Source organism: Neopsephotus bourkii, unplaced genomic scaffold (genome assembly GCF_033783945.1).
Source record: "Neopsephotus bourkii isolate Nb327-2 ecotype Australia unplaced genomic scaffold, CSIRO-AGI_Nbou_v1 NB_1358, whole genome shotgun sequence".
Classification (NCBI taxonomy): Eukaryota; Metazoa; Chordata; class Aves; order Psittaciformes; family Psittacidae; genus Neopsephotus; species Neopsephotus bourkii.
In genome coordinates this window covers 1,358,332-1,502,510 of record NW_026901837.1, presented here as the reverse complement: position 1 = coordinate 1,502,510, position 144,179 = coordinate 1,358,332, and the positions used below count along the sequence as shown (strand labels likewise).

At 40.1% G+C, this 144,179-nt stretch overlaps 1 protein-coding gene across 1 annotated transcript; it reads left to right on the top strand.

The window, feature by feature from the left end:
* The first annotated feature begins 46,232 nt into the window (after positions 1–46,232).
* On the top strand, positions 46,233–143,894 carry PREP (prolyl endopeptidase). The gene is made up of 15 exons (XM_061366746.1): positions 46,233–46,408; positions 47,694–47,768; positions 57,460–57,593; positions 60,500–60,630; positions 63,255–63,464; positions 64,641–64,762; positions 75,831–75,936; positions 90,777–90,968; positions 99,890–100,087; positions 103,691–103,794; positions 122,866–123,002; positions 128,829–128,923; positions 131,818–131,949; positions 140,662–140,818; positions 143,220–143,894. Exons 1-15 carry the CDS (start codon positions 46,364–46,366, stop codon positions 143,512–143,514), a joined length of 2,133 nt encoding a protein of 710 aa, XP_061222730.1. The 5' UTR covers positions 46,233–46,363; the 3' UTR covers positions 143,515–143,894.
* Positions 143,895–144,179: the final 285 nt, after the last annotated feature.

The window sequence follows — 144,179 nt, the reverse complement described above, 5'->3', positions numbered from 1 at the left end:
TCATTTTCTCACAGCCGTACATTGCAGCTCGTGTTTCCTGAGTCCCACGATCACGTCTCTCCTTCCCTTCCTCTTTTATCTCCATTTTCTCCCCCCTCACTTCCTTTTCCTATTTGACTAACTCTTCAGCACCATTACCCTATCCCCCTGTTCTCCCAGACGCATATTCATCAGCTGGTGTAAATGAACATTGATGTCACTGGGAGCAATGTCAGCTAAAAACCTGGCTAACAGCACTTGTTTGAAATGCAGAAAAGCAGTCTTTCACCCCTGCCTCTCCTCACCGTGAGCACTTTGCCCCTGCACTGGATGTCCATGCCTGGCGCAGACCCTCCTTGCCACCTCATCCTGTTTCAGTGTGAACTATTCACAGGGCTCTCACTTGGTGGCAAGAATTAAGGCACTGGGGCAAAAAGGGCCTGCCATGCTGACAAGAATAACTTTGTGTTGCTGTAAGGCTGCTACTACAAAACAATTATTCAGGCTGTTGTTCTGCAGTGTCAAAGCAGCTACATCAGGTAAATCCTCACTGCAACTCAGCAAGACCAAGCTCTCAATCTTTCTCCTAGTCTCCTCATAATTTTTTACGTCCCTATCAGCCCTTTCATGCGTGCACACCAAACACTGATTGCAGGCTGGCGGTCTTGTCATGTAAAGAAAACAATGGCTTAGGTCCAAGCTACAGTGTTTTTCTTTCTGTGGGATGATCAAAGGCTATAAACAATGGCATGGACAAGGTCTCCCAAACAGGTTTCTGCAGTGATTGCACTAAGGTTGCAGACAATGGGCAAAGTACAGTAAAATCAGTGAAAGTGAAAAAGGACTGGTAGAGAAAACAATGTTTTCAGAGGCTCAGAGAACCCAGTCAGCTGATGAAAAGGTGATGTAGTTACATGTAACTGCCCCCCTCTGACTTCTGATTAACTCAGTGATAGGCCGCATCAAGCAAGTTTGGGTTAGCCTGTTTCATTTTGATGTTTTTATCTCCTTTACCTTATGACACTTATTGTTCTAGCCTGTGGCCCCAGAGAGATCCCACTCGCCTGCCCCAAACTATTGTAAGAAGAATGGTAGATCCAAGGGTGTTGGAAAAGCCTGTGGCATTGTTTTGCTGTCATGCAAACCTGGCTACATTATCATTATTATCATAGACTGACATCTTTCATTGCCTTTTCTGTTTTCCAAGACAAAAGAGCCAGCTGAGACTGGAACAAAGGAGAATACAGGGAAAAGGAGAGACTATGTCAAGCAAGAATAGTTTGGAAAGGGCCAAAAGTGGAAAAGGAAGTCTAATTCTAGCCTCATCCAGGGGAAAAAAGTTTTTTGAGAAATGTAAACAAATCAGGAAATCCTGGCACTTACTCCAGTTCCGACTTGGTGAAGCACACCAGTCCTTTCTCTATGTATGAGCTGCTGTTTGTGAATGAAATCCAGATTAGGCTGTTCATTGAGCCCTGCCAGTCCCACAGTTTCCAGGTTTCCTTTTGCCTATGGCATAGCTTAAACCTTAAAATAATAATAATAAAAAAACCATATGCATGTTATTAACTCTCCATATTCAAATGGAAATACAATGCTATCATAAATCTCTTTTTTTTTTTTCTAATGTAAATTCCTTTCTCCAGCATGAAGCTGCAGGAAAGCCATTGTATCTGTGCAATCTAAACTTAAAAGGGAATTTTTGTTAAACTAGTTATGATACGGGAAACATGTTTTTCACTGAGTTGAAAGATTAAAGTTGGCCATAAAAAGGGGTGGAGGGGCTGGGGGAGGATTATTGGTTGCTCAACTAATGATTAGATACAGGACTTCAAGGACAAATTAAGGAGCACAAAAAGAAAGATTTCTGAAGATAAGTGAAACCAGTTCCAATAATACCAAATAAAAGATGCCTTGTTTATCATGGGTTTTAATCTCCCCCAGTTCTATTCTACCTCTGTTAGTCTAATTAGACAAAGAGTGTAAACCCCAAAAGAGACAACCAATCTTTTGTAGACCTTGAAGCCTACCCAGCGTATCTGTCTTCCAACTTACCCTTTTTTGCCTGTCTCTCAGCGCAGGTAATTTCCTTCTCTTTTGTGATTCCAGATTAAACAGCTTCTTTGTAATTTTTTTTTTTCTCCCCTTGATTTCATTTTTGATTCCTTACAGAAATATGACACTGGTTGCCAAAATTCCCTTTTTCCTGATTCAGAATGGTTTCTGGCTCATTAATGCTGTCTGTTTAGGGTAGGGAGGAGGAGCAGGAAGAGGAGAGGGGGTTGAATATGACTGCTCTTACCTCAGGCAAGTTTTGTCTTTGCTGCAGTGGAGGGACTATTGGGGGCTAAACTAAGGATATATCAGGAGCCATAAAAATAAAGTACCTGGGAGTGGTGGAATTCATCATGTAGCTCTAAATGGCCCAAACAAAGAAGTGCACCACATCCATGAGAAACCAGAAAAAGAGCTTCATGACGCCAAGTGGTTGCAGTGACAAACTCATTTAAAGTCTGGCTGCACAGTAAATTGCAAGGAGTTAAGGAAAAATCCCGGGTAATTTGGGCCTTATGGGTGGCTTTGGCTAAAGACTGAGAAAGCCAGGAGCAATTTCAGGAGTGCTCTAAGGTGGGCACACATGGAGAGATGCAACTGAGATGTTGCCTCTGTGCATTTCGCGCTCTCAGTCAAATCCTTGTGAAATTAAAATGTTGGGAGAGTTACTTGAATTGCTGAAGAGCTGGATCTCCCATTCATATTTCCCTAAAGATTTTTTTTTTTTTAAAGAAAATGCTATAAAGCACTTTCTCCATTGGCTAAAACCTCTTCCATTTCTTCATTTAAACCCTGACTAGAGTGCACAGCAGGAACGGGGGTTATAGCTGCTATGTGAGGCACCATCCTCCACGCTGCAAAAAGTCTGTCTTTTCCATATGATTTGTCACCCACCTGGACCCACAAAAGCTGCAGCACAATGCCTGCTCTTCTTCCCTTTCTGAAGGGTGCTGCTTTTGGGGAGCAGGAGGTGGAAGGGGCAGACAGAGGCAGACTGAGGCCAGGGAGGGCTCATTACATGCCACGATGCTGGAGCCTTGAGCTCCCAGCTAAGCTCCTGCCTCCCAGCTATGCAAGTCATGGGGAATGTCAGACAGAGAAAGGAGAGCTTATTTAGGGTTGACATTCAGGGGACCTTTCTTGTAGGATTACTACCACCTTTCAGTGTAGGTAGGATCCCTGCTCCTTGCACATAAGTAGAGGGCTTTCCATAGTCTGCAGAGGCAGTAGCAATGAGTCAACTATCCTGAACACAGCATTGTAACTGCATTCCTACATCCAAAAGAGATGTTTGTAGGACCTGTAAAAAACCAAAGATATTAAATATACATTACTTTTCTGGTCTAAATTTGTTGTCAGGGCTTTAAAAAACAATTATTTTTTATTTTTTTTTTTTTTTATGCCAAGGCCCGATCAATGATTAATAAAATAACCTGGAGAGAAATGAAGTTACAGACCCATGTCTGACTGCCTTCTGTTGGTCTGGAACAAAAACCAAAATCCAGCACATGTGTCTGAGCACTCAGAGGAGTGCTTGCAAAAGACGTAGATGGTACATCTCTGTTACCCTGTCAAGGGAAAACTGCAGCAGCAGCGCTATTAATTTCAGGCTGTTTCTGTAGCCTGCATAGTGCTGTATTCTCCAGTGCGGAAAAGAAGGGAAACAGGTGCTCCATCTCCTCAGCATCTGGTTTGGATGACCAAAATACACCAAACACCTGCACTTTGCAGTCCTTGCCTGCTATTGTATTAGGCAAGACTGGCTGCCTATAGCAATAAAAGACATTGTTTATCAGCTGTACCAGAGGACCGTGGGTTGTGAGGAGGGGACAGAACAAACAAACCTGGAAAAAAAAACCAAAAACACCAACAAAACAACAAAACCCCAAACCACTAATAGGAAAGAAAATCTGTTCTGTAGCTTGAATGCTTCTGACCATGGAAAGTCTTTTATTATTTTCTTTTTCAGAGTCTGGAAAAGGGAGACCAGCCCTGTGGCAGGTTTTCCTGTCTGAACAGACAGTTGGCACTTCTGTTAAGAGGGCTTTAGTATCAGGTATCAGGTTTTAGGACTTGAAGAGGAACTGCAGTTTCACATTTTAATACAGAATTGTTTTTACAGACTGTGCCGAGTTTTATCTCTGTAGCTCTGACTATAAACATGATGATTCACATCTTACTAAGAATGGATTTAGGGTTATTTAGGATTAAAACTGAAACTTTGCCCAGAACCTTAGATACTGCAGTCTATTCTATTTTAGGTTTCCTCTTCAGGGCTGGCAAAGCCATCTCCTTGAATGTGAAACAACTGCTACATTCAGAAAACCGAGTCAAGGGCAGCACATTTTAGAAGATGCTGTAATGTGAGCTGCCCTAGTGAAGCCAACGGCATCACTCACATCCTTAAAATCACGCACAGAATTTAGGATCCCTCTAAAGATGGTAGGTACTAAAACAAAGGATCAGTAGATGATCTATCTAGCCCTTGTGAAAGATGCTTCATTCAGGGACATTTTACTTCTTACCTGCAAATCCGGGATGGTGATGGCTCCTGTGTTTGCTTTTGTTTTAGCGGGAGGAGCACAGAGCCTTTGCGTTCCCCCAGGGGAAAGCCTTTCCAGAAGCGGGGGGCCCTTCCCTCGGCCGTGGCCAGGGTGCAGCACCAGGCAGGGGCTGCTCTCTGGCTCTATTACAGAGTGCCGGCTCCTCGAGGCCGGCCACAGGGACCGGGCTCGTCCCTTTGCCCCGAGCCCCAACTAGCGACAGCCCAGCGGAACTGCAGCAGCTCCGGGAGGCTGGAGCGAGCGCGGCTGACTTCAGGCGAGCTCGTGTCCGGCGGGGAAGTCTCCCCCAGCCCCCTTCAGCTGTGGCTGTTCCGCTGGCCTTAAGATGTCAGTGACATTGGGCCTAGATGCCAAGGAAGATGAGTGTCCTATCTCTCTGCCTTTTGGAAAATGTTTCAGGGTGGAGGAGTCACATAATCAGAATCACAGAATCCCAGAACAGTTTGGGTTGGAAGGGACCTCAAAGCTCATCCAGTTCCAACCCCCTGCCATGGGCAGGGACACCTTCCACTAGACCAAGTTGCTCAAGTCCAGCCTGGCCTTGAACACCGCCAGGGATGGGGCAGTCACAGTTTTTCTGGGCAACCTGTTCCAGTGTCTCACCACCCTGACAGTAAAGGATTTCTTCCTTACATCTAATCTAAATCTCCCCTCTTTCAGCCTCAATCCATTCTCCCTTGTCCTATCCCTACATGCCTTTGTAAAAGTCCATCTGCAGATTTCTTGTAGGCCTGCTTTAGGCACTGGAAGCTGCTCTGAGGTCTCCCTGGAGCCTTCTCTTGGCCAGGCTGAACAAGCCCACAAAATCTCTCTTCCAACTGGCATGAGGAGCACTCCACTGGCAGAAAATACTTTTGTGGAATGGTGGACATGACGATAAAAACAGGTAAAGAAAATTTGACAGTGCTTAATGCAAAAAGTAGAGCCATTAAGTACTCAGCTCGAGAACATAAAAGGACACCTGCAAGACAACATATGGAGCCCTGGATTTTGTTAGATAACAGCTTTTTTTCTTTCTGTCTGCAGTGATCCATCTAACTTCCCAATTTGCTACATCTCACACTTAAATGCCAGTGTTTAAGATCCACAAATATCCATTAAGATGAATGATGGCGTAAGACATAAAGCTGAAATAGGCTAAAACATAAAGTGGAAAAATGAGAATAGGTGGGAACTATTGTTATACTCGTCAGAGGGCTGATATGTGGCACTCACTGCTGCACTCCATGGACATAGTTAAAGACAGAAACTGATGCTCAGAGAACTTTGGTGTTGCTACACCAGTGAAATTGTACGAGAAAGGAAGTATTTTCAGTTTCTTGGGACTTTTTTTTTCTTTCTGTCTAAGCAGATGCATCTTCTCAGAGTCACTCTGTTTTTACAGTAACCACAATGACTAATTGCATATTTGGATAAAGAATGGGGAATCTTATTGCCAGAACATGAAGTGTCGTGAATTAGCCATCACTGAAATCAGTCCCAATCCTGGATTAGGTTATGCTCTTGTTGGCCCTTATATACAAATTATGAAATTTAAGGCTACGGAGATATATATCCATATATTATCTATGGAGAGAGAGAGAAAGAAAAATATGATAAGATATACACTTAACTGGCAGAAGCTTGGATTTTAAGCTCATCAGTTTGCAGAATGCTCCTGATACTAAAGCTGTGATGGGAGGCTGGTAAATCCGAAACATCATTTTTCAAATTGGTTAAATGATAAGTTGCACTCAAAAAAGTTGTTAAACCAAGTTCTGATCACTAGGGATTGAGTACACCAGCTATTGTTTGTGCAGTCAGGAAAATCCAGTTCTTAGGAATGACCATTTATTCCTGGTAATGATTAAATAGGCTCCACAAGATCATTTGAAAAGTGGTTTGTTTAAATACCATTTATTTGCAGGCCATTTAGTCTCTAGAGTTCAAGGGTAGCAAGGGAGATAATGTCAAAGCAATGATATCACATCTCTGTTTTATGACACCAACTGAGGCATAGATCATACTTAGTACATGATTTAAGTGTAGAGAAAATTCTATTCTATTAATCCATCTTATCCTTCACCTTCTATCAAGACAGTTCATATTAAGAAGGAGGCTGGGAGGATAAGGAAGTTAGGACATGAGCCATAAGCAACCTGTTTGTCAAAAGCTAGTATAACTGTGCTGTGAGATCTTTTTTGCAGTGAAATTTCTTGTCATGGTGCCATTATGATTCACGATCTTCTGAAAAACAGTTTTGTGTATTTGCTTAAAATCAGTCACCTGCTGTCTGGTGATATTTGGGTGCTGTTTCAAGGCTCCACAGGTACTACTGCTTGTTTGTCTAGTGGAAAGCAGAATGGGTGGAAGCCCAGCTCCACGGAAGTGGATGGCAGAGCTCCAGTTGTATGAATCGAGGCCAGGATCTTTTTCCCATGATATTCCCATAATGTGAATTAAAATAAAATTAAAATAAATGTGAAAGCAGGACAGAGCACAGCTCTCCAAGATCATAAATTTGCACCATATCCTGCCATTCAGACACAGGCACCAGTGCCTTTGAAATCACTGAGTCAATGGGAGATTTGCCTGACAAAGAATTACAGGATTACATCCTCAAATTGTTGAAGTTCTATGTGTGTAACTGAACTGAGTTTCCTTTGAAATGAAGACAAAAACGTTTGTAAGGTTAAAAAGTGAATCTGAATTTTGTATTTTTCTGAGTCTGTAGTTCTTGCCTTGGGTCTCATTTTCGGAAATATAGACTTGGATGCGACCCAAAACTTTTTCAGCACCTCATCATTATTAACTCAGTGTTTCTGCGTGAGTGTAAATTTTCCAGTCCTCTCTGACTAGACAGGCAGACAAAGCTAAATCAGTCAGGGCATGCTTGACATATCTACTACAGCAAAGGAAGAAGAGGGGAGGAGCTTTAAAACTGGGCATCAAGACACAAAGCAGTTAAAATGAATGCAGTTACCCTATCAGGGCAGTATCAGAGAATCGAATAAATTGATGCCTGATGAGAAATCTGTAGGAAGCAGCAGTGGAAATACGATGTTTAAAAGCAATGGGATTTACTATAGAACAGTATTTGAGTTTACCAGAAGCCATGTGAATTAAACCAGCTGCTATGTATATGAATGATACTCATCTAAATAGATGCTTTACCATGGGTTCCTTAGCTTGCCAGAATTTTACTGTGTTTATAGTTTCTCTGTGGTGGCCATATAATTTCTGACCAGAGCATCGTACAGAGTCAACTTTAATGCACGAAAGAAAAGCTCACCACCAGCTACCTATTTCTGTCTCACAGGCATACATCAGCATCTGTTTCTTTTTCACCTTCATGTCTTGCCCAGATCTGGAGCACAAAGAGGTCTGGCAACTTAAGCAATTGCACAGTGAGTCACCAGTTTAGGTGGGATTATGGCCTGAAACTCTCCCAGTTCCCACCAGTTTGCTGCAACTGCTGGGCTTTACAGCCTGCCCTTGGGAAAAAGTATATGGAGATGAATGGGGAGTGGGAGCAGCAGCTGGTGAAAAACCTGACAGATCTCTTTCAACACTTACTCTCTTTTTTGCAACTCTTGCCATTTAGATTTCCACTTGCTTAAAGGTGTCTTTACCTGAGAAGAAAGCAAAGCCTTACGTGTCCATTAAGAAAAGTCCTCCGTGCTTGTTGTGTTCCAGCTCTAGCAAGGACATGCTTTCTATCAGGGAAATAACTCCTGCCTCAGCCCAATCCTTATACCTAATAGGTAGCCACAGACTTGCCCATGAACATGTGTGAGCACACACTACCTGGATTCTGCCAGTGAACTTTGTTTGGTGACTACTGTTCAACTTCCAGGCATGTTTTTTACACCGCAGGCTCCCTGCTGGCTGCCAGAAGGCAGCCCTCCTGCTGGAAAAAGCCATTGAAATCCCTTTAGAGGTTTTTTAGTTCTTTTTTTCCATGAAAGCATCCAGGTAGCAGAGAGTATGGAGTGGAAAGGAATGATTGGGTTATGTGACCAACCAATCTAAACCAAATTTGTTAAGTCTGGAGAGATCTGAAAGGGTATGGAGGAGAGATTAAAGAAAATAAAGCTTATTTGCACCAGTAACAATAAATCAATATGGCATAAGTTCTGTGATTCTAAGGGTTCAATCCTTGTGAAGCATCAGAGAGTTCACATGGGAGACAGCAACAGTGAATGAATGCTCCCCTTGTGTGTAAAGCTTCAAGCAAAACTCACACCTTATTAGATGCCAGAGAACCCAACCACAAGACAATTCCTCGCAGACCAGGCTCCATTGGCTCTGCTGTTCACAGACCTACTCATTACTTTTTACTCTTTGATAAAATCTGGTGGTTCAATGCAGCCTAACCTCTATGCAGCGGATGAGTGAAAAGGAGCCAGGTTATTGGAGTATTTTCTGCTCTCGCATAACGAAGTGCAGTAATTCACAGTATCACAGTATGTTAGAGATTGGAAGGGACCTCAAAAGATCATCTAGTCCAATCCCCCTGCCGGAGCAGGAACACCTAGATAAGGTTACACAGGAACGTGTCCAGGCGGGTTTTGAATGTCTCCAGAGAAGGAGACTCCACAACCTCCCTGGATTCCTGCAGAGGTGTCAGGACTGGTGACCCTACCTGTCAGGCTGCTATACCAGCAGTTTAGGAAAGAACCTGATAGGACCCCCCCACCTTTGTTTTCACCTATTTCTAACCTGTCTGTGTCAGATTTGCAGTGCTGGTTCCCATGTTTCAGTTTGAAAGCAACACAAGCTCTTTAAGAGAGGAGATTTCGTGAAAGGAAGAAACCAGGTTGATCACGATGATCAATATTATGAAAATGCAGGCTTGCCCTGGGGTCTGGTGTTTGGTCAGATCTAACAAAAAAGACTGTTTTCTTCACCAGCTCCTGTGGGAAACAATTCCACGGGGAAATATGGATCTTACTGTAAAGAGATTTTTCTGCTGTTTATTCCTTTTTTTTGTTTGTTTTTGACATGCATATCTGCACTACCTAAAGTTCTCGATTATTAGAAATGGTCCCCCTTTTAAAAATATGTTCAATACCTCTGATCTAAATCTGCTATTATAAATTCATCCTTTCTGACTCCACATAATTTTTCACACAGTTTTATCCAACTACAGTATGCATTTTTGGTTATCAGGGAAAGGAACCATTTCCATGACATCTGTCTGTGCCCTATAGCCAAATATTGTTTTGGGCCTTTCTTGTGACCCTATTCTTGCAAAATCATATTGAATATTTTGTTCATAAAAGCTGGCCAAAAATGGTAGTGATGTTTCATGGTCATTTTGGAGAAGACACAGTGACTAATTTCAGACCTTTTGCTGATTGAATTTTAGAAAGGACTCAGTTCAGGATTTTCTTTCTGTCGACTCTTCTCTTTTCCATCTCATGACTTTTTTTTCCAGAGAACTGAAAAAGAAAAAAGGCTAGAAAGGGAAGAAAACTTGTTGACTTATTTATTTATAGTATTGTTGCCCTTTCCTAACTCAGACAGACTCAACTCAGAAGCTATGCTAGAATCTTCTTTTTCCCCATGGAAGTAATTATTATACCAGATCTTTAAAACTAGTTTATTGTTCTCCACACTTACTGAGAAAACCTTTCACAAGTCCAAACTATTTTTCTCCCTGGTTTCTGCAGCCCTCTCTTCTCAGACCTTCCTGACATTCACCTTGCCCTGTTTCAAATGACTCAAAATGCATCCACAGTACACATCAAAAAGTAAATGGGGAACAGAAAAGCTAATTTGTAAGTACAAAAAGTTTACTTAATACTACCTGGAAATGACTGCTTCCTGATCAGACTAACAAAAGAGATGACAGATGAGTTATCAGGGTGCTAGAAAGTTGACGGAGAAGAAGCTGATAGAAGGCAGAACTGATGCTGGCCTGCCTTATGAAACAGGCTAAGGTTGACACTGCCTTCTATAAAGACCTTCTTTATATAATCTTAGAATCAACCAGGTTGGAAAAGTCCTTTAAGATCATAAAGCCCAACTGTTACCCCAGGACTGCTAAGTCCACCACTAAACCATGTCACTTAGGGCCTCATCTACATGACTTAAACATTTCCAGGACAATGATTTCACTGCAGTTAGTGAGGGATTTGTACCATTTCAATTGAGACTTAACTATGTAGCTGAAATACGAAGAAGCCATTCATTGGGCATGCTGAATTCAATGCATGGATTTGGATTACATGTCTACTAAAACACCTGTTGAGATTGCAAATTCCCGTTATAGTCTCCAGGACCCAGCTCTCAAAGGGGCAAATGAACATAGTTCAGCCCTGCCTTGTTTTTCGTATTGAGCTGTCAGTCACAGGAGACAGACAACTCTAAGGAGTACCTGGGGATACTGTAGATTTTTCTTATGTCATTCTTCCCTCCTGTCTGCATCTACATCATGGTCTAGTGTGGGGTCAGAAGCAGATCTTCTGTTGGAGCTTGCACTCCCCTGACCATCTCCCAGAGAGTAAAAGCTACCAGACCATTTTGTGCAAAACATAGATGTTAGCCAAGATTCCCAGCCAGAGGCTTAGTTCACTTTGTAAGTATTTCTACTCCGCTTCTTTCTGGCTCTTCCTCCTGACCTTTCATTTCAATTACTGAGAAAGCTGGAAAACATAAAAAAAAATAATAAAATAAATCCCAAACCACAAAATCAAAACACCTAAGGTCCCAAGGAGAAATGCAGCAGACCAGTAAGAGCTGCCTGACTCACGTTATCCACCAGCATCTTCTAGCAAAAGCAGTGGAGAAGGAAAAACATGAGCCAGACAAGCTCTTAGCCAGCCACCTTCTGCCCTTTCCCCAGGGCTGTCTGCACCTCTGCCCAGCAGCCCATGGAGGACACAGCAGCCAGACTCCACCTACATACAGCTGGCCCATCTGGTTGCCTACATGCGCTGAGAAAGCTTCTCCCTCCAGGATTATGGAGACAGGACCCAGAGCACACACAGTGAATGAGCGTGAGCTCTCTTGTCATCACCAAGTGTCATGGCAGCCCTCCCTGGGACTGCATACATGTTGGTGTGAGAGGACCTGGGGCTCACCCTTTCCCCCTTCAGCAAGTCAGGCACAAGTCAGTAATGTGGCATAGCCTCACAACCCAGACTTAAAGCCTGTTAATACTGCCTGGGATAAAACACGCGTGTTCTTCCAAGTCATGTGGGCTGTAGTGAGCTGGCTTTGTAGCCTGTCCCTTAAAGATTAACAAAAATACTCAGAAATGGGGAAACTGCTTTCAGCTTCCACAGCCTGCTCCACAGAGGACAGGCATTTGCAAGGGAAACTTCTGGCATGCTGCAATGTGCATTAATTGCACGCAAACTGCATTAATAGCATTTAGTCAAGCACTCTTTCCTCTCAGGCCAGCCTTCCAATCAGGCTGGCAACTCAGCCAAGAGACCCGGAAAAATCATTAGGTGATGGATCTTTGGATAGGAAAACCTCTGAAAAAAATACTGTCCCTATGCCCTCTCCATGGCCTGTGTTGTCAGACCTTCTCTCCCTACAAGCTTAAGCTCCTAACCCATCAAAGAACTGGTTTGCAAAGGAACTCACTGTGCAGATGGTTTGAGGCAGCTCTGGGAACATCTAAGACACACTGCAGAACAAAATAAGTAATCATTTAAATTATTCCCAGGACTCCCTGAGAGACATTTGTTGCAAACAGAAGAAGCAGCAGCAGAAGGGATGCAACTCCCAGGCTATTCCCTGGGCCCAAGCTCTTTCTCTCTAAGACAACAGGGTGTCTCTCAAGAGGTGTTTATTAGAAACCAGGAATGCACAGAGGAGTCTCTCCTTCTCTTGCCAGCACAGGATCCTGAACAGTGCTGAGCTGAGAGGCCCTGGGGACAGGGCAGTTCAGGTGAAGGTACTGGTAAAAGGCATCTAGGGAGTGTTTTGCCTGTAATTTGAAGAAGTGGAAGAAGTTGGGAGAGAGGTGAGCCCTGTGAAGAAGCAAGAAATGGGTCCAGACCAACTGCCTACAAAGGTCACAGCAGTTCCAGAGCCTATTTCTCAGTGGTTTTAGACCCTCCCCACCCTGATGCCTGCACTGTGCCTACCCATGTGCAAGCAGCGCAAGCCAGGGAGCCATCTACAGCACTGCTTCCTAGAAGCTGTTTTCCCAGCCAGCTCTCTGTCTCTCTGCAGCACAAGGCAGCCAACTTTGCAGCCTGCTTTTTCCTGAGCAGTGGACTCTGAACTAAGACAGCAGAGCTTGGCTGGCTCATGGACACAGGAGGCAGGAAGAGGGAATTGTTTCCTAAGAGTGTTTGGCGGGACCTGGAGTACAAAGGTCCCACGCTGTCTGGCCATGAGTGATGGTGCCAGGTCAGGCTGCTCTGGCATGTGTTTGTGACAAATGGTTGCCCGCCAGGAGCTGGACAGTTAGGCTGGACTGTGTTGTGTGTGGCCACACATTGTCTCACCCCCCTCCATACTGTCTTGCTGCCGCTCTGGGGGTGAGCTGGAGGGAAGGCAACCAGCAAGTTGGAACACCACATGTCCTGAAATCCATGCCCCATGGGAAGTATTTTGCACCCAAAGAAAGACCAGCTGCCTGCTGCCTGCCTGCTTGTGCATGGTGGCTCTGGACAGTTGCTTCTGTCCATTCCGAATAGCAGGCGTGTGAGCAGGGGCTCAAGGATGGTGCCTGAGCAGGCCATGCTAGTGGAGCTGCACAAATGCACAGGCACTCTGTGAGGAGTCGTCTCGATGTGGTCAGTTTCTCATCAAACATGGAGAGCCTGGAACCAGTGCAGAAGGGTGGCAACGTGTCTTTGCAAACCAGGGTCCAGGAGGGGAGCAGGCTTTGTAGCTGTGTAGGTCCCACTGGATGGCAGGCATGAAGAGAGCCCTGCCCCTAAACATGGGTTGCCTTTGGAATGAGACTGGGCATGCAAGAAGTAAAGGGGTGTGTGTGGGTGACAGTGGCTCCTGGGGTGCTGACAGGGACCCTGTAACTCAACAACATGGGCAAGGTCTGTACACATTAAAATAACCAGTGGTGAGCATGAGCTCAATAGTGTCTTTGCCATGAATTCACAACAAATAAATCTTTCACTCAAGGGAGAAGTTCTTTTGTTTTCAGCCAAAGGGTGAAAATCTATCTATAGCTAAGGCTAAGTAAATATGCATTGACTTTCTGTTTTTTAGAAAAAGTATTTCAAAAATCATGTTTGAAACTACACAAGAACTTGTGCCAAGGAGTTTCAATGGAGGAGTGAAATTAGTTCATTCAGTTTCTTAAATTCTAATCAGAATACAACTGATGAGCATAAACATAAAATGAAGTGAACTTTGGCATATATCTGTTGAAGAGATGGAACTTAATTCTTCATGCTAGGGATGAGTGAATTGGTAAAGCATTTAGGAATATCCCTTTTTCTTACTTCACACCATTGCAGTATTTCTGCCTGGATTGCCAGCTAATAGAATACTCTAATTGCTCTGGTGACTACCATTTGAGTAAGGATTTGCCTGTTGGGGAAGAGAGCAGGGTCGGACAACTGACTCATCTCATGAGATCCCTTTTCTAAGCAAGTATTTATCTCATTCTCCAGTGACTAATTGCCCACTGAAGTCAGGTTCAGAAAATAGCAGATCCAAGCATAGCAGCGTTGTTTCATTTTCATGTGGATACACTGAGGTCAGAAAACCTACTGTGCATTCACCAGAGCTCCCCACTACCCCTCTTGGCAACACTAAGACCAGTCTGGTCTTTGACCAAAGGGAGAGCAAACCATTTCCAGCATTCTGGACAAAAAAATGTAAGGCTAAAATAATGAAAAAATTGGCTGAAAATGCTTCGTGATGACCTTACCCTGATTTGAGTCCTTATGAGACCTTTTGTACAGGACTCTGAGTCCGCTTTGGTGCCCAAGCATTTTGATGACAACAGGGTGCTCCTTTGAGAGCCCTGAGTGAACCAGCACTGGGAGGCAGAAGGGGCTGTGCCCCACATGCCCCGCTCACAGCTACTGCAGTTGCCGCACATGCAAAGCCAAGCAAGCTCAGCGTGGGTTTCCACCAGCAGCCCCAGAGTGCCTTACTGCACTATCAAACAACCCTGCTTGGGCAAGCCAGCCAGTGCATGCTCCTGGATGAAAATGCCCATGTCATAGGCAACCAGATCCTCTGGGGAAGGCAGGGCACCTGGATGCTGAGCTGCCCTGAGAACAACAAGGGTTGTGTGACACCCACACCTTGGCATCCAGGGCCAGACATGCAGCCTTTAATCATTCCCTGACCTGCGTCTCACCTTACAGCATGCATTTATCCAAAGAAACTGGTTTGATCTGCCAGGACATACTATACCTGGCTAAACAATGGGTGTCAAAATAAATTCAACTTTTTCTGAAGGATTTGGGGAAATGAGAGTGAAATTTGTTGCCAACCTGCCAAACAAAGAGTAAACACCAGCTTATTTGTATGTAGCTGGGTCAATGATTTGTTAGCTCAGCTATCAGGATTATGTTGCTAACTGTTGTGTCAAAGCAGGGTGAAGGCTAGAAATTGCCCATATGGATCCAAACTGAGAGGTTCTGGACAGTCTGAAAAAGAACAGGTGGAGGGTTACACCATCTTAAGTGATGTCGAATTGTACCCTTTGACTTACATATCCCTATCTTCAGTGATCCCCCTGACAATAACTTGATGAAAAGCTGTTCAAAACCCACAAGACTTAAAGCTCCGATTGAAAAAGTGTAATATGTCCAGAGACATACCTAAAGTAGCCTTAGGAGGGAGAATCAATCAAGGGAAAAAACATCTTCTATACACAAGAGGAAATAGTGTCTGACAAATAGCCTTTGGTGAAGGTGTAGATATTGCATCTAGTTCTCAGAGTCCTTCATGCTATGCATTGCCAGTCTGAAAAGCCTGGGGTATTTAATAATGTTATCCCTCTTCATCAGGAAAACGACCTGTCATTGCCGTTGAAAGGCTGAACTTGTGAGAGTTTTGAAAAGTCCTTCCGCAGGTGAATGAAATAAATCACGGGTGGGGGCAGGCTGCTGGTTTGGATTCAGTTACTTTTATGTTCACATACTCTTGGTGGTGATAATCCAGGAAGCCAAAGAAGACAGGAGAGACTGTAGAATAATACACCTCGTTCAAATGTATTTGAATAACTTTATTTGATCTCTATATATTTGTAATGAGAGAGATTTGTTAAGCAGACTTTAACACTGACAGAGAAAATAAAAGCAACTTTGAAATATGCTGGATATTAGGATTATCTGGTCACCAGCAAGAATGGAGGATTCAACACAAAAGCTCCATTTTCTGTGTAAAGGGAGATAGAAGGTTCCTTGATGACATAAAGATTTATCTAAAAATCCAATACACACCAAAAGCTGTATGGCTGCTGCTGGCACCTTCTAAACCCACCTATTTGTTCATTTCTGCGCAGCTGAGATCTGTTAAAAGTATTCCTTCAAAATAAAATAAATCCCTCTTTCAGCAGATTTAGTGGTTAAAAATGCACTGGGTTAACTTGTCTGAATCATTGAGGAAAACCGTTGCAGATCAAATGCGTTAACAGAGTGCTTCACAGAAGAGTTGTGCTAATTACCAGATCAGACATATGGAACTGTGCTGTGTGAACAGGTTTTTTGAATGTTTTACTTTCAGACTCGGTGAGAAGTGTCTGACACACCACAATCAGTTTATTCATTTGGAAGGTTTAAGCCTCATGCTGGGTGGCTGCTCAAAGCCTGCAACAGTTTTCTAACCTGAAGCTGGCCTGGCTGTTTTCAGGCAAAACGATCTGATTAAGTAAGACATCTTGGACGCTGACACAGACACTCTCCATTTTATTGGAGCTCCAAGAGAGGAGGAGACATCAGTGTCTAGGACCTCTTCATCACCAGGGAGATACTTTGCTTTTGCAATTTAGGAGGAATTGAGCACTGTTGGCTTGTTCAATACCGTTATCACTGTATGATGGTTTAGTCTGTCCCCTTTTAGCATATAGACATAAGACAAATAAATATAAATCAAACTTAGGCCACTGAATTTGGGTAACTGTCCTAGCCCCTGCAGTTCTTCAGAGCTGTATTTGCAGCCCCAGGGTGGTGATTGCTGAGTTGGTGATACATGAAACCTTCCCAGGAGTAGAGAGCCTTGCTCAGGGCACAGCAGCTGGGGTCATCCAGTGTCACTAAGAGGCAAGAATGGCACTGTACTGCCTGCAGAGGTTCCTGTTTGCTGGCACATAGCTTGAGAGTCTGTGGCTTGACGCAGGATTGTAGTGTAGTTTCGCCATCTGAAAGCAGCCAGCAAACGAGCCCCTAAACCCCTCCTAACCTAGCTACTCCTATACAGACTCATCTGTTCCCACTCAGCACAAGGGCAGCAGCACAAAATAAAGTTAAGGATTCATTTAGAACAAAGGCAATATAGAAAAGAAACCTCCAAGCCTATCTCAAAATAAGACAACTATCTGCATGCTCACTGGTCTGTCTCATGGTCCCTTCTCCGAAATGAAAATCCATCTCCCTCTCCAGTTTCACAGAGTCATTTAAAGGCCACTTACCCCACTTAATCTCCTTCATTGTTTTTCAAGTTTGTTTAGAGATACTCTTATCTGGGACAGTGTTGCATTACCTTCCTGGTTGTTCTTCCAGCAGCCCCCAATACATTAGCGCAGGAAAGGCATACAGCAAATAGTAGACAACATAAATTATTTGATCTGCCTCCAAAGGAAGATTTTGGGGTAACATCCTTGAAAATACTAGGCTTTACTACCCATAGGCACACATCTCCACTTCATACCATGGCTGTGGCTCCATGTGGCCCTCACTTCATTCACATGCTGTAGTATCTCACTTTTACCTAAACCAGCATAGCTTCCATGTGTTATCAAACACAAGTTGTAGCTATTTATGAAGGTGGCTGGAAATCACCCACCTAAGTTTACACACCTGTACATATAGTTCCTCTGGCCTATTTTAGACACATACCTCTGAATGAGATATATAGAACCTGAGATGTGCCTGTTTCTCTTCAATGCTTCTAAAAGGAGCCTTGATAACTGACTCAGACATAGATGCCTACGTGGTAGACATCCAGTTTTGGACCAGAAGTGCCATCCAGTATAGCAACGCAGCAGATTCCTACATGGTTCCATTCTGAGCTAACCAGACATACACCAGGAGTCTGAAAGTCATGTAGCTGTGCTATCATGGCAGCAAGCCCAGACTAATAAACCGTATTGCTGGAGGAGTATGTGGCAATAATAAAGTGGCTACCTGACTTCTGGAAGGGAGTAGGGTGAAGCCTGCTGTAATTATAAAGAGTGAAAAGGCAACTGCCTGCACTTGTTTGTGTACATTTTTCTGCATTGTTTGGTCTTTCTAAAAACTTGTGATTGGCACTGGATTTGTTCTGGATTCAGGATTTTGATTTAAGCATTGGAATCAAGTGCCTTCTTCAGTGCACTCATTAAGTAACTTCTACTGTATCACATTAGTGCAGAGCAAGTCAAGAAGCTTATGCCTTGCCAAGTAATATGCTATCCAGCCTACGACTTAATAATTCTTAAAAGTCTTGCCAGCTTTGCTATGAAGTGTGAAAAATTCACCTGAAGCAGTCACATAGCCAAAAAACCTCTGATGTAGATATAATTATATCAGCAAAAATATCCTTCAGTTAGTGTAGTTTATTTACATCAATAAAGATAATAGTTTGCTTATAGCTATATTTAATATGCATCCTTGTGTGCACAGACACTTTTAGATATCATATGTATATATCAGCTGCTGTGGTATACATAGATATACAGCAGACTACCATTAATGAATACAAAGACTTTGTTAGAGGAAGATTTCTGCTTATGGTTTTCACGATGTTGAATACGTGCATTGTGTTTATGGAAGGATTGCACACTTTTCGCGTTCTTTCTTAACAGGATATAGGTATACTGTTCCCAGAGTAGGTTTTTAACTTGTTGGGGGTGGGTTATACAGACTAATTTAGTTACATTTTCCTAAATGAAGAAATGCAAGCTATTCATGGCTTTTCTAGTAAACTTAGAATGAAAACAAAGTATGGTTTGAGACTCAGCATACAACAATTTAAGTATTTGAGTTTATTGGTTTGCCCAAGGCTAATTAGGGCTTGATCTAAAGCCCATTTGAAGACAGTGGGAGTCTTTCCACTGCTTCTACTAGATCCTGGATAGGGCTTGGAGGGCTACAGAAAAAAATAAAAAGAAGAATGTTGTCACAATTCAGCCAAATAAATGAAAGCATCTGTCACTTATCATAATTTGAAACTAATTGCATGGAAAATGAGATTTATGCCCCTAGAGATGTGATGAAATCTGAATTCAAGCACTTTCTTCCCTTTGTAGTTTAAAATATTTCATTTTCATTTTGTTAGCTCATTTTCAAGAAATAATCTCCGCCCCTTCCTGTAAAAAGAATAGCTTCATCCTGTAAGAGCCAAGCGGCAGAACTGATATTCATGGTTTTCCAGAAAAGAAATTCAGTTCCAGCTTTGTTACTGTGATAATTGCAAGCTTGGTTTTGCATGTGAAAAGAGAGAGGGTGAGAACTGAGTAAACAATAACACAGATCAGCTTTTGCTGCTTTTGCACGAAGTGGCAAAGCACTAGTCCTTCTGGCTCCCTGTATGTGAACCCCCTGTGTCCTCCCTCCCTACGGGGTGCTTGCTGTGCCATGGGTAGGGACCCTTCTATCCCCAGGACCCACTGCTGCTCCCCACTGCCTGGGAGCCTCTGCATGGAACATCGCTCACTGCAGCCTACAGCCCTGCCACTCAGCAGGCACAGGAGAAAGTGCCTCCTCTGTATGTTTCAGACCCCAGTTCCCCAGCTCTGCTCCTACTTGCACTTTAGTTGACTTCTTAAAATTACTCGCTAAGTAAATAGATTTTTGACCCAGCTTGGAAGTGATTTTTGAAGAAAGTAAATGGATTGCATGTGCCTTTCTTAGGCAGCCTTAAGAAATGGTTTATAAAAAGCAAGAAAATGAAAACTGGGGACTCCTTTTGATCTTGTTTTCTTGTTTAAGCAAACAAAGCTCTGTTTGGTTGTTTGAGACAGATTATCATTGTGGGCCAAGCAAATTTGCCAACTAGTCTATTCACTACCCTAAAAAATTACTCCACTTAAGCAATCAACAAGACTCATCCTGCCATTTCCATGTGCTTACTATCAAAGAAGGTGAGCTGAAAAGCCCTGTGTATGAGAATGCATGTGGGGGATCTAGGGTGTCCTTCTAACAAACCATGTTACAACAGGCTTTTTGGTACACAGCCGCATTCCAGTGTTTCCCTTATGAAAGGGAGACATGCAGCAGCACATCCTCCCGCACACTAACCCAGGAGCTGCAGCAAGCTGTTCATCAGGGCCCTAAACAAGGGATGGGTGAAATTGTTTTGTCTAATTTCCAACCCACTTGAATGTCATGGGTTTTAAAGTTCATCAGCCTTGAATGGTTATTTGGTTTGCATTCCTCCGAGGTGAGGCTGCAAGGGTGGGGTGAAGCAGAGAGAGGTCCTGGATGAAAAATGGGGCAGAGGAGACAAACAAAAACAGCAAGACAAGGAAAACAGGAGCAGAGAGGAAGAAGGAAAACAGTTAAAAAAATTAAGCATGGACTATAGGTATCCTCTGTAGGGTATCTTATTGTATGGGGCTGGCATGCTTCAAAGCCAAATGCAATTGTATTTATGTTTATAAGTCTCAGGCCTTAGGGGCATTTAGGGGGTGAGAGAGGGAAAGCAATAAGGGGAAGAGGATTTTATAGAAACATGGAATAATGGGCTTTCCCCACCTCAACAGATATTTTTGGTTCAGTGTATGTAAACAAACTAGAGATGGGTTAAGGGAAAATAAAAACATAAAAGCAGGGAGAGTAGTGATTGAGTTGGGAGTTTGTTTCTTGGGATGGGATTTGATTAGGAAGAGATTAGTTACATGGAAAGACAAGGAAGGGAGAGGAACTGCAGGAAAAACTTCAATGGGAAGGGAAAGAAGTGGAGAAAAAGGAGGTAAAAATAGTGAAGGTACTGGCTGGAGGAAGCTGCGGTGAATGGCCAGCCAGTCATTACAGTATCCCCATTTCTCCTGCAAATTCTGCTCTCGTGTAAGACATATTGCCAGTTTGAGGGCATCATAAGGACTCTTCTGTGAAAGTTTTTCCTCTAGACCCCCATTTTCTGCAGGAGTGGCAAAAACTTGTGCTTAACCAGATGAACACACAAGGTCAATCTGTGCTTGCAAAAATGTGGTTTCAAATTCTCAAAAATGAAAGCTCTAACCCAGTCTCCTGAACAAGCACTGAACAGGAGCTCACAGTGGCTCCTGTTCTCTGTTCACCATGACCTGCATTCTCCAGGGAGCAGGGACCCCTTGGAAAGCAGCGAAATGGCTTTTTCCTGTTCCTGGGATACTCCTGAGGGCAGAGAGAAGATGGCAGAGCTGCACTACTCTCATCTTTCCCTTTGACTTTCCTGCTAGGGGAGCCTGGTGCAGCGGGAGCACAGAGACACAGCTGCAGACTCCGCCAGGTCAGCCTCTGTTCCTTCCTGCAGCCCAGGAGCTGCGAGAGGATCTTCCCCTCTCGTGCCTCTCTTCCCTGAGATGCCCCAGGGCCAGCGTAGCTCTGTGCCACCCCTGTTGTCAGCTTGTGTTAGAGAGTACATTGAGTTCCCAGCTATTAAAGAAGGGGTTGGAGGTGTTGTGTGTGCTGTGGGACACGTGCATCATGCTAGATCACTTTTCAATAGAAGGAGTGCCATTAGCAGCTGAATGGGTGGTGTGAGGTAATGAAACATTGAAAGAGTGTACACTTTTTTGGCAGGCTCTGAGCACAGCTCTTGCATCACCGACAGCATTTGGCTTTGCTGAGAAGGGTGGATCAGGTACCTTGTTGCTCTCTGCAGCCATACCCATAGCTTGCACTTTTCCTCCACATATGACTACCCTGACTGACATCGAGCCATCAGCACCCTCCTTTGCTCTGCAGGAGTGGCTGGCTACACTTTTAGTGTGATAGTCACCAGCTAGTCTGTAGCTTTCTGGTAGGATGCTAATGAGAAATGACAGCAAAGTGGGTGCAGTAACAGAACAAATGCTAATGGGATAATATCCTACTTTCATTATCTCCACCTGCCTTCTATATTGACTTACCTTCAGAGATAATCCCTAGCATTTTATTTAATGAGCTTTTGTGCAGGCTTGCTAGCAGAACGCTTTCAATTGTATTTTTAAAGCAGAAAAGCATGCTTATCAGGCAGGATTTTTTCAGTCTCTTGCAGCTGCAATTAAAATGTTTGCAGAAAAAATAATAATAATTATGTGGTAAGTTTCTGATGACATGCTTGTGGTCTGCATTGTTTTTGGGATTCAAACAAGCCACCACACTCACCTCACATGATAAAACAAACCTGAGAGACAAGAGGATCTACACACGACGCTTTTCACAAATTCTTCAGAGCAGAGGTTTGAAAACACATTGGGTTTTATTTACCCTTTTTAATGAAAGTTTTTAAATTACCTTCACTTACTAGAAACTTTTGGGGGCGGGCAGAAAAAATGACACTGCAGAGAAAATCTTATTTTTCCTTTTCTTTGTCCTGCTTGATTAATGGATATTTGCATAATATATCTCTTGGGCTCTTGGTGCTTTTAATTTCTGACATCTCTGTGTTTTCAACAAAGGAAAATGCCTTTTTCTTTTTTAATCATTATCTTTAGTTAGAAATCAGAGAGCCTGACTAATGTCTGACATTAAAAATGAGCCCTGATTATTGTACAGATCTACAGTTTGACTGAGAAGTTTGTTAACTAGCAGTAAGATGAACTCAGGAGTCTTTATTATTGCTATAGAAGCATGAAACCTGGCATTGCTTTTCCATATGCAGTATCTAGACTCAGCGTTAGACATCACCTGCCACAAACCCCATGCAGCTGAAACGTATCGGCATTCAAAGGACGAGGAGCAAGAGCGCAATGTGCTAGTCACAGGCAGGAAGCTGAGACATCCAAGGATGCAGTGTAGGTCTGTGTCAGCACAAAAACCAAGACAGGTCCCCTGCGTCCCTGGTCAGTGTGTCTGGCTTAAGATGATGTCCTTTTTTTCCCTCACCACCAATTTCTATTGCTTTAATCGTTTGTGGGTATGGCAGCAGGAGTACCACCAAACGGTTTGATATCCTAAGAGCAGACCTGAGAAATCACGAGGGTTATCTGACGATGCTTTCTGCAGCCCATGATAAATCTCAGAGTTACTTTTTGACCAAAGGTGTTGCCTCAGACAACCCAGGGAGAAAGTACTCATTGCTCTGCTCCTCAAAACAAAGCAGCAGAGGAGAGGCAGTCGTTGCTCACTGCTGCCCTCTCTGCCCACTTCCTCACAGCAATTGCTGAGGATCAGTCCCAACCTATCAGGATATGTCTGTGGCATCGTTCCAGGCAAGTAAACAACACTGGACAGTTTGGGAAAACCAGACTAGGAAGGGTTTAGGAGCACTATCATGTGCTGTCTCTTTCATTGTGTTAGCGACTGAACCACCCAGTGCTTGTTTCCTCCAAATAGCAGCCCTGTAATTGTTTCCTCTTGTCTAGTTCATTTTTAGAACTGTTTTACTTTTGCCTATTGTTGACCCTGCTAGTTTAGTCTATTAAACTTTACATATACATGGAAAAAAATAACAGCACCTAACTTCCTGCCTTCCATTAGCCTCAAGAATAACTCTCAGGGCAACACACACAAGGAACCGGGAAAGATATTTTAAGCTGTGATACCACCACTGTATTTTTATATATATATCTATATTTATATAATTTAGAATGTTAAGATGGGCAGGATTTAAGGCATTAAAGACCAGCTCATCCCAAGCGTTGTTCACATGTATCATGCACTTTGCAAGCCAATGAGTCTGGCCTCACTAGCTGCAGAGATGCTACCCAAGGACTGGCTTGTTGCAGCAATATATTACAGGTGCATTAGTTTGCTCTGGTGTTACTTCACACTTCCATTTTCTCCAGACAAAATTCCAGGCTCTTGGTGAAATTCTTGGGAGACGCTGCCTATTTCAAGATGTTTCAATACTTAATATTTTGATCTAAGCTCTCTGGTAATTTCCCTTAATATGAGATCTTATCTTTATGTTTAGTGTAGGGAAGTGTCCCCATCCGGAGCCATTTTAAAATAATTTCAGCTGATTTATCAACAATGTTCATGTTAGCATGTCATAAAGTTTTAACAGTGTACTGGCTTAATGTTCCTTTATAATAAATGGCCTGTGCTGGAAAGAGGCGCTCATTTTTTCTCATGCACCTGATGAAGTAGCTTCTTCATATGGAAGACAGCAGTTTCTGTTTTGAATCCTATAAGCTTTGGATTGGGCGCTGGTTACTAAAATCTGAGAGTATCACAGATAGCTCTGTGGCCATGTTAATCCATACCTGGATTCATCCATATCCAACTGCCTTCCTAGGTGACCTCCTGGTGACCTTCAGCACTTGATGGCGTGTATTGTCCATGACAGAACAAGAATGCACTGAAGCACCTGACTCACACCAATACTAAGTGTCTATTATTCTGAGAGAACAGTGTTAAGGCCAAGGTGCCAGAAGGAATTTCAACCTTGCAACAACCTACACACAGGCTGAAGCACCTAGCTGTGGAGGGGACTTCACAATGCTGGGTGAGGTACCTAGGAGGCTGAAGGGAGAGAGCTGAGCATCCAAGGATGAATAAGAATGCTCTACTCAGTATGGCAGGACTTCCAAATCAGGTTATAATAAGCACTGAAGAAAAACCCAGGGGAGTCAGGAATATTTTTCTCTTGCTTGAATTTGGCAGCCTTGTGAAACCGTACTTAGAGCCTAAATGTGCTCAGGGAAGCAATGTTATACCCATAATTTCTAAGACTGGATGAGAAGGTACCCATGCTCACCTTGTGCCTTGATGCTACAGTCCCATCATCCAGGAAGCAGGAAATCTGGCTTGTATCCTCAGCCTCAGAGGGCTTGATTCCAGAATTCCCACATCCCAGAAGAACCCTGCAACCAGCAGATCGGTTCTTCTGGGACAGATAAACCTCCACCCTTCCTGCTGCAGATGAGTCAGGGTGAGCTATGACAGGTCAAACCAAAGAGTAAATATGAAAACACCTGATGCTATGCTCTCCTAAGGAAGACATGCAGCAGGGGAGATGGGGTATTCACATCTGTCAAAGAGCCTTGGTTATAGGCTCCGCAGCAGAGGGATCCAGCAGCAGCAGTTCATGGAGAACTTTCCTTCTCTGTTCAGACTCCAAAGTAGAAACATTTTGGCTGCAAACACTATAGTGGGTTTTGTTTTCTTTTTCCAAGTAAAATCTGTTTTCGGTTAACTTTACATAAAAATCCTGGAAGAAGCTGTAAATTTTAGGGGTTTATTATACTTAAACAAGCAAGCATATAATATATAGACAGAAAGAGCAGGAGATGATATATGATACATTTATATACTCAGCCCTTTTGTTGACAAAGCAATTTTATCATCAAGAAGAACTGTCATGACTCGTAACCTTAATGACTTTCAGTTGTTTACAGTAGGGTGACAAGAAATACACACAAACCCCTGCCTTCGGTTTTCTATACATATTTGTCTTTTTATCTTTTCATGTCTTGTTGCTTTCTCAAAGCCATAAACTGAACTGAATTCTCCAGTTCTTTTCAACCACATTTCCCTGACTGCAGTTTAATTTCTATTTTTCCATTTTAAAAGCAGCACAAAAAAGGGCCATAAATGTATAAAAATAATCAAGGTCTAATTGAGGTGCCGTCTGTGAGTAAAGGCACGGATGGAAAAGAGGGACCCGTGTCTCTCTTCTATCTGATGAGCCTATGCAGGAAGTGTGGTTCAGTCACAGTAGGAAGGAGGCTTGGCACCATTAGCTGGCAATGGGAATAGAAGAAAGATTGTGTCACTGCTTTGATTAGGAAATGCATCAGGTTTCATTCATGGCTATGTCATGAATGAAACCAAAAATCTAGGAAAACCTAGCGCTCTTTGGTTTGCTACAGCTACAAGCTGTACGGTATTTTCAAAACACAGTTCCAAAAATATCTCCTTGGAAGACAAAAGGGCACTTCTTTCATGTGTGCCAGTGATATCATTGCCAAGCTCTGATTCAATAGTAATGCATGCACATTTCTGAGAACTAGAGACTTAGTTATTTCTATTTCAGGGTACTGCATTAATTTATCATAAAGTATGAATCATATGACACCAGCATCTACCTGAAGTACAAGACAAAATCAAATGCATTGATCTTTAGTATCCTTTTTTCGTGTTTACCTCGCAAAGTACTTCTAAATGTTACTGTATACTTCTTCAGTATTTATCCTTGAATGAAACATAGTACTCAATGTAGCAAGGAATTCTAAATCATCTCTAAACACAGATTTAGCTGTTACCAAGTAAAATGCTAGCAACAATAACAGACCATCCCAACAGTGAAATAAAAATCTGGAAGCTTTCAATCATTTTGAAAATAAATTCATGATGCCTCATATTAAAATAGGGACATATAGTTTCTCTGCTTACCAGGCATGCATTTTACCTTCATTGTAACTACATAGCTATTAAGAAAACAAGGCTTCTTGAGCTCTTCACAAAGACAATTGATAATAGGTAGATATTTCAGCTGTTTGAAAAATTACAAACATTAATTGAAGTGCAACTCTTTAAGCAGTCCTGAAATTCCAGTGCTTTATCTATTATCCTGAACAATGTGAGTGATGTATCACGTAAAGCACAGTGACAGTGTTTGCTAACATTCCCATCTGCAGAAATCAAGAGGAAACCTAATCCTAAAAGGATCCTGATAATGCTGTTGCCAGACTTCTTAATTTTCAAGGAAGCGATAGCTACTGGGTGTTAAATTGCATATGCCCATATGCTGCCGCTTAGAGAGTAATGCATGAGGGAAAACCCATTTATCAGGACTCTGGTTGCATGTTACTGTGCCCTAAAAGTAAATACATGACAGCTTCTCTCTGCTCTCTGTGCCAGTTTGTATGACTATAATACTGTTTACCCCTCTGCACGTGGCTCAGCATGTTATACAGCCTGTGCCACAATATTATAACTACTGCTGTGTCACTTGAATGCCTTTCAGTGCATTAAATGACACAATGAAATGAAGCAGAAAGGCTGATGTGACATTTCTCAATAGGAAGTGTTTATCTCTGTTCCATCAGTGTTTAATTGACTTGCAAACCACTCAGGACTCTACAAACATTAAGTGATCTTTACCAGACAGTAGCACTTTACACTAAGTGTCTTTAAGTACACTTGTTCATAGTATAAATGTTCAATAAATGACACATTTTAGATACACACACTGTGAATATTAACCATGACATTTACCTTTGAGTTCCTCTATCTGTATAACTGAAATAAATTTATGCTTACCATGCTAGAAGTATTTATGGTGTTACACAATGAAATCTCTATTTGCCCATAGCACTTTGGCTTACTTTATCCCAGTCTAAGCTTTAGTCTTACAGCTCAATCATCAGAAGTTTGCAAGTAACTGTCATTAGTACAGTAAGTATCACAGTTAGTGTCTATCAAATGCTGTTTGGCTTCTCATCTTCTTCCCAAGAGGAGAGGCATGCAGTGAATAGTTGGTTTTCATACATAGTTCTGGACTTCTTTTGCCTTCAATTTGTTTTTTTAATGTACACATTGCTGTGTGGAATCTAAGACTATCCCACAGACTGGGATATGAAGAACAGGCCTAAAAGGATGCTGAGCACATGTATTCCATATGTCTCCATCTGCCACAACCCATATATTTCCCGGCATGCCAAAGAAAAAGATTTGTGAAGATTCTTGCGGGACTATGTAGTGCCACAAGAAGGGAGCAAAAGAAATCAAGATCACTGACAATGTCCTGTTTATGTTTGCTGTTTGGCTTGCTCACAGGGTCACAGGAAATGATTTATTTGCTCCTCTGTAAAGAACCCCCACTGCCTCCTAGACAGCCATGGGCCTCACCAGATTGGCATGAGGGAAAATGTGTTCCTGATCCCAAATCTGGTGAATATTTTATGCACCTAAGATAGCAGGTTGGAGCCCCAGCACATCTGCATGATATCCTTGGTCTTGCTGTAGATTACTTCTATTGTTGCAGAATGAACAAGAGGAAATTATTTTAAAAATAGATTGGGAGCCAAGTTTAATATCAAAGAAGAGAAAAAAAAGTCCTTTGTCTCTGCAGGTGGTCAGCAGAAACACGAAGCATTATGTTAATGTGACACAACTCATCTCATGAACAACAGAGATCACATGTACTTTCATTACTGATCAGCAGGTCCAAATATGAAACAGACAGACTGATGTCTCGAACATTAATCTGTATGCTGGGTTAATTGTACCTTGCCATACAAACCTATCCATAAATTTATCTTAGAAGTAATTTTGGATTATTTCTTCCACAATTCTGATGGGAAGGCTATTTCAGAACCCACTGTTTCAATAACTGAAAAATGTTTTCTCAGTTTGGTTCTAAATATAAGTGATTACTGTAGGGCAGGCAAGGTCCAAGAATTGGGCCTCAATGTGCCAGGCCCTTGCAAGGAAACTTGGTGGAATTTATGCTATTTCTCAGACCCCATAGGACGTAAATAAGCAAAGCTAGTTGATCATCTACTGTGATTAGATGGAAACTCTTCAGTGGCCAGAGACGACAGAAAAGTGGCTGTGTTGTCATTTAGGATGAACAGGACTTCAAAAATATTTCTAGATTACAGTCCAAATCAATCTATTAAAGCAAAGAAAATTATTCACTATGACTTCAACATCATCTAACTGCTTTACACCGTCCAATCACACTATTTCTATCATGGCTTTATTTCAGATCAATCACTCTTTACTCATAATTGGACCTGTCCAATAAATGGGCTATGCTGGTAGTAATAGTATAAAAGAAAAGTGAAAGAGATATAAAAATTAGGACTTCCTCAAGTGAGATATCAGTTTAATTCATTTACCTGAAATCCTACTACTTCTGTCAGTGGAGATTTAAATGCTAAACAAGGGTGAAGGAGACAGAAATGCATGCATATTCCTATAAGCACACCTATTCACTGGAATCATGGAATAAGCCATAATTTTGACAAATTACTATTGAAAAACTAGGTTGCTCTGGATCTAAAATATTACTTTCAAGAAGATAAGCTTGTAAATTACATATAACTCCTCCAGATTTACAAGAGGTATGTTTGTCTAATGCTATTTGACTACGGCATAGTCACGTCTATGCATTTGTTAAGAGTAAGGAATACATGTTCTGCTAGTGAAATAGTGGCAATTTCATTTCAGAGTTCCCCCAGTGGAACTTTCTTTCACAAGTGAGGAAGAACACATCACCTCTCTAAGTCTTGAGCTGAGATTTGCCTTGGGTGTTAGGAGCTTCAAAAGTAAATTAAAGAAGAAGCAATGCAAATAAGCTGCTGATTAATAGGTACCAGGCTGTTTGAGAAGGCAACATGTATATGTACAGTATTTTTCACAAAGGTGCTTAATATGTGTTCAGAGCACTCCTTAAATGCTTAGTCCTAAAGTAGGCTGCAGGTACTCAGGGTTGAGGAAAAAAGGCTTGGTGTCTTCTGTAGACTGGATATAAGGATGCTTCTAAATTGTAATGTAGCTTCAGCATAGATTTTTGAGAGTTTACTGTAACTGATCTTTCTAAGCTTACATGTCCTTTTGCATCCATTGGCAGCATCGTGGCACATTGCATGGAAGGTTTTAGAAATAATCTGTATGTCCTGGAAACATTTTCCATCTATGTTACTACAAATACCTTCCTTATAAATAGGCCCTACTGTCTTCTTTATTTAACTAATCATAACTGACTTCCCTTTGAGATCCTGGTCAAGTATTTCAGCGGGCACTGGGAACAGTTAATGACAAAGTCTGTAAATTTCTGTGTGCTGCTCATCATATTTCTGTTATGTTAACAAACTTTACCTGGTTTGTTTTCTTGCTTTTTTCCAAATGTGAAATACTCTTTGGGTAAGCACATGATTTGGGTGCTTAAGATTTTCCCCTGTGTTTACGGTATATCGCAGCGAAAGGATTTAGCAAAACAAGGGAGAGAAGAGGTTATTACACCTCAATGACGTCAATGTGGTGGTCTGACGGTGCACATGGCACTCTCGCTCCTAAGAGCACAGTCGAGACAAGAAACTCAGGTTCTTGCCTCAACACGTGCGTCTCTCTGCAGACATTTATTTAATTTGCACAGGACTAGGGACTGGTACCTGTGATCAGCAAAGCCTGTGCCCCCCCCCCCCACCTGCCAGTTACCAGGCTGGGTCCTCACCTGAGTAGGTATCAAGGAGGCCCCACTAGTGGCAAAAACTCTCAGCAGCAAAAACCCCATTGCTGGTATATCTGTACAAAACCCCCTGGGAAAAGGAACCATGCATGCCCTGCAACCCCAGGTACAGATCTTGCTGCCAGGCCAGTTTCCTCATTTCAGAAGGGAATTTAAGCAGGACTCTATGTCCTAAGAGTATGTACCAGATTACTTTTCTTCCCCAAGTTCCAGTTCCAGGCTAGTGACATTTCTTAGTACAGTACATAATTTTTTAATACCTGATATACCACACAATAGCATGTTATAGCAGCAATGCGAACTCTCATTCTATCAGCTATGCAGATATAATAATATCTTCTGAAATTTGTGCTGCAAACAGAAACAGTTACATTTTATTACTTAAAACACCTCCTTCAGCTTTCATTGTCACCAAGACAAAATGGCTTCAAGCATAAAAATCCCTCTAAAATAAACAAACGAATGAATCCTCAAAAATAACAATGCCACAGGTCTATTTTGGTAATTCTCTTGGCAGAGTAATATGGAAGCTTCTCTCAAATGAACTGCTTCCAAGTTTCAAGGGAACAGGTCATAAATAGACTGTTCAGGAAATTCACAAAGTTTGGGTGAGATAATGAGAAAGTAGATTAAAGGCAAATTTTGAATACCTTTCTAAGTTACAGCAGCAGTGGACTTGTCCCCCAAACAGGGCACCAGTGTATTCCTTTTCCTTAACCCTTTCTGGGTTGTTTTTTTGGGTTTTTTTTTCTAAATTGAATCTCAATCCTTCTCTTAGTGGTGACTTTATCTCCGGAGCCAGAGATAGCCTTTGAGCCAGGCAAGGAGAGAACACAATACAATAAAGGATATAGAGGTCTTTTGATGACAACAGGAAAAGCTGAAGGAAGAAGAGAGAGTGTCGCTGAAGGATGTGTGCCAGAGAAGGACCAGGGAGGGAGGGGATACTGGGGCCAGAGAGGGAAGAAGGTGGAGGAGTCCTTGAAGTTGCTGTTATTTCAAGAGATGGCACAGATAGGCAGAGAGCAGACTACAGAATGCAGCCGCTGACCTTTCATGAGCTTCATGTTACAGCAGCTGTTGGCTGCAAGCACCGATAGAGCTGGTCCATTTTCAGCAGGACTCTGAGACACCCCTCACTGCAACTCCTCTCTCCTTATGAACAATATTCACTTTCCACAGCTTCCTATTTTAAGCCCCTGTGAACCTCCCCATTATTCAAGCAGGCTGCTTTCACTCAGCATGGAGCTGGCAAAAATTTGACACCACAGGACAGCAGGAGGAAAGGGCATTTCAATTTCTTCACCAAAATATGCCAGTTTAATCTTGTGAAAGAAATCAAAGTGGAAGTCTGAAGCATTTCCAACTTTTCTTATCAAGGGGGAAATACACATAGAAAAGATTCCATCATAAGGAAATAATTTAAAAGGGACAGAAATTACGTGGGAAAACTTTCTCTTCCATTTCAAACCACCTTTCCTCTAATGAATAACTCTAGAAATTTTATACTCTTTTTTTTGTTGTTGTAAAAATATGCAAAAAAGAAATTTCTCAATTTTTTTCTATTTCAGATTTTATCTAAGAAAGACTAACTGCCTTCTAGACATCTCTCCATATATATCTATATTAAACTGGGAAAAGACACAAAATAATTGGCATTATAAAGATTACTACATTAGTCATAAAAAGATAAAGTATGTTCAAACTTGCCATGTTATTAATACCAACAAATAAGGATTAATCCAGGATCCTAAAGCATTTTAGGAAAAATTGCTAAAACATACAGTGGTGTATGATTGGCAGTCAGTCATTCTTTGTTGAAACTCAGCACCTTGTTGGGAGCAATAGTACCCAGTTATTTAAGACAGGAAGTGAAATACATTTCATTTAATTACAGAAATAATGTATGTGGTTAGAGCAATACTTTGATATGGCATTTGGTCATGTCACGCATTTAATAGCTGTGTTATTGTCACAAGTGCTATGCAGTTGCCCACAGCTCAAGTGGTCAACATAATTTCATCTGAATCACAGCATCTTCAACAGTGTAGCATTACCCCAAACATCATCTGGGACACTGATTCAGTGCTGACTCAAACATCTAACATGCTAACATGTTAAATTACAAACATCCTTCTCTACACAGTCTGTCACCTGGAAATTTTCTTCTCAAAGCATGATCCTTGTTAAACTTATTAGTTTTTAAAACTGAGGAAGACCTAGTACCTAAAATGAGAAAGCCTCCTTCAGAGAACTGGAGTTACCATTCATTCTTTGTTTGCTCTTCTGATCTAGGTAGGCTGCAAAACAAAAACAAAATAAAGAAACAGATCAAGTTCTGTGGGATTCCAGCACACATCTAATGATAGACTGAATATATCCTCAAAACAACTTTCACCCTGTTTTCCAGAAAATTTTTAGAGTTTTCTTTCTTTAAAAGTGGGATAAATAGCAAGTTAAATCTGGCATCTAGACTTGTTCAAACTTGTATGTCATTGATCATCTCCATTGAATAAATACAGAGGCACCACAGAAGCTATCACATCAAGAAAGTGCAGTACAGCTTCTTGTGATCTCAATAAAAAGCCTGTTGTGCTTGTTGTTTCAAAGCTTTTTGCATCTTTTGGCTATCCCCTTGTCCTGGAACTGTTTTCTGAGGTATGTGAAGAAGTGTGGCCTCTTAGTTACCTCCCCCAGCCCATTTTGTGAGAGTAAGACAAGTTAATTGTCCCTGATGATATGGACGACCCTTTCAAGTCATGTAAAATGATACTGCTCTGCTTATCGCAGGTAGATAACCATTAATATTACCTATATGTCTATGGGAAGAGAAAGGGTCTTGTTTATTTTGAATGTTTTCAAAGGTAGGAAACAAAGGGTCCTGTGGGGACACTGGCACACAGCAGACAGCACAGCCATACAAATTGAAGTTGAAAGGCAGGAACCTGCAATAAAAATGAGTGAAAGACAAAAACTTAGCTGTTTCTTTATACTAAGGCTAAGCCATTTCAATGAGGTGTACAGAACTGCAGAAGTAGAATAATGTCATATTTAACTCAAGCAGAGCTCCTGGACAGAGCCTGAAACTTTTGCATTATTGTCACATTATTCATTACAGTTTAGGAGCACAGATCACAGTCTTAAATCTAACTATAAACAACACATCTCAGTACAAAGATCTTTCTTTGCAACCATGAGCACCACTCATCCTACATTCAATAGATGGACAAGGGCAGATGAGGGAGAAACTAGTCAGCTGGGTAAGTGATGGGAGGATTTGTGAGCTTAATTTTACCTTGGTGAAATATTTAATATGCACAGAACAGAACTTACAGCTTGATTCAGCTTTCTGAGACCTGTGGACTTTGGAACTAGCCTTTAAACTGCCTGTTAAACAAATAAAACCACCAAAACCACAACTCCATAAAAAGTCTGAAAGTAAAATGCACCTATTGCTTTGTAACATGCAACATGTATTGTACTATGATGAACTACATTTTTAAGTCAGTGGAAAACGTCTCATTAGCTTGAGCTGGCTTTGGATCATGCTCCTGAAGGTTTTGAAAGGACATTGCCAGTGTCTGAGGGCTTCAGGCAGCCTCATTTTTGGAAGGGGAATATTTTGTGCTATTTTACAATTGTGCTATTTTACAATTGTATAATACGCACTGTGACATTTGTGGCAAAAAAACATGAGAACAAATACTGAGTTTATATTTCATTTGACAGATTTTGTGTGATCTGTAAAATTAGGATGTAAAGTATAGAACTGACGGGCAGGCAAAGAGCTGATTGAGGAAAGGGATCTCTCAACAGAGCTCAGCGGAAACACAGTGTTTCAGAGACTAATGAAGATCCCAGATCCCTGGTGCCTCAGTCGTTTGGAATAATTAGGGGTTCACTTGCTAAGGGTCAGATAATTTTATTGACCTCTAAACTTTCTGATCTTTAGGAACCTCCTCAAAACAGGCAAAAATTAAATAAGAAGATAGTATCTGCTTTTTAAAGTGAGTTTCAGGAAATCAAAAAGATACGATTTCTCTGACATTAATTAAAACCTTCTAAAGGTTTTGGTTTTGAAGTTCTTCAGAAAAGGCAGCTGTTGGCTCAGCTGAGTGAAAACATAACATATTCCTCACGTCTCACAGAAAAGAAATGCATTTTTAAAATGACTCTAAAAGAAAATTACTGTTGCTAGTTGCAAAATAAAACTTTTTTTAGGGCAAATATTTTTTACATGTTGATATTTTGTTTTCATTGTAGAAAAGATGTCAGTTTGAAATTTCTTGGGAAACCAGAAATTTGGGGGGAGCAATCAGTCAGCTGATTTGTTTCGAAAATACTGCTGAAATATCATGGTATTAGATATTATATAGATTTGCAACAGTCAGCACATATAAATTTGAAATGTATGGTTCATAAAATATGCCAACATCAAAATATGCCAAATCTCAACATCATAGTGTTTGAAACACTTTCATAACATGTCTGTAGACAAAGAAACATAAAAAGAAGATGTTGAAAAATAAATGTTTTGTTAATGCTACAAATGCAAAAATAAAATTGCACACTTGTTAAAGAGAAAATGTGTTTATTTGATTTACATAAGGTTGCAAAAAAACCTGTCACAATGGATTTACAGGGCAATAGAATTCAATATTGATACTGGTATGTTGCATTTGAGAAATATCATCATAATGGCTACATGTTTTTCATTCACTTGTAGCATGAAACACCAAGTGTTTTAACTTGAAAGAAAATCATACTACTGTATACTTATATTTTTTCCTGTTATAACAGAATAAATGCATCTTCTGGCTTTCACTGGACGTTCCTGATACTGCTGTGAAACATAGCTTTAAAATGTTGCATGAAAGCTTCCTTCTTTTCAAAAAAGTCTTACCATTTTAAGAATTGCCGTAAAAATGTGCTTACCTTCTTCTGCTAATAAAATAGAATGCTAACTAGCAACTCCAGAGAAATTAACAATCTCTCTGCCACTCTGAGGAAGTACCTCTCAAAAAGAAGTGCCAGAAACATCATGGAATTCCATTGACCTTGCTACTACTCTTGATCTTACATAGAGAACACTCATTTAACTAGTCTCTTTGAAGTCATACTTGTTAGGTACTTAAATACCTTGAAGTATTTGGCTTTATGGTGCAGTGATAGGCTGCAGTGTGCAGCAGTGCTCCTCCAAGCTCATTGTGCAACAGTAATGGGAATACTCAATCAGTTTGCTATTCTGAAGTAAAACTCCACTTTAAAGCAGTTTTCATGAACTGTTTCATTTTATCTACATGAAAATCCTCAGATATTTTGCTGAATCCTTTAGGAAAGGCCCTACTGACATACAGGGAAAATAATTTCAAAAAACCCCACTGTGAGCATAAATTTTAGAGCTCTCATAAAACATTATGCATGGGACAAGTGAGGCCATATTACATAGAAAAGTGGACTCTGTCCATAGAGTTATCAGTTAGGTTAGTGGTTAATATGTAATCTTCAATCTACAAACACTTAAAAATGAACTCTCTGCACTCCATACCTCCTCAAAAAATGTGTTGGGTATAGTCACTTTCCATTATCTCATAGCTTTATCACTGATTTTGTTAACTTCAGAATATTAAGCTGAGCCAAAATTTTCCTTCCATTTATTTTTCTGCCACACTTTTCATGCTAAAAAGCTATTTTAATAGTTCTCCTGCTATGTGTAGTTTTATTACAACAGTTTTGTCTAGATAGAGCATTGAAACTATTTTATGCTTTCCTAAATTACATGATCCGAAACTGTAACACAGAAATATATGAACATCTAGAAGATGTATTTTCCTTAGTTTATTCAAGGATCTAATATACCATCCTATATAAGATCCTTACCATTTTAACAAAATTGATCAAGCAAGTTGACACTTGAAAATTTGGTACCCTTTTATTTTCTTGTTAGTATCTTTTTTAAAAGCTAAGCTGCATTATACTGGCCCGATTCAAATGCTGAGATTTTTTTTACTACATTATCTTCTTGTTGCAAACCATGAGATAGATACACATAGTGCAGAATATGCAGATGCCTTTATAACTACTTTATTTGTTGCTACTGCACACCTGAACCAGAAATCCCACAGAAATACTATCTGTGCTAGGCAAGAATGCATTTGGATATGCAGTTTTCTTTCAGTATCATTCACATCCAGAGGAAACTGTTCCTCAGACAGAAATGAGACACATACTCCAAGCTTCAGGGGGACATTGTGTTCCCTAAAAACCCTAAAGACCTTTTCCATAAATTAATACCCTATTCCCTAAATAAAGACCCAACAAATCCTGCTTAAGAAACTATGGAAGTGACTGAACTTTTATTGAACCTCAAAGTTTTGGCTTATCTCTTGGGCAATGGCTGGGCTGGTTCTTATTTATATCCCTATGTAAAACAAGCAGATTAATTCTTGGGTTTGCTTTCAAATTTAGTCATAAGTGGAATGTCTTAATTGTTTGTTAAAGGAACAGCAGGTTGTGGTCAGGGTCAAATGCCCTTGTGCTCAACAGATTTTAACTTTGCATAGTACTAACTCTTCAGACTATGATAAGCAAACAAAGCAAATCTAGAGAAAGATCTTCAAGCTGTATGTGAGGTAAATGCTGAGTGTGCAGGTATGCAAAGGCAGGGGAAAGGGAGAAGCAAACCTGAGTTCACGGGACTAGTCATTTTTTAGCATGTAATGGTAAATGGACTTTCAGAGCATACATGTTGAGGAGTATGAAATTCTGAAAGATTAGTAGTGAAACAATGCAAGTTGTCTCCACTGCAGAGTTAACTTGCATGTTGGCAGAAGGGTTTAGGTATATGGGCTGGAAACTGGTTCTGTGCTCACTCCTGCTAGTAGGTTCACTAGCAGGACCTGCTTTGTAGGTTCAGGCTGGATCACAGACCTGCTGATGGTCCTCCAGTGGTGCCATTCCAGAATTCTCTGTTTTCCTAGACCAGGTAGGGTTCTTGCTGAGCCACTGGAGAAGGATCTTCAAGTGGTTTAGTCTATCACAGCATAAAGTATCATGAGACATCTGCTCACGTGTGGTGAAGAAGTCCTTCAGATGTACATAAGGAAGGCAAGAGCCTGATGGAGTGACAGAACCATGAGGTACCACAGGAAACCTGCCTGTAGGCATGAGCCCACCGGTTGGACTAGTGCAGTCATGAGAGCCATGTGCTGGTTGGGTGGTTTCTAAGGCAGACTCCCAGGGAACTGGGGGAAGACCCTCTTCATCATTGCCACACTGTCCTTCCAAACCTGATCTTGACCATTCAGGGACAGATTATGAAGGGGATTGGCGTGATTGGATGGCAGTGGGGAAGATATGGACAAATCTCTTTTTATGCGAGCTGTGAAGTCTCAGATTCAGGTGTAGCACTGACTGTAATCACTGAGTCCCTCTCCCTTCTGGTGAGCAAATACTCCCAGAAAGGAGAAGTTGGTAGGAGTAAATAAGGGGAGCTCAAACTCTCCTTGTGGTGGGCTGGAGGAAGCAGATGGCTCAGCAGGCAAAATGCCTGTTCCAGCCCAGTGGTTGACACAGTGTCTTTCTTGCACATCAGGCAGCCTCCAGGGAAGAAGAGTTAATTTAACTCAGTCAGACATGATTTCAGCTCTGTGCTCTTCTGCAAGAAGAAACGGAAGAGCTCTCCTGTGTTTGGGACCAAGGGACTAGTTCTGTTTTGTTCCCTTGGAGAAGACCGATTGCCAACTTTTCCACTCCCTGGAACAAGGGGGTCTGGATTGATTTATTTGCAGCACCCTCCAGGAAATGAGGCTGTTAGGTCTATTATCCTGAAGCTAGAGGGCCGGTCCAGTTTCTTTGGTAGGTGTAGGGGCAAAGTTACAAAATTTACTGCATTTTTTCCAAAGAGATGAGCCTTGGAGCAAGTCTTGTTATTCCCTGATACATATTACACCTGATGCCCTGATGCATCTCTGGCTGAAGCCTGCCAGCTCGAATCGTGACCTGCCAGCACGAACAAAGACCTTGCGAAGGCAGAAACCTTTAGTTAGCTCTGATGAAAAAGAAATCCTAAGATCTGTGCAGAAATATGTCTATTTCCATGGGCCTGCAGTTGTGTCTCGTATAATACTGACAGCAGCAGTGATACTGGGGAAGGCAGTAAGTGCACAGGTGATTAAGGCTGGTTTACAGCAACATGCCAGTCTCCTACAAGACAAAAAGAGAATCCAGGTAGCATTACACAAGAGAAAGGTACATTTCTTTCTCTGATCTCTTTAGTGCTTACAAGATTTAGATAATGTGCTTATCATGAAGCAAATTCAGATATTTTGCAAGTTTTACTTTGTGTGGTAACAAGTAACACCCTTTACCCCTTTGTAAATACCCTGAAGTTTGCAAGAGTAAGGGAATACATGAAGTGAACAAACACAGCCTAACTCCAAATACTTCTTGGCTTTTCAGAGACATCTCAAATTAAATGAAGAGGATAATTTCTTGTGAGGTTGTAATGAAATACAATTATTTAAATAAATATCTGAACAAAATGGTCATACAGCCAGAATAAATTATCATTATATTTTAAATTGCTGAAGTAAGTTTTGGTAGGAGGGAATGAATAATATTAAGAGATTTAATTAGTGAATTCAGAGAGGGGTTATTTACAGCACTAACATCAACAACATAACATCTGACATAATTAGGGATCAAAACCTGACTACTACAACACTAACATCTAACATAATTTGACATCAAAGAAAGTCTACCAGGCAGGCAAGACCCTTCTTGCAGAAGATGTGGTCTCACAGTCTTTAATTCTTGCTTTTTTCTCCTTTCTTTCACAAGTACTTCTATTTCCTCTAGAATATTTAACCATAGATAGTTAAATAATTTTTGTAATGGATCAAATGACCTGCAGCAGTAGCCCGTGGGATCTACAGAAACCAGACGTCAGAAATGGCTGCTGGATATTGATTTCAGAATACCACTGCATATGAGAAGAAAGGGGCAAGGGTAAACCAGACATATTACTGTTATTTAGCACAAATGCTGATTTAACATTTTTCCCCAAGATGCATCAAGGATCCTTCTAACTGGATAATTTAATAGTTCATCTGTAAAGTTATGTGGCAGAGGCCTTGTTCTACCTTGTTCTGTGCCTTTTGGTGACTCTCAGGCATGTGTTGCGTTTAGCATAGGACTCACACCAAGAAATAAAAATTAGCAAGATTAATTAGATTCAATGAATTAGAGGAAAGTTTGTGAGGATTTTCTTGAGGAATTTTCTGCCACCCAATGCACCCTATTTATTCCTGCAATTTCTCTGACTTGCTCCATATTTCCTGGCCATGCTCAGGAACCTGTTCCAGTCAGTGAAAAGGATGCCTCCTCTGCCTAGACTGGAGGCAAAGGGAGAACATCTAATAAGAATGTTCAGAAAAGGAATTTATTTTTATGAAATTTGTCTCAATTTCTCCTTCCCCTCATTTTCTAACAAAAATTGAAACCCGATAGATTAAAAAGTAAATGGAAAAAAAGAAAAGCTTGCAAAAATTTCATGAAAATTAATTTTTTTCCAGAAAAATGCTAAAGTTTTTCTAATATGTATCAGCTTTTTGAAGTTTCTGTTCCTCTGAAATTCCAGCACACTCCTCCTGGAGCAGGGAATAACAAAATACATAACAGGCATTTGTTTTCAGTAATGTTGTTGTAACTTAAGAAACTTCAAATTAATCTCCAGAAGTGACTATTTAGTCAGTAAACCATGTAGGGCTTCTGTACCAGCTCCATACTGCATTAGAACCTGTGTCTTCAAAAGTTTTGATAGTAGGATTTAAAATTAGTTATAAAAAGCTTTTATTGTCAACAAATCACATGCTGGAATAGGAGAATAACATGCTTTTGTTTTTCTCCAGCTTTCTGTGGGCTCCAAAGGGCTCTGTCCTTAATCATCTTCCCTCCTCCCTGTGGAGAGGGCATCTCCTTTCTGGGGAAGCTGGTCTGTAAACACAAGACAAACTTCTCATACTGATGACTCAAATCCACCCGTATGTTCCCTTCTGTCCAAGCCCAAAGCTCAGCCTTCCTCCCTCTGAATGTCTCGACATCGGCTCAAGCTCAGTATGTCTCACCAGAGCCTTAATCCGTCTTCTAAGCTTTCTTTGCTGCTGCTTCTTCCAGTCACTGTGGCTAACGTCACTGCTGCCCATCTGCAGTGATGACCCATCTGCTGCTTGGGCCTTGAACTTGTCACCACCTTCAGACTGCGATTTTCTCCATGTCAGCTTTTCATATCAAGGCTCTGTGTAAATCCTGATACATAAAACTTCAAAGCTATGGCCTTCTTCATACTTCCATAGAGCCAAAATTACCAGTTCAGTTTTCATCCTTTCACAACAAGATGCTTCTCCCTGTTTTTGACAGAGCCCATTTCCTGCTCTTCATGTCCACAACTTCAAGCAGGCTTCCTCTCTCATCCCATCTTCCCACCAGCTCCCCCACCATCAAGCACAATGTAATTCTCCTCCGTGCAGATTGCAGCCCTGACACCTGCTGTCACGGCACATTTCTAAACCTTTCACACCAGTAACGTCCTTTTCCTACACTACCCTGAGAGCCTGGGAGGGACTCTCTGTAAAAATATACATCACCCTGCCATTATGCACCTTCAGAATTTCCCCAGGAGCTTTCCTTTTTCACACTGTCTGCAAAAAAAAACAAACATGCTGCTGCAAGTGTTATATTCACAATAACTTGTAACATCGTATTATTTTTCTCCAGGCCCACTTTGATTGTAAACATTAAATCACAAATGCATTGAGCATCTCTAGCATTTAGGAACCGATTTTTTTTTATTATTTTTGTCTCCATTATGGAATTGCAGTGGCAATATTTTAAATAAATTGTTACAACAGGGTGGCTAGAGCACTACTGTGTGTGATAGCCTTGCACATTGTCCAATGTAGTTTGAATTTCAGATTCAGTGGTCTGTGAATTGCATACAGTTTTCTTTCTTTTTTTTTTTTTTCCTCATGTATTGAGAAGTTATTCTCAATGGTATGTGTAAGTCTTGCTTGAGATCACATTTCTGGTGCTCTGACTCTAAAGTTCATTTTATCTGCAGGGATCTATCATTTCTATAGTGTTATAACCCAAACCAAATGTTTGCTGAAGCACAATAGAAAGCTCTAAGCCATTTGAACACATGGATTCGAAATGTATTAAACATGGGTACATGATGACTGCTGAAGATATTTCTAGATGCGGAATCTTTTAAAATGCGCTAAAACTGTTTTCCAAGAAAAATATATCAGTTTCAATACATTTAGTGTATTCCAAATTCTGTCAACAAGTCATAAGATGTTAACTGGAAGCTGCTTTCTGTTTTGCTTGCTGCCAAGATTAGGGGTGACATTCCTACCCTCTTGAAATCATGGCAAAACTTCCTTTGACTTCAATCAGGAGAAGATTTCATCCAAAGCAAGAAAATTATTATCCTTGCATTTTCAGAACTGAAAAGAATAAAAAGCCTCTTTCTAATTCATACTTCTCTCTGTTTTCAGACATTGCCATGTAAGAATTATTTATATCATCATGTTTTTCAATATGAAGGTTATCTTAGTTGGTTTTGATGCCTGAAGACAGGAATCAGCTTATAAAATGTATTTTGCAGCATATAATATAAAATAGTTCAGAAAGGCAAAAACCAAACACAAAAAAATAATCACTTCTCTTACAATTTTATTAATATGGATTTGCTATCTTTCTCCACAAAAAAATTAGTAACTTTTCCTTAGACAGAAAATTATGCTTATAAAAGTAGTTCTGTTTGGAGAATGATGTTTGGTGGGAGGAGATGGAAGACAGGTTGATTCGAAGATCAGTGAAATCAGTAGTGGAAAAAAATAGATAGAAAAACCTCTATTGATTGTCACTGGACTTTATGTCACACCCTTTCCCCTGTTAAATACTGTGTAGCAAGGGAAGTTCAAACCCTTCTAACTTTTCTGCAATAGCCTTGTTAAGAAGAACAGCAAAATACATGGTTCATGGGGTCCCAGCTGAATTGCATAACATTAGGATACACTTCCAGAAATGCTGGAGTAAGTGTAACCTAGGTGTCAGGAATACACAATGACCTGGTGCACCAGTAGACAGCACCTAACCTTGCAAACACTGGGGGCCTCCCTGATAACTTATTAAAAGAACCTAAAACACCAAATTCAGTGAAAGCTGAGTATTGACTATCTATGCAGGACACAAGGGCCCAGATTTCCCTATGTGACCTCTGGTATTTGAGAAATCCTTCTTTTAATGGCCAATTGTTTTCAGTTAAAAACTGAAGAATAAAACCAGAGCATCAATGAAAAACTGTGCTCATCAGCTTCTTCTAAGGATTAGAAAATTTTCCATTCTTCTTTTCACAGATAAAGTCACTACAGAAGGAAAAGGTGAGCCTAAACACCTTAACCTTCATCTGACTAAAAAAAAAAATCCTTCAAAAAATGTTACTGTTAAATTGGTGTAGTTATATTATGATCTCTGTATTGATACTCATACATCAGTTTAAATACATTTATCATACCATAGTTATGGTTCAGTTTGCCTCCCTGATGAAATACTTTGAAATACTACTTTGTAACTGCTATTCCATACTAACTCCCCATGGGGACATCACTACATCGCTTAACTAACTTCACAGCACCAGCAGTGTAAGCACACCAATGCACAACCCCAGGGCAAGTTAGAGTAGGATTCTGTACCATGACACTGACTTAAATGCACCCATCATGTCCCACGGTGCGCAGAGCAATTTCCCACAATGAAATACTGCTTTGCCTGATGGTACTTTCAAATACTGACCGGGCCTACATCATGTAGAAGTTTTTGTAACTGAGATAACAAAAACATATTTTGTTATGTAAGCCACTCAATAATTCAGCCTAAAAAAAAACAAGCAACCCTTCAATTATCCATAAACAATACATAATTTTTATAATTATTATGTACAGTAGATGAACATAATTTAGGAATCAAAGATTCACACAAAATCAACAGGACTTAGGCTCTTGAGTCAGTGCTTTTGAAACAGAATTTCAGCAGGACAGACACTTTCAGAGTCACATTCCTCTGAAACTCGAGTTTGTTCGTACACTTCAGCACAGCTCATGATTGTGAAAGACTGAGGTTCTGCTGACACCTGCTGATAATTGTCTGAATAGCAGAACAGTCTGAACAGTCTTACAATTAGGTACATGGAATAAAAAACATATATACGAAAACAAGAGTAAAGGTAGAGATCAGGCTTCTTTCTGTCGCAGAAAAGTTTCCAGTCATTGCTAAGTCATAATGGTGGAGTAAGGCTGGGGAAAGGACGAAAAGGAAAGGTAAAACCAAAATTTGCTGCTAGATTGTCAGATCTTCCCTGACAAGGACTATGAAGTCACTTCCTACTGAGTCAATACACTACTTGCAGTGAGTCATTGTGGAGATGCTGAGTAAACTGAAAGAGATTTGCTAATGACTGGGTGATCAGCACAATTAATATCAGCAGAGACCAGTATCTGTTTTTGAAATGATCGGATTCATGCTAACATGAGAATGCAGTAAGATTCCAAAGATTACAGAGAGATTTTCAAACATTATTTACACACCACCCCCCCCCCCCAAATATAGGAAGAAATTTGCTTTGCTTACTCAGTAGGTTGTCCTCAAAATTCAGCAAATCTCATATCTGAACTCTGATGGGGTTGGTTAGGCCCAAGAAAAAGTAACAATTTAATAGGTTTTTACTTGTTGCTATAACACCAAACAATTAAGATAAGCTTCAAATATTTACTAAACACTTTAACTTTGTGTTAAGCAAACATACTAAAAAAGAAGATTGCTACACCTTTCATAATAAGTATTTCTGCTAGCAGACAGCACATTGAACACTCCATTTCATTTGCACAGGGGGCGCATGGTCCCTGGTAAGAAAAAAACTGGTTTGGGCAGTGCTTTAAACACTGTGTAACCTGCATAACTGCTTTTCTGATAAGAAGAGATCAAACAGTGTAGATTTGCTCCTTTTGCTGCTGTGTGTCATGCTTCCCTGCCTCCACCTTCAAAGGAGAAATTCACAGTAAAGAGAAAATTCACTTTCTGTCTCTGGTGCTCACATTTGAAAGAAAATTACTGCTTGTAAAATAAAGGCCCAAGATCTTATCTTGGACAACCATGTACTTGGGTTTCTTTGCATATTCCCGCCTCTGTATCTGGGATGAATTGGAAGGTATGGTAATGGATAATTACTGTGATTACTGGGTGCTTGCCAACCTATTCAGGAATTACAGTGCCCTGGATTGAAAGGATTGCTGGAGCCTGAAAAACTCCTGGTGCTCATGTGTGCCAGCTGCAGTCAGGCTGCCCTCTCCCGGCAGGCCGAATCTCTCCCTGTGCCCAAAACTTCCATCACACTCGAGGAGGACTGCTTTGACATCATGAAGGTGATCTACGGGGACGTTATGGAAATGCCCAGGATGTGTGGATGTACTCCTGCTCAGTCACAGCTACTCGCAACCCTGACTGGGTTGCTAAACATCAAGAAATTCTTGACAAATGTGAAATGCATTCATCCTGGACAGCATCCTGAGGCTGGAAGTGTCTTTCTTCAGGCAAACTGCAGCTCTGAACCAGATGCAAGGCCTTTGCTGTGTATGAAGTGAATCTGCAATTGAGGATGCTCAGAACTCTCAGATACATGTGCATGTAGACTGTCTGTGTGGCACACAGGCAAGCTGAACGCTTCAGGGAAGTATTGAACTAATTCTCCCATGGATGCAAATTTCCATCCATACATGATCCGCACAGGAAGCTCTAGACAGAAATGCAGCAGCCTTTGCCTGCCATTATTTACCTGAGCAAGTTGCTCAGACAATTAGCAAGCTTTTATCAGCAATGGGCATGTCAGGGCGTTGCCATTAACCACTGTGCTGGTTGCCTGTTTGTGAGTGCCACAATGGACAGTGTACTGGGCAGCTGTGCTCCTGCCTTCCAAAGGGAGGAGTTTAACAGAAAAACAAGGCAGAAAGGAAAAATGACCAAAACAGATGGAACAAGAGACAAGAAGCTGTGTAGGTGTTGTTTAGGATGTAAGTGAAGCTGATGAACACAGTTATGTCAGTAATAGTCATCATTATGGGGTTGGCTTATTTCCTCCTATGCACACAAACCTCCGCCTCGCCACAGGATGCCCAATTAGAGATGGCAACTTTTCATTAAGAGTAAATGAGCAGGTAACTATAAACGCTTGCTGCCATTTCTGAAATGTTTTACATCACTGTCATCCCAGGTGGTTACTTTATTCACAACTGTGAATGCTCTTTGGGCTGATGGAACCTCTGAGCATCATGGCATGCAAATCTTGTCTCCAGCTGGTGCCACACATCCCACCTACACGAGTTTATCCTGGATGAACTGCAGGGAAGTCTCTCAGGCTGACAGGACACCTGGGCGAGGCTGCTGCTGCAACTCTGAAGGAAGGACTATTTGGAAGAACAGCAGTTCAGCCATGCTGCTCGCCAAACAACAGCCCACCCTCTGAGTGTCTCCAGTGTACGGGGCTACCCTGGGTCACTACCTGGAAGGAAAATCTTGATGAAGGAAAAACTTTTGCAAGTTTTCTAACCCAGAAAAGTATTGTAAAACAAACACCTGGGGGGGTGAGCCCAAGGTCACCCACTTGAAACACCAGACTGGCTGCACAGGCTGCGGACAAAAGCCCCTGGCACAGGCAGTGAGCAAGACAAACACCAGCCAGGCTGGTATGCTGGAGCTTGGCTTTTGCTTTCAGGGTGAAGGGGAGATTCGGTAGCGTGCAGAGAAGTGTGTTTGAAATGGAAATGTACTCAAGATTTGGGTGAGCCTCGAGCAGCCTGAGCCCCCACACACCCTGCGTTAAGGTGGGGAGTGAGAGGAAAAATAAGCTGAAAGAATAAAACCCCGTTATTCTTTTCTTTAAGCATTCAGTATGGGGGAGATAGAACACGCTCTCCACCTGGTGACAGCGAACCATCTCCACTGCCGGAGCAGGGCGCTCCAGGCGCAACGAGCACAGACCAAGAGCTCGCGGCCCGGCCCCGCCCGCGCGGCTTTCAGCAGCCCGCCGGTGCCAGTGCGGCGGCTCCCTGCAGGCGGCGCTGTGGGGCTCGGCCCGCGGGCAGGGGGCGGGTCGGATGGCGGCTCCGCTGCGCTTGGGCCGCAGTGCACGTTGTCTGGGGGCTGCCGCTACAGCTCGAACCGGAGCTCCGTGGTCGTTTTCACACATCTCTTCGTCTTTTTCGTCCTCCTCATTTTCCTCTTCTTCCCGTCTCTCTCCGCTGCCGCCCGCCATGCAGGCCTTCCAGTACCCCGAGGTGTACCGCGACGAGACCGCCGTGAGTAGGACACTAGCCGGGGAAGCCCGCCGGCGTGTGGCGGATGGCGTGTGGCGGCTGCCGAGCCCGGCCGCGGGACAGCCTCTTCCGTGCTGCGGTGGGCCGCCTCGGGGGAGGGGTGTTAGTGCTTTTTGGGCTTTCTCGGCTTTGTTCGGCCTCGGCTCTCTTCAAAGGGTATGGGGTTTTAGCGGCCGTGGGCGGCGGCGGCTGCCGGGCCTGGGTAAAAGCAGGCTTCTTGCCCGTCGTGCCGGTGCCCGCGGGCACGTCTCGCGTGTGCGGCCCAAGGCAGGCTGACGTGCCGGGAGCCGGACCGGGGCCACAGGGTAGCAGTGGAAGCGGGATCGGCGGCTGCTGGGCGGGCGTGCAGATCCCGCTGGTTCAGTACGGCCGTGCGGACAAGGAAGTCCAGGCCTCAACGAAGGCTGTAGTTGCGTGCAGAGGGACAGGTAGTCTGTTTTTAAACGGTGGCACATCTGTAAATGGGTTCCACCTCCTTGTGATCCGTAGTAACTTGATACGCAAGGATTATAGTGGAAGTTTGGCTGAAATGGGTTCAGTTGTCTTTGCCTTCTGCAAGGGGTTGAGTACAAGAATTATTTACAGAACTAACATTAGTTTTAAAACCAAAATGTTTGCGAGCATGAGCCAAAACTGGAAAAACCTGAAGTATTTTCTTTCATAGTTGACTGAAATGCTGAACTATGCAACTCCTAACGGCAGTTGTCTGGTCTTATTTTGTACATTGGAGGAAGGAAGTAGATAAATTCAACCATGTGGGTTAGTCTTTTGTGTTTTGTTAGTTGTTTTAGTTTATGTATGTACTTCGCTCACAGGTTTGTGAGTAGCAATAGCAGGCAGGGCATATTTTGAGTGCATCCAGTAATCAGGTTTTGTGATTTGACTTGGACACTGGATTTGGGAGAGGTTTGTTTTTGTTTTTTTTTTGGGGGGGGAGGGTGTTGTGTTTTTTCGTTGTTTCGTGGTTTGGTTTTATTTTTGTCATTTTATTAGTCTTATCTTGTACAAGGCATTTATATTCATGTTCTATATTTCCCTGCTGCTCTGTGTATTTTCTGAGGACAAGTCTGCTGCCTTGGTGCCAGTAAAGGATGGTAATATTAGCAACTCATGTGCGAGCAAGGTGTTGCTTTTCTCTTCCTTTGCTTCTTAGCGCTATCTGCTTTTATGAAATTGCAAAATACCCTTCATCTCAATGGCTGGCATTCCTTGATGAATAGCATCTGTGCATATCTTTTTTTTGAAGTACTGTCTTTTATAAATTCAGGTGATGGATTATCATGGCTATAAAATAAGCGACCCATACTGCTGGCTCGAAGATCCTGACAGTGAACAGACAAAGGTAACCTTTCTTTGTATGGGAGTAGCTATCTCTACATGCTTCTCTTTTATAGACTAGGTGCATGGTTACTCTGTTTTTCAAGGACCTGCCAAGGCTTTTTGGAGCCAACGGCAATGCCATTATTTTGTAGCTTTGTGTTAGTAGGGGAAAGGCTAAAACACTTGGTACCACCTAGATAACAGAATCTGGAGAACTTAAGGCCTTGTTTTGGCCTTGGACCCATTTTTCTTGGGCAATATGAATGCTCAAGATGGTGTCATCACACTGAAGGGAAACACTCGCATTTTAGAGGGCTTTATCCACTGTCCTAAGTGCATCTAAATTTGTCATAATAAATAATAAATGCCATAATTGCCATAATAAAAAAGGGTATAAAGGAAACTTCTTTGGCTTGCTTTCTTCGTACAGCAACAGTGTATGAATCTTTTATTTTCTTATCCCTTTTTAAAAAACAGACAAACCCATTTTCCTCCTGAATTAGCTTTATTATCTCCCTATTGCAGATGTTGCAGTGTTTTTCAGCCTGCAGTCTGGTGTAGCTAGCCTGTGCTGCTGGAACTGGTCTTTTGCAGAGAGATAATCCTGAAAAAGAACAAGTGTGACTGTGAGCCAGTAATAAAAAAGGGTATAAAGGAAACTCCTTTGGCTTGCTTTCTTCGTACAGCAACAGTGTATGAATCTTTTATTTTCTTATCCCTTTTTAAAAAACAGACAAACCCATTTTCCTCCTGAAGTTAGACTTTATTAATCTCCCTTATTGCAGATGTTGCAGTGGTTTTCAGCCTGCAGTCTGGTGTAGCTAGCCTGTGCTGCTGGAACTGGTCTTTTGCTGAGAGATAATCCTGAAAAAGAACAAGTGTGACTGTGAGCCAGTTCCTCCAATAGTCAAGGCACAGGGCATTGCAGGGGTGATGGCCAGAAAGTGGTAGGTGACAGTGTGGAAAGGGTTTCCTCTGTAATGGCTAATAATTTTGTGATAACTGTAGTTCCAGATATAAACCACTGGTGTATATCTAGTATGTGTTACAGTGTCAGAAAGATGATGGAGGGCAGGATCTCTGTTTAAAAATATTCTGCAGGATGGCTTTCCATTAGTGAGATTTTTTCTAGATTCTCTCATCTGTGTGCTTCCATAATACATCTTGATGAACTAAAGGGTGGTCAAATAGAACTTACTGTCTGTACAGTTAGGATCCAGTTGCCTTCTTACAAATCTATCAGCATATATAAAGACTCATGTGGATTAAGAAAGTCCATTTGAGAACAGGGTTTATTGAAAAACTCTGGCGTTGACATTAACTTTTTTCATGGTTTAAGTCCAGCTGGTAACTGAGAACCATGCAGCAGCTCGCTCACTCCTCCACTTCTTTCTGTCCCCGTCCCCCGCTCCCGAAGGGATGGGGAGGAGAATCTAAAGAATGTAACTCCCACAGGTTGAGATAAGAACAGGCCAGTAACTAAGGTATAACACAAATCACTGCTGCTACCACCAATGATAGTAATGATAAGGGAAATAACAAGGGGAGAGGATACAACAGCTCACCACCTGCGACCAATACCCAGCCGGACCCAAGCAGTGATCTAGCCCTTCCGGGTAACTGCCCCCAGTTTATATACTGGGCATGATGTGCTGTGGTATGGAATACTCTTTTGGCTAGTCTGGTTCAGGTGTCCTGTCTCTGCTTCCTCCCTGGCAGAGCATGAGACTCAGAAAGTCTCAGTCAGAGTAAACGTTACTGAGCAGCAACTAAAAACATCAGTATTATGAGCACTGTTCCCAGGCCGAAAGTAAAAACCACAGCACTGCACCAGCTACTAAGAAGGAGAAAAATGACTGCTACTGCTGAACCCAGGACAGTGTCCACCCCTTATTCCATACCCTTCACATCGTGCTCAGATTCCACATTTTTCAATATACCATCACATATACACACAGTGAGAGATATCATTCCTTAGTGCATGGACCAATCCCTGTAAAGCTGCTGAGTTCATCTGGTCCATGATGTCAGGCTCCATCTCTTGTAACAGTCTTTCAGAGCAGGAGAGAGAGCATGATATAGTCAGTCTGCCAGGCTTCCCCATATTTGTACTTCAGCCATCGTCTTCCATACCAAAGAGGCTTTAACTGCTTGGCTTGCTTAATTGCAGCACGTTTCACAGTCTTGTATAACCTGGTCAATAGTGTCCATTGTTAAGTCCACCCCTCAATCACAAGCCCATCTATATGTTGCATCTCTGCCCTGATGGCCTGAAGTGTCATGGGCCCACCAGGCCAAAAATAATTCACCCTTATGTTGCCAATCTTAGTCCATCTGAGCCACTTCAGTCTTAGCAGCTTTATCCACTTGTTGGTTGTTCTGGTGTTCCTCAGTGGGCTGACTCTTGGGTACATGAGCATCTACATGGTGTACCTTCACCACCAGGTTCTGCACCCGGGCAGCGATATCTTGCCACAGTGCAGCGGCCCACAAGGGTTTACCTCTGCATTGCCAGTTGCTCTGCTTCCATTGAGGCAACCATCCCCACAGGGTATTTGTCACCATCCATGAGTCGGTATAAAGTACTGGCCACTTTTCTTGTTCAGCAATGTCCAAGGCCAGCTGGATGGCTTTCACCTCAGCAGACTGACTCCATTCACCCTCTCCTTCAGCAGTTTCTGCAACTTGTCACTGGGGACTCCATACAGCTGCCTCCCATCTCCGATGCTTCCAAAGCACTGGAGGGGCCCACTGGCCTAGATACTTGCCCATACTGTCCCACACACGCTGCCACTCATGACTGTCCAGCCTGGGGAAAATCTCTTGGTCCTCCTATATCGTTATCTAACCCTAGACAAGACCCAAACCTGACTCTGCTTAACTTCCTAGATCAGATGAAATGGTCATGGGTGAAACACACTCTGTATGTGTGCCAACATGCTAATCCCCATCACAATGAGCAGGCAGGTCTTAACGGTACCCAAAGGCCATTCAAAACCTTCAGAACTCTCAAGTGATGCTTTAAATAGGCTGATGGGGGAGCTGGGAACATAACGGAATGTCTCCTTCATAGGTTGACCACCCAAGGAGGAAAATAAAGATGAGTAATTGCTAAGGTGTCCTGTCTCTACTTCCTCCCGGCTTCCCCTCCTCCCTGGTAGAGCATGAGACTCAGAAAGTCCTTGGTCAAAGTAAACATTACTGAGCAGCAACTAAAAACATCGGTATTATGAGCACTGCACCAGCTCCTAAGGAGAAAAATGACTGCTACTGCTGAACCCAGGACAACATTGAAAATTAGATACTTGGAAAGTTGGGAGTATTTTGATTTTTTGATTTTGGCATCATTAATGAGCAATATACATGCAATAGTTTGTGCCGGATTCAGAGGGAAGTATGTGTGGGGAGATATGGTTATGTCTTTCTTTCAGGGGCCTTACAAATATCTATTGAAGTGGTTTACAGGATCCTATGGAAGAGTTAGGATTGAGAAAATGTCAAGACCTGACAGTGTTTAAGTCTCTCATGACACATTGTGAACAGGTTGGTTGAGAACAGTTGGAGCAGGGTGAATCTCATTCTCCAGAGGTTGTAGCTTATACAGGAAGCAAAATAAGGAATGGGGGATTATAACATCTTCCTAAAAACGCAGCAATCAAGACACAAGATGTCATGTTGGTGTGTCCTGGGTTTAGCAGTAGCAGTCAGTTTTTCTCCTTCTTGGTAGCTGGTGCAGCATTGTGTTTTGATTTTCAGCCTGGGAACAGTGCTGATAACACTGATGTTTTTAGTTGTTGCTAAGTAATGTTTATTACCCTGACCAAGGACTTTGTGAGCCTCATGCTCTGCCAGGGAGGAGGGGAAGCCAGGAGGAAGCAGAGACGGGGCACCTGACCCAAACTGACCAAAGAAGTATTCCATACCACAGCACGTCATGCCTGGGGGGGTAACTGGGAGTTACCCAGAAGGACATGGAGTCTCTGGGTCGGACTCATTTTTCGGCAGGTGGTATCGTATTCTCTTCCCTTGTTATTTTCTCTTATTGTTGTTGTTGGTGGTAGCGGTGGTGACTGGTGTCGTACATTGGTCGCTGGACTGTTCTTGTTTCAACCCATGGGAGTTGCATGCTTTCGTTTCTCTTCCCCATCCCTCCGGGAGCAGGGAAGTGGGGGGGGGGAGGGGAAGGAAAGAAAGAAAGAGGGAGGAAAAGGGTGGGGGAGTGTTTGAACAGGCTGGCTGGCTGGATTTAAACCACGACATGGTGGAATGAAAATATTGTTGAATCTTACTTGCCTACGGTCTAAAAACACATGCCTTGGCAGAATTTTGCAGTGCAGTAGTAGTATGATGCAAAGAGTAGAGGGAGTTCTTGTGTAGGTCATATTTTTCCAAAATTCAAGGAGTTAATGAACAAAGGGAACTAAAGTATTTTGCTTTTGTACCTCCTTCATAGAAGATGCCAGAAAAAGAAAAAAATCTTGAAGTCCTAAATTCTTTTAATCTGCTTTATTGTCCACTTCTTTGTGCTCTGCAGCAGAAGTTGCTGATGGCCACTCTTGCAACTTTTCTTAATAGTTTTATCTCCCAAGTTCTTGAGACAGTTTGCAGAACTCCTGCAGAATATCCATTCTGCACCTACCACATCAAAGAATAACCAGATGCTAGTATAGAGGCAGTTGAATGTGCAGTCTTCACAGAGAATTTGGAGCATCCTTTGTAGGCTTTTCAAGCCTTCATGTCACTGACCTTGAGACCTGTCCTTCCCATTCTTCCTCCAAGTCTGTTTCTCTCTTTATGCAGTCCTTAATATCCTAAACCTCCATTTATTTTGGAAAAAAAATCAAAATATCCTGTGTAAGTTTCCAAAAATAGGTTACCTTAAATTTTTTTTTGTTCCTAGAAGAGGAATTCCTTGGTCATCCATACTCACTTGTAGTGAAAGAGCCCTTATTTTGTTCCAGTTTACAACATGCTTGCTTGTTTGATTTGAGTACGTGTAACACTGAAAATTCTGGTTTATACCAAAATATGGAGACTGAATGTCATGCATTTACTAAGTTAGGAATCTTTTTGTGCATGCAAACAATCAAAATTATTTGAATGTGTGCTGCTGATTAGATACAGAGACATGTTGGAATTCTGCTTTTCTAGACATAGCAGAAATAGTCATGTCAAGCAAACATGTCAAGCATAGGTGTGGTCAGAGAAGTAATAAAGGGGTCGGCCTTTGTTTCTGTGTTGATAGGATCAGTGAAACATCAATTTTACTAATTTCTTGAAGCATGGAGAAAGAGGCAAAGGCAAGTGAGGTTTTTACCTCTAGAATTTTCATGTTAGTTTCACCTGATGCCCACTGTAGGGTTAACAGGGCTGTGACTGAAAGAAATTACCCACAACAGCTATGATCATAAAAAATAATGCTCATTGATTCTGTGGCTAGTCCAAATGATCTTGTGGGCTTTGATAGTTAGCAGTTTACAAACAAGTGAACATAGAAGGGTGGGGTTGGTGGGGTGTTTTGGTAGTTGGCTTTATCAGGTATTTTTGCAGTGTGAGTACCTGATCCACTGTAATTTACAGGTTTCCATTAAGTCGGGTAGTTCTGTGGTTTCTCTCTGTCCTCATTCTCCTTCTTGCACTAACTGTCCCTCTGTTGCATGGGTATAGCAAGGTGATGTTCTGGGAAAGAAGCCTTTGGTGGATTAGTTTTTTATTGGCACACATGTTTAATCTAGGTCACCCCAAGGCCACATGATAGTTGGATCTAAGATGGTTCAGGAATGGGATCTTTCCTGCCTACAGCCTACTTTTAATTAGTGAAAGCCAAGTAGGTCTAGAATTTTTTCAGCCGGGTCACTAGGATGATCGTATTTCATATGTAGTGTATATGTAATCTTCTACAAAAAGGAAATTATTGAAATCTGGAGGTGGCTAAGCAAAACTGTTTCTTGTCAGAGGTTCAGTCTTACTGCTGGTTAAGGTCATCAAGCCACTTCCTCAATCTCTTTTGGAAAAGCGGTTGTTCAAGAATTATGTTCTTCCATGTTCATGATCAACATGCTTTTTTTCCTCCTCTGTATGCTTGGCTGGAGTAGTCATGTACAGCAGTAAGCAAAGAAAACTCCTTTCTCCAGATACATAAATAAAAACTGAGCCCCTGGTCAGATGGGAAAGTTCCTACCTCACGTAGGAGAGAGTAAATGTAGAATGTGGGTTTGTGCTTTGCTACTATTTGGCACTGACCTTCAAGATAGACTGAGGAATTATCCCCAGCATAGTTGAAAAGTTGTGTTATACAGGTAAAACACTTCTGATGACAACATAGGCCACAACTGCAAATGTACACTTTCACTGTGGTCTTGGGTTTGACTTGGAGGGACTTTTCAACTTCTTGGTTTGTTTTTGCACTTTGTGGGAAATAAGCAGTTTTTTAGACCATAGCAAAGTCTTTCACCTAGACCCTTATTCTGTCCTTCTGCTAGCAAATTCTGTCCTGGTTCAATGGTTATGATCAATCAAGAGATGTAGATTTCTACAGGTAAAATAAGAATCTTTCTGTATAGGCTTATGAAGATACACAGTTACTGTTAGCCCTATAGCCTGCGTGGCATCTGTTTAGCTCAGCATGGTGGATGAGGTTGATTACTCTGAAAGTTTCTGCTGACATCTGTTCCTGTAGAGTAATATTTCAATTATGTATTGCTTTTTGAACATAAGTACAACCTTGTACTTAAAAGTGTAAGAACAACAGAGTTCCCAAATTGGGCTGGATTCTTCTCGGTGGAACTCTTTCAAAAACCTGTAATTCCTACCTCCTTTTTCAGATAGCAGTGTCATTCCCTTTTACAAATAGTCTTCGAATCTTTGGTGCATACTAAAGGTAAAGGGGAAAACTATATTGAGTTTCTGTAGAAGCAGAATTACTACTGATTCAGCTGTGAGTGCAGTAGTTAGTATGTAAACATGCTGTTGTGCATTCTTACCATGTTTGTAAATAAAAGTTTGTGTCTCCTCTTTGAATGAAATGAGAGTAATGAAAGCAGACATGCTAAGATGTGGCTGTGCAAATTAAAAGTGAGTAACGCACAGTTCCAATATGCCTTTGCAGCTATGATACTGTTTCTATTGCACTGTTGATATATGAAAGAGATGTGTGCCAGTTTCTGTCCAGTAAATGCAACTGGAAAGTGTTTTTGCCCATTCAGTGCAATTGATGGTTTTATACATGTTCTTTAAAGACATCTTTGCTCTGAAAATGAGTAGTTTATTTGTGTAGCATGTGCTGTCTAGATTTTTGTGTATGTGGTCTTTAAAATTTGCATTTCCATTTAGAGAAAACAAACTCAGATACACATAATTCTTGGGTAGAGTTTGTTAAGTTCTTTCATCATCTGATAGGGGGTGTGTGTGTGTGAAGGCTGGATGTTATTTTTTTACTTTCCACTGGGATGTGCTGTGCTGCCATGCTGGGTGTTGAAGTTGTCTATGCTACTATGATCCTCAAAGGGAGAACAGAAGCAAAAATTTGCCTTTCTTTGGCAATGCATTCACCTTTTCCCTTTTTCTTAAGGTGTCATTTCCTCACTTGATTCTTGCTGGTGTTTAAAGTCTAATTTTGAGTAAAGGTCCAAAAGTCAGCATTGTTAGCCTTCTGAATCTGTTCATTTTCAGTGCTTACAGTGCCTGCTTTTTTATGTCATCCTTGAGCGTTGACTTGTGTATAGCCAAACCACGTGTTGTTAAACTAGCATGTTTCAGCACTTAGCCCAGCGTTCTTAGAGCGTTACTAATTCTGCACTCACGTGTTTAAAGCTTATCAGTTTCTGTATGCTTTGCTAGTCATGAGCAAACACATCTCAGGTGGAGACTGACCATAATTAATGCACTTTCACCTTTACCTTTTGTCCTGACAAGGCTCTGAAAACACAGCTTAGCATGTAGTGCAGCTGTTGGCTATGCACTGCTGAGTCAGCAAGGCAAATGGAAGGGAGAGTCTCTCTCTACTTGCCCCATGTGCTCACTTCTCACGTCACATGTCTGTAAAATGCTGCTGAAAGGGTTTTATGCTGTATTCTTTCCTCTTTTCACCTGAAGAATTAGTAAATGAGTAAACATTCATAGCAATTGGTGAATGTATGCCAGGCATTCTGTACAGCAGCTGGCTTTTCTGAAGAGCTGTCAAACACAAGTTACGGAATATGGATTGTAGCCATGCTGTTTCTGTGGGTCATGCCCTGCAATGCAGTTCACTGTTGTCGTTTGTAGTTGTGCTGTGTTCATATGCTTGTTGTGTGACTGATTTATGACAGGTAGAAACAATAGCATCTTTCAGAGCAACTGGGAAAGAGACCTGTGTAAGCAAGAGATGAGTGGACAGTGTTCGAGGCTGGAGGAAAGAGGCTGGGGTCCAAGAGTGGTACTGCAGCCATGATTGTGATATCTGGCAGTGAATCAACCACTTACTCTGTGTCCTGTCCTTCCTGCTCTATGTTAGAGACTGAAGAGCCTGCATGTCTGCTTCTTAGTAGCTGTGGTTGCCCTTAAGACACTTAGGTATTCATTTTATGTTAAAGTACTGTGCTATAAATAGAAATGGTCTAACACCGAGTGCCATTTTTTTCTGTGCATGCCATGGGAGTGGCAGCCTATGCAAAAAGCTGGAGTAGTAATGGTTTTGGCCACTGTCCTTAAGTGTTTGTGACTCAGAGAAAGAAATCAGACTGCTCAAAGTTATCTTCTCCAAGATCAGGTACTCTTGCCCTTTGTAACAAAGAACTGATCTGTGGACAGTGTTTTGACCTTTCCAGGAAATACTGTCTGGAACTAATCCTCTGTGTTATGTTAATAGGATGAACAGATGGTGCACATGATGTTTTGTATCATCTTTCAGCCGTTTCGGACTCCTGAAATAGTAGTGCTGTCTGTGGGCAAAAGGGACTCTCTTCTTTATGTTTCTTAAGCTATTGTAGAGTATTGGAGTGATGTATATTTGTGATGAAGTAAGGGAAGATGGAGAAGATGGTATCTCAAGGGTATATACTGTAGCTTTTCTATACCATTTAGGTAAATATAAAGACAGTTTCTAAAAGCATGAGGCTTGGGTGTTTTTTTGGTTTTGTTTTTTTTTTTCCTTTTAAAGAGTAATGGCAGGAATTTGGGCTGATTTGGGTCAGAACATTGGCTTCCTCAGTGCTTGCTGTGGAGGGAAGTTATTCAGGATATAAGATCAGTCTTAGTACAGTATTGTGGCATAATCATAGAATAATTAGGATTGGAAAGGACCTTAAGATCATGTAGTTCCAACCCCCCTGCCATGGGCAGGGACACCTCACACTAAACCATATCACCCAAGGCTCTGTCCAACCTGGCCTTGAACACTGACAGGGATGGAGCATTCACACAACTTCCCTGGGCAACCCATTCCAGTGCCTCACCATCCTTACAGTAAAGAACTTTTTCTTATATCCAATCTAAACTTCCCCTCTTCTAGTTTTAACCTGTTACCCCTTGTCCTATCACTGCAGTCCCTAATGAGGACTTCCTCCCCAGCATCCCATTATGTAAATGTGTAAGAATCTTCAGGTGTAACACTCTATACGACCTATATGGGGGGAAGATGTCTGTGATGCATTGCTTCAGAAAATAGGGTTTCCTGTGGGAAACGTGTTTCTGCTTGAGTTCATGTCTCTTTTGGGGGGATTGTTTTCTTTCAGGCATTTGTGGAGGCTCAGAACAAGCTTACAGTACCCTTTCTCGAGCAGTGTCCTGTCAGAGGACTGTTCAAAGAACGAATGACTGAACTCTACGATTATCCTAAGTACAGTTGCCACTTCAAGAAAGGAAAGAGGTACGTGAGGAATGTCTTTGTAGGTGATTATGAATGTGAAGCAAGTCAAAAGCAACTACTAGTAACAAAGCAAATTATAAATTGTATTAATTCATTTATAGTTGGGAAGTAGGAAAAGTAAGCCATTGTTAATATATATGGTTGCATGATGCAGAGCACAAGGTGCTTGACTGTCTCCAGTTCCCAATCATATTATCTTCTTGGGGTTTTTTGTTGTCTTAGGAAGATTTGTGAGTTTATCAAAACTCAGACAACTTTGTAGAATGACTTTTTTAAAAGTAAAACTTTTAGGAGTTCCTTTCAGGGTTTGTCACTGTCAGTATAGTTAAAGGCACCTCATGCTGAAAACAGCACAACTCTGTCATGTGCATATTGTTCTGAATATTCACTAAAGCACTGCTCTTACGTTGCTTGTACTTTGAGCAGCTGGTAGGATTTTTTGTTTAGTCATAGCCAGTGGGATTCTCTTGTGAAAAACTGATCCTATACCTGAAGAAGATGGGAAGAATCATTTGGAGGACTTAAGGCAACTGATGCAAAAAAGATCTGTCTTCTAAGAAATAAACAAACCTTCCTATATTCCAGTATCTAGCCTACTTTTTTAATGTTTTAGTTAGGCAAAGAGATGGTGCTTCTGTGGCTTACCCGAGGTCGGAAGACTGCAGCTGCCACTCAGTTTTGTAACCTCTTTGAGAAACACTAACAGTATCCTAGAGGAAAGGAGTAAAAGGATTAAACTGCTGGTTAACCTAGTAACATCTAAAGACTGTTTTGGCAGTTGAAAAAGAGATAGTGTTAAACAACTAGCCATTCTTAAATCATGTGAAACACAAATTGTCTTTTGTGGTATTCTCAGTTTGTTTCATCTTTGTTGAGTGTGCACCCGGGCATACCAGGTATGTTTTCACCGTCATCCATAGGAAAGAGCAGAATATGTCTCATTGCCTTGAGATTTCTGCACATATATTGATAAAAATCTGCTACTCTTTAGTTATCTGTCCTATGCTGTGAGGAAGATGCAGGTACTTGTTACTAAGGGAGGAAAAGTCTGTACTGTGTGGGTTTTTGTGAAAGTACACTGTGAGGAGCGAACCCAAGCTAATGTTGGTTTGTCACTGACATAGCATAGCATGTCAGTGTGAGGTTTAAGCCTAGAAGCTATGGAACTGTTTAGGGCAGTGCTGCATCCAGAGTAGGCCTTTTTGAGCGAGTCAGGCAAAGAATATTTTGTATGTGATGCTCATGCAGATGTAGCTATGCTGAATCAGATTCTTCAGCAGGCCTGGTCAGCAACTGCTCGGGATTCTTGGACCCGTTCTGCATGTACAGTGCAAACATGCCTGCATGTGGTTATCTTCAGTGCTGTTGAAATTTGATGTTGCAGAAGTGTTCATGGCAGTGATGAATATAGTCTCCACTAGAGATAAAGCTTAATTTGATGCAACACACTCTCCTCCAGGAAGAATATTTATACCAGGAGTTTAATGTGCTTTAGCTTATGACAGTTTACTTTGATTTTAATACATGTTGTCTTAGGGTTTTTTTTAGTATTACGCTTGTTTATTGACACATGCTAAACTTAAATCACAGGGGTTTAAAAATCGTGTGTTACGGTGTTTGAGGTGATCAAGAAGGATCTACCAAGTTAATTAACACTTAGTAAGGGGCAGGGAGAGGAACTGTTCTATTTGAAGTCTGAACTTCCTGTGACACTTGGAAATTCTTAGATTTAATTTCTCCAATGTTCTGCTGAAGAATAGATGCTAAAGACAGTGTCTGAAATGCTGTTTTGTAGAATCTGCAGAAGGGAAGAGTGCTCAGGGAGGGGGTGTGTCTGTCACATTTTTTGACCTTTGCTTCCAAGCTTATTGCCCAGTATTTCAGAGATGGAATTGGCTAGAAAATGTATGGTTAGATGGAAAACTATGTGTCTTCTACTCCTCTGAATCTTTCAGTTTTGTCACTCATTGAACATTATTCTTAGTATTTGAACATATAACTAGTTCAGATTGTTAGCCAGGCCTTTGTGAGTATAGTTTCCCCTTCTGGGTTTACCAGGTTCCCACAGTTGTATCCAAATATTGCACAGTCTCAGGGAATATGTAAACTTATATGTAGGTTTGAACATTGCTCCATAAATTTCTTTGTTCCTCCAGGTGAAGCTGCTGTTTGATTTGTTAAGTCACAGGTTTGTGTGAAAAAACTCAGAAGTCCTATGAAAGAAGGAAAGTGTAGTACATACGAATTACATAGAGATATTTATTTCTTTGAGCTCTGTACAGTCTTACAATGTGAAGAGTATCCCTCACTAAAGAGAATTCTGTAATTCTCTGCTTCTGCAACTTTTTCAAAACATACAGTTTTAGGGACAGTGGGAAATACAGATGAAAATTTCAGTTGTTTCATTTGAGCATCTGTCTGCCACTGGATGCAGATTGAAGGTAGCTGTATGAATAACAGCTTAGAAAAGGGAGTGGGAACCTGTAGCAATACTTGTAACAGAGAAATGATAAGGCTGCCCGAGCTGTTTAACATAGTATACTTGGCTTTGTTTGAAATGAACTGTGTCAAATGCAGCTTTTGTTTTTAAAAGGTGTTTTGAATGTATCCTACAGTCTCTACTGTACAATCTGTATCACCGGGATGAGATTCCTCTCATTTTTAGAGGCCTAGAAATTGGTGTCTGGGCTTCCTCTGAACTAAGGGGGCGAAAAAGAGAGGGTGGTTAAATCCCTGTTGGCCACAGAGGAAACCAGGATTCCTACCCTTCCTTGAAGCTTGTGTTTGCCTTATGTATTTATCTTTGTTTGTTTGTTTTCCACTTTGTGACAATCTCATACAAGTTTTTCATGCTTGTCTAGCTGAAAAATTGAGTTCTTCCTACTTATTTTTACCTCTTCTTTTAGGTATTTCCACTTCTACAATACAGGACTGCAGAACCAGCGAGTTTTATATGTACAAGATTCCTTGGATGCCGATGCCAAAGTTTTTCTTGACCCAAATAAGCTTTCTGATGATGGCACTGTAGCTTTACGAGGTCAGTTAGATGGACGTTCCTGCTTAGTAAGTCTGTGTCTTTAGCAGAAGTTGGAAATGGTTTCCAGTTCTTCACCTACAAATGTATGGCTAGAGTTGCTTGTTTTAATTAAACTAGTCACAATAGACGTGGATTTGTATAATGTTTCAGAAGAATACTTCTAAATCTACATTGTATTCACAATTAACTTTGTTTAGTTTCTTGACATCTTTTTTTACAATTTTGCAGCAAGTTTCCACTGAAATATGAACAAATCCTGAGGTTGTCCACAGCAAGGAAAAAAAGCATATGTATTTATATTGACTAATTTTCTTAAAATTGTATTTTGCATCTTTAACACAAGCCAGTAAGTTAAAGACTGTGGAGGAATGTAACATTAACTTTTATGAGATTCACAATATTAGTTGTGTTTACTTTGTTGCTTTTAACTTGAGTTAGCTGCCCATTTTCCCACTCCCTGTTGGGTTATTGTAGAAGCAAGGTGAGAAGTGAGAAGCCTTTCCTTAAGTGTGGGTATAAGGAATTGGATTCATATAACCTTTCTATATTTCTAAAAAGCTTATGACAAAGTTTCCTTCTGAATGCACTTAAAAAACCAACAGCCACAAAACAGGAGGAGGAAACTCCTGATGTTGATACATAATTGATTTAAAGGCAGAGACAGGAATAGCTGGTCAACTGTCAAAGTAGAAATCATAAGTAGAGTTCTGTCAGGGGCTATGCTAGTACTCACACTGTTCACTATGTTCATATTAGAAAAAGGAGTGAGCAGTGAGGCAGCAGTGTTGGTGGAGATACAAAGTTATTCCAGGTGAAAGCTGAAGAATGAAGAGCTGCAAGAAGATGTTCACAGTAGCAAATGAGCAATAAATTAACAAGTAAAAGTCTCTGTGCAGATAAATTAAGTGAAGCACAGGGACAAGCAATCCAAATCTCATTTGCAGAGGAATGGATGGAATGGACTTTGAACTGACCATGACCACTTGGGAGCAATTCTTAGTCTGTAATAGTTCCATGAAAATGTCAGCCTGGTTACCAGTAGCAGCCAAACAAGCACATCAAGTATCAGAAATTATTAAGACGGAAATTGAGAATGAAACAGAAAACACCATTACATTAGCAACCCAGAGATTTATAGAGTAGCACTGAATACTAAATGCAGTTCCAGTCCCCTCAGCTCAAAAGGGGCTCTGAAATACGGTTCAGAGGAGGGCAGTAGGAACAATCGAGGGTATGGAGCAAAGGTTAGAGACAAGTGCCTGGATCAATCAGCTTGGAAAAGGGACAGTTTACGAGGTATATAATAAGAGGTCTATGGAATCATTTGTGTCATGCAGTAGCATGGAGAGAGAGCTAAAAGGGATTGGTTAATCATCCTTTTTCTATTACAAGAATTAGGGGATATCAAATTAAGGCAGTGGAGTCGAGTCCAGAGCAAATAAAAGAAGGTGATGGTTCATGCCACAAGTAGATTTGTAGAACCCCTTCCCAATGGACACTGGTGGTGCAAAAAAATGGGTTTAGCCTGTAGCAAGCTGAACAAGGTCAAGGAGGAGGGAAGCACTGAGGATTAACCAGCTACTTCATGGAAATGAAGTCTCCTAAGCTAAAAGCAGTCAGAGGTTGCAAGAATGAGGAAAATAGTACATGTGCTTGCATTGTTCTTAACTCTTGTAAGCGTCTCCTTGTGGTTGCTCCTGAGGACTGCTAGGTGGAATCTTGTTCTGAATCAGAATGGCCACTTTTGTGTTCTTATAGGGGATAGTATGTTAGGAAGGCACAATGGTGCCTCTCAAACCTACGACTTCTATGAAATGCATCTTGTTTGTGTGTTTTTTCAGTAGTTTGAGGTCTGTACAGGCCTGTGATAATTTAATTTCCTCACTTGAGTTGATTTGCAAGAGTGAGTTTGATACTTATCAGCTATGCCGGAAGCTCTTGAGTTTTTTTCAGAATCATGTTTTCCTCAGTTTGGGTAGAGCAACATATATATCAGAGTTTTTAGCAAAGCATGCTGGGGATTAATCCATTTTCAACCAGTGGCGAATTTTTCCAGTTACTTTAGTTTTGATGGTTTCTGCAGGGTCTAGTTTTCAGTGACTCCAATATTGAAGTGTTATTTGCTGTATTTCAGGATGCATTGCTTGCTTCTCAATTTCTGTTGACTTCTTTGCTACTGTTTCTCTCCTGAAATCTCACTTCAAGTTCTCTACCTGTGTGCATTTTCAGTCTCCGCTTCTCCTCCAAACTCAGGGAAGGAGAAGTTATTATTACTCAAATCATAATTCATTTGTTGGGTATATCCATGCTTTCCAAGTATGCATGCTTGGACTCATATCTGTGAACAGCTCAAAATCCACAGAGACTAGAAAAGTGCTGTGAATCCCAAGTGATAGCAGATATAATTGCTTGCACTGTCTTTTAGAGAGCATACCCTCTTCTCTCAGTGTTCACGGAACACAGCTCTTTTAACTATTTTGCTAATTTCACCTCTCTTTCATTGGGATTTGGCTAGCATGTAGTAAATAATAAGAAGTAGTGTGGCAAAATAACAAACACTTTCTTGAAAATATTGATCCCTTTTGCTGCTTACTACTTTATTTTGCTTGACTCCAATTTCCTAGGTTATGCATTCAGTGAAGATGGTGAATACTTTGCGTATGGCCTGAGTTCTAGTGGCTCTGATTGGGTTACTATCAAGTTTATGAAAGTAGAAGGTCCTGAGGATCTTCCTGACACATTGGAGAGAGTTAAATTCAGCTGCATGGCATGGACTCATGATGGAAAAGGCATGTTCTACAACTGCTATCCAAAACAAGATGGGAAAAGCGATGGTAAGTATGGCTGTACTGATTGCACGCTTTGGGGAAGCAAAATTACCTTTTCAGTAAATTTATTGTAACAAACAATTAGCTCTATGAGATTATATTGAAATAACTGTCTGTACTATTTTATACAATTAAATATCATATTATGTCTTGTATGACAAAAACCTGTGCTCAGTTAGTGTGAGTATCCTCTTGTCTGTCTGTCCCTGTCTTTCTCTTAAAAGTTTGCTGCTTCTTTTCTTCTTCTCCGCAATGATTTATTTAGCTTTCATACAAAGTGTATGAAAGGCTGGAATTTGATGTCTGGTGACAGCTTGCTTAGATCTCCTTATTCATTTTTGTGGGATAGGTTAAGTGGCTTGGGAGATTGACCAGATATGCCTCAGCAATCTGGGGCATAAGGTTTTTGTTATACAGCCAGAATAATTCATCTGTGGTTCACAGCACAGCAACACAAAATGTTTATGCTAGCAGAATTCAAGGAGCAGTGCAAAAAGTGGAATAAATTGCTGAATAGTGTCAGTAGGGAAGGAATTTAGCAGCTCTTACAATAAGGCGGTGCTGCTGATAATTTTCTTTTGGAGCTGTGCTCTTTATTAAACCTTGGAGAGAGCTTTTGCTTTTGGAGCCTGTCATTTTACCAGACTTGCAAGTTTTTTACTTTTAGTTACGTTTGTAGCTCAGAAGGTGATGTCTTGGGACAACAACAACAACAACAAAATAATCAAGTAGCACCTCATGCAGTGCTTTAAAAGACTTCGTTTTGTTTTCAGCACATGGAAATATGAAGGTTTCTAGGAATCTTACTTAGCAGTAAATCTCCCTCAGTTTCCCAGGGTGAGATGGGACCAAAAACAGCATTAGAGGGTGGCAGGGATTGTTGTTTTTCTTTGCTTGGTATTTATAGAAAGTAGATCTTGATGTGGTAAATCTTTAAATTTAAAGATTGTATTGTCAGCAATAAAAGGAAAGGGTAACAGGTTCGCAGCATGGTTTGATATTCTGTTTTGTCTTGTAGGGAGGTGTTTGTTTTGAGGTGAATGGTTGTAGACTGAAGCAGTGCTAGTTCTCTCTGCTAAATTATTCTTTTATATGCAGAGGAATACAGAAATTTTTAAGGGTTTTATTTGGTTGTTGGATTTCCTTAAGAACTAATTGGTTTAAATATCTTCATTTCACTAGGTACTGAGACCTCCACTAATCTGCACCAAAAGCTGCATTATCACGTGTTAGGAACTAACCAGTCAGAAGATATCCTATGTGCTGAATTTCCTGATGAGCCAAAATGGATGGGTGGAGCTGAGGTATGGTAAACACCCTGAAGCTTGTCATTGTTACATTCAGTTTTTCAGTTTCTCACACTGATAGTAGCTACGAATCAGGAAATATTTTGTTAAATGCTTTTCATTAGTGTTGCAGAGTTGATCACTGAGCTAAGAATAATTGACTAAGAATTGCTGAAAATATGATTGTCTAGTTTGCTTTACATTGGTCTTCAAGCCTATAATGACACAATCACATACCCTTTTTCTTCACTGAGGACACTTCACTGATACACCTTCCAGGACACAGAAGGATCATTTGATAAGACAATGTGTCACTATAGTTGTTTCTTCTTAGTCAGTGTTGAGCTGCAGTCTTTAGTCCCTGAACAAAAAGCTTATTCCAATAATCAGCATGTCTAGATATTCCTTGCCATGTATTTATTTTATTTAGATTTATTTTTGTGATGTCTTTCCTGAAAATGAAATACATCTATTCTGCTTACTTGAAGAATGGAGGCATGCAAATTAAAAACTGTTAATACTGTGTGCTTTACAGTAGAGACTTTACAGTTCCCCTACAGCAAGTTTTATTAACACAAATACAGTGTGGACTGTGTTACTGGAACTGAAACAGGTGACTGCTAGAATTGATTTCTTAAGCTTATTTTGTTGAACTAGTACTATCTTACGCAAAGTCCCAGTGAACAGTGATAGGTAATCATGCTTTGTGCTTTCCATGAATGATTCAAAAGACCCTAAGTTTTGTAATTAATGTGTGTTTTCTTATTCGTATTAGATTTAACAGTGCTTGATTGAAGGCACTGTTTTAACTGTTGTTGGAATGTAGTGGTGATCATTGTGTTTATCAGGGATCTGATGTGTTTTTTGCAGTGGATAAAAACCTGTTGTAATTCTTCATACTTTCCTAGCTACTGTGTTTAATCAGTACAATTTGTATCTCTATAGGATCTTTTTTGGTTTGATGCTTTTGATGAAATGATTTTGCCCTGATTTGGGGTATTCATTTTATAGAACTACTTTTCCCTATGTCATCAAATGTCATCAAATTAACTTTTCAACACGTTAACCTATGAATATGTTGGGGGTTTCTTTTCTGTGGGCTGCCAGAAAAGTTCTTTCAAAGAATTTGAACAGTGGGATTGAAAATGAAAGAGTGAGTGAGAATGTGAAAGGCTCCTCAGCAAGGTGACTACACTGAGCTTTCTTTATACAAATCAGACTTACCTGTAAGTTCTGTGAATAAACAGAGCCTTTTTTATATAATCTCATCGAATCATGAAACATACCTTTAGCAACTGACCTGAATAGCAGTGTAAACTTGCAAATAGGGCTTTGGGATCTTTTTAGTTTTTTTACCGTTTAAAGCTAGTCAGTTATGTTGAATTTAACTGGCAATAAAATAGAATTTGGAAATAGTTATCCTTATTTTTCCATAGTTCCATAAATAAATGGGTTTCCTGTTTGTAACAGATGTCTTGTAGTGATGTATCTACTTACTCATATGAGTGATGCTTATTATTATTGCTTTGCAGTGTCATGAGCTAAACTACACATGTTGTTATGAAGGCAAATTCAGTTCCGTGGGGGAGGGCTGTTGTAGTCTGATTCAATAGACTATACATCTTTTTAGGATAGTGAAAGTTTGCAGTCTCAGATGCTATTAAATCCCGTGAAAATGTTATATTCTGTATTGGGTGTAGAGGTACCTTTCTCTTACAAATAGCAAAACCATCTCTGAGATAATATCATACTAACAGAGCCTTTTCTTATCTAAGTTGAAGGAGCATCTCAAGATCAGAAATAACAGAAATGTCTATGGGAAGGACCATGGAAGAGAATTCGTAGTACAATGCCTGCAGTGAGTAGCAAAGTGTGTTCCTGGCCAAGGTGCCCAGAAGCAGCCTGCATCTCCTGGCTCTTCTATTGTGAAAGAAAAGCTTGAGGCCAGCCTTAAATGTAAAAGAAGTATCTTTTTATCTGATACTAAATCTCTTGGGGAAATTTTGTCATTAATAAGAATATATAGCTCTTACATTAAATGCTCAAAAGATCTTTTGGGTGCGAAGAAGGGACTGATAGTAGTAACTTTTGCAGTAGCATAAAAAAATAATAGAATCTAGTGCAGCTACCAGTTCTGAAGCCACTGGAATTGAAACAGCCCTGTAAGTATTGGGAAAGTGGGGAGGATGTTGACTAGACAAACCCCCCACTACTCTGGGTGCTTGTTTAATAAATCTATATGGCTGCTTATGACTCTCTTCTTGACATCTAAGAGACATAAACTTCCAGAGATGCTGGTATTTAAGAAGAAATGCTAATATAAGGAGGCGTGATAAAGCAGAGATTCACCTTGGTAAATAAACAAGAGCTTATCTAAGTGAAAGTACTTTAAAACAGCTAATAATCTGGGGTTGTGCTGTAAGCTTCAGCTGTAAAATGTGGCTCTGTCATCCTTATACTAATGAAAAATGGATTTTAATGGTCAGGAAGAAACATATTTTGCAATTAAAAACCCCAGAACACAACAGTGCAATTGCAAAACATGGTTTCATCCTTGTGCAATAAGTAAAAAATCTTCTTTTAGCTGATTCACACAAGTTTTATGGTCAGTTTTATCTATTTGAGAAAGTGGAACACCACAAAGTAATGGGGAAAATTAAAATATCACTAGCAAAAATTAAATTATTGTGCTGAATACTTGATGCTAATATTCTGACACAGATTTTAAAATACAATTTTGCGCAGCTCAACATTTTATGAAAGTCTGCTTTGATGCATTCCTGTGAGATTAATAAATGTTTTTATTCTACAGAGCCTTGATAGGCCAGATATTTAGATACATTTGGTTATGTTTTACACAACCTCCAGTGAAGACAGATTATGGGGAAGGACGGTCTAGCAAAAACTATCAAGCCTTTCTCTGTAGTGGGGACAGCTTGATCTTCCATATTTGGATTTAAAGCAGAATTTGCAGGTCTTGCAACCGTTGGGTCAAGGGAGAGAAATACATTGCTTACAAGTGCAAAACACCCGATAAGGTGCTTCTTTTGGAGACTTCAACAAAAATAATATTGCCATGATAATTAAAACTGAGTAATCTGAAGTGCGTTGTGGGGAGTTGTTGTGGTATGTATTTTCAGCTGAGAGAAGAAACTAGGTCCCTGACTAGAACAGAAAAGGGTTGTGTAAAATCTTATCAACTTAATACGTTTACAAGACAACATGCAAGAAAATAGCTTCAGTTTTTTTGCCTCATTACACATTCAACACCAGCCCCTAGTATGCTTGATTCAAAATCTATGGTGCTGAGAATGGTGTTGGCATAGAAATACAGACGCATTCCAACTCCTCACTTGAATGGATTGCTTCTGAGGGAAAGATAAAATCTGTTTATTGTTAGTCGGATGTATAAGTTTTAAAAAAGAGGGTATCAAATCTTTTCATTACTCTAGAAAAAGCATATGTGTTTCTGGTAGAGATTCTGGGCTGGTGGAGGAGCTGTGAAGAGCAGACGCAGAGTTTATTTGAATAACATCCCAGTAGAGGGCAGTCTGGTATGAAGATATTTGAAACCTTGGCAATGTTACAGCTCCTCGCAGCAAAGGGGAGCTTCCCGTGCTTCTCTGTTTAAGTGGCATGTTATTTTTCTTCTCCAAACTCGCAGAGCATCTCTCTTTCACAGCCAGAGTGTTACTCTCAAAGTTAAACAAAAAGTTATGTAAGAGCCTTTCACAGTTGGTAGTGTTAAAAGTCCCTACGGTACCAGCAGGAAAGTAAATTGTCAAGAAAGGAGGGGGTGAGGAGAGCCCTCCCAGCCTCCCATCTCAGTTCTGCCAGCACTAAACCAAGTACAATTTCTCATATTGTCTAAGAAACACAGTGCACAGTCTCTGAATTGACTTTTTTAAATGTTTAGAGCTGTCAGTTAGCATCAATGGTTTTCAGCTATGGAAGTGATCTTGAAAATGAAATTCAGAGCCCAGAGGAGTAAGCTGTGCCAGATGTGTGCAGGCTATGGTGTGTTTTTACTGAAGGAATGTGGAAGTGCAGCATCCACAGGGGAAGAACAAGCAGCATGAAGGGGAGGGGCTCAGAGCATTGTCAGTTTGCTTGGGTGAGACTTGCTGCTGCATAAAATGGGTGTGTGGGTATTTTTCTAAAGCCTTACAGTGCTTTTGTCAAGGCTGAATCTGGAATAGAAGCCTACTATAAATATCTTCCTACAGCCATGGAATAGGTCTGGAGAATGTTAGAGTTTTACTATTAAGAAACAAGCAGGCAAGCTTTCTGGCTGTGCATTAAGCTGTGGAAGCTATGTAATCTCTTAAATAGCCAGGTTCCTGATGTTGCAGTGCTTTCATTGCACTTGAAAGCAAGTTGAAAACCATAGGAAAAGTCACAGATGATGTTTGTCACCTTAGAATATAATTCTGTTGGACCTGATGCTGAAGTTGTGTGTTCCTGTAATCACCCATCATTAGGGCTGCTGAAATCTAGTTTATTAAATCAGTATGATGCAAATAGAAAAAAAATGAAGCATTTGCAGCCTTAGAGTACCAGTTTCGGGGGGGGAGAGGGGGCTTAGGTTGTGCAGATAGTCACAGAAGTCTCTTAGTGGAATGAAGTTTTTGCTGCAGTCGTCATCATGTTAAAAGGCCAGAAGACTGCTAGAGCATTAAAATGTGAAGCTTTGATTCTGTCTCTGATTTTTAGTGAGCTTTGTTTTTCTTTTTATTTTTGTTTTCATGTGATTCATTTGCACCATTTCATTGGAAATGTATTGGATAGCAATGGCAGCTGCTTGTTCCAGATGCAAAGGTCATTAGTGTATGAAAAGCAGTAGTTTGTGAAATAACTGCAGATGGATTTTAGGCTGTGGATTGTAGTAGTGTTAATGTGTGCAGTTAAAGGAGAAGTCAGCTATTTTTTCCTCAATGTAACTGTATTCTCTAATAACTGAATCTGACTAATTTTTTAGTATCGTGTTATGCAGAGCAAATTATACCATGATTAGTGTTTTTCCACGTTGATAATAAAAAGGGCAGAGGTGGTAAAACTTTTAATTAGTTAGCTTAGAAAGGAATGATGTGTATGTACATATAGTTGCCTTAATATAATACTATGCACTGAAAGGGCACCTATTTGTGAACTAAAAATGGAGAGCTCATCCTGAATCTTGAAGTGGTGACCCAGGTAATATTAAAAAAATAGCATTAATATTCACTGGGTTTGCTGTCATGTGCTTCACATGGAAGCAAAGCACTTTAATATCTCTCCTATTCACGTTTTAGTTGAGGAGTAATACGTGAAGTCAGGAAGTCTGAAAACCTGACAGCCTTCTCCTGCTCATTATTTTTTCTGGTTTAGTTTAATTATGCATGAATTTTTGGTTTGAAATTTGCTGCTAGTAGACAAAATATTTAACTTCAGTTTCACTGTGGATTGTTGTAGATATTGTAATAGAATACAATATAAGTATAGAGTACAATATAAGTATCCCTTTGGGATTCCTTATATAGAACCATAGAATAGTTAAGCTTGGAAACGACCTTAAGATCATGTAGTTCCAACCCCCGTGCCATGGGCAGGGACACCTCAGACTAAACCATCTCACCCAAGGCTTTGTCCAGCCTGGCCTTGAACACTGCCAGGGATGGAGCATTCACAACCTCCATGGGCAACCTATTTCAGTGCCTCACCACCCTAACAGGAAAGAATTTCCTCCTAATATCCGATCTAAACTTCCCCTGTTTAAGTTTTAACCCGTTACCCCTTGTCCTGTCACTACAGTCCCTAATGCAGAGTCCCTCGCCAGCATCGCTGTAGGCCCCCTTCAGGTACTGGAAGGCTGCTATGAGTTCTCCATGCAGCCTTCTCTTCTCCACGCTGAACAACCCCAACTTTCTCAGCCTGTCTTCATACGGGAGGTATGGAATTAACTATATTTTGTAATGAAAGAAAAAAAGTAATTGGAAAATTGTTTACTAATTAGGCTTTAAATAATTTATTTTTTTATATCCACTGATTTATTGAAGTTACATTTAGACTGCTTCATCTCTTGATGATTTTCAAAGCAGTGGTTACTTTTCATCAAAATAGAGAGAACAGGTAACATTGAAACAAAATCTACAAAATTTGTAAACCAAAACTTCACAGTAAAGATTTTACTTCCAAGAGTCTGGTTCTTCAAAGTCTAACAGTACTTGGGAGCACAGCTATTGTAATACTTCTGTATGTTTGTATGGTGTAAAGATGGTCGCAGCCAATATTTCAGAAATAATAGATCTAATAAATTCAGAATTGCCAAGTGACTGAATGGCAGCAATGAAACTACAAACTGTGTTAGTAACATCAGCTCTTTGAAACAATCCTTCCTTTACTAGTGCTGATTTAGGGATTAGTGCTGTTTTACGCCAATAAAGTCATTATTATGCTGAAGGTTTTTAGAAGGTCCAGTTGAAGTGCTACAGGATTTCTGCTGTCCTATTTTGACAGGACCTAAATATATTTTGAAAATGTTCAATTGCTTTATAGCCTTCTTACCTTTTACTGGTGGGTGTTGTTTGAAATTATAGAAATTATTTTAATGGGAGAAATGTGTGCTGGCTCGTATTGCAGATCTCTAAGAAATTCTTGAGATGTGTTTCCTTTTGAGCGTGGATGTGGGAAACTGGGAGAATTTACTTCTGATGGAGACTGTCAGTTCTGACTTTACAGCTGTCTCCCTTATGCTGAACCATGAACTCATTTTAAGATTTGAATGGTATGCTGGTATGAAATTTCAGTTCTTAAGTTTGTGGGCCAAGAGCAAGGATTGCCATTCAGCTCATGAAGATGATGTAGCAGCGTATGAATAACCCAAATGATAGTGCGGAAATCCTGTTTCCTTTTGCCGTTCTGAAACCCAGACTCTTGTCTGCTTATGGTGTAGAAGGGTCAGTGGCGTTAAGGCTGTAATAACACATTCATCAGTACTGCCATCTGAGCTGCTGTAACCAGTCTCTTCCACTGTTATTCGTGTTTCCAGCTGCTTGGTGCAGTATGTTAGCTCAGCCATTTATGCAACTGCACAGTGAACTGATTGAGATACTAATCTGGCAGAGGGACTGCTTTTATTCTGCTTCTTTTTTATTGGATTTTTTGTTATGTTTTGGGTGGGTTGTTTTTATTTATTTTTTTTATTACTTTTTTGGGTGTTTTGTGGTGGTGGGTTTTTTTTTTTTGGTGGGTTGTTTTTTTTTGTTGGTGGTGTTTTGTTTTTGTTTAACATGCTGCTTTTTTCAGCTGGATCAGTTCCTCAGTCTGGTTTAGCTTCACAAATGGTGAATGCTTGCACTGACATGACTAGGAGAATGAACTTACAGGGATACAAGCAACCATAGCAGTAAGAAGAACTAGAGGTGGAGACCGCATAAGCTGGTGCTGCTGCCAGTATTTGCTCATCAAATTGTGACTTTGCAGTGTGAATGTCTAAATCTGCATTATAATACTAAACATTCTAGCATGCTGCAGTCAACAGTGTCTTGTCCTATTTCTGTCAAATTTCTTTGGGTTATAGAACTCACTGATGTAAGAATAGCTTTAGTGCTAGAGACAGACCTAATTGGCATCCCACCAGCAATATGCTTTGGGAATTCCTACTTCAAATTAAACATAAATTGCTATGAACTTTTCACTAGTCCAGCTGGGAATATGGAAGGAAAAAATTCATTAGATGTACTCACATTTGCTGTCATCAGAGGTTCTGAATTGCCTTGGCAGCAACAACATCAGAAATGTGTAAGTTTTCTTTCTTGGGCAAAACAAGCAGTCTTCTGTTAACTCACGTCATCAAAGAAGTGGGTTCTGACTATGACTGAAAGAATTTTGTGTGTCATACTGTTGAATTTAACTGAAATTTGTGTTAGTATATACTACTTGCAACTATTTGACGTGTTTTATGAGTTGGTGAGGCAGAGAAGGAGACTTGGTGCTTTTGCAGTATGAACAGTTGTTTAAGAAGCATGTTGCAGTCACTAGTTTAATTAGAACTGATACCCGCAGTTGATGTTTGTCTAAAAACACTGAAGATGATTCTTTCAAAAAAGATCACCTGATCCTGGTTTCTGTTTCTGGATATACTTCCATGTTGGAAGAAGACAAAATGTCTCAGTTTTGCAGACTGTCCTGTTAAAGTTGTCTTAGCTGTTTCATACAATAGAGGTTTTTTGGTCAGTAGGAGTCTTGGGTGTTCTTTTCTGTTTGCTTTCTGAGCTTTCAGCTGCATAGACTTTTTTTAGGGGTATAATTAGTTGTTGACAAAATGCCTGTAAAAACTGCAATTTACAGACACGCCTTTGGGATTATTTTTGTTTGTTTTGAGGGGTCTTTGGTTTTCAGTTTTTTTTTGTTAGCTTTCATACATGGTGCTTTGCCTCTGTATTCTACTAAGTTCCTTTCTTGTGTCTTCAAAGCTGTGGGTGTGTTTGAACAGCATTATAATTGGGACCTAATTCTTCTGAAATTTATTTTGTGTAACTAATTCTAGAGATACTTTGCACAACTAATGTTACAAATATTGAAGTGAATTGAAGAAGTAATTACAATATATAAAAATTTTTTTGAACATGTGTTTGAGGCCAAATGGAAAGCTTCCAGAACTAGGTTGTGATTAGGGGTTTAATTTTCCGTGAGATATTGTCATACAAGAACATGGGCAGGAAACAGCTTTCTCTGTCAGCTGTTAATAAAACACCTAATTCTAGTAATTTTGGAATACACTCAAAACAGCTTAGTCAGAAGAGGAAAACTTTGAAGTTGATGACTTGTTACTTCCTGCCTTTCCTTGATGGACTTGCACTTTCAAAAAAGCTTTGCCAGGACACACAGTGTGTTTGTAAAGCCTGAGTAGAAAGAACAATTCATTAATGATGTTATGTACCATTTTGGAAACTGCAGTGTGTGTGTGCGTGCAAAAGCAAACTAGGAGGCTTTATCAGAAAATCTATAATGTGGTTGTAGTTTGTAATGTTCATTTAACAGCAGCGTGTAATGTTCATTTAACAGCAGCGTTAGATTTTAGTGTATGCAAACCTAGTGAAAATGTCAACTATTCAAACTTTTTAAATGTCACTTAGCTTGCCATAATAAGCAGAAGTGTCCTTGAGATTATGAGCTTGGATGGTTTCTAAGAAATTTCATACTGCTTCGTGACAGAAAACATCTCTTATTAATTTTGTCACTTGAGAACTTGAGGGAAAATCTGCTATGAATTAAGTGATTGTCGATTCAGATGGACTAAGCTGCCAGCCTTTTTCTGCATCTGAGATGGACTTCTGGTAGGTACCTTAAGGCAGCCAGAAATCCAAAGCTAACCTCTACCACTTGGGTAGTTTTTCCTGTTATATGTCATGCTGTGAATAACAGCATTAAGTAGATGAGTATTCATCTTTTGCTTTTAAAAGTTGGATTGTCAAAGCAGCTATGTAGAGTAAGTATGTTTGCAGTATTCCAAGAGCTGACTTGATGGTATTCACTGTCCTGTCATTGTGATCAATTCAATTTTAGTTTTCCCGTTCAAGCACCAGATATTGTACTATCTTACAGGGCTCAATTCATGACAAGTGTCAATCTAGAGTTGTTTGAAAATCCTGGGTTTTGGCATATCTAGGATATTCACAGGTTCAAATACACAGGTTCAAATACATAGGAAGAATGGTGAGAGCTCTTCATGGTAAAGAAGGCATCATCCAGTTTATATAGACCTGTAAGATTCACTGAGGGCCTGTTTTAAGAAGCAGCTGACAGGTTACACAGTAAAATGAGTAAAAGTAATAAAAGTGCTTACATAAGGATCAAAATAAAAACCTGACTGAGATAAATGCCTCTTTCACTGAAGTATTAACAGTTTCAGCAGCAGAGTTTTTGCTTTAGTTGATGAGCAAGTGCAGTCCTGGTACATCTCTGCATCTTTTAAAATACTTGAATTAATGTGTATATCCCAAATTGCTGATTTTCAAAGAGATACTTGCAACTGGGCCTTCTCATGTTGCTTCTGGGCTGTTTCCATAAGGTTATGGGGGGAGGGGAAAGAGATGCAAATTCCTTTTTTGCATGGTATTGATACCTTGATAAAGGGGTTTGAAGTTCATAAGTTTTGACACCATCTTCAAGGAACCTTTTGGGTGTTGTTTGGACAGAAGCCACTGGTTGCTCCATTTTTTTGGTTTTGTGAGTTTTGTCGGGTTTTGTTGGGGGGACCTTGGGTTTGGTGTTTTGTTTTTTTTTTGGTTTAAGGGTTTTTGTTGTTGGTTTGGTTTATTTTTTTTTTCTGCTTGCCAGCAGGTTGGCTTTTTGGACTGTTTACAGTGAGTCCATTCTTAGTTACTAAAATGTCAAGTTAGTCCTGTATGTTAGCTGTGGGTATATGTGGTATATTTCGGTACTAGGGCAGCTGCAGGGGTGACTTCTGTGAGAAGACACCGGGGCTAACCTCACGTCCAGCAAAGCCGATGCCAAATGGCTCCAAGACAGACCCACTGCTGCCCAAAGCTGAACCCATCAGCGATGCTGGTAGCACCTCTGTGTTAGCATATGTAAGAAGATGAAAAAAAAACCCTGCACAATGGAGAGAGAAGTGAGGATATCTGAGAGAAACAACTCTGCAGACACCAAGGTCAGTGCAGAAGGAGCAGGTGCTAGAGCAGAGACTCTCCTGCGGTTTGTGGTGTAGACTATGGTGAGGCAGGCTGTCCCCCTGCAGCCCGTGGAGCCCCAGAATGGAGCAGATACCCACTTTGACTCAAACACCTTCTTAGCTGTAATACTTTTAATAATCATACTTTTTCACAGTGGAAATAAGCAGATAATGCTGTTTGGGTTTCATCTCCTGAAATGTCAGCAGTGTATACTTACCTTATTTGTTGATGTAGGTGATGAATGTGGGTTCTTGGTGAGTTCTCATATTCCATACTTGTTTGTTCACTTAACTAATTTCAGCATCAGTTCATTTTTTGGTAGGGGTTTAAAGACTAACTTTTCAAATTGTTTGGGGGTTTTTTTCCCCCAGAGAGTGAATTGTCTTTGATTTTACTGTAACTTCTCACAGGTATCGGATGATGGTCGATATGTCTTGCTCTCTATCCGAGAAGGCTGTGATCCAGTGAACAGATTGTGGTACTGTGATCTACAGAAAGAGCCTCAGGGTATATCAGGTATGTGTTGTCTTTCTTTGTAAATTTTGCTTCATTTTAAGACAATACAAGACTTGAAATACTATAAGCTTTTATATATATAAGATCTAACTGTAACCATTTGCTTGCATGAATTCTCCATTTTATAAATATTGGAACTCTCCATATCTGTGTCACTAAGTTGCCTAATGTGTTTTCAGTGCAAAGACACTTACATTTACCTTTGTCTTTCTACCTCCATCTTAGTAAGCACAGGCCTAACAGTAAGCATCTGGGATGCTTCCTAGAGTTGAAATGTAAATACCCAATCCACTGGTCCTTCAGCCTTTGATGGCCAGAGGCAGTAAGTTGAGCAAGCAGTGATACATGTAAGCTTAATTCTTGGCTCATCAGTCTAGACCACAAGAGGTATGATTTCAGTTCAACTTGTAATTTTTTGGGACAGAAGATGTAGAAGAGGTTGCTTGTGAAGTGAGGGTAAATTAATGCCAAATTTCATTATTTTAGATGTTTTAGAGAAGTAAATCAGCAACTCTAGAGTAATGAGTTTAACGGCAAGTCTCTCAAGACTTGCATTTAACTTCCAATTTATACAGGCTGTTCAGTAATATATTTCAAACTATGTTCAGATGGGTTAAGTGCTACTTAGAGAATTAAGTATAACAAGCACATCGTTAACAAAACCATGAGATACAAAAATACTGACTCCTGGCTCTTGTTATGCCATCAATAGAATGCAGTGTTCTGGACAAGGGTCTATATAAGTATCAAACCATACCACTTGTTATGAATTGCTAAAGAGAATCAAGTGTCTTCGAGAAATACCTGTACTTTTAAGATGTATTACATTATCCTTCTGTCTTAGAACAAACTTTATTTATGGGTAGACCTCACGTTTGGTGACATCTAAGATACTTCTTGTCATTTTCTTCCTTCAGAACTGTTGAGTGTTTAATCTGAGCCTTTTTATTTGACCTGTTTACAATATTCTGTTTGTTCAAAACTCTGTTCTGAAGTTCAGAATATCTCATCTTGGTTTTGAAAAGCATATGAAGGAAAGAAAACTAGGATAGTTAGTGGGGTTTTTTAAAGTGTCCTAGATGGTACTTGATAGAGATAAATAATCAGAATTTCAGACACTTTTTTTTCCTTCCCTATTTGTTTTTTTTAAATCCAGGTTGTCCAAGAATACTCTAGTTCTCTGGAGTGTTTTCTTTTTATGCTTCAGATCTTTCAAGTCTTGAACTTCTTTAGACTTGTTCAAAGGCATCAAACACTAAAGGCAATGAGGCCTTTTCAAAAGTAATAGGCAGTAATATTTTACATGGCGTGCGTTACTTACATCACATATTTCTCTGTGAGGAAGTAAGAGCAACTGCAAAGCAAAAGTTATTGGATGAGATTCTAATTCTTATGAAGTTTGTGGCAAAACCCTACTTACAAAACAACATGCTTCAGCAGATTGTTTTTAAAGCTACTCTGTAGTGTATATTGCTTATAAAATAATATTTCAATCATGTAATCATAAACTGCTCTTTTCTTAAACATATTTCAATTCCAAGGTAAACATACTACTGCATAGTTCAAAATGCTACATGTCAAACCATGAGTTAAAGAATTTTCTGTTACTCAGAACTGCACAAAAATGCAAAGAGCTGCTTCTTATCTGTGACTTACTACCTGAAAAATCTATTTCAAAATGCCATGTTGACTAAGAACTCTTTTCTTGATTTTTGATTGTTAGTAGTGCATTCCTTTCCTTTGACAGAAGGCAGTCCAATTTCTTAGTTGTTTAAACATTTTTCTAAATGTTCTTAAAAAAACCCCACATTCTCGTAGTCGATATGTACAACCACTGAAGAGTGATTTCTTTCCCTTCTGATTTACTGAGGCCTTGTGGTTAGCTGTCATTCTGTACTGTTTGTTAGAGATGGTGGTTGCAGTGATAAAGGCTGCTTATTTGGCCCCCTTGCTAGCAAAATTCTGCAAAGAAGCCATGAACTTCTGTGTTCAGTGAAAATAAATGCTGTTACACTTTCTGCTTCTGAAAAAGCATGATGGGAGGTGCAAAAGTATCTCTCTTTCATTTTAGGAACTATAATAGCCAAGAGCTAGAAGAGGAAGATAAAGTGTCCTCTTATCTGTAGATTAGCTTTAAATTTGTAGAGAAAAGGGTTGAAAATAGCAGAGTACATTGAAGGAGTGAATGTCTGTGCATGCTTGTTCCCTAAACAACTTTATCCACCTTTATAGAATCGTAGAATAGTTAGGGTTGGAAAGGACCTTGAGATAGCACAGAATGGGTTGGAAGGGACCTCTGCAGATCATCTGATCCAGCCCAGATCCAGCAGGTTCACCTAGAGCAGGTTACACAAGATCACGTCCAGGTGAGTTTTGAATATCTCCAGAGAAGAAGACTCCACAGCCTCTCTGGGTAGCCTGTTCCAGTGCCTTGTCACCCTCACAGAAAAGAACTTAAAATTCAATTGGAACTTCCTGTGTTTCAGTTTGGGCCCATTGCCCTTTATCCAGTCACTGGGCACCACTGAAAAGAATTTGGCCTCATCCTCCTGATATTTGGACTTACGATATTTGTATGTATTGGTAAGATCCCCTCTCAGTTGTCTCTTCTCCAGACTAAACAGGATCATCAAGTTCCAACCCCCCTGCCATGGGCAAGAACACCATGTACTAGACCACGTCACCCAAGCCCCTGTCCGGCCTAGCCTTCAACACCACCAGGGGTGGAGCATTCTCAGCTTCCTTGGGCAACTCATTCCAGTGCCTTACCACCCTTACAGTAAAGAACTTTCTCCTTATATCTAATCTAAACTTCTCCTGTTTAAGTTTGAACCCGTTACCCCTTGTCCTACCACTACAGTCCCTAACGAAGAGCCCGTCCCCAGCATCCTTATGGGCCCCCTTCAGATACTGGAGGGCTGATATGAGGTCTCAAGAATGCTCTGGAGGTAAAATGGCCAGGGAGACGTGAGACCCTGTTAAGTAAGGGCTGTGGCATAAACCTGATCTTGTTATACCTTGAAGATTCACTCAGATGAGCAACATCATGGTTGCCTGAGGTACAGAGAGGGCTTCAAAAGAAAGTTGTGCCGTCTTAGACTTAAAAATGCTTCAGTCATGGTTCCATATGGGTTATCAGATACATGAAAGACAATGGAAGTTTGTGGTTCAACTGTTACATTCTTAACAGCTCTCTTCTGTGTGTGTTCTGTGATGGCACACTGCTTATGTGGAACGTTATTATGAATTGAGTTAAAATGTCAGCCAAGTTTATATAACTCTGTACATCAGTTTCCATTAGTTCCAGTGTTCAGAGACTTAAGTGTCTCTTCATTGCATACAACATTCTGTTTATGCTTTGTAGTCTTTTAAGAGGGACCCTTGTGCATTTGTTTACTCAAATTGTGATAGTGTTCAGGAGGGCTTCGTCATTGTGGGGGACTGTGATCTGAGATGACACAGTTTCAGAACTGATCCATGGATTAGGAGCAGTAGTAGCACAGCTAGGTTTCTAGAGAGCGCTTTAAACAGCCTGGTTTCTATGCTGACTTTTCCCAGAGGTAACAACTGTAGATCAGTTTATAGTAATGTTAGACAAGTGTGTTCTCAGAGTTGAAATAAAGTCTAACTGCTATAACTGGGAAAATTCAATGAAATATCATAGTAAAGGAATATTAGCTGGTGTGGTGTATGATTTAAAGGATGTATAGGGTGGATAAATAGGGTAGTTAGGTTTGGTTATAAATTATGCTCATTTTCTTGAATGGGCTATTAACTGAGAAGTCAGTTGGGTAATAGCAAGACTAAGTTGCTCTAAGTCGCATGTCCGTTAAGCACATCTGGCAGGTAGTTGCATCACTCACTGCTGTGAGATCCAAACTGTGGACGAGATGGTTCATGAATGTTCTTATATAGTGCTGTCCTGCAGGAATTTGGTCACTGCCGAATTATGTGTTGGAGGTAAAGTAAGAATCAGTTTCAGACCCAAGATATGTTAGAGGAGATGACAGGCTGAATTTACCTGTTTAGACCATTAGCTGGGGCTCCTGTGTTCTTGTGCTATTATGTGGAAAAATTCTGTGTGAAATGCAAGTCATCAAAGATGATTCAGTCATGTGGAATACAGGTAGCTCTCTGGAGAGGTCTGGACCTCTGTGCTGATTGCAAAGGGTGCCCATGGCTGTTAGCTCACATGCTTCTAAAATTAAAGGGAGAGAAATAAAAGGGAAAGACTGCAAAACTGAAAGCCACTTTCCAAAATTAGAAAAGAACATTCCTTCTGTGGCATTTGAAAAAGCTACAAAGCTTAGGTGAGGCAGAAAGTTATGTAAGAGACAGGTGTTTGTGAAAGAAGATCTCAAGAAAAGATAAGTAGTTGCAGGACTATTTAAGTCAATATTAGTTATTTCAGAAATTGTATTGACTGGTGAAGAAGGAATGCAGGAAATGGAAAAATGAAAGAAAATTTTGAGATATTATAGGTAGCCTAGGATCTAGCAGATAATGCTTCTGATACAGATGCTTCTTGTATGTTTAGGGAGAGTGCTTTTGACAGTGAAACTCCAATTTAGTGACCTTAAAGAAAACATGAAATAATACTAGATTAGAAAGAGGAGAGCTCTGATTGTTTTGTTGAAAATGCTTTTACATCCTGGAGATACTTGCTGAGGGAATGATGTGCAAATAGTCTGAATTTGCAACTGGAAGTTGAAAAGGTGACCTAACCATTGTGTTTTTATTTATGTAGGTTTTAGCATCATGTTAAGATGAGACTGACTAAACTAGTTACTGGATTGTTGATTGGCTAAAGCAAGCTTCTGTTAAATTTGCCAGATACAGCTATGGTTGTGTAATGAGCTGAAAAAAATTAACAGAGCTGGTAATTAAGGGAAAGGACCTAATATATGGAATGTACCCCAAAATTGAAAGAACACGACTGGTTTTCTGATATTATAAATGGTCTTGTAATAACTGCTGACACCCCTGTTCCTTATAACACTTACGTGTTTGGACCTGTACTTTGAAGTCTCACATAGTCTGGTTATAGGAGTATCCTTTAGTCTGTTAAATTTCTTTGAAATGGATCAGAATTTAAATACTTTTAGAGCCATGGATCAAAATAAGTGCATGTGCGTATACTTGAGGACTAATGCTACACTACCACTGTAGAAACTCACATGCTCAATATACTGAGTATGTTGCTCTACAGCAGCATCTTGGCTGCAGCAGCAAAGGTAAATAGGCAGATCTGATTTCTCATATCTATATCAGGCAAAACGAAAGGAAGGGCTTCCCTTAACTGCGCAAGGGTTAGGGTAATAAACTATTCCTGTACCAGACACAACATGGTTTAGTGGGAGGTGTCCCTCCCCATGGTAGGGGGGTTGAAACTAGATGATCTTAAGGTCCTTTCCAACCCTAACTATTCTATGATTCTGTGGTTCTGTGTTACATGTTGCTAGTTGTTCTCCTACTGAGTAGTAATGTTCTGGTTTCTAGCCTGAGGCTGTTGTAATAAGTGAAGACATTTGTCTTTCCATGAAATGATTCATACTTTGGATCCCTTTTATGGAGTGCTGGACAGTTTATTTAGAAATAGTAATTGCTTTTATAATTTTTCTTGTTTAAAGCAGGACTTAAGAAAATAAAATTAAATTCCAGGCAATCTGGTAATATTACACTGGATATTCTTAAGAGGTTGGGAGGTGGCAGAATTCATCTATGAGCACATACAACCAAAAGTCTTCTCTGTCATGTATCAAGATTATTATACAGTTTTTCATTATTATGCTTATCTTTGGGGGCTTGATTAATTTACTTGAACTAGTCTGTTCAAGACACAGATGGGCTTGTGGAATATTTCAAGTCTGGTATCAACTAATTTCCCATAGTTCTGAATTTATATTGTAAAGTCAGAGTTTAGAAAGTTACATTGCAGTTTCTCATGACAGTGGAATAACTATGTTGTACTCAGGGTTGGCTGGCTCATTTGTGGGATTTGTTTCTATCTTTGTGTATATTGGAACATGGTACACTTATTTATTTATTTTATTTTTTTGTACCTATGAGTTAAGAGAGCTGCTTGCTCAGAATAAAGTCTGAAAGACAAAAAAAAATAAATAAAATTTTTCCCTCAAAGAACACCGTATCCGGTTGACTTATTTTGCTTAAATTTGGAGTATAGAATGAAGGAGGGGCGGGGGGCATCTATCTTGGGAAAAGAAATAAGGAAAAGGAATGCAAATGGAAGAGTATGTTTCATGTGTGGAAATGAGAACCACTTATCAAATGTCTGCCTGACAAAACTCAGAAGATGACTGAATTCAGGGATGAGTCAGCTACTCATTAAGAAACACAATATAGCTCATACCAGGCTTACAGGGGTTCAGCTATTTCTTTCCCCAGCAAATGAAAGGCATGTATAGTCTTCCCTTTTTGTTCTTATTTACATATAGCTTGTTTTTATAGCATTTCCTTTTTAATTTAAAATTAAATTCAACAGTTTCTGGCTGTTCTGAAAGATGAATTCACCAGGATAAGCATATCAAATGGAAAAGCTGTAAAACCCTTTTTGCCTCCTTAAATTGTGAATTTTTTCTGTATTTATGCTCAATGATATGCCTATCCTGTTTTTACTACATATCTAGACAATACAAATAGATAAGTAAATCTGCACCTTTTCTGAGTATCAGGAACAACTGGAATGGAATGAAAGTGAAAGTTCACTCCTTTTTGCTAACAATCACAGATTATGTTGGGGGGGGGCAGGGGGGCAAGCTCCTTCAAGCTTTTCATTAAACCACTGGTCTTGTTTTCTGAACAAGAGTCTGGCAGGCAGTGATGCTAAATCAAACTGCCTTGCTGTTTCAAGCTGCCAGACTTCGGTTTTAATTCGCTTACCTTTGCTGGTTTAAATTATTTCCATTTTTCACAGCATGTGTTGCTTCCATTTGGAAGAATGGAAGTCATCTTCAGTCACTTTGTTAGTGAAGAAAGATTACCAGGCCTTAAAAATAAGGAACATAATGTATATTTTCATAGGGTTTATCCCATATTATATAGATCTGTAACATCACCTGGACATTACAACTTTGAAATATTTCAGTACTTATCTTCCAGATTTTTTGCTACGCTGTGGAACCTGCAGTCCTGAGCTACATTTCTAGTGTATAAAATTCAGAGACACAGCCCATAGATAAGGATGCATGATAACCTGCCTACCTAGCTACTGAAATTAGGAAATAGGGACAAAGTTGAAACTACGTGGGATGTAGGTACTCCATGTTCTGTGTTGGGCAGGAAACGATCTTGGCTCTGAGTGGAGATCACATCTAATAAATGAGAGCAGACTATTTCTAAATGTTTAAGAAACTTAAAGGGTTTGACTTGCTTGCTTGTACATTTGAAACTTTTGTGTCAGCCCTTCCCTCTTTACTGTATGTGATTACTCATGATACTTAGTCAACAGGTGTAGGTTGAGTTTGCACTTCAATCTTCTGTAATAATCCTTGTCAGGTTGTTTTCCCTGGAAGATAAACTGAACAGTGGTGTTTCTGTTTGTTTCCACAAACATTACAGGAAACATCTGAGCATCTTTTCTGCTTCCCAGATTAGGTAAAATACTCTTTATTCTTCCATTCCCCGCTTCACAGTCTTTCTGCTGTATACAGACTGAGTCATTTTCCTCTTCAAATATTCAGGTTGTTTGCTAGGTTTTTAAGTAGGCCATTGTGAACTCTTTGTACCAATAATGCTCCTTTTTAGAATAGAAAATTACTGGGATAAGTAACTTATGAAAAATACATACCTATTGTTATGAGAATTTTAAATTACTCGGAAAAGATAAAAGGTTTAGGGGATATTGTTTCCCCTACTCCCCTACTACCACGTGTATCTTGTGATTCTCACCACATTAAACCAGTTTGTAGCTTAGTTTTTGCCACAAAACTCTTTGTGTTAGAAATGAGCAGGTTTGCCAACTGGAATTTTATGTTTATAAACATAAGCTTACAACTTAACCAAATGCACTTAGAAAAAAAAAATGCTGTTACTATCTCATACAAAAAAGTGTTTTGCAAATATCTTGTGCTGGCAAGACAATAGTATGAGTAGACACCAATGGGAGAAGACAGCTGAGCTGTTCTTTAAACTTTTGGGGGAGCTTCCTTGCTATATGTACTCCCCTTCAAGTAGCTGTGTATATGCAGGCTTTTCCTTCATTCTTGCCTCTTGTTCCTTATGTGGTGGAGTTTAAGAAGATTAGGAAAAACAGATCATGGGATTGTTGCCAGGTAGTGAATACTACTCTTTGTCAGCCACTGAACGAACCAACTCATGCAGTTTCATTTTGCTTTATGAAATTTCAGTAGCAAATCTGCAACAGCTGTACATTGTGTCTGGAAGGTCAGCACTATGGGTTCATGTTCAGGCTATCCCTCATTCAGGACTCCAGTTTTCTCCACTTACCTTGCCAAAGTGCAAGTAGGGTTTTCAAGACTTGACTCTTAAATATTTTAAAGTGATCTAATGCTAAGTGTTTCTTTAAAAACCAGACCCATATTTTCCCAGTAGCTGAGCATTGTAAGGCACAATTGTTTTAGTAGCCAGAATACTGTTAGCACTCAAGTTTGCTTGTATGTTGAAGCAGTCTAACAAGAAAATTTATCTATGTCTTTACTCAGCTGTTGTTCTTGGTATACCTGAAAGTGCCTCATACTAGCCAAACAGCTGGATACACACCAATCAAGCTGTTGTACACTTTACAAAACAAAACAAAACACAAACCATGAAACAAACCAACCCACAAAAATCAAACAGCACAACCCCCCCAAACCCAAATGAAAACCCAGCACTGCTTTTTCTATAGTATGTCTCTTACTGTTTCTGTGCCTGGTAATAATTTTGGTTTTCCCTTTCTTTGAGAAATTAGATTGTTTCTTTTCAATGAGGTTGTCAGCCTGGACTTTTGAATGTGTGGTTTGGTGCAGTGAAGAGGGAATTTAGCACGAATCTATTGGTGTGCAAAAAAATAAATAAATGGAAGGTCTTTAATCAGAGAACATGAGAACCTGAACATGAGAACAGAGAAGGAGGGGAAAAGGAAGGATATAAGGCAGCATGGGGAGCAGAAGAGGTAGCTCTCATTATAACCTCTGGGCACATAAAAACTTTAAAAGGCTGCTGTGGCTTCTGGAATGCAAAACATTGAGAGGAATGGCTAGATAGAAAGCATAGCCTGGGTTGTTGGATTGGAAAAGATTGCACTGGCTAGAAGCTAAACACAGTTTTATGTAAATTGGAGGTACAAGGAGTTTAGGGAGAGAGAACGGTATTAGGGACTCTTATGCTTGGATACTGGGCTGCTTGAAGATGGACAGTCTGTGACTGTTGGAAACAGTGGAAGGTGGTGGGAGGACACATACACAGGAAGAGGAGCTATTTGAGAACCACTGGCTTGGAAAGATGCAATAAAACTTGAGCAAAAACTGAAGTTCAAGCTTGCTGGTTGCTTAGTCATTGTCAGCTGGAGCTGCTTTGCACTAGACTGGCAGAGACAGATTGCAAGAGGGAATTGAAAAGCAGGATTATCAGCCAAAATTTTTATTTTGTGTCTTTGTTTAGAAGGTTGTTCTTTTTTCACCCCACACTGAAGAAAGCATGTGTGTGGCTTGAGGGCAGGTAGAAAAACAAAGGTGATATTTGTCCACTTCCTGGTGAAAATGGGATTATCTGGCTTTTTGTATTTTAGTTTAGTCTTGCAATTTATAAGACTCCCTTAAAAGTAATTTTAAGCACAATGAATAGTGCTGTAGAATCATAGAATAGTTAAGGGTTGGAAAGGACCTTAAGATCATCAAGTTCCAATCCCCCTGCCATGGGCAGGGACACCTCGCTCTAAACCATATCACCCAAGGCCTTGTCCAACCTGGCCTTGAACACTGCCAGGGATGGAGCATTCACAACCTCCATGGGCAACCTATTCCAGTGCCTCACCACCCTAACAGGAAAGAATTTCCTCCTTATATCCAATCTAAACTTCCCCTGTTTAAGTTTTAACCCATTACCCCTTGTCCTGTCACTACAGTCCCTAATGAAGAGTCCATTCCCAGCATCTCTATAGGCCCCCTTCAGATACTGGAAGGCTGCTATGAGGTCTCCACGCAGCCTTCTCTTCTCCAGGCTGAACAGCCCCAACTTTCTCAGCCTGTCTACACATGGGAGGTGCTCCAGTCCACTGACCACCCTCGTGGCCCTTCTCTGGATTTGTTCAAACAGTTCCATGTCCTTTTTATGTTGAGGACACCAGAACTGCACACAATACTCCAGCTGAGGTCTCACAAGAGCAGAGTAAAGGGGCAGGATCAGCTCCTCTGTCCTGCTGGTCACGCTCCTTTTGATGCAGCCCAGGATATGGTTGGCTTTCTGGGATGCAAGTGCACGCTGCTGGCTCATGTTCATTTGTACTATATACAGTAACATCAAAGGAATGAGTCAGCATATTCTACAAAGCTTGAAAAAGTAGATCAAAACCTTTTTAATAAAAATAAACAAGGAAAAAAATATAGTAAGGAGGCAGTAGACATCAGCTAGAAAATAGAATGTGGAGAGAGGGAGAGTACTAGTCTTTTTTTATTTAAAGACATTTTTGTGATTAAAGTGACTTTAAAAAAAACCAACAAACACCACTTTCAAAAATGAGTATTGAATTGAAGCCTTTATATGGTGGTTTCCAAATAATAGGGAGAAATAAAATCAGTTGAGTCTTGGAAAATATGTGGAGGCCTCAACAATAGAGTGCTTACGTAACGAAAAGAGTTTCTTATCCCTTAAATGGCAATTCCAAAGAGCTGTCAATGTTGGGGGGGGGGGGGGGGGTGTTGTGTTTTTGTGTTTTGGTTTGGTTTTGGGTGGGTTTTTTTTTTATCTGAGGCAGATCATTAGTAATAAAATTAAATATCTTACTGTTGATTTGAGCAAGGAGATCTTCATGCTGCTACTTTCTGACTGGACATTGCATTTATAAATAGTGTTGACAATGAATTTACTTTTTAGATAATGTATTTATGTGCTTCTTTGTATGTATTAGAGAAAGTGTGGAGTGAGAGAAAGCGTATATGTTCTCTTTCCCGGTCTTTTGAGTCATCATCCAAATGACGGTAAAATAGAATTCTTGAAACTGATTGAGAAAACTGCTCATAAAAGTGTTTGATTTCTTTCTTTTGGGCTAATCTTTAATATGTCTTGACATGTCTGAACTTTTAAACTGAAAGGAATAAATATTGCCTCCTTCCATTCATTTTTTTTTTAAATTGGAAATACATTAACTTTCCATGATCATTAAATAGCTGTCATCCATCATCTGCAGGATGAGTGGTACTTGAGAGTCCTTTCAGTACAAACATGACAAGTTGCATTCCTCTCAGGGACATTTTAATATGTCCTCTCAAGTATTCCCTCCCTCAGACATTCATAAGCGAAGTCAGGTCCCAAGAGATTAAGAGATCTTCTTTTCAAAGAGAGTCCAAATTGTTTGAAAGTCTCTTTTGCCTTTGGAGACCAGATGAGACAATTAAATATTTGTGGTTGTGAAGAAGGAGGCAAACCCCCTGAATTTGTTCGCATAGCTGCCTGGCTCTGAAGAGAGAACTTGAGAGCAAGCTGGGTATTGCATGATTCAAAAAGAAATTTGATTCTGCCGTTGGATGTCTGAGTGAAAGGCTGTGCTCTGTCATTCATTTCCCAGGATACCTTATAGACATACCACTGAGGCCCTGAAACAGTCTCTATCGATCTGAAGCACACTGTGTACCGTGTCTTCTGTTGAACATTAAAACTGTTGTTGATTAGTACTGTGATAAACTCTGGAGTAAATGCCCATTTTTTTTCAGAATCTCCTCATGTAGACAATACTTGAAATTTTGAAGCCTTTGAGTGTATGGATTTTCAGTGTCTGAGGAGTCTTTAAGTAAGTCTGATGGATCTGACTTGCTTTATTTAGCAATGAAAATGTGCTTCTGCATGAAGACTCAGGTACTTTTTATATGGTCACTGCACTCTCAACCATGAAACCTTGTGCAGTTAAGCTGACGATTGGTATGAGTAGCAGCAGTAGCAATTAAAAGAATAACCTTCATCTACCTGTCAACTTAATAGTTGCTTTTGCAGGTTTTAAGCTTCTGTCAGCATATGCACCACTACCATCTTGTTTGTTTGTTTCTGTTAGTGTTCTGGGGCACCAGAAAAGGATGATGACTGTTGTCATAGTTCAACCTCAGCTGGCAGCTAAGCACCACTCAGCTGTTTGCTCACTCCCCCTCGGTGTTTCTCACCAGGTTGTTATTCCTAGCCAAAGGAGAGATCTAAGCGGATGGCCTAAGGCAACAATAGAAGATCTCTTTCAGTCACAGACCACAACTGCAAGTAGTCATAGAAGTGCATCATTTTATTTCTGGTATCTCTCTCATTGCAAACTGTTTCTTCCTTTCACTGTAAAACTACAGTACATACTTCGTATAGCAGCAAATGCACCTGATGTAATGGTCTCTCTCAGCTGCTTGTAATTTCCTTATTGCGAACTCTTAACTTAGACAAGATACTGGCATATTTAACCACTTCAGTGAGACAGTGATTTAGAGGTAATTCATTTGCAATAGTTGTCTTCTAAGGACTATATAGCATCCTCTTTAACAAAAAAAAATGCTCTAGATTTTATAACAACTTAGTTTGTCCCTGTTGAATATCCACTCTTGCTTTTTTTGCTAGCTGTTCATTTGGGAGTGGATGTATGAGTTGCAAGGAACAATGTAAATCCCTATTGTCACATTACTGTTCTTGTTTTTCATGGAATCCAGCTTCTGTTGCAGTCATGAAGATATGGTTATTGTGCACATTTATTGTTAGAAAGTGTTTTTTTCAAGAGTCTGGGGATTCGTTTTTATGGAGTCTTGTTCTGTAGTATGATGGTTTCATTCTGTCAGATACCAAAATACAAATTTTCCAATATTGTTACTGTGTTATGTTGCAATTAGTTTTTATTTACGAAAACACTTTTGCATGTGACTTGGGATCTTAAAACAGTCACTGGTGTATATCACAGTTAGCTAGTGGGCATCAAAGCAGTTTTTTTCTACAGAACTCTAAGCAACTGGAGAGACTTAGCAGGATATTTCTTCAACATGAAATCTCTTCAGAAGGACAAAACTTCGGACCCCAGCAAAAATCAAGATTTAACGTGCAGTTGGTTGATTCAGAGGCAGAATACTAAGTTGACTGGATTTTCTGCATAGTTTGTATTACAGCAGTATGAAAAGTAGAATTTCATTGGCTAATCTGTCTTATTGCATGAAGAGACAGGGAAGTTTTCCTTAAACCAAAATGGCAATTAAGAGATACAAGCTTCATGAATATACTAGGTCTGGCTACACTCTTACTACATTTAATGACCTTAGACATCGCACTGCTTCCTCAATTATTCTCTTCTTTTTTGTTTTTAACTTACAGTAATTACAGCTCAGCTATCATCTACTTCCATTACTCTGCTAAGCTTTTAATATTATAAAATGAGCTGATGTGCTGTTTTAGTGACACAAACATTGAATTATAGGATTTCATTAAGAGATTAACAGATTTCATTAACAGTTTATGTGTTTATACTTAAAAGTAAAGACTAAACCTTTAGTTTTAGGAAAGAGGCAGAGGATGTGACAAATGTTATTCTAAAATGCAGAAGCTTTAATTTCACATATCAACGCTTCTGATTTTTCAATATAGCTAATGTATGATGCTTATAATAGTAAGTTTGGTTGATAGGTTGTGTTGTAGATATAACAAGCATATTGCGTATCTGATTTAGCCTTGCTGCTTTTTCTTTCTAACTGTTTTCTAAACCTACTGCAAAACAGTAAATTGTGAATAAAAAGTAGTGGAGTTTTTTCAATCCCAACTCCAGGTTGAGTCAATATTAATGTTATGATACAGAGTGAGTAAACTGAGGCAATTCATGCTTGAGAGAAGTGCCCTTCCATTAGAGAATGTGATATTCTGGAAGGTTGATAGGGAAAATACAGTTTCATTCTTTGCAAACCCAGAAGTTAACATTTTAGCTCTCTGTACCTGTTCTTCAGATGTGGCAAGCTTCTGCAGAGCAGCACTTCAGGAATGTTGTTTCTGAATTGACAGGGAAACTCCTGCTGTTAAAGTTTGTTGTGTTCATTCAAATAACATCATCTCTATTCTATCAGAGGTTCTGGGCTTGTAAGGATGAGAGAAAACTTTCCACTTTAAGAAAAAGTAACTTTTTTTTGCAGAAAGACAGAAATCCCCACACCACCACAAGTATTTATTTTATCATTAAATATTTTTTTTTTTTTTAATCTACTAAAAATAAAATCGAGCTTGGACGTTTAGTTCAGTCTTGACTCAGCTGCGACTCCCCATTCCAAGAGGTCTGTAGAAGTAGGGGCTTGTGAGCTCCATTGGCAAGAATCTGACGTGCTCAGTGACATCATCTCCATGGCACCTTTGCAGCAAACATCTGAGCTTTCCAGTAGCCCCTTAAAACGGGAGTGAAATATTAGCCATAATTCTGTCATTTTTGTGCACATATTTCTCTAGAAATTCCTCAAAACTATTATGTTGACATGTTCATGAACTGGCGTTTTTCAACTGTCACCTGTTAATCTGGAGAATTCTTTGTAAGTTCTTTCCACAGCTTCATTTCTTCTAGTTGCTTCTGTTTTTCAAGAAAGTGCCTAAAGCAGTTGTCAGGAATGCCTTAGTCTCGTGTTAAAAGGTTTTGTTCCAGAAGGTGAAGAACTTACATTGTATGTTTGATCTTGCAGGAATTCTTCAGTGGGTGAAGCTAATAGATAATTTTGAGGCTGAGTATGAGTATGTTACCAATGAAGGAACAGTGTTCACTTTCAAGACAAACCGCCATTCTCCAAATTACCGGTTAATCAACATTGACTTCAGTGACCCAGGGGAATCCAAATGGAAAGTTCTTGTCCCTGAACATGAAAGAGATGTTCTAGGTAAGAGTTCATATAAAGTGAAAGACATTCTGTTCTTTTTTCAAACTGATGCAGTAATTAGTCTATAGAGTAATCCTGCACAGACCTTCTTACTTTTTTCCTGTGTTTAAACTTTGTTCAGGATTCGGGTTTAAAAGACTGCTGAGATTCAAGAGATACAGGAGCTATTTCTATCTCTAATATCCTGTGTGGTCAAAGGGAAGTTGCTTCATCTGTCCTTGTTTTAACTCTGTGTTTGTAGGAAAATACTGTCCTCTCATTTCCTACTTCATGTCTATGTAGTTAACATTTACTAAATAGTTGGAGATTACAGCAAGAGGGACTTTGGAAGCAGAAAGAGTGGCAATAGTGCAGCACACTATGAACAGACTTGTTCAGAGTGTGAAATGGGATTTTCTTTTGTTCATGGGATAAGACAAATAGGCAACACTTGGAAAAAAGCCTGAAGAAAGTTGAAGGGCATGGAATCCTCTAGTATGAAAGCGAGTTCAAAACTTTTTGTTTGTTTGTTTTGATATAATTAATATGAAGGTGTATTTTTTTAGTCTCATCATTTTGTGGAAACTTCTATGAAAACTTTAAATTAGTTTCAGATAATGCAGAAAACCCTTCTGTAAGCAGTTTTTTGAAAAATGCTTTGTGTACATTTATGTAGTCTGTTCTCCATACAGTACAGGATTCAAATATGATTTATCTGACTAGCATAATTATAGCTATTCACAAAGACTGCTTGATGCTTTTTGTGGGTTTGTGGTTTTTGTTTGGTTTTTTGTGCTTTGTTTATTTGGGTTTTTTTTATTATTAAAGCACCTTTATACGAGTTCATTGATCTTTGCTACTTTTCTGGTGAAGAGCTGCTTTACAGAATTAGTAGAATTCTCTGTGTGTGATTTGATACAGTAACTTCTGTCTTTTCTCACTGAGACAAACCTATTCGACTACTGTTTTAAATTCCTCTTAAGATCTTGCTTTTCAGGACACATAAAAATATAATCTCTGTCTGCATTTTATGGTGTGTTCTACATGTTTTTTTGCCACAGCCTAGATAAAGTGTGTCCCCACTGTGACATAAATGGTGACTCTGAGCACACCCAGAATTGCAGTGATGTTGCAAACCATGTTGGTAAACACAAAACTAGCAAATTGTAGCTTGGTGAGATGCAACTCTTAAGATAGTGAACTGTTTGAATCAGGAACCATCTACATCTTAGAGGAAGTATCTTTCAATTCCTAAGCAGATAATAAATTAGACGTGTAAGTGAAAAATTGCTTCCAAGTCTAATTAGGTTGCATGCAAATTTTCTGACAGTCTGTGAAGCCATGCTTAAGTTATGAGGAACAGCAATTTATAAAGTGGGACCAAGCTGAAGAATTGACTTAGGGATGCTGAGTGTTCAAATAGAATGGGACAGAAGCATGTGGTTGATATGAAGTTTAGTTACTGTGTGTGGATTTACCCGAGAAGTGGTTTGGGCAGCATAAGGAGCTTTGACCAGTGGCTCTATATTCCTCCCCAGAAAGATAAAGGCCACATCTGCTCTTCACTACATTGCAGTATATAGCTCAACTCCAGTTTGCTTTCATTCTGAAGGCAAAGTCATGCTGAGTTATGTTTGTGCACATGAAAAAATAATTTAACGCATGCAACACTCCTTTAATGGCTTACACATGACAGCCTCGACTATACAAACATAAGAACTGCACTTGGAAAACAAAGTTCAGATAAATGGGTTTGCTGAGGGCACTGGCCTTCATATTGTAAACACAACAGGCATTCAGCTCTTAAACACTTGAAAGCAAACATGATCTGTTATATAAAACCATCAGAGTGGCTTTCAGGAGTCTGTTGTGTGTCATTAACCTTCTGCTGTATTTGAATGTGGAGCCAGAATAGGCTTATGTCCATTTCTCCAGCTTTTTGGAGACCTATGTAAAAGAATTGGATTAAATTAACAAATCAAACTGTGAGTTTCAAGTTGATTTTAGTGCTACAGTAAAGTAAGTTTGGATTGTTCAGTTGCTTCTTCATGCCAGACAAAGCAAATCAGTGTTGTATCCTGAGCACCAAGGTCAGGGATTTTAGTTGTGTTCAGGAGGTTGTAGCCCTCAATAGATAAAAATACTCCTTTACTTGATGAAGTCAGCAAGCAAGCCAGTCTCTTTGTTATGGTGGGTTTTTTTAATAATTCCAAGATTTTATTTAGGTAAACATAATTGTAGCAGAAGACACTTAATAATTCATTGTCTTGAAAACCTTACAGTCAAGTGAATTTGATTTTCTGTGATCCAGAGATGACAATCTAATGAGACCCCTTCTGCAAAAGCTAGGACAGCAGTGATTGAAAGGATAAAGCAGTATTGCTGCATGTCCAATTTTAAATATGTGTGGGAGTGACAACTAATTACATCTTAGTAAAAAGTATTAGAATTTATTTACAAACATTATATTTAGTGATGCTTTAGGTCACAAATATGTTTTACTGGGATATATAGGTACTTGGCTCCAAAAGTCTCTTACTCTGGTGTGAAGAGCCTGGTAGCCATAGCCTTCTGCATAGATTCAGTTCCATAAAAGCTGCACTGTGCACACACAGGAATAGACTTATTTATGAATCATTAATTCAGCATTAAGAATTGCTAGCATCCATCAGTGCAAAAAGAGAAGTTCCCAAAGTATCCTAGTGAATTCTTAGAGATGATGTTAAATAGCTAATGTAATCTAACTAAGAAATTAACACATATGCCTACAAGGCCATGTGAATGTCATTTGGTTCCTTCATGTTCTTCAAGACAGACTTCTTTTATTGTCTTTGACCTTTTTTGTTTTCAGAACTGCTTATAAATAAGCTAATTTGGGAATTACAGGAAAAAAAACCAAACATACTACTGCAATGAAGTCATACACACACCTCATTTTACAGCTTTCAGCAGGGATTTCACACAGAGCTGAGGTAAATTTAGATCTCTACTCTGAGCTGAGGGGAAGAATTAAATGGCAGCTATTTTGAAATGAAATTGAGGGGGGCCTCAGAGCGTACTGAAGTGTGATGAGATTCATTTCCTCCCCACTGGAGTTTGTTTATAAAGTGTTACTTTTAATTTTCAGGGAGTCTAAAATATAACCATAGGAGAGATTCACATCTAACATTAAACTAAGGCTTTAAATGACCACATGGCTGCAAGTTAGGTGTGCTGAATTACTTAAAAGGCAGCTATGAAACCATAAATGTAGGCTGATCATTAGTCACTGCAACACTGGTCCTAAGGCATAGGACACAGGCATGTCTTTAGAAGCCTAAATAATTAGAGAACTCTGACCCCCCCAAAAGAGTGCTTAATGCTGGTAGCACAAGACATCTTGAGGACAGCAGTTATATCTAGCCCTGTACTTGTGACAGTTTAAAGAAAAACAGAATAAATATCCTGAGTAAGGAGGGCTGAGAAATAAGACATATTCCTGAATGTGTCACAGGTGAGATGAGTGATCCTGAACAGTTCCTTGAATCTCAGCCATTTACCAAGCAGTGTTTAAGCCAGTGATGCTCCTGTACCTTGCACACATCTGCACATCTAAACTCAGTGATAAAAACTGCTTCCCTTCCCTCAGCTGGAATGTGCACTCCAGGTGAAACAGAGTATTTTTTTTCATACTTTTAATCTGCTAGCTAGTTCAGAAATGCTTAAGAATTGCAGTAACTCCCCTCCCAAAACTGAAATGTATCTTTTGGCACTGTAGTGAAACCAGGAGGAGAAGTCTGGAATATGCACTAAGAAATTGTTGATCCTGAGTAACAAGGATGTGTGTGCATGGGTGTGAGTAATCCCTTGTGTTCATCTTGGCTGTCGGAAAGCTTGTGTACTCCGTTACCCTGCAGTGTTTTTCAGAGTACCTGTAGCCTTACACTCTTGGGAGTTTTGCTTACAAAGCAGGTGCATGAAGGATTGTGTCTCTGTTGTGAGGAACAGTTGTGTGACCACCTGTGTATAACTCAGAGGAAACATCCTACAGAGACAGCTAGTGCAGAAGTGTGGCAGTGAGGATGGAAATGGCTGCAATGCAGATAACCAGACTGATAACCTTCCAATACAGAATGGGACGCATGTGCACACACACAGTCCCCCCCAACAAACAAACCAACTGGGATGTGACTTAGCTCCAGTGTTTCCCAGCAATAAAAAGCACCCCCTAAGTTCTGGCCAAGCCAGATACAGTCCCTCAGTCACTGAGGAGAAGATGTGGTCCAGATGCGTGTTCCTGACTGAAAGTTTTATTCTGCTCCCCTGACAAGGCTTTTGTGGCTTTGTTTAACTCTCTTTACCATGGAAAAAACTGCATCAGTCACAGATGGCTAAAGCCTTAGGTTACTTAAGGAAGCGTTTCTCCTAATGTTTGTGTCTTCAGAAGAGCTTTGAGCTCTCTTGTTTGTGTGTGTCATGCTGAGAGGATGTGGGATATAAAATTGTTCTTGAAATTGGTTGGAGCTTTTCCATTAACTTTAACATAGCAGGCTGTCACTGAGGATGGCATGTCAGGAGGAAGACACATGCTTTATGTTGTGAGGGCTCATCAACATTTACTCACATTTCAGAATGATTGATGTTTTATTCTCTAAATTGCTCATGTTTTTCTTCCAAGTCTGTCCATAGGTAGCCTTGAGACGTGGTTACAGATCATTTTAATTGAGATCACCATGGATATCTGTTGATCTTGGAGACACTGTGATATGTGGTTGCTGTCTGTGATGACCAAAGAAACCAAAATGATGATCAAGCTACAGCTTTGTCAGTCCGTGGAAATATATTCACTAGTTGTTGAGAGGATGCACAAGCACACTGTGCAGCAAGTAACTCAGCAGTTGGCTACCTAGCTTTTCTGGCTTAGCATGTTCTCCATCAACATTTCAGTCTGACTTTGTCAAAGCATGTTTGTACAGTTGGACACTTGACATGCTGTAGCTACTGCTGCAGAAATGAAAGGTTAGAGCTGTCATAATTAATTAAGGTTAGTGGCACAGATGTTTGGTGTGAGGATTCAACCTTTTTTTTTTTCCTGAAACTTTTCAAAAAGTTTCAAAAGGTTGTTCATAGCAGTGTTGCAGGTGCCAGGTTAGTGGCATGCCTTTGCTACTAATGAAGACTGTCAAAATACTAAAGGTTTTGTAAAGCAGCAGTATATGAATCTTTAAAAGGTTGAGCTGCAGCTTCAAGGTGGTTGAGCTCGATTTTCTAAGCCTTCTTAAGAGGTATAACCCATCTAGCCCAAATTTAGCTGTTGAGAAATTGTGTGTAATCTTTTGTAATTACCCAGGTGGTCACTGTCATCTTCAGAGAGAAATTGTCAGTGCCAATAATTCTTCACATCTATTTTCAGTACCTACCAGTGTCTCCAGCTGTGTCCATCTCTCTGATGCCTGAGCCAACAGGCTCAGGTTGGAAGAGGCAGCCTCTACTTGTTTGTTGTTAAATAAGTCCCTTGCTTGAATGGGTATTGTAAGTAGGTGGATTGCAAGTATGCTGGAGAATAATTGATAAATTTAGGTGTAACTGTGAAAATAACTGCTCTCTTCATCGGTATTAACTGAAAATAAACCAACCCTATATATTGGACAGGTATTAGATGGTTAGCTTATTATAAAAATCCCACTTGTGTTAGAGAAACTGGTCAGCAAAGAAGTTCACAGTATTCCAGAACGGGGTATCCAAAGCAGTTGAGTGAACTGCATCCTAAAGGTGCTTTTTTCTGCCTATTGTCTATAAAGGAAGCCTTCAGGAATGTTGTCAGCTTTAACTTCTAGGTATGTGAAGAAGGTTCCAGGAAGTGCAGAGGTACGCAGTATGTGTTCTGCAAAGCATGAGCAAAGCCAAGGAGTCTGCTAATGCAACAAACTCAACAGTATCTGCAGTTATCTGTGCCAAGCGTGGGAGTAACAGAGACTCAGCATATAGCTTGCAGTCAAAAAATAGCTCTTGTTAATAATTCAGCATTGTTTTAGCTTGCTGTGTATAAACGTAGGTTCTTAGTGTCTTTTTTTTTCTGCTCTTTCGTGTCTGCTTCAGTGTTTTGCTCTGTTTTGATTCTGATTTGAGTTAATGTTGCTGTTTCCTAGGCAAGCTCTTCAGGAATCTTCACATAAGCCAGCAGCAACTGCTTTTTTTTAGTAAAAGAATAATATCTCTTTGTAATTTAAGTCAAAGTAATAATGTACTTCAGCTTTTAATAAAAAAATCCATTAAACTGTAATGTTTCATAAAATTATTAGTGAAGAATTAAGAGTCATCACAATTTAATTGTAAAATTGCTTAAGTAGTATTTTTACTGAAGCAAATCTATATATTATACATTTAAAGTTTATCTGTAATCCATTTTGTGAAACTTTCAAGTGTCAGGAAATTTCAAGAGTAAAACTGGACATTTTAGTTACATCTGCAAGCAAAAATAGTGTGTTACTGTAGGGATGCTGGTTTTTTAAATTCGTATTTGTGTTAAACCAGTTATACATATGAATGTTAGCAGATATGTGCAGTGACAATGTAATAAGTACTATACTGTGTATTCTCCTTGTTCATACAGCCAAGAATGATGCTGTATTTCAAAATATGTAACTGGATATAACAATCAAACTTGCAAAGTTTATTCTGTTCTCTGGCCTCACTTAAGCAGTTTAAGTCACTGCAGAGCTAAAATTACACACAAATTACTAATTTATAAACAGTGTTATGTTGTTCTGTATCTTATTATTTCAGTTCATGGCTGAAATTTCAGTTAGTGTTGCACTCCAGGGCTTTGATTAGAAAATTCCCAGATTTAGGGTAGAAGCTCATGAAGAAGTTAGAATGTCTTAGGGTAAAAAAGTGTTAGTAGTGATCTTTGTGAAGAAAAGAGTACTAAAACTTTATTTTGGTGCTTATGTAACAAATTCGTATGGCTAGAAAGTCAGCCTAGTGTTAAATTCAGGTATTTCAGGAGCAAGCTAAGAGGAAAGTAGACTGTATTGAGCTATTAGGATTTGAAGGTCTTGGAGCTGTAGGGGGTCATGACAGACCTTAACTGTATATGAAAGCAGGGACTGTTAAAGAAGCTAAATGCTACAGAATAAAGAATTTTGACCTTCAATTCAGAAAGACTTTGTTAGCCTTAATGGAAGAAGCACATGATACAACTTTGAACTTTTGTTCTGGAACCTGAATGTGCAAAGTTCCATTTATAAAACTGTCTTCAGTAAAACTCTGAATTCAGATTATTTGGTTTTATAGGACTCTGGGGGAACTCAAAACACCTGCTAAAATGTGCATAACATAAAACTGTAAAACTGAAAATCAGTCGATTTTGGCTTGCTGCTGTTTTGTTTTCGATGTTTTTTCCTCCAATATCGGTATTTTAAACTCCCCTTCTCACAGTGCTACTTTGACATTACTGCGTGCCCCTGTTGGTTCTACCTAATTTTTCTTGCTCATTTTATTCCATCTCTTCGGGGTTTGCTTACAGCACATTAGAGAAGCCATTGTCTGTGGTACCTTGCCATGATTTAGGTTGCCAGTATGAGTTGTCAGGGGAGAAGCTGCACATCTAAAGTTGGTAGAGGACAAGAATCACCACTTCACCTAGCCTTACAAACAAACAAACAAAAAATGGCCTTCTTTCCTTCCAGATATTTTTTTCTTGACTTTTAACCTGGTTTGTAGTTTGTCTTGATTGTGTGTGATTTGTGACTTAATGAGAAGTTGTTGAAATACTTTTGTTCCAAAGTAGGGTAACTGGTTTTTAAAATGACAGAAGTAGTAAGAGAGATGAAGAGGTTTCAGTCTTTTTCCTGCATAAGTAAAGAAATAGAATTTGTCACTACAGATCTAAAGCCAGTGGCAGAGGAGACAGGAGAGAATGTTACATGATATATTCCAGGTGAACTGGAGCCCTGAAGAGTTTCTACACTTCACAGGATGTAAAGGTGGGGATTGAAACGAGATGGTCAGTAGAATTGCAGGGATTTTTGTAGAAATTGCAAGCCCAGAGCTGTTTGGTTTTTTGTTGTTTTTTTTTTTTCAGTTTAGCTTTTCCAAAGTCCAGTTAAGAAAATCAGCATTCCATTAAAAAGTTCACACATTTCTGGTAATTGTTCTGAGGAACAAACTCAGAATGTGAAAGGTTCTTTGAAACAGAAGCTCTCGTGCCTGCACTGCTGAGGTGGGCAGCTCTGCAGGGCCCAGGACCGCCAGGAGAGGTATAAAGGAAATGACCTCTGTAGAGGATTTTGTTCCTGGATCCTTTTGCCAGATTATGTTGACTGTATTCCTACTAGCATACAGTCTAAAGAACGCTGTTTAACGTTAGCTTCTTGAATAAACATTTTTTTTTGTGATGGTGTGTTAAGGGTGTCACCTCAGACTAATCCTTTTCTTACACCCAGTAGAGCTTACTTAAGAGAATTGCCTCCTGAATACTTAAGGTGCTATATTTCAGTGTGCAGTACAGGACATGTCTGTCTGTTCTTAGGAGTTTAGCTTAAGTCTGAGTCATAATGATTGTTTCTATTTTCATGCATTTCCATAAGTATTCCTGGCAAAGAGCAGTGTTTTGCTTCAGTTTTACACTGAAATATGTGATATTTAAGAGCAATAATGGCCTATAAGCACCGCAAATGTGTAAGTATCTTGGTTAAGCAATTCATTACTTCTCTGTCTGCCTAAATTATCTTCAAGCATCATGGTTAGTGTGTTTCGAAAGAATGTCAGCCTTTACTTTTGGGTTCACCTTTTTGTTTCAGAAGGCAGGTGACTTCTAGAGATCTAACCTCAATGCATGTCAGAAATTTTGATTCATGTATTTAGGAATGCTAAATAATTTTGCAGTCAGATTGTGTCTGATTGTGTTCCTTCTTATAATTATTTTCACTGTGTTTGTTTCTCTTTTCTGCAATCTGCAGAATGGGTTGCTTGTGTGAGGTCCAACTTCCTGGTTTTGTGCTATCTGCATGATGTGAAGAATATCCTGCAACTTCATGACCTAGCTACTGGTGCACATCTCAAGACTTTCCCCCTAGAAGTTGGCAGTATTGTAGGATATAGTGGCCAAAAGAAGGACACAGAAATATTCTATCAGTTTACTTCCTTTTTATCTCCAGGTAAGATTGTTTTCCCCTAGTTATTGTTCCTTTTCTTGGAAACAGTATATTTCTCATTTTCTGTTTAGTAGTTATTAGGTATCTCTAAGATGCAGTGGAAACTGCTTCCCCACCATGTAGTTAAGCAGTGGTTGTGCACTTCATAATGTACCAGGCATTGATCCATGAGGCCTAAATAATATGCATACTAATATTTGAGAGCTGCATTGAGAAATTACTTAAGACTGGCTTGTACTAGAGAGGAAAATAGCATTCACAGCTCTTGCTTCATACAGCAAGACACAAGTTTACAAATTTTGTTGAAGACAATTTTTAATATATTCACTGGGATTTTTCATCAGAGTTTTGAAGGACATTTTAGAAAGACACTTCTGATATCTTTGTGATGCATTTATGCACAGCCTCATAAGAGCATTCTTACTATCTGTGCTTGCATCTGTTGGATTGCTGTAGGAATCCTCTTGCAAAGCCAGAGCTGTCCAATGTATTTCATAATACATGTATGGAACATCAGTAAGTATTCTAGGATTTTGAATAATAAGGGACTTTCTATGCAATTGTCAAGCTAGTATATGACAAGAAAATGTGTTTGCTGTTTTTGGGGGGGTGGTGTTTGGGTTTGGGGTTTTTTGGTTGGTCGGTTGTTTTTTTTTGGAATTTTTTGCTGTTGCTGTTCTATTTTAAATTCCTTTATAGCCCAAACAATCAATAGGTAATGCAGGAAAGGATTGAAGTATGTAGAGGAGAGATAGGCTTCATAATCTTTATCTTAGTCCAGGGTTGTAAGTGATCATGAATCATAAGATGATCCAAACTGTTCTTACAGCATCTGACATATATTTTTCCTCTGTTTCAGTTAGAGCAGGGCCACGTTGCAAAATGGCCGTATGATAGTTTTGATAGGTTTTCTGGTTTTCCTAAAGGATTGTGTCAAATTCTCAAAATTATGTTTCTGCTTAGCAGATAAGAAGGGTGATGGATTTCCTATTATTATCTTACTGGTTGTATAACCAGAAATAAGATAGGTTTCCAGTTCCTCTTTTAAACAAACTTCTAAACAACATTCAGATCGTTGCAACTGGAGAAGAGCTCAAGGACACTCTTGCATTTACCTCTGACATATTCCAGCATGATGGTTCAGACAGTTCATTTGCTTACATCCCAGCTTATGGGCAAGAAGTTGCCAGTCTTACAAGCCTGCACTGTTCACATCCGCTGAGCCAGCAGAGTCTCTGCAACTGCTAAACATGTGGAGGGGAAGAGCCCAGAGATCTGTTTTAATCTGTGGCTTGTCAGCCAGCAATGGCTGCTCTCACTGCCTGCTGATTGCTTAGGCAGACTTTTATTTCCTTTTTATCCATGTGCTTAGCATCTGCAGAGGATTTGCCATGAGCAACCTGGAATCTAGAAGAAAGAGGAAGGGAAGAAATGGAGGTAGGCTGTATGGGCATAAGGAAAGGGTAAGGAAATCAGACCAGAGAGACAATCTTTAGGTAGGTGTGTGGATATTTTTTTTACATGCAGCCTTCATTTGCCCCATCAGTGGAATAATCAGACAAAAGGTATGGAGCTGGTCCTTGATAAACATAGATCTTCATACTTTGCAATTAGACATCAATATAATTTGCACTTGTATTAAGTTGTACTTTTTTTCCTAATGAGAAATAAATTGACATTTAATGTTAATTCTTGTTTATTTATGCTTAATACCAAAACAAAATTAATAATAAACATATGTATGAAATAATGAAGAAAGCAGCTCTAAAGCCATAGATTCTGACCATAAAAATAATTTTTGCTGTTCCCTAAAAAATATAGTTATCCATGCTGTCCACTCCAGTAAGATACTTAAGTGAGCACTCTCTTGTTTTGCATTTATTTACCACCCAAAAGAGTGCAGGCACCAACGTTACTATGGTTTTGGATATTAACTGCCATGCCACTAAAAACAGAACAGAACATGAGATGCAGTATCAGGGTTTCAATTGCATGTTACTGTAATATTAGGTTGATCGACTCCTGAAATGCAGTCTGTGACTGTGCTTATACTTTATCATGGGGTTTCCTAATACGCAGCTATTCGGCCTGCTCTGTGTGTAATGTTTGCCAATACATTATCCAGCTTGGGTGGCTGTAAATATATGTCAAATGTCTGTTCTGCCTGTTAGCACCTCGTGTGCTTTTCTTTGTGCTTTGGCATGACTTTCTGGATCCTAATCTTTAAGGGAAATGCTGGTTTAATACTTGTTTGTACCTGTCACCCTTCATTAGGTTCACTATTTACTTATGATAAATGAAAAAAAAAAAAAAATCCCATCAGATTAGATTCCCTATTAATTCACCATTATAGAAAGTCTTTATCAGTTATCAGGAACGTTAATTTTCATCTCTGTTCCTTTGCCCATCTATCTTTCTGATTTTCCACAGTCAGTGATATAATGAGACCAGTCTCTTGTATCAGATACGTTTCCTCATTATTTCATGTTTCAGTATATTTTTTATAGCTATAACCTATGTAATAATTACTTCTGATTTCATGAAAGTGTTTAAAATACAGACAATACAACAATATTTCAATCAAGTCCTGTCCACCTTAGTTTTATTACATTGAGGAGCTTTTTGCCTTAACTTTCGGTGTTCTTTTCCCTAGTACACATTTTAAATTTTATAGAGACCACCTTTTTGTAAAGCTGAAAAACAAAGAATAATTAACACCAAGGTTAGTTTTATGTGTCATATGTATCTGCAGTATATCCATGAATATTAGGATTTTGTAAAACGTTACCCTATGTGTTCATGCTCAAATGCTATTAAGGATGAATGACAGGAAATATAATTCATAGTCTAAATACAAAATTCTTCTTGGCTAATTACATGTCTGTTTAATATCTAGATTGCTGCAGTCTCTGAGATTCTGCGTCTGCTGCAACCTAGAAATCTTATACTGCTTATATACATAAATTTTCTCATGCGCACAGTCCTTTGGAAAACATGGGTGCAACTCAAGCAAGTCAAGTTGCCTTCAAACCTGCAGGATCAGGTTGTGAAATAAATTGCATGAGACCAAATTCTGTTCAGTTACACAGGTAACCTGTGCCAGTCTGCTACAATTTCAAAAGCTTAGCTTTTTCCATTTTGCAGCCATCTGTTTGAATTGTATTTTCGAAGTACTCTATCATAAAGAGCAAAATGTTGACCTGAATGAAATTCTTGATATATTTAGTCTCTGTTTGGTGGCTCTAGAGGAGATGTTTCAAAACAGACCTCCTATTTATTTCTTCCAACATCATCATTTTCAGTAAGTGCTGTGTAACTTTATGAAAACAAGTATTTTTTCCATTTTGCTTTAGCCACTTTGGATAGCTGGCCTTATATGGGCACAGAGATTTATTCCTTCTGTACAGAAAGCCTTTGCACCCTGCCTAGATGAAGTGCATATATGTATGTGTTAAATTATATATTAACTGAAAGAATGTGTCTAGAGCTACTGTTCTTCCCCTTGCCAAGTTACCTTTGCCATTCATTACTCCATCACAGCACTTAAATCAGCATCCTTTTAACGATAGACGTACACTAAGCTGACAGCCTTTCACTCTATTTTAGGTATTATATATCACTGTGATCTGACCAAAGAGGAACTGGAGCCAAGAGTTTTTCGGGAGGTGACTGTGAAAGGATTTGATCCTTCAGTTTACCAGACAATTCAGGTAATAAACATGAATCCTGCTGTCTTGCTGTAATCACTTATGCAAGAGCTTAGGAAAATTGCACTTAGCTAAGGATGAGAGTACTTTAATTAACTCCTGGCTTGAGGTCTGTTCTCACTTTGAAGGAATTCTACCGACTCTGAATTAGAGACATTGAAAGATGTCACTGCAGGTAACCAGGGCAGACTCAATCCTCACTTTCCTTACATTATGAGACAATATGTTCTTTACTTTTTTTCCCATATTATGGTATTCTTTGGTATTTGTTTTAACATCAGGCAGCTGCTTTTCCATGCTTTTTCCAGGGCAGCTTGGCATGGCTGCCATAGGCAAGTGTGTCAGAGGGCAAGATTTAAGAGGCAGTGGAGAAATAGAGGAAGCTTGGATTATCCAGTCATCTGCCTAGCAGTTCCAAAGTATTCTGTGGCCCACTGGTGAACGTGACAGCAATAGATGAAACACTCTGTGTTTGAGGACTTAACTGTGATTATTTGGAAGAAAATCAGGAGAATATCTAGTGGTGTGAACAGAAAAGTCATATTCATGCATGCTGTGTAAGAATTTTGAGTTCTTACTCAAAAGGCTTTGAGTCCACCTTTCCTTCAGTGCCAGAGTATATTATGTTCATTAATGCATCAGTGCAGTTACACTTGGAGAAACTCACTTTGATTTTCATAAGAGCAGAATTAGACCATTTTCTTGCAGTGCTGAAACTAGAACAAGGAGCAAAAGGTAAAAGCAATTTTAAATACATATGTACATATATATAATTAATATTTCTAATAGAAAACCCCATGAAGCAGTTAGTGATTTTTTGCCCTGATAAAACAAAGGCCCCCGCATTTAAAAGTTTGCACAAATGGAGTTAAAATTACAGACATGGATCATTTACAGCCTGGTTCTGAGAGATGTGAACATGGAGAGAAATGAGTGAAGTCTTTCCTAGCAAGGTCTAATGACATTCAGGAGACTCCTCAGAAACCTAGAGAATGAAATCTTTGCTGGTAAAGTACTTGGAGTTAACAAAGACTGGCAGATAACAAGGATGGCAGGTTACCGATTTGTAATGATGTGAACTGCTTATTAATGGTTCCATTATCATAATCTGCATTTCAGTATAACCAAGTGTGGGTGAGACATCTGGGAATGAGGGAGGGATTTATCCCACTTCAAAATCTGAAATCAGGTAGGTTGTGTCAGTGGTATCCCAGAGCTCCCTTTGTAATCCCTGAAACACCATAAACTACATCTACAGTTACAAGAAGTGTGTCTTAGGGTTCATAGAAATTTGTTGAAATCATATAGTCATTTAGGTTGAAAAAGACCTTTGTGATCATCAAGCCCAAACACTAAGATAGCACTGCCTAGTCCACCACTAAACCATATCCCTAAGTGGCGCATCCACATGTCTTAATATCTCCAGTGATGGTGATAATTAGGGGTCTAGAAAAACAGCTATCATGCTGCAGTGCTTAGCATATTTAATACCTGCAATTTATAGAAGAAATATTGAATAGTGGATTAATTATTTCATATGTAGGATTTTGCATCTGTAAATTAAGACTGGAATAGAGGATTTTTCTTTCTATACACAAAGGTGTAACAAGATCCAGTGCCTAAAGTGGAACTTAAATAAGCTTAGGCAGGAAGAAGGTGAAACGACCTAGGGAGATAGTTAAGCAACAATGTGACAGCATAACTTGGAGTCTTTGAAAGGAGGTTAGATATTTTTCTTAATCTCTTATTTTTAACTTTGTTTCTGGCATATATACAGGGCAGATTCTCTAAAAGCATAACGACAGTGGTATGTGTGCACGAGGTAGCTGTAAACAGTCCCATCTGTTTGTCTCTGTGTCTCCAGACAGAAATAAAAGTGTTGTAGAGGACAGTTTGCTGGAAATGTTCTCACAGAGGATGTGTTTCTGCTGCTTTTCTTAAATTCATTAAGGGACTTCCTCAGGATAACTTCAGGGTATAGTGAGCTGAAAAAGAGAAAGAAAACAGCATTCTCTTTAGGAAAGAACTTGGTACATTTGTAATACTGCCATCAGACTCAGAAAGATAATAATGGAACACAAATACCCATGTAATTAAAAAGAGTGTAGAAGGGGTTGCCATAAATTAGAAATAATGTATTTTTATAATAAATCAAATTGTATGAAATGTCTGGAAAAACAAAATCTCATTTTATGTTTAAATCAATTACATGCTAAAATAAGGTAAAGTAGAAGAATAATACAAATAATTTCAAGGAGGCAGCATGCTGTTCCTATGCCCTTGGAAGCCTTCACTTTGTAAATCACTGACAGAGCTTCACCGCTAGGCTGTAATGCGGTAGAGGTCAATGTCACTGTTTCTGAAAACTCAGGCAACATTGTGGGGAATTATGAAAGAAACTCAAAGGTAAGAATGCAAGAAATATACTGAGAATAGGCAAAGATTGCTGATTACAGGAGAGTGAACACCACTGTGGAATTTATTTCTTGATTTTAATTTCCATCAGAATTACTAAGCAGTAAAGAAAAGTGTTGCTGACTGTCCTCATCTGTGTCCTTTATGAAAGGCAGGTCTCCTGCCAAGGTTCTTCCTTTATTCACATATACCTGAATAAATACCTGCTAAGGCTAGCTATCTTCCTTGCTTTCTCTGTGTAACATATATGAAACTTTAATGAGGAGTTGTTCATTAGCAGTCTTTGAAAATAACTGAGTTAAGAAGATTTGAACTGAAGTGTAAGTTGTGTATATGAAACCTGAATTAGCAGCAATTGGAAATTGCCACAGTGCCTGTTTCTTGTTCTTTTGGATCCACTTTGCAGTGTTTCATAGATGCTGTGCAGTGGAAGTGTGGACCAGTAATAAAGTTTACTACAGTAAGTAAAGTTATGGTAGAGCAGCTGCTTTGTAATACCTGAGGTTAAGTTCTTACCCTTTGGCAGCTCAAGAGCAAAATAGCCAACTTAGATTGCATGAAAGGGAGAGATGTTTCAACATACCTGACATTTCCATCAGGGTAAGAGTATGCCTGTAGGTTGTTGGCTCTGACACCATGGAAGTACATAGTCTAGCTTACTATGCAGTAGCTTGTGCGTATGCCCTTACCTTGGAAGACTCTGACCTTTGTGAAAAAGTCACTCTGTTTAAAATGCTCGCCACATCAAAAATTTATCCTGGCTACTTTTGTTAAATGGTATATTAAGTTGTGTTAATGACTTTTCCTCTGCCAGATATTCCTTGAAATTTGTCTTTGCTTCCATGCATGCTTCCATCCATCACAATGACAAACTTTTTCAGGATATGACCTGGGCTGGGTTTTACAGGAGGAAAAAAGACTTTTACAGGAACTTGGAAATGGCACATGCCATAAGCTGTTTGCTGCAGCAGTAATACAAATGCTCCTTTAAATAAAGAGCCTTTATTTTTTATCTTCACAAAGTTGCCAACTAAGTTCTTGCATACCTCTCCATATTAACACCTCACAGTGACACTTAATTGTGGATAAACAGTCTTCTGGCCTGGCTCACACCTCACCTACTCTTAGGCTGATATGCAGGCTTGTAAGTGTTGAAATTGCAACAATAAAAATGCTGTTTGGCTCCTTTTGCCATACTTTGAATACCTTCCAGTACTGCCCTTAAAATAGTTTGAGATGAACCAAAACCAGATGTTGCTATTGACAGATGCTCTTCAGAGTAGCCCTTGCGGAAGAACAGTGAAATTCATAACGCAGCTTAGTTTTACAACTTAGCTTGATTCAGAAGCAGCTGCGGTTTAGATACTGTTGCAGAGACGAAAGAAGGACAAGAAGGGTATTTATTCTTCAGTGGGGGGACGACACCTGGGATTGATTTTCTACTCTTTTGCAGAAAGTATTTTTATAGGTAAATTAATTTTCATGAGAAGTTTACTGGTTTATTGCTCACTCTTTTACCCCCATCTTCAAGCCCTTACAGCCCTGGTTTCATGAGTCATGATAGGGAAAAATTGTCTGCAGTCATTTTAATGCCTAGTGGAACTCTACACCATACAGTTTGGCACAGGAAAAAAAACAACACTGTTTCAGGAAAACACAATGCTAAAAGCAGATGAGTCAGGCTTGAGGCTGATTGGCAGAGCTGTGGGAGAAACTTGTGCACAGCATCTGCCCACGCTATTCCTGGATCTCTCCATTGCTACTGGAGTCGTTCCATAAGCATTAAATTCCCTCATTAAGATAAAAAGTAACAGAGAGCAGCAGAGGAGGGCAGTGTCCTGTGGAAGATGTAGTGAGTTCAACCTGCTTAGCAATGCAAGAGCTGGTGTTATCATTGTTTTTTCAGTATGGCTGTAGTGATGGTCTTAATGTTGTTTATTTTCCTTATCTATGTGTATATGAATAAATCACTGGAGTTTGGAAAGAAATTCAGTAGCTTTGACTGTCTCTGTTGAGAAAAAGCATTCTCATACCAGAGAGGAAAGACATGGACTTTTTACAGTAATTTTGAACAGAGACAAAGAATTGGCTTCCCTTCAGGGGAGTAAGTTTTTCTGGCATCATTTTCTTTCCTCTTCTGAGAATCCAGCACAGCCAAAAGGAGTGGTACTTCCTTGCTTCTAACTGTATTTAGAGTTTTAATCCTGTCCTGATCTTACAGAATGGAAGGGTAGAATTAATACTTCGGGAAAATAAGTGTTGTTGTTTGTTTCTATTTTATTCCTTTTATTTCCTTGTGGTTCCACATTGCAGTAAGGAAGAAAATGAAGGAATATTGGGGGGAGGAAGGAATGTGAACAAATCATAGAATGCACCAGTTTTAGTCGTTGCCACAGTGTGGCAGACACCTGCTCTTTTGAAGGGGGATAGTGAGCTTTGAGCTGCTTCCATCAGAGCTCCTGGGAAGAAGACTGAAGTCTTCAGCTCTGATCTCTGCCAGTGTTTTGGCAGTGGCTGTGGTTTTGGCACCAAGGCAACAGGCTTGCTCTGGAGGACATCAACAAAATCACAGTGACAGCTGTGGCAGTATTGGCTGTTTGCCTATGTGACTTTAGCATCTTACACCCATGGCATGTGGTTGTTACAAACACCACTTTAATCTGCTGTTAACTCTTCTAATTGCAAGTCACTGAAAAAGCACTGACTGAAAATGTAGTCCCCTAATTTTAAAGCCCTGAATTTATTGAAAGCCGAAAGATTGTATATTAAATATGTTACATATTTGCAACCACAGTACATGTAATTTTAAGGGGGAAAATTGGCATTGTGAAGGACTTCCATACTAGACCTCATACCTGTCAAGAAGAGTATCAAGTGAAGAATTTCCCATAATGACGTTATATGCTCTTGAACTTTTATGCCTGAGCATGTGAGTAGCAGTTGGTTCTACACTGGTTATATTTAAGGAGCTCCATCCAGTACACTTCAGATAATTCTCACCAGTAATTCTCACCAGTAATTCTCACAGACAGTGGTATTCCTTAAGTGTCTGGAGTAGGAACCATATCTCTCTATTCAAAGTAAGAGGATGATGTGATGGGACTTTGCATTGTTTTCTTCTCCAATCCAGTTCAAATGCTGTTTTAAGGTCTAAATGCTGGTATTGCTTTCTCCCCTTCTTCCATACCGCAGGGGATTGTTGCATAGTTTAGGATGTTGGGAGCTTTTGTTCAGCAGAATGCAGAACAATGGAAATGTGGCTTGGGATAAGAGAGTGCAGAACTGCCCTTTGGCAGAATTGACTCAATACCAGACCACACTGTATGGGGGATAATACTAAAATACCAGTCTGTGAGTTCATTTGGATTGTCATACAGGCTTTGTGATTCACTAGTTCCAAGCTTTTAGTACGAGACTGCTTATTTTTTTGTGGAGTGTGCAGGGAATTGAAAAGCTGCTTAAAATGTTAGTCTGTAGGACCTTCATGATCAAGACATGTTTTAAGCCTATGAGAGAATTGCTTAGTAGTTTAACTAAAATGTATTATGAAATATTATTCTTATGCCTTAGTATAACTTTTTCTTGAACTTGCAGTGGTTTGTTTTCCACTTTTCTAATGGATGGAGATATTAGTTGGCATGCTTGATCCCAAGCTGCATTCTGTACTTCATTGCTGTATCAGAATTCCTTAAAATACAAGGAGAAATAACATGGAATAAAACAGAGCTATAACTATTGCACATAGTGTAGTGTGAACTCCCTTTTTGCACACAGGAGTTTTCAACAAGAGCTTAAGCAATTCTGATGGAGCTTAAAGGATTGTTTTACATCTTCCCATGTCTTAAATTATTCAATTTTTAATTGTGAATTAAAAAAATACTTTTCATTCTTACAATAAATGGTGAAATATATTTCGTATCAGGAGAAAGATCTTAAAGGCCATTCACTCAAGGTACCTTAAATGAATGTGTGTGTTTAAGCTTTCAGGAATCTCTGTAGTAGATTCTTTACTGATAGAGATTAAAATGAGACTGTTGTTGCAGTGAAAATGCTTGTTTCTTGTCCTCTTTCTAAACAAATCACTGAAGACTTCTTCCCTTCTCTTTTTTTCTCCAGCTTTCATATTCACTCCTGTGATTGATCTCATCTCCAGTAATTAACCATGAACACATTACTATTTTAATTAACTCTCTTACAAGATAAGTAAGAATTCTATTTAATGATTCTCATTGGGAATCTTCTTTCAACTTTTCTTCTCCCTTTTGTGTAAGATATTGGTGTTATTTTTCAAAGGTAGTGAGTATTATTAGCTCCATTCTACAGGAACAGGAAGATTCAGAATGAAATTTGTCCGTGGTTTGATGAGTTTACACTGGGAATATGTTTTGATGGTTTGCTGTTCTAGTGGCAGTGGTTTGCTACTCCTCTTTTTGCTGATCCTCTGAGTTCAATCTTCATATGTGGTTTAAGAACTTAATCACACCAGTTATTAAAGTCTTAAACAAGTAACAGTTCATAAAACTTCAGTATCATTAAAAAGCCCCCAGTCTCGATCTCTCTAATAGTATTACATGCTGAGAAAACCCTGTCTTTTGATCAGTATGGTATTTGTGTATCCTGTATAGTGCAGATTGAATGACTAATTCCATCAGCACAGTAAAGAAAGAAGTGGTAGCTGCCACTTTTATTTTCTCTGTCCCTTTTCTGAGGCTAAATGTCAAGCTTCAGCATGCCAGCATTGTTCAGAATGAGAGTGCTTCTCTGAGAGTGTGGGAATTTTTCTGTCCATCTGCTCACCCATTACTTTGCCTCATAGAGCCTAGCAGGGAGGGTGTTAAACTGTGATGATAATGCTCCATTGAGGACAGATGCTCTGGGGCTACAATCATTGGTTTTATTCACACCGCTGGCAAAAGATTATTAGATGATTGCGGTTGTCAGTCATCACTGGTGTGGGCCAGCGTTCGAGCCATTGATCTAGTAGCAAAAAGCATTGAATTCCTTTATCAGGCCACTAAGACAACCAGACTTTCCTGGTTGCCTTTTTCAGCACTGTGCTGGTGGAGTCATGTAAGTCTGTTGAAGAGTCATTAGGTTTCCAAAGTGGGAAATGTGTTACAGTCCAAGAGGTAGGATATTGGCTTTTCCTGCGAGACAGAAACCAGCTGTTATTACCCAGCAGGTGGTGGCAGCTGTGAATTAAAAAACCTGTAGAAGAACTGCTGTAATAACCAAAAGACAGAAAAACAGGGAAAGAGAAGAAACTACAGTCCCTGAATGTGGTTGGAGGTGGTGGCAACATGGGCATGTACCCATGTCCCAAAGCTGACCATCGTGGCTACCACGGCTACAGCATACTGATCTGTCCTGAGCACAGTGGCAGGTCACTTCTGCTTGTACAGAAAAAAAAATCCTGGTTGGCTTTTGTCTGCCTTGTGCCTAAAAGCCTGCAGTCTCCCTAGGCAATCTGTTGCAATGTCTCACTGTATTTACTGTTAGAAAGCTTTTGCAGGGAGCAGGGTTTCACAAGCACAAGGTCTCACATAAATTCCCTTGCTGCAATTGAATTGCTGAGTGTCCCTCACAGACATGGAAGACGGATTATTCTCTTCTAGTTACAGCAAACTTGTGCATATTTAGAGATAGACACTGTTATGTCCTTGCAATTTTTTTCCTTTAGACTAAAAATATAAGAAAACCCCTGCACTCTGTTTTTTTAGCGGATTGTATTGTCTGGGCCTTCTGTCATTCTTACTTCTCTCACTGGACTCTCTTTAGATGCTCAGTGTATGGTGTGCCATGGTTTAAACTGAACACAGCACTCTAGCTGAGGATTCACAAATGCTGCATACAGCAGAAGGAGTTATTTCATACATCTTGTGGTTGAGACTTTGGCTTAGATGTCCCACTCTAGGGTTTGCGTTTTCCTTAGCAATTCATTGTTTGTGTAAGTTCAGTTTGGCATGTACTGTATCTCCCAAAATACTTCTTTGAATCATTTTTTAGTCAGTTGTTCTCTTGACTGTATGTGATTGCAGCTGTCAGAGTATAGTGTGTTACATTTCTGGCCTTACTGGATTGCATTGTACTTTTTCAGTAGTTTTGCCTTCCCTTTGTTACGCATTCGAAAAAGCACTCTGTTGTTCCCTCTTTTCTGCAGCATCTCAGTGTTTTCTGTTATCAGTTAAGCTTCCCAGCAGCTCCATATTCCATTTAAATACTTTACATGGATTGCACCTCTCATTCTGAATGGTGTCTTTGTAAGCTATCAGGGGACTGGGGTGTTTTCAGAATAGAAATGGCTCTGGCAGATCTGGGAGGTTTGTGTTTCAGAATTGCAGGCCCCCAGTGCACACAAGTTGATAACTAGTTTGTGCAGTTATCTATTAGGCTTGACATGTGACTGACCCAAAGAGGTTTAAGATAATACAGTAGCCTATAGATAACAAAATAGAAGGTTGGTGCTTCTATATGCACTTGCATTATTGTAGCACTTTAGAGTCTTAGTCATGGACCACATTCACTGGTGTGCTGGATAGCACAGAAATGCAGGCCATCACAGGGCCCTTACCAACCACAGCTTGAAAGCAGAACAGCGAAATAAATTGATTTTGGAAGATTAATGATAACTACTCATTTACTACATACAGGGTACAAATTAGATTTGGTAATATTTAAAACTAATGAAAAATGCAGATAAACTTCGGACACATACATATCACACAGCACAATGAAATTATACTTTCTGTCTTCACCCAGGGCCGAAACTGCTTGGTGGATTAGGATTTTTTTATGCTGATGTTAATTAACATTCATCATCGTGGTGGAAAACAGATTGATGGAGTTGAGAGTGGAAAACAGCAATTTCAAATGTTAGTGAGATTTTACATAGACTTGTTTCAGACTTAGTGTAACTAAGTTGTTCATAGGACAGGACCAGGAGCCTCTGCAAAGTAAATGAGGCTGTGTGGCCACTGCTTGGAGCAGACTGCAGTTTAAAGGAAAAAAGCGAAGCAAATAATAGCATGTTTTGTAAACTGAAGCTGTGATTCTTGCTTTCACTGTGAACGTGATTACCTTGGAAAAGTATGCATATTAACCTCTCTAGGCTGAAAAGGCTCAGCTCCCTCAGCCTTTTCTCATATGAGAGATGCTTCAGACCCTTAGTCATTCTAGTGCTTCTTTGCTGGACTTGCTTTAGGGGCTCTGTGTCCCTAGTACTGGGGAGCCCAGAAATGGACATAGTACTCCAGGTGAGATATCACCAGGGCTAGTAGAGATTACCTTCCTTGACTTGCTGGCAGTGCTCTTCCTAATGCAGCCCAGGCCGCTTTGGCCACAGGAGACATTGCTGCTGGTTCATGGACAACTTCTTGTCTACCAGGAGCTACCAGGTCCCTCTCCACAGAGCTACTTTGCAGCAGGCCAGCCCCCAGCCTGTACTGGCACATGGGGTTATTCCTCCCCAGTGGAAGGAGGAATAACGCATAGTGAATAGGTTTTTATCTAGACAGATTTGGTGGGTTACTTTTTCTTAAATTGTCATTCACTGATGAAGAGAGAGGAGAATTTGAACACCAAGTGCTTTGATAAGTATCCAGAGATGCAGTTGTGAACTTGTGTAAGTGGACCATATATGAATGGGATTGTTCAGGAGACTTCGGTATTGTATGCTCTCAGTATAAGATCAGAAGTAATAAAAAATTAAAAATTATAAAACCTTGGGGCATTCTGGAGGAATTTTTTTTCCAAAGAAACAGAAAGCCAGGCAGCAGTTCACTTTATACCTAGGAACAGTTCATCCACTAATTATGAGAGCTTTTTTTTTCTGTGGGCTTTTGTCTGCTTATGATCCAGTACAAATTCATCAGTGTGCAGTATTTATTACTGAGGGTAATTTGTAGTTTGCATCTTCATTTAGCAGTTGATTTGATTTTATCAACACTACCCCAAGGTATGGTAGAATATAATCTCTCCTAAGATTAATTATTTTTGCTCTGTCCTTGAGACGTCTCTCAGGAAATTTATGGGACAAGGGGAGCCTCTTAGAAATATTGCTATTATTCATAGTAACTAGTTTTTCAACTGTGTAGATGAATGATACAAAGAAATGGATGATTTCCTTAGTTCTGGCTTGCTATTCTAACAGACAGGGAAAAACTGAGACATAAATTCTCCCTGACAGTTCCCCGAACTGCTTGCTTTTCAGCCAATTTATCAATTATTTTTGAAAGTAGTAGTGCACAGAGATCACTGCTAACAGATAAAAATAGACAAGATGCAGAAAAGCTTCAAATCTGGCAATCTTTTACCAATAGGAACATCCTTAACTTTTTCCTTCTAATACTGGTGTTTTTTGAAATGTTAGCACTCACTCTAGTTGACTTGAGATCATTAGACATTTGATCTGTTGATTTATTAGTACTTGAATTCCTTATGTCTGATACAAGTGAATTGTTCACATTTTGCCTAAGATTGTTTCAAGCTGTCCTTAGTCTTATGGCTTTAAAAAGAAAAGGCATTCCTCTTTTGCTCATTTTTTTCCTCCCTTTTCCAATAGTATTATAGGGATGCATCAGCACACATCTTGGTATTCCTGTTATGAGATAACTTAAAGTCTTGCTTATCACGCTTGTTTGGAAATTATGCCGTCACTTGGAATTTTTACTGGGTTGCTTTATACTCATTTTGGTTTAATTTTTTCCCTAAGTATTGTTAGAACAGTGTCATAGAAATTCATTCTCATAATTCTTTTATTCTTCATGCTACTCACTGGGTGATTTTTCTTTGTTGTACAATGAGTGCTGCAAATCTGAAAACAATAGATGAGCCTGAAATACTGTCTCCCAGCAAGGGGTGGTCACCAGACACAAATGTTGAAATGAATGGCATCTGAATCCTTAGTTACTGTCTTCTAAGCTAGCAACCCAAATATTTTCTAGGATTTTAGTTCTTTACTTTATCCTTGACCATTCTCAAGGGATTTTTTTTTCCTGCTGCTGACATTTTAGTTTTTCAATGATGTAAGGACACAAATGGGTAGCTTTAAATTCAAGCTGAAATCTCAGAAAATAAATTATTTGTAGCTACAATGTGAGTGAGAAACCACACAGGAAGTTCTTCATAATGCTTTTATGTGACCTGTTTATTTCAGTAAGTTCAGAATAAATATGCACAGGGTAAGTGATCTAGGACTGATTTTGAAAGATGCATTATCCAGTGTAGGTGATCTCTGTTTCTTTTCAAATCAAAAAGAAGGAGCCATAGAATGGTTTGGGTTGAAAGGGACCTTAAAGATCATCCAGTTTCAACCCCCTGCCACAGGCAGGGACACCTTCCACTGGAGCATGTTACTCAAAGCCCTGTCCAACTTGGCTTCGAATACTGCCAGGGATGGGGCAGCCACAGCTTCTCTGGACAGCCTGTGCCAGTGCCTCACCACCCTCACAGGAAAGAACTTCTTCCTAATATCTAATCTCAGTTGACCGTCTTTCAGTTTAAAACCCTTTCCCCTTGTCCTGTCACTACATGCCCTTATAAAAAGTCCTTCTCCAGTTTACTTTCAGGCCCCCTTTAAGTACTGAAAGTCTGCTCTAATGTCTCCCTGGAGCCTTGTCTTCACCAGGCTGAACAAGCCTGGGTCTCTCAGCCTATCTTCATAGGAGAGGTGCTCCAGCCCTGTGAATGAAACATATCAGCTATTTTTCCAATATTGTACTAGTCACATGCAGAATTTTTTGTAGGCATTTAGTGATTTATAGCACCTCTGGTTTTGGGTAACCAACTTGATACCTATAAACATGCTATGATACTCTAAGGAAGAGAGAGCAGAGTGCTCTGAAATTGTCCAGGGATTGAAAGTCATAGATGAAACATTTTGGCAATGTTAAGTTGAATATGTGGGTCCTCTTGGGGCATTGACACAAGCTGGGCACTTGACATTACCAGTGTCAAGATTGGATTTGTTCTGTGCAAGAATTTTTGGATACAGGTTTACAGGTGAAGTTTGAGCACCCTGAACCATGTAGATGTTATCTGTGTAAGGGAGAAAAACCAACAGTGATTGTATAATCTTTTTGAAGCTTGTAGAGCTCTAAAGCAGGGCTGCATTGAGGTAACCAAGCCAGTTTTGAGCAAGGCAAAGCCAGAAACAGAAAAGCTGAAGGAGGCAGTTACTGTTTGAGGTGAATATATCTTTTTCTCACTATGTTGAATTAGATGTATGTACTTATAGCAGCACAAAATCATAAATAAGAACAGTTGTTGTGGAGTACCTTGTATAAGCAAATTTCTCCCCTTGCTTACCGCATGGTAAGTTACTTCTACATTTTTCTTCTTGTAGTGTTTCGCACTACAGCTTGAGCTGATACCCAGTGTGGTAAAGATGAGTAGTGTTTACTTTCTGAGGCTTACACACTATTACAGTGAGTTGACTCCTGCCAGAGTGGTTTTCTCAATGAAGTAAAGCTTGATTTAATGAAAGAAATTGCACTAGCCAGCACCTGTTATTTATGTTTTTATTCATAACAGTGTGCTCCTCCTATTGAGACAGTACTTTGCTTATCTCATGCTATAGTACATAATAATAATTTCTCGAATGTGTAACCACAGAGGTAATTAGACTGTAACTTTCAGAGGCTCCTGGGACACTTTTCTGTTTCATATGACTACAATGTATATTTAGCTCAAAAGGTAAATGTTACCTATTTGATATCTGGCTGTCTCTGCACTGTACACTAAGTTTTCTTTAAGGCAGATTGATAAAAGGAATGAAAACGATGTGGCAGATGCTAATTCTGCTGCAAGGAGCTCTGAAAGGGGCAGAGGATAAACATTTAGAGAAGAAGTAAGAAGTCATCCAGGTTGCAAAAGTGGAGTAGAAGGGGGGTCTCATTGCATCCCATTTACTTCTAATGCTTTATGCAAAGGGAATGCTGTCTTTTAACTAGTGTAGAAAAGTGTGATTTAAAAGCACATATCAGTCTTGCAGAATTTCTGAACTTTCAGCTATATTTTTGTCTTGCCTTCCCCTTCCCTCCTCCCACTAGCCTGTGATACACCTCCCTGCAATCATTTGGAGCTAAGCAGCTGAACTTAGTAAGGAGACATTTCTTTTAAAAGACCATCTCCTGGCACATTGCCTCTGTCAGCATGAGGCTGCTTTTTGCGCCAGTGGGTGGGTTGTAAAACAATTTCTTCTAAAAGGTTTCTTGATTATTTTCACAGTACTTTTGCAAATGACTGTTCTCCTTTCTGGGTTTTACCTGCATGAATTTTTACTGTGCTGAGTAACTTTGGCCCTTGTCCAGTTCTGTATTAAACAAGCTTCGCAACCCACACAGGATTGCTTTGAAGCTAATTTAAGAGGCTTAAAGAAGATTGATGAGGATTCCCCTCTAAGGAAAAAAAACCTCCGATCCCGTGGATTTGCTGTGTAGTCGTAATTGTTCTCTATTACTTCTCCTGGCTTCTGGTTCATGCTGTATATAGGAATACAAAAACTGGTGGTAAGAGGTGCTCTTACAGTGGCTGTTGGCTGGCTGCCAGAGTTATCCATGGGGCCGCTGGTGATCTTATACTTGGGTCTGTGCCAGTGCCACAATAAGTAAGATGTTTTGCTTGTGATGGGCTATAATCTTTAGCCCCACACTGGTATCAGATTTTTTATGCAGTCTGAGGCAATGAGGGATTGAATGAGCTGGGGCCAGCTGGGGGGAGTATGGTAAGGTAGCGTGTAATTCTGCGTGAACAGGTGAGATTTCTGCCCTGGCATCTGGAGGAGAGGATTTCTCCCTGCTTGCCAGTGCTGAAGTGTTCAGACTTGCTGGTGTGAAGGCAGGGTCTTTGTGACTTGCCTTCCTGAAGCAAAGAGTAGCAGCTATTAGAACTTGTCAGTGGGAGGTGTTGCTATGTAGCATTGCTTAGCCTCAGGCACTGTTTCTCTGTACCCAAATACAGGTTTGAACACCCTTATGCCACATCTGTGTAGGAATACTTTCTCCAGGTACTACTCCATTATGTTTACTCTTTCAGACATCTTTCAAATAGTTGTGGGGGACTTTTAAAATGGTGAGCCCTTAACAAAGCATTCGCAGCATTTGGGAAAGCATGAGTGACATTACATGATTTACTTACACTATGCTTTCCTTCCCTAAATCTCAAAGCACAGATGTGTGTAAGTGTGATGAGAAATCTTCATCTCACACTTAATGAAGTACTTTATGTGAAACTGGACCCTTGAAATGTAATTCCAGGAAATAAAAACAGAAGTAGTCATTCCCTTTGATCAGCTGCTCAACACAGCCCATCAGCTGCTTCACTTGTGCTTGTGGGTGGTGTGACTGAACAGGGCATTACACTTCTCTACTGCTGTCTGTAACTTTGTGGTGGCCACTGGTGGAATCACAGCAGCTGTGTGTGAGGGCAGCTGCTCTTACCTAGAAGCAGAAAACAGCTGTTAAACTTCACAAGACTGCTACATCCCATATGTGTTTCAAATCAAAAGAATTAATATCAGTAAAATTCTGTAGAGGACATTGGAACAAAACTCTTTTTAAAGGCTTTGTCATGGTGTTATTAAACCTAAATTGTGGAACGTTCATTTTTAATAAGCAGTATTCCAGCATGATTTATATGCCTTCTTAGTTGCTCTTCATAAAATTCTTTGGCATTTCGCACAATGGATGTCAATCTAATGACAAGCGTAACTCTTAACTGGTTTTGATCAAGCACACAAAGACATGGAAAGAATTGATATCTCTGGTATGTAGTACCTAATCTTGAAAGAGAGGTTGAGAGAGCCATTTTTAGAATCACTAGTGGCTTTCTAAGAATAATTGGTCTACTGTGACTTAGGGGGTGTTTTCAAGTCCCAGAAGTCAAAGTTCCTTTTCATATGTAAAATTCATATGTAATCTGCAGGAAATAATTCTTACTGAAAAGCCAAACTAATGACTTCCGAACTGGATTTTAATTTTCTTTGCTATTAATGAATCACAGAAATTGTAAAAGGCTTGTGGACATTCGAGTATTGCTCACAGCTTGAAAATATATCCATTAAACCTGTTTGGATAAGATTATTTTTTGTTTGTGTTTTACAGCAGTGTTTCAAACTCTGTTGAATCTTGCCTTTATAAGGTTAATTTTCAATCTGTACAAGTTCAAGGTTGAATTTTGCTTAGAAGAATTTTTGGTTTTATAGAAGTAATATTATTTCAGGAGTACAAACCCTATCACACAGCCATTAACTGTATTTACCTGTAAAACTTACTATGTAAACTGTACTGGAAGCAAATTTCCATTGTAATTTTTAGCTGAAAATGGAATGTAAATTGCTTTTCAATGCTAAGTTAACAAAAACCAACAATGCACCACTCTATAAATATGTATGTATGCACTAAAGAAGAATGACTTAGATTTGTTTTCATGTAGCTTGTATAGATTAATCTTCATGTAATTTATAGTAATGAGTAATTGCACAAACAGTGACGCTTTCTCCCTGGGTCATAAGAAGAAGGGCTATAAATTCATGCCTCAGGTTCTGGCAATCTGAACTGAAAGTGATTCTTTCTGGCACTGTGACCCCTCTGCTGTGTGACAGATAGGGACATTAGTGTGAGATGAAGTGAGCTACAGCTATTTCAGGGCTGCTGTTCCGCTCCATCGGTTTGCTCCTAGAATAGCATGAAGGCTTGCAAGCAGCAGGAGTGCCCTGTCAACCACACAGCGTTGCGGTGCATTTCTAGAGGCTGAGATTACATATTTTTAGTGTGTCTCTCCTTGAATAGTGAGGTTCAGCATTCATGATAATATGTCTGGAGCATTGTTCTCCACTCTTTTCCCTCCAAAATCACTTTGCTATTATGGCCTCCTCTTACATGCTAATGTCTGTAGTGATATGAGTCTTTATTTGAAAATATATGAGCAATGGGTAATATAATGTGACCAGTACAAGTGGATCACTCTTATCTGTGATAAAGTAGAAAACAGTAGTGTCCTTTTATTAGCATTTACTGCTGTAAAAGCTGACTGATTCTAAAATTAGTTATGAAATACTATCTTGGAGAATTATTTTTAGGGCTTGCCCATTCCAGTTTACCTTAATCTTTGAGATAGAAGCACGTTCCTTTATTGGTTACATGAATAAACCATTGGACTTGCTTGAGAGTAGCACCCAATTTAAAGGTGAGATTGAATCAGTTGTTGAAAATAGTCTATTTGGAGAAGCTTAAATAGCTTCACATACCTCGGTGTCTCACTGAATTGATTTCCACCCCCTTCCTGTTTGTTCATCTTGGAGGGAGAGATAATCATTATTTTAGCAAAGACAGGAGTAAAAACTCTTAAATTGCAAATGTCATCTTGACATGTATCTTCTTTTTGTTGAGTTTTCATTTAATGGTATGTTATTTAATCTTAACTGATGATGATAAAAGCCCTACTGAAATCAGTTTTCAGGGAGTTGTTTCAAAAAAAAAGCCCTTATTCAGAAAGAATCAGTAAAATCAGTGGCATCCTTTAATCATCAGGAAAGGACTGGCCAACAGCCAGAATTGCTGTAAATGTAGGAGGGCCAGGTGCTCACTTTGCATGAATTGCCTGCTGCAACTGGAGTTGATGGATAGCATCTTAAAGAGGAATCTCTGTGGAGCTCCTCATCACCAGCCTTGGCTGTTCTTCTGTCCATGGCATATTTTAATTTCTTACAGTGTTCGGCTAAATATTGAAATTGAAAATCCTTTCTATCCTACTTCAGTGAGTTCTGATGAGCACTTTGTCAGTAAAGTTGTAGCAATAGTTAGAAACAGTGGTAGAATCTGTGTAAAAATGCCTTCAGGCTTTTGTTCTGAATTTTTCCATCTGCTGGGAACTGTGAAATACAAAATTTTATCTGGAATATGTCTGCAGGTTTTGGTGAAGCCTTTGGAGCTAGATGTAGTTTCATTAGAAATTTCTCACATTTCCTTAGCAATGATTAAAATTAAATGCAGTTATTCTATTTTCAACATGCCATGTGGATTTACTTGTTTCACATTACGGTCAATGCTCAGAATAAATGTGTTGCACAGGTTCATATTACTCATGAGGTTCATGTGTTATAAAAATACTGATGATCACATGCTTTATAATAAAGCATGGTAGGTCTCTTTCCTTTAAAAGCACAGGGGTTGTAAACATGCAGCAAAATGATAAGAATGCCATTCTTTATTTACCAGTTCTTTGTTCTGATTAGACAAGAGCTGCAAATAATGATGCTAAAGCCAAAGCAATGAAAAGTAGTCAACCAGAACTTTAGGACAAGCAGTTACCTGCATTCACATCTGCGTGTTTTGGTTGACTAGCAAAATAAGACGCGCTGGATCCTAGAATAGAGTATGCAGGCAGAAACATGCATCAAAACAAGATATGGCAACTGTGATAAAGCAATTGCAGTCTATCTTTGCGTGGATAGAATTTAGCTTTTAAGTCCACACAGTGCTGTGGCAGTCATGGAAAGACATAGGAAAGCATGTGCTATGTGCATACTTGATGTTTTGGAAGCTGATTTATTGAAAGCCAACAGGTAGTTCTGTTTTCTTGCTGGATGGATTTGGGGTTCTGCAGCATTAGGGCTCCTGGTTTTAGCTGCCAGATCATATCTGAAAATGCACCAAGTGCTACTAATGTTTCTGTCATGGCTTATGTTACCACCTTGATGAGGTGGTTGATCAGACAAGCTGGAAAGACTGGCTAATGCTTAGTCCACTTTACTGGATACAGACTTGCTTTGGTGAAATCATGCTGCATGCATCAGTGTTGAGTAGTCAGCTTTTTTCTGTTTTCACAAAGCTTAGTAAGAAACAGTGTCATCAGCTGTTCAAATTTTGCTCTTTTGACTTGAACATTGTGTATGAAGTGACTCTGTTAAGAAATGTTGTTAATGCTAATGTGTTAATGCTAAAACCAAAATACTGTGACTTTTAAAATATCTTTGGCCTTCTGATTGTGATTAAATTTATGTTTTTACAAGCAAAGACTGCTGCATCAACTGATGTAAAGGAATTCTCTGATTTCAGCAGTACAAGATCTTCAGAGTTTTACATATTTACTGGTAGTAGCATAGCTCTCTGTTATCCAAAACAATATAATGCTTAGTGGGGTCTCACTCAGTCACCACCCTATCATGAGTTTTTCTTCTCTGTCCGCTCTTCTCTAGCATCTGAAACTTTGAATTTTTAAAAAGGAGAAGGTTTTAGCACTTGTAATTCTAGATTGGAAATCTGGTTTTAGTTCTGTTCATTCTCCTTGCCTGCTCAGTCTTCGCTGATGGACCATGCAGTTCTTGTGTTTTCACGCCACCAGTCTTCCCTTGCAGAGAGTTGTATTGGTTTTGCAGCATTTTCTTAAGCCCTGTTGTATGTAGAATTGATGAATAAGATACATAAAAATGATGTTGTAGTTCCCCTTGTCTTATCTTATTTTGATACATTTTCCACAGCTATTAAGCAACAAGGTGGGTGATGGCCGTTACTGAACCTGCCCTGGACAATTGGTGCAGATTGCTTGGGAAGTTTTACCCACTGGACACCATGAAAGCAATTGCTTCTGGTTCTTGTTAACACCACTTGTGGAAAGTTACGACGGTAGCAGCATTTCAGATTTCTTTTTCTCTTGTCTTAGGTTTTCTACCCTAGCAAAGATGGCACTAAGATCCCAATGTTTATTATTCACAAGAAAGGAATTAAATTGGATGGTTCTCATCCTGCCTTCCTGTATGGTTATGGAGGCTTCAACATATCAATTACACCAAGCTACAGGTAAGCAGCGTGATTTATACCTTCTGAAGTATCAGGTATCAACACCTGTCACAGACTGAGTAAGGATGGACTATGGATCTAACAGAGTAGTGCATTTCAGGTCCCTGAGAAGCAAGATGGGGGCCATAAGGACTGCACATTGGTGTCCAAGCATTATTTATCTGCTTTGTTAGTTCTGAATTCAGGGATTTTGGCCAGGGTCACAGAATAAATCTGTCTCAGAGCAGAGAAGTGGTTTTCTGAGGTTTACAACAGGCACCCTGCCCTTTGGATTGCCCCTTAACCTCTTCCCATTCTGTCACTTGAGCTCAACAGAAGAGCTCAAGTGTACATACATTAAGCAAGTATTTTTTCCAAGTTATGCAATTACCTGTGTCTAAACACTAAAGAAACATTTGTTTAAATGAATGTAAATAATTAAAATTTGGCCGTGCTTTTGTATTATACTTTTGAGGAGATTACATTAGAAGCAAAATTCTACTGTTCCCATATGATCATGAAAGAGGAAAGATGATTGTCTTGATGCAGTTGATATGGGCTCTGCGTATGCAAAGGAATCCATTGTAAACCAAAACTGCTATGTGCAAAGCAGGATTTGTAGCCCTCAAAAGCCATAAGCTTTATTGAATAGATGATCTCTTTAAAGAAAAAGCTTATTTCTTCAGCAAGGGAATTTTTATAGACTTACCAAGAGACAGTGGTTGTCTGTAATACATAAGAAATATTCTTAGGCAGGGGAAAACAAATGCAGAGGACTGAATGGAAAGCAATTTTTCATATAGCAGAAGAGCAGCTCACCAACACAAAAATAACCTATTATGAAACAGCCCTATTAAGTTTAGGTGCTATCAGTCTTGCTTTAGACTCAGCACATTTCAAGAAATCCTTTGTAGTACTTGCTTTTCCAGGTCACTGCCATTGTATTCCTAAATAGCATTTACAGTTTCCTGTCCTTTCTAATAAGTACCTTGTCTAACAATGGGCCTCCCATCTTGTGTCCATGATTATTTAAAGGCTTTTTATCTGCCTTGTAAAGCTACATGTTTAATTTCCTGTGTTTTTTGAGAGATACAATTATATTACCAGAATAGTTTTTAAATTCCTTTTTTAGATTAGGCTGAAGCACTGACTAATTAGAGTTCATTGTAGATGTTGAAAACTATGATAAAACTTAATCATGTTTTCCTTCTTAAAGTAAATATTATGTATCTGTTGATTTAAGGTAAAATTTGAAGTACTACAGAACTGACACCAGCTGGCCGCTGGCAAAAGGAGAAGGTATCTCACAGTGCCTCCTTCCACCTCCCATCCATGGGCCCTGGTGCTTGCTGGAATCTTTGCTAAGCTGATTTACCTTGGAAGAATGGCAAAAAAAACTATCCCAACAAAACAGAATGGGTGGGTTTCTGCCATTTTGGCTAGTTGAAAATTGGCTCTAGTAGAAGTCTGCCAAACAGCAGCAAGAGGGTGCAGGTGACAGTCAGAAGACAGGAAGATAGGAGGTGGGAGCAGTGATCTATGTCATCCTGAACCCTGTGAAACCTTTATTACACAGTTCATAAAATATGAATCTGTTATGGTCGCTTAAAAGTAAACGCACAGAGAACTGTCAGTCACCACCAGATCAAAATACATTATCCCACTGACAATGTAAATAAAACACAATTGGGCACACATCTCTCATTCACTCCTTGTGATATCAACATACCCCTTTCTCAGTCTTTCTCTTCCTAAAAGACAAATAAGAACAGCCAAAGCCTTCAAATGCATCCTTATGGTTAATAACCTGATAATTTTGTAACTTAGTGAGAAAGTGTGCTGCAAAAATAAGCAGGTAAGATCAGGGAAAGGAAATTCTCATAATTTATGCCAGAAGGACAGGACATTCAGTTCCCCCTTGTTTGACTATATGTCAATCCCTGTTTATTGCAGTATTCCACAAGGAGTTACCAGGTTCAAGGGCTGTTCCAGCCACAGCCCAACACCGTGACTTTGTCAGGTTTTTTGTAGGTGACCACAAACATGAGTGCTAGAAAGCAGCCACAGGATGGTCAAGGCGGAAGCTTGTCACGTTGTCCACCTGATCCTGAGCTGAGATGTAACTATAGAAATGCAACTGAGTAGTAGCCTGCTTACCTTTAAAGCGAACAAACAAACAAGTTACTGGGTAAAGATTACTGATTTTTTAAATTTGAACTTAGGGTTCTTACAACTTTTCGGGAAGCACTCCATCTTCTCCTTTACAGTGGTTTGTTTCTGTCATGTGTTTCTTCAAGCCAGTACAACATTTTCTCACTGGTATTTTGCACCAATTAAAGTCAGCCAGCTTTCTGGCTTGGGGAGCTTATTTTGTGTAATTCAGAATCTGGTGTTGCTTTTCATTTTTTCCTCAACACAGAAAAATTAAAATCTTTTTCAAAGCAGTAGAAACAAACCAACAGGTTAGAGTATCCAGAAATAACTATGAGAATGATAGGCCAAAGTCATTAAGGCAGTTACAGTAGTGGTTTATTTTTGAGTGCAAGCATGAATCTTTTATATGCTCCTCAGGACTGAAGAGCTGCGTTTAGTAGTAGGTCAAGTATGGTGCCCACTAGAGCACTGTCGTTAATTATACAGCCTGCGTAGTGAGCACAAGTGAAGGCTGATGGAACTGACACCAGTGGCTTGTCAGAGCTGCTGGGGAAATGCCATGACAGACGTGCCACTAATGCCTCTGATTCGACTAATTACCCTGCAGGAACCAACGTGTTTCCCTTCACTGTCCTGTATGTGCCTGTGTGGGTACAGGAAAAGCAATTTGTAATGCCTCCTGGAACAGAGCTGATTGTGAAGCAGACTGTGAAATTGCATTTCACTGATACAGGACGAGGTTGTACCAAGCCTTTAAGCAAAGAGGTAGTGCAGGGAAAGACTGCAAGGCCAGAGAAAGGTCAGGCAACATAGCAGCCATGGTGCAGAGTGCAAGCTTAGTCTTTTCAGTTAGTTTGGTACAATTCCCTCCTGCTCCACAAAAAGCAAGAAAGCGACCAAGTCCAGAGACTCAGCGATAATGAGCAAAAGGCTATAGAGACTTCTGGAAGAACAGGGACCTAGACTTCCCTTTGCAGAATTAGGTGTTTCATAGGTGTATCTAGGGTGACCCGTCAGTTTGCTGTGACTTGAACTCAAACCTGGAAGCAAGAACCCACGTGAAAGAACACAGGAGGCAATAGCAGGGTTGTATATGAAACCTGAATTTTGTGCTGTCTGATCACTTGGAATTTTCACTTTAAAAAAAGTTAATTCCTGAGCAAGTCCAGAGGAGGGTCACGAGGATGATCAGGGGACTGGAGCACCTCCTGTATGAAGATAGGCTGAGAAAGTTGGGGCTGTTCAGCCTGGAGAAGAGAAGGCTGCGTGGAGACCTCATAGCAGCCTTCCAGTATCTGAAGGGGGCATATAGGGATGCTGGGGATGGACTCTTCATTAGGGACTGTAGTGACAGGACAAGGGGTAACAGGTCAAAACTTAAACAGGGGAAGTTTAGATTGGATATAAGGAAGAAGTTCTTTCCTGTTAGGGTGGTGAGGCACTTGAATGGGTTGCCCATGGAGGTTGTGAATGCTTCATCCCTGGTGATGTTCAAGGCCAGGCTGGACAGAGCCTTGGGTGACGGGGTTTAGAGTGAGGTTTCCCTGCCCATGGCAGTGGGGTTGGAACTTGATGATCTTAAGGTCCTTTCCAACCCTAACTGTTCTATGATTCTAAGTTAGAGTCCCGACTCACTTTACTGCTGACTGTACCAAAATAGGTATTAATTAATAGTCATTAGCAGGGACATTACTAGATGTATATATTGGAGTATATGGGGTGATGTTTTCTGAAGTACGTAAATCCCGATAGTAGTGGGCACAGATTTACTAAACATTACTTATAATTTGAGCAACATAATGATTGCTACCAAACTCTGGACTTTGTCCCATTGAGGGCCTGTGCAGCAGAAAAATTATTCGCTTTTGGAAACGGGGACTAACTTCCTATAATGAGTACTGCATATCCTGTGAGAAGCTAAATCAGTTAGACCCCTCCAAAAATTATCATCAAGGTGCCACCTCTGTTAGAGAGTCCACAGACAGGATGGGATGTACTTAACAGGATGGTTTTGCATTTCTCACAGGTTCTTTGCTGATTAAATATGCTGATCCTTCAGCATGTTTCTTTCAGCAGGTGGAAGAGGATGGACTCTGTGCAGAATATTCTGGGAGGTTTTGTGGCTCTAACATACCAAAAAATAAGTCACAGTCTCATGAGGCATCTTACTGTCAGGCTACTCCACATTAGCTGTGTAGCAACTGTCAAAATTAGGCATCATAGAGTCTGACAGAATAATGCTCTCTGACCTTTGCACAGTGTGCTTAGAGAATATCAATCTTGGATCTGATCAGCATGTCACAGCAGTCTAAGGAAAACACTATTCATAGTGATGGAGTTCAGGACTGATTTTACAGAAGCAGAGATAATTCATGCCTCCTGAGCCATCTGATGGCCACAGATAACCAGCCTAGGTGGAAAGGTTTTCCTTTGATGGATTATCAAAATACAGAAATCTGTTATCAGTTATCCTTCTGCTTCTCTTTTTGTTTTCTTAATCCTTGGTATATACTCTGAGGAACAAGTGGCAGTGCACAGATAATTGCTTTGGAAAGTATGAAAAATTTACCTGTTTTGACATTACATCCACATGAGACACTGTAGGACTGCCATCTTCTAAGACATCTCTTGTAAGCAGTCAGGAACTTAAAGGTAGAAGGACCCAATCCTTGCTCTTGTGGTTGAATAGGATTAATTTCTGCAGGCAGTGGTTTCTTGTATGAGCAAAGATTTCAAGTAAGAAATTTAAACCTACTAGGTGGAATAAACCCAACTTGTTGGGATTCAGTTTTGATATTTTACTGGTCTCCTTGGCATATGTGTGGTTTGCCATCTGCAGCTTCTGCTGTGTTAAGCTTCTGCGTCAGCAGATACAGGATCCATTTCTCTTATTAATTGTTAAATATAATTTAAATTATTTCAGTCCCTTTTACAAAGATAGCAATAGCTTTGATCCTTTTGCAGTCTGGCATTAAAAAAACACAAACCCACATAATATGTTACATTAGCTTTCAAGCAGGTTCTAGAGCTATTAGGCAGAATTTGTAATTTTATTTTTTACTATTTCTTGTGTATTTAATAGTGCAAGTGGAAAATAAATAAAAAGCTGGTTATCCTTGAATGCAGAGTCTGACACAAAAAGTGATAGAAGCAGAGTTTTTCTTTGCAAATACAATTTTACAAAAGGGAAAAAAAAGAAGGTACATTAAGCAGAAATGCTGAAAATACCTGCTCATAAACAAAGATCAAGTGCTGATCTTAATTCTTTTCTTTCTTCATCGGGGCTAAGCCTTCCATTCCTCTCTGAAAAAGTGGACACACAGAAGAGAAACAGTTCAGGAAACTATGGGAGTCCAGTGGTACTGCATAGCTCTAGTCCCTGCACTGAAAGCTTTGAAGATAAAGTGGGGGGTCTGTTAGGCAGAACCACTGGCTAATCTCCTCCAAAGTGCAGAACTAAAGGAGGAAGAATGGAACAGCACTGGTTCTTTCCTCTCTCAAAGCTGCAGAGGGTTTCATTTCCATGGGTAACTACTGAGAAAATCCTGGCTACTCAGGTTTGCCATCAAGGGAAAGTTCATGATTTCATGATTGATTCTCAGAGAGATCTTTGCCTCAAAGTGTTTTTATAAAAGTGATAGGGATATAAAAATTGGAAATGAAAAATAATCCTCTATTGGTTTGCTTTTTCAGTGTGTCAAGACTTATTTTTGTTCGACACCTTGGGGGTGTTCTAGCAGTGGCGAACATCAGGGGTGGTGGTGAATATGGAGAGACTTGGCACAAAGGTAAATCAGTCCAAACAGAGGAAAAACACTGCAGCGTAAGCAATGAAAATTACAACATTTTATCTTTTTTTTTTTTTCTTCCTTCTGTGTTACACCTCTACATTGTCTAGTGTTAGTTGATGGTTTTCTTTAATTGTTTTAATTTTTGTAACCTACTGAAAAATGGTTTTGCACAAACACAATACTTTCCAAGAAAATTATTGCATTTTTTAAAACAAAGTCATGTTCCCTACACTTCAGGATTTGAAAATGCAGCTATTTACTTGAACTGATTTAAAAAAAAAAGTTTGTCTATACTGCAGTAGGCCAGGTTGCTTTCACATACCTCTCATTATTTGCAGTTGCACATGTCTCCACAATTCTAGACCCCCAACACAACAGTAACTCTTTGGACTCTTTTGGTACCACACAAAAAGAATCCCTATTTCCAGAACCTTACAGAATATGTAAACTTACGAGTTCAGAATGTAATTCTTCTATGCTGGTTTTGCACAATTTATGAACAGACCCTTTTGTTATTTTTAATGGACGTTATTGGAAAAATTTCTTCACTGAAAGGGTTGTCAAGCACTGGAACAGGCTGCCCAGGGCAGTGGTTGAGTCACTATCCCTTGAGGGATTTAAAAAACTTATAGATGTGGCCCTTGGGAACATGGTTTAGTGCTGGACTTGGCAGTGTTAAAGGCTGTACTCAAAGGTTTTTTCCAACCTAAACAATTCTTGATTCTGTGATAGAGGTTCATATGAAAACACTCAGCTCTACAAGTGCAGTAACATGCCATACCCTCCACGCTCTCTTAGGGAGTCAGACTTCTTGTAGGCAGTCAGGTTTTTAAAGCTGATTTTCATGCCACAGGGAAACCAAATCACTCACTATAAAACCCTTTCAATCTCTTTTCCCCTTTTCTTAATACCTTTGATGTGTTTCTTTCCATGTTTTTCCAGTCTAATCATTGTCTTAATCCTTTGATTGTCCACCTTCCTTATTGTTGACAGTTTAGTGCATCACTTTCCTAGAGGAAAAAGATGGGAAAAGCCTTATCTCTGTAACATACCCATAATTATTTACGGGTGTTGCCTCATTCATATCCCAAGAACCTGGGAGATAAGTTGCTGGAGATGTTGTCAGCAAGGCAAATGCACCAAAATGCACAGTGGTGTTTATGATGCAGCAATTTGCTATGGGACTAATCCATAATAACTTCTTATCAAACAAAACAGTAATCCCAGATCATTACATCTTGGTTTTACTATTTCATGTGTGGTAATGTCTGGGTCATTTCCTCACAATTGAGTTAAATATGTAATAGTTTCATAAATAGAAGCTATATATGCTTGCAGATACAGGATATTATTGCTAAAGATGAAGTACCCTTCATTAATTTTAATTTTCCAATTGGTTTGTAATAGGTTTTAATAACATTTATTGTAATATGATAATGCTTCTTTGGTCCACCTGTTTCCTGCTTAATTTTAACCCAAGTCTTTTGTTGCAGTTGCATCATAAGAGATCTATCTGGGTTTTGGTAACTGCAAAAGTCTGTTTACTTAGGTAGGATTTTTACCTAACATCAGACCAGAACTTTGAGTAAAGAGTAAGATTTATTTCCTCTTTATTGCCACACATTTGAAGATTACTTTGTGATTTGTATGACCAAGTACTAGAGTTACCTTACCAAAGCTTTGCAGCATAGAAATGAAGCATCCAGTGTGAATAGGGTGTCTAGGGTCACTGGATGAACAATGGAGATATACACACCTCCAGATTATAGCTCAGCTTAAGAGTAGAATTAATTGTCCCATATGTTCCTGGACGACACTGGGAACCTCAGGCAATTAGCTTCGAATACACATCCAGCTTTCAAAGTAGAAGGAAGCGGAGTTCCCTTTCTGCATCCACTGAGCTCCTCTTACCTGCCTGGACCACAGCCTTTGCTATAGGCATATGAGGAAATTCTTCCTAGTTCCTATTTCTTACTAGCTTATAATTGCCTCAGAAATAAGACAACAAGTCTTAAGGTAGGATAACCTTCAAGGAGAAGCCAGTTTTATATCTTGCCAAACAGGCATCTAAAATGGGAAGATCGTGAAATCTGATCAACTGTGTGTTGTCTGGGTTGATAATCTTCTGCTCAAATAGCTGAAAGATTGTAGGGGAAACCATGCTTTTCCTTTCATATCCCTCCACGCAAAATTTTTTGGTTTGAGAACTGGAAGTCTTACCAACGATATCATTTGGACCTACATTTTCCGTTGCGATTTATTGCTCATACATCTCGTCATGTTTGAAATTTTGTTTAACAGAATGGCAGCATCTTAAGCATTTCCATACTGGTAGTTAATAAAATTTCAAACCAAGATGCAATTCCGAAGTCCCTGTTTGATCATAGCTATATATCATCTGATTCGAAAGCAACTAATCGGAAAATAATTGTCAGCCACATATTCTGTGCCCAGGAAATTAGAAGTGCTTATTTTATATAGCTTATTTTATAAGCTGAGGCTTTATTGCCATAAGAAACTGTCACTGAATTTAACGCTGTTAAAGTCCCATTAAATCAAGCCTCAAGTGGATTGTATGTGGTCATTTTGTATATGTTTTGCAATGTAAAGCTTTTAGCTTTAATTAGAAGCATTACCTGGCACTCAATCCACAGTATAGGTATGTATTATTCAGAGTTTCTGAAAGCATTAGTCTTATTGACAGAACCATCTTATACCCTCTCTTTGTTGAAAGAATCTTTCATTTTTGCTGTCTTTCTGAGCTGCATCAATTGCTAAAATGTTCATGAAACTGGAATTGTTCCCAGGTATTTTTGCATGCATGTTTCTCTGAAGAGATGGCATCAAATGGATTTTATGGTATCAACTAATTCGTTTTATTTGTGTGCTAGGTGGTATCTTGGCCAACAAACAAAATTGCTTTGATGACTTTCAGTGTGCTGCCGAATACCTCATCAAGGAAGGCTACACGTCCCCAAAGAAGCTGACTATTAATGGAGGCTCAAATGGAGGCCTATTAGTTGGTAAGAACTGCTTGTATATTTCCTGGGTTTGGTACTGGGTTTATCAAAGTAACCACACAAAAATTTAGCAGATCCTCTTTTCAGAAATTGCCAGAATATCAGTGCATTGGTCTATACCAGGTGTAAATGCATACAGTTTTACTTCATTTGGTGTTTGCATAGGACACTGGGATTCTGCGATCTATAGCAAAGGCTGAGTGTTAAAAGCCATACTTAAAATTACTGTCTTGTGCGGTACAGCTAACCCTGTGGTAGAATCACACAATAAGTAAGAATGCTTAAAAAACATTTGGGTTTGTTTGGTTTTTTTTTTAGATTTGTTCTTTCTTAAGGCTAACTATTACAAAATAATTACTGAGTAACCAGAAATCTGTAATGTAGAATCAGGAACTTTGTGTTATCTGTAGCATAAGCCAGAAACCCATGTCCTGTGATCCTGCAGCAGAGTTTCTTACTCATTCTTTCTGTGGTCATGCATTCTTGTTCTTAGAGGGCAAATGAAAACACGACAGTTCTGCGATTAAAGCCTTACACAGGGGCATGTAACAATTTGGCTCTGCTTTCATTGTGTAGTTAAAACATGCCCACAAAATCATTAATGTCTCTGGTGAGACATGTAAAATATAAGTACAGCTACTTAAAGAAGTCATGAGCTTTTGAGGGACTGTGTCAATTGTAGCACTTTGTTACAAATGCATCTTTTTCACATGTAATTCACTACCATGTTCTTTAATCCAAGGAAATTAATAGTCTCCTCTTAAACAGAAAAAAGCCTGTCACAAAAATGTCTCACAGTCTAAGCAATATTTAAAGAACTACAAAATGTGTTTCTGTTAAATCCCTCAGTCTAAAAAAAGTGGAAGGGAGATTTTATTCCATTTTGAAAGGAGAAGGGAACACAAATGAGTAATACTGTAGTTTGTATGTTTTTTAATAGCGTGAAAGGCATGTGACGGTGTGACAGAATTGATCTACTTGTGAGAAGAAAAAAAAAGGTATTTCAAGTTCATAAATGACTTGATTTATAGAAAATGAGGAGACTTACTAGGCCCACTCTTTGCATGCTCTTCTTTTTATACGCCTTCCTATTTATCTGCTGCTGAATATTGGCTCTATTGATTTGATTTTATTTTTCAGTGAAGTAGCATCCTGCATAAGAAGGAGAATTTGGAGTCATACAGATCTTTGATCTAAGTCATCTTGGCTATTCCTTCATTCTTATTTTTAAAATAGCAAGTATATGTAAAGTGGAATTTTTGCTTTCTGCTTATAGACTTCTTGATTAGACATGGCAGGAGTTATTCATGCATTGTAAATAGGAGCACCAGTAGAAATGAATGATATGATAACAGATTAAAGGGTTTGCACACCATTGCACAAGTTAATTTTATGTGAGTGTAAATATATAACTGGAAATGCAGTTAAACTTTCAACATTTTACATAGCTTCCGAAAACACTATCTTCTGGTTATATGGACTTTGTTTCACTCAGGATGAGATTCATCCTAGCCATCTTTACTCACCAAAACCCCCGTGTTTCTGGCTGAAGAAGTCAGCTGGGCTCCTTAGTTAGGTAAGGGGAAGCAAGTGACATCTGCAGAGTGTACTTCATTCCAGTAGGAGACAGGTGTTAGGAATCTAGACCTCCCTGCTCTGAAAAATCTGTTTTTAGAAACCTTCTCTTGTGCTCACAGATGGATTACAATCCATGTATTTCCACGCATTTGATGAGCCAGAAAGGGATTTTCCTTGACTGGGTAGAATTAGGTGAATTTAGTAAATTCTTGTAAGTGGTTTTTCATCAAAGCAGAACTAAATTTTGCAACAGTTGTTCATGCAGCACTAGGGAGCATAACTCCTGTTTAGGTGGAAGGACCCACTCCCAGATTTTCTCAGTTCTCACTTATTAAAGGAAAAAGTGACAAGGAAGAGTATTGTCACTCTCCCAAAATACTGTTTCCTTTTAGTCAGACTAACAGGAGGTGTCTCTGAGTGCAGAGCCTTGAACTCTTGCCTCATTCAACTGCAAAACAAGACTTCTTTGTCCTGCAGTGTGATCCCCAAGCTGAGTAAAGCCACAACTGTGAGCTAAAAACCTCCTTCATGCAAATGCAGTTTGACCTCTGATGTTTGCTTAGACAAACAGATCTGAGGTTTTGAAATCTTACTTTTGTACTGAATTTTAAAGCTCCAAGTAAATGTACGGAAGTAAAATTCACAAATAAATTTCTGTTCCAGGTTACAGTTTATTAATGCATATAACTAAGTATGATGGCTAATTAAGGGGTGCAGTGGGAATGCGTGAGTGTCTCCATAAATTATTTCTTACCAAAATAACTAATTAGGGAACTAGGAGCAGAAGTTTTTTACGAAGTCCATCAGTCTCTCTCAGAGCAACACACAGTGCTTCAAGAGACACTCTGCAATAAAGAGTGCTAAAATTAAAGGTTATACAGTAGTTGTTTTGGCTTTTTTTCCTACCAGAATATAATTTATATTCATAAAAGGAAATAACATGAAGGAGAGGGGTATGATCAAAAGTTTCAGTTAAAAGGATAAGGAGCTTTTACACGGCAGCCATTTAAGGTGCCATATATATCTTACAAAAATCACTCAGAAAGGAACCAGAAAGAGTTAGCATAGCTTCATAACAGAGATGACCAGAAGTAAACTCGCATCCTTCAGAAAACATAAATCATGTTCAAAAGCAGAAAATGGGGTAGAGCATAAACCCTGAGAGAGACTGATGGACTATAGGAGACTGATGAGCAAATTGCTTCCATTATAAAGATTAGGAATGAAAGCTTTCTATGTACATCAGAAGCAGGAAGCTGGCCAGAGGATCCGTGGAGCATATACACTGAGGTGTAAGAGGAGCACTAGAGGAAAGACAGTGACAGAGCAGAAAAACTAAACGGTGTATTTGTATTGATGTTCCCTCCTGAGGAGCCAGGGGAGTTCCCTGCACCACAGTCTTTCCTCATGGGGAACACTCTGAGGAGCTGACTCAAGCTGAAGCAACAGAGAAGAGATTTTGGAATAAATCAGTCAAATGAAAAGTAGTGTGCTGCCAGGACCAGATGGTGGACACTCAAGATCCAAGTGAGCTCTGATACAAAATTGCAGGCTACTAAGCCTGACTATCTGAGGAACAGAAGGAGGCGAGTTTAATGCCAATTTTTAAATGGTTCATGGTGATCCACAAGCTGCACATGAGTAAAGCTGCCTTCTCTAATAGGCTAACCAGCTGAAACCAGTAAGTAATAGCTGGCAAGTGAGGAAGAATTTAGCAGGCTGGAGTTATATCTTGCAAGTCTATTAGAGCTATTGGAAGGAGCTATCTGACAGTGTATGGTGCTTTTAACAGTGATCTTGGTGAGGATTTATTCTTGGATTTTCAAAAGCATCTGACAAGATCCCTTGCATAAGGTAGTGCAAGAAAGTTCTTGCTGAGCGAAAAACAAGGTCATGTCATAGCAATATCCTGGTTAGCAGGAGGCAAAGAATGGAAATAAATGATCCATTTTCACAATGGATGAAAATGAGGAGATAGAATAATTTGGGAAAGACTGTGCCTAAATGTGGATATACAGTGATTAGCTCTGAATAAAGACAAGGATTCTGGGATCCATTTTAGTAGGTATGTGAAGATTCCAGTGCTCTTACTTCTTAAAATTCAAAAAAAGCAGAAGAATTTGTAAAGTCACCAGACAACAGATTAAAATCAAGCAATAGAGACTGGAATTGAAGAACAGTGATGGGAGACATTACTGTGGGGATCTGTAACAGACCGCCTGATCAAGAGGTATCTGTGGATGAAGCTTTCTACAGACAGATAGGAACAGCTTCACATTTGCAGGCTCTTGTTCTCATGGGGGACTTCAACCACCCTGATATCTGTTGGTGGGATGGTACAGCCTGGCACAAGCAATCCAGAGGGTTCCTCAATTGTATGGAAGACAACTTCCTTCTGCAAGTAACAGAGGAGCCGACAAGGAGAGGTGTCATGCTTGACCTCATGCTCAGCAAAAGGGAAGGGCTGGTAGGAAATGTGATGCTCCAGGGCAGCCTTGGTTGCAGCGATCACAAGATGGTTGAATTCGAGATCCTCAGGACAGTGAGAAGAGCATGCAGCAAGCTCACTGCCCTGGACTTCAAGAGATGGGGACCAAGGGACATACTGGGAGGAAGGGGCGGAAGCAGGTAAAAGGCTTGGTTTGGGCAGCAGGATCCAACAGGATACTGGGTGCAGGCTGCTCCCAGCAGTGACCTGAGCCTGGGCACACTGTGATTCTGTGACTCCATGACTGATTCCTTGTATGTGGCCATGTTTCCCCCAGCTTGAGGAGCAGCCCGAGAAGCTTTGGTCAGCACTGGCACAGGCTGTGCCTAATGGCAGCTCCAGACCTGGTACACTGCAGCCGCCGAGGGTTCAGAGTGAGCGCCCAGACCTTGGTCCCTCACCCATCCTTGCCCACAGCTGCAGAGAGCCTGAAAGAGCCATTCTGCCAGGGCAGGGAGCTCACATGAGGACAACTGGGGTGCCCCAGCACCAGCCCCCATGGCCCTTCCAGCTCTGCGAGCTCAGAGCAAGTGGAAACCACTTGTTTGCCAAAGCCATGTGTAATCACAGTAAATACAAAGAGAGACTGGGTCAGAAGAACATCAAGAAATATATTTACAAAACAACAAAAAATAAACAACAAAGAACAACTGTTCTTCTCAAACATACAACTCTTCTACCTAAAACTACAACTATTCTACCTAAAAGTACAACTCTTGTTCTTAAAACTACACCTATTCTATCAAAACCTACAACTCTTATGGAAAAATGAGCAATCTTCTTAAAAACAAACTTCAAACACTGTGAAAACTTCCCTCTCCACCAGCCCTGGAAACAAGCAGCACAAGGTCATTTCAGTGAGGCTACTGATGGTCATTGTGTTTGCCACACGCTGGGGAGAGCGGAACTCTGCTGCAGAGCTCAGCCCTACTGGGGCTCGAGCCAGGCTCTACACAATCAGACTCGGCTCGCATGTCCCAAGGGCGGTGCGGTGGTGGTGCTTGTGCTGCCAGGATGAGGCCACCAGGCACCGTGTCCCTGCAGCAGGGCCGTTGCACACAGCCCTGACCCACCCTCACTGCCAGCAGTGGATGGGGGGCACATGCTGCCTTACCACTCAGTCCATATCCATCGCCTCGTCCTCCTCCTCATCCACCTCCATCACCTCCTCCTCCTCCACCTTCACATTCACCTCCATCCGTTCTTCACGCAGCCCCACTTGGGTCCTGCTGGCAGCCTCCCTCCAGCTCCCGCATGTGTTGAAATAGCCTAAGGCAAAAGCCAAGCAGAAGAGTGCATTGGTGCTGCCTGGACCAGTGTAGCGCAGCTGTGGGACAGGAGTCTGAACACCCCGGTCCCCTCTCGCTGCCTGGGCAGAGCCGTGGGGCGCTGGGATCCCGGGCACGTCCCCACCAGGAGCTGGCAGGAGGCTGGGTCTCCTTTTCCAGGAGCACCCACCAGCTCTGACAGGCTGGCACATGCAGCTGGAGGATCCTGTGGCTGCTGCACTTCAGCACCTTGTGGGGTGGTAATGGCTTCAGGACCTGACAGAGAAGAGAGGGCAGGGGTGAGCAGCTGTGCTCCCTGCCTGTGGGACCAGGGCACAGACCCAGCCCTGCGCCTGCCTCGGCACCCACTGGCTCCTTACTCTGCGAAGGCAGCCCTTTGCGTCCCTGCCTCCGCAAGGGCTGAGCTCGGCCACCAGCAGGACAAGGGTGGACTTCTTTGGGGGCCATATTTGCAGACTCTATTATAGTGCCCAAGGGGCAGGGAACAAGGCAGTAGGGATGGGAACAAGCGGAAAGGGCTGGTAGTAGGGCAGAAGGGATGGAGCAAGGAGGTGGGAGCAGAGGAAAAGTGTGGGTTCAGGGGTTAAGGTCTGTGTTGGTGTCTGGGCAGGGGCAGTTGCCGCTGTAACACGCGGGCTGTGACATCACCCCAGAGTTCCAGAACTGCTGGTAGCAGGGGATGGGGAAGAGCCCTTAAGGGGCTGCAGCTTCATGGGGGACATTGGGCAATCGTTACGTGACCCCCTGAGATGACAGACACACACTTTGGTGCTTAAATAATAAAATCGGTGAAGGCTGCGCTGGCCAGCTCCACGGGGCCAGGACCATCTCCTTTGCTCCTTCCCTGTCCTACAAGCAGTCAGTGAGAGACCTGAGCACTGCTCATGTGCTGCAGTTGGAATGTGTCCATGGGGTTGGAATTCAGCCCTGCCCAGCCATGTGCTCCAGCCATGCTCATCAAGGTTGAGCCCATGGGAGAACCTGCTCCCCACGTGCAGTGAAGGCTGCGAGGGCAGCACAAGATGTGGTACCAGGAGTGTGTGTCGAGGGCTGCCTGCTTCAGGAGGGATCTGCAGCAGCTCCGAACCTTGAACTCACTCCAGGGCAGCCTTGGTTGGAGTGATCATGAGATGGTCGAATTTGAGATCCTCAGGACAGTGAGAAGAGCATGCAGCAAGCTCACTGCCCTGGACTTCAGGAGAGCAGACTTTGGCCTCTTCAGGAACCTGCTGAGTAAGGTTCCATAGGATACAGCCCTAGAGGGCAGGGGGGCGCAAGACTATTGGTTGATATTCAAGGACCACCTACTACAAGCTCAGGAGTGTTGCATCCCAACCAGAAGGAAGTGCAGCAGGAGGGCCAGGAGACCTCCTTGGATGGATAAGGAGCTGCTGAGGAAACTTTGAAGGAAAAAAGAGGCTGTCCTGGGTTCAGCAGTAGCAGTCATTTTTCTCTTTCTTGGTAGCTGGTGCAGGGCTGTGTTTTGACTTTCAGCTGGGAACAGAGCTGAAAAACAATGATGTTTTGGTTTGGCCAAGGACTTTGTGGGCCTCATGCTCTGCCAGGGAGGAGGGGAGCCGGGAGGAAGCAGAGACAGGACACCTGACCCAAACTGACCAAAGAGGTATTCCATACCACAGCACGTCATGCCCAGGAGGTAACTGGGAGTTAGACGGAAGGACTGAGTGGACTGCAGGGTTGGAGGAGGTATGGGTCGGTGCTTGGTCGGGCTGGAGGGGCAAGTTATCGGTCGCCTGGTGATGGGGTGTTGTATTCTCTTCCCTTGTTATTTCCTTTATCATTACTATTATTGGTGGTAGCAGTAGTGATTTGTGTTATACCTTAGTTACTAAACTGTTCTTATCTCAACCCGTGGGAGTTGCATTTCTTTTTGATTCTCCTCTCCGTTCCCCCAGGAGCAGGGGGAGGGCAAGAAGGGGGGGAGTGGGTAACAAGCTGTCTGGCTGTGGGTTAAGCCACGACAGAGGCTTATAAAAGGTGGAAGCAAGGACAGGCGGCTTGGGAAGAAATACAGGGATGTTGTCTGGGAAGCTAGGGACCAGGTTAGGAAAGCTAAGGCCCAATTAGAATTGAACTTAGCTAGGGATGTTAAGGATAGCAGGAAGGGATTCTATAGGTACATAGAGAATAAAAGACAGACTAGCGACAACGTAGGCCTCCTCTGGAAGCTGTCAGGAGAACTGGCTACCCTGGATTTGGAGAAGGCTGAGGTTCTATAACCTATTGCTACAGGATATGATGGAACACTAGATCTCTTGATTTAAGGAATGTAACATTCTTCCTAGGTGTAGCTTTTTGTAAAAGAAGTATGAAATAGATGGAATCTGTGTGACTTAATGCTAGATGAATAAACTTTAAGAAAGGAATTAGATGTATTTACAGAGGGTATGTGTTTTGATGGCTGTTTTAAAAGGATGGCTGCAGGTAACTCTAACTCAGGGAAAACCTAAACAAATAGTTCAAAAGCTGAAAATGTACAGGAAGTATCTTCCAGTATTTGCTTTACACCTTTTCCCAGAGCACCTGCTAGTTGCCACTCTTATAAACTGAACACTTAGCTAGATGGGCTGTGGTTAATTTTTAAATACATGAGGCAAGCATTGTTCTTGAAGAAATTGTCCTTTCCAGTAGTAGGAAGATGGAGGCCATAAAAAAAAAAAACAACCCACCATATAACAGTAATTTGTTTTATTAAGATTAGGCTATTCCTAATATTTCCATATTGTAGTATGCTTTTATCAAAACTATTTTCATATGGGTTTGCATAGTAATTAGAGAAGAAAACTTTCATCAGTAAATGTTCCTTAATGCCCTTTTCTTTGATGATGTTAATAACAAAGGTTTAGACAGTGAATGGTTTAGGAGCCTTCAACTCGGTAGGCCAAAGATTACATTTTAAAAGTGCATTTCTCCTTTAAACCCACTTTGCTAGTTTGGAAGACACTTTTCAGAGAACAGCATGTTTGGTGCCTGAAGAACAGGGAAATTGCTCTTAAGGAATTTTGAACATGTCATCTTGGGAGTTATGATTTTTATTTGTTAGCATATTTGCTTTTGGTTTTGCTTAAAAGTCTGTTTGATTTTGTATTCACTGGCAGTCTTCTCCCAGTGCATTTTGTACTGAAGTTTTTTTACTCCAGGTGTTATATGGTAATCCATATTTCTTCTCACATTGTTTTAACTTTACAGTTTTTCCTTTTTTTCTTGTTTTTAAGTAACTGAGTTTATAAAAGATAACTTTTTGAAAGTTGGTCTTTCATGAACTTGGCACTGGACCTTTCACTGCTGATCTTAATTCTTTAAGATATTAATGCTAATAGAGTTGTTTTCCTGTCAAAGCTGCCTGTGCTAATCAGCGCCCTGACCTGTTTGGTTGTGCTATTGCCCAAGTGGGAGTGATGGACATGCTCAAGTTCCACAAGTACACCATCGGCCATGCTTGGACCACTGACTACGGTTGCTCCGACCATAAAGAACAGTTTGAATGGCTGTGCAAGTAAGTGCCTTTAAATACCTCTGTGGTTGTTAGAATGCATAGTCTGCTGAACTGTTTCAGGTTGTCATGTCCAATACCTAGTCTAAGAATTACTTTGTCCTTTCCCACACTAGATTTGGGGAGTACAGCATTTCCTTACAAGTGAGTTTCACATAAAAGATTATCTTCAAAGCCCTGTTGAGTCAACTGGTCATATTTTCAAAGACCTTGTTCTGCAAACAGCTTTAACAACTCGTAAGGTTTTCTTTCTGAATAATGACTCCTTTAGGCTGTTAACAACAGAATATTCTCAGGTGAACTGCTACGTAAATGGTGGTTTTTACAATGGGGAGAGACAATCACCATTGTGAATTATATTATACAATGTGAACGGGATCTAGTTGTAAGAATTAAATGGCCGACACAGGGTATTCATTCATTTCCTAACTCCTTGCTGACAGATCTGGAAAGATTATTAAAAAAAAAAAAAAAAGGATCAAAATTCAGTGTCAGTTCCAAATACTAGGTGATCAGGTGGGGTCATTGTAATTAGATTGTTTCAAAACCTTCAGTTGTCTAATCTAAGTCTTCTATGGAAAACATGTTTTTGTGAATATAGTGCATGAAACAACTAACAAATTTCAAAATTCAATTTTTATCAATGGATAAATTAGATTTTAGATAAAAGATTAACTATTTAATCTTCATGATTTTGAACACTGAAATTTCCTTGCACATCTGTAAATTCAGATATTGTGAAGAAGCAAAGTAGAAGCAAAGTTTTAAATTAATTCTGTGATAGAGTAGTACATCTGCAGCAAGGAGTCATTACATACCTACTTAAACACATGCTTACTCACAAAATCTCAATGCATAATTTTAGAAACATCTTATATGACAGAATCTGAAATATTTAGAATCATAGAATAGTTAGGGTTGGAAAGGATCTTAAGATCATCAAGTTCCAACACCCCTGCCATGGGCAGGGACACCTCAGACTAAACCATATCACCCAAGGCCTTGTCCAGCCTGGTGTTGAACACTGCCACGGATGGAGCATTCACAACCTCCATGGGCAACCTATTCCAGTGCCTCACCACCCTAACAGGAAAGAATTTCCTCTTTATATCCAATCTAAACTTCCCCTGTTTAAGTTTTAACCCATTACCCCTTGTTCTATCACTACAGTCCCTAATGCAGAGTCCCTCCCCAGCATCCTTATAGGCCCCCTTCAGATACTGGAAGGCTGCTATGAGGTTTCCACACAGCCTTCTCTTCTCCAGGCTGAAGAGCCCCAACTTTCTCAGCCTGTCTTCATATGGGAGGTGCTCCAGTCCCCTGATCATCCTCATGGCCCTCCTCTGGACTTGTTCCAACAGTTCCATGTCCTTTTTATGTTGAGGACACCAGAACTGTACACAGTACTCCAAGTGAGGTCTCACGAGAGCCGAGTAAAGGGGCAGGATCACCTCCTTCTTTCCCTCCTTTTCAATAGCTGGCAATTGCTTATCAAATTTAGGAATATTTATATGTAATGTTGCTTAGACAACACCTTTACAGACACTCAAAAAATACATAAGGCAAATAGTGGCATGTAGTGACTGTCATTTAACTTCTTTTCAAAACATATAATGGTCTGAAAATTCACTTACATTGTTCCTTAGGTGAAAATGAGGAAGCCAGGGATCTGTTAGGTTAGACATTCAAATGTTGTCACGTGTTCTTAACCATAATTTGGAGTTACTTCCTGGCTACTCCTGCAAGTGAGAAATTCATTCAAAAATAAAGCAAAATTGCCTTCTGTGTTTCCTGTCATGAAATAGGGGGAAAAACAGTATCTTACTCTTGATTTAAGGAATGTAACATTCTCCCTGGGTTTAGCTTTGTCTAAATGAAGTATGAAATGCTTAGATGGAATTCTTTGTGGCTTACCTTTAATTTCTAATACTAAAGGGTATTTTTTGTTGAGGTATTTAGATACACCTTTTATGTTATGTCACAGTAGCTAAAAGAAGTAAATTCTCCTGCAAAGAAAGGGAATTTTGAAAGCTAGATTGTTCATTGTTCAGCAGATAAGAATTGAAACAATCTGTCAAAAGCAGGAAAACTTACAGCTCTTGTTTCTGTTTCGTGCATGGTGTTCCCACAACTTCCCCATTGTCCATTCCTGGTATTTTTGGCATTGCTAGGTGGTGTATGCATATGCCTCTCTGAAATTAAAAAAATGTACTTGCTTCACACTTGAGAGCCAGAGATTTGTGGCCACCATCAGTAGTTGTCAGTAATGCAGTTCTGACATATGCAACTGAAAACTGTAGTATTCTGGGTGCTATCAAATGCCACTGTGATGATTTCAGTATGAGACGACCTTCTTGTCGGGTCTTGAGGAAAAAATACGTAAAGATTTGTGTGCTCTTCTCAGGTACTCCCCGCTTCACAATATCAAACTGCCAGAAGAAGATGGCATCCAGTATCCCTCTACGCTGCTTCTCACAGCAGATCACGATGACCGTGTGGTCCCTCTTCATTCACTGAAGTTCATTGCTACTTTGCAGTATGTTGTGGGCCGAAGCCGTAAACAAACCAATCCACTTCTCATCCATGTGGACACCAAGGCTGGGCATGGAGCAGGAAAGCCAACTGCTAAAGTTATAGAAGAAGTGTCAGATATGTTTGCTTTTATAGCACGCTGCCTAAATCTTGATTGGATTGAATAGGCAAAATGCTTATTACTGTCTCCTATAGAAAACAAGGGCTTTAACACCATTTAAGACCAACCAGACTACTACTTGGTGTAGTACTTACATTTAAGAACTGCATTTTAATATTTTATTGATCCAGTCGGCTATGGAGTTTTGATCTTTTGTGCTTCCCTCTTTTGGCATTTCTTTGAATTTCTTTTCTACTGCATTCCAAAGTAATATTTTGAAACGCATGTTCAAATAAATGGTTGAGCTGCTGTTGGTGCTGTTGTGAACATTTAGATTCCAGAGTTAGTGCTAGTTGAGCTTATTTCCTGTAAACAGTTTTAAGGTATTTTACACCTATAAACATATCCAGATCATCTGTAATTAAATGTAAGTACTGTCCAAATACAGGAGCTCTGATCGTACTTTATTTACACAGTAACTTATTTAAGAATGTAAATTGAAGGTGTTCAGTGATAACCATGAAATACCGAAGAGGTAGTAATATGGGTAATTAAGTCAAATACTTTTAAAAAGCTTGTATTACATGTTGTTCATAAGCGTGTTACAGTCTATAATAATGCTGTTTCTAAATTGTTCTTTCTTTCCAAAGAGACTTTAAAATGTCATTGGTTTTCTCTTCTGTCATTTATTTCCACAGAGAAGAGAAAATTGAAGGCTGGAAAATTTGAGGA

What these genes read in the sequence shown, in the direction of transcription:
- PREP (XM_061366746.1), top strand. Translation starts at nt 46,364, where the DNA reads ATGCAGGCCTTCCAGTACCCCGAGGTGTACCGCGACGAGACCGCC. An exon ending in TGGCACTGTAGCTTTACGAG is followed by an intron (nt 60,631 to 63,254) that starts GTCAGTTAGATG and finishes CCAATTTCCTAG; the next exon opens with GTTATGCATTCAGTGAAGAT. An exon ending in ACAAGATGGGAAAAGCGATG is followed by an intron (nt 63,465 to 64,640) that starts GTAAGTATGGCT and finishes TCATTTCACTAG; the next exon opens with GTACTGAGACCTCCACTAAT.